General features: G+C 39.8%; 3 protein-coding genes and 1 long non-coding RNA gene across 5 annotated transcripts in view; 3 read left to right on the top strand and 1 right to left on the bottom strand.

Annotated features, from left to right (window-relative positions):
- Positions 1 to 21,569, top strand: part of MMP2 (matrix metallopeptidase 2) — a 24,052-nt gene extending 2,483 nt beyond the window's left edge. The window contains exons 2-13 of the mRNA XM_004455054.5: positions 770 to 996; positions 1,854 to 2,002; positions 2,951 to 3,079; positions 3,306 to 3,479; positions 6,153 to 6,326; positions 7,170 to 7,343; positions 9,004 to 9,159; positions 10,547 to 10,682; positions 13,920 to 14,056; positions 15,242 to 15,401; positions 19,396 to 19,505; positions 20,670 to 21,569. Coding sequence (XP_004455111.1) covers positions 770 to 996; positions 1,854 to 2,002; positions 2,951 to 3,079; positions 3,306 to 3,479; positions 6,153 to 6,326; positions 7,170 to 7,343; positions 9,004 to 9,159; positions 10,547 to 10,682; positions 13,920 to 14,056; positions 15,242 to 15,401; positions 19,396 to 19,505; positions 20,670 to 20,773 — 1,830 coding nt within the window. The 3' untranslated portion in view covers positions 20,774 to 21,569. The remainder of the gene's footprint in view (positions 1 to 769; positions 997 to 1,853; positions 2,003 to 2,950; positions 3,080 to 3,305; positions 3,480 to 6,152; positions 6,327 to 7,169; positions 7,344 to 9,003; positions 9,160 to 10,546; positions 10,683 to 13,919; positions 14,057 to 15,241; positions 15,402 to 19,395; positions 19,506 to 20,669) is intronic.
- Positions 21,570 to 24,271: 2,702 nt separating this feature from the next.
- On the top strand, positions 24,272 to 104,679 carry LPCAT2 (lysophosphatidylcholine acyltransferase 2). The gene is made up of 14 exons (XM_004455053.5): positions 24,272 to 24,640; positions 37,755 to 37,894; positions 40,564 to 40,781; positions 42,059 to 42,171; positions 44,049 to 44,109; positions 44,961 to 45,019; positions 46,253 to 46,287; positions 49,137 to 49,191; positions 70,687 to 70,769; positions 73,327 to 73,452; positions 75,447 to 75,600; positions 93,669 to 93,767; positions 98,650 to 98,785; positions 102,012 to 104,679. The coding sequence occupies exons 1-14, from the start codon at positions 24,470 to 24,472 to the stop codon at positions 102,194 to 102,196; spliced, it is 1,635 nt and encodes a 544-aa protein (XP_004455110.1). The 5' UTR covers positions 24,272 to 24,469; the 3' UTR covers positions 102,197 to 104,679.
- CAPNS2 (calpain small subunit 2) lies at positions 88,004 to 89,046 on the top strand. Its single transcript, XM_071209159.1, has one exon. It carries the CDS (start codon positions 88,122 to 88,124, stop codon positions 88,857 to 88,859), a length of 738 nt encoding a protein of 245 aa, XP_071065260.1. The 5' UTR covers positions 88,004 to 88,121; the 3' UTR covers positions 88,860 to 89,046.
- Positions 104,680 to 132,661: 27,982 nt separating the features above from the next.
- On the bottom strand, positions 132,662 to 138,067 carry LOC111763323 (uncharacterized). 2 transcript variants are annotated; one of them, XR_002796213.2, is made up of 4 exons: positions 137,500 to 138,067; positions 136,575 to 136,676; positions 135,351 to 136,037; positions 132,662 to 134,240 (listed from the first exon to the last, which is right to left on the bottom strand). It is a non-coding gene; the product is annotated as an uncharacterized lncRNA (long non-coding RNA). The 2 variants fall into 2 exon arrangements; XR_002796212.2 differs by having other exon boundaries at positions 132,662 to 136,037.
- Between the last annotated feature and the right edge of the window lie 6,112 nt (positions 138,068 to 144,179).

Below are 144,179 nucleotides of genomic sequence, written 5' to 3'. Positions count from 1 at the left end.
TTGCTTGGGGGGTATAGAATCCTGGTAAATTTTAGAAATTTTCAAATAAAATTAATTTTAAAGTCAAATATTTGCTGAATAAATGAGTTGGCTGGTCCCTGAACCTCTCTTCAGGGGCCTGTTTGGTTTGGGTCTCTGTTTGGGCACAGCCAGCTGCACAGGACCATTTTCTTTTTGCAAATGGCAGCCCTAGGACTTGAATCCAGTTCTCTGCTGCCAGAGCCCGTGCACACAGCAGTTGCCTGTCCTTGCAAGAAAAGGGAGGAAAATAATCCCCGCGTTGCTGACTGTTGGGTGGGTTGAATGAGGTGATGGAGATAAAACACAGTGGAGTACCACAGTTCTGAGCATGGGCCCTGGAACCCCCGTTGCTTGGGCCCAAATCCAGCTCTGCCATTTGTGAGCTGTGTGATCTTAGGCAAGTTTCTTAACCTCTCTGTGCATTAGTTTCTTCTTCCAGATGATGGGGATAGTAATATTTACATTATGCGGGCATTACATGACTTAAGACGTGCTGACTTCAGTGCCTGGGCATATGGTAAACCCCTAACACACAGTGGTCATGCTCCCTATAGATGGGCTGTTACGTCTCGCAGCTGGAGGGTGACAGCTGGTTTTGGAATGCTCCTGACTTCCCCCACCCGCCACCCCTGGACTTCCTCCTGTCTGGGCTGCAGGGCTGGGTTGGGGCTGTTTCCTGCAGCATGCCATGGCCCATGCTATGCCGTCCTAACGTGGCTGCCCACCTCTGGGTATTCGTATCTTCTAGAAATACCTGAACACCTACTATGGCTGCCCCAAGGACAACTGCAACCTGTTTGTGCTGAAGGATGCGCTGAAGAAGATGCAGAAGTTCTTCGGGCTGCCCCAGACGGGCAACCTTGACCTGGCGACCATCGAGACGATGCGGAAGCCGCGCTGCGGCAACCCCGATGTGGCCAACTACAACCTCTTCCCCCGCAAGCCCAAGTGGGACAAGAACCAGATCTCTTACAGGTGTCTTTTCTTCTCCCCGCGTTAGGGGGGACCCACGAGGTACTTTTGTAAGGCTGGGCATCATAAAGGCTCCCAGCCAGCGTTCTTAGGAACTCTCTTGGGACAGTCCCACATTTACTAGCTCGGTGGCATTTGGTGACTGACTTTTCAGTGCTTGGAGGGAGCTTTGGCTTTTCCAGCCACAAAATGGGCCAAACAACTTTCATCTTAGGGTTGTTGGGGAACTAAGCTAGCTCACTAGAAAGGGCTTTTCTCAGTGTCTGACATATAACAAGAGGACTGTAAATGTTAGTCGCCATCAACGTCGTCATCATCATCATCATCACTATTAGATGAAGTCAGTGGGGAGGGGGTAGATGGAACCCAGTGACTGGTTGCTAATTGGGCTTGGGAGACAATCCCCGGCTGGGAGCTCTGCTCTGTATGATGCTGGCTTCCAAGGGTGAGCTCTCGGCCCTGCGTCCCATCATACACTCTGGGTGCCCCCGCCAGCCAGGAGTGAGGGATGAGCCTCCCAGACTAGGGCTTGAGAATGCTGGTTCGTCTGGGACTCCATGGGACCTCAAGACATTCAGGGGCGGGGATGGGGCTGTTTCCGCAGTCCGCTCTGCTTGGCATGCACACCCATGCCCGCACATGCATACGCACCCCCATGCATGCACGCCTGCGTGTGCACACACACACTTGCACACAAGTATACACATTCACACACAATCATGTACACCCATGCGTACTTGCTTGCATGCATGCATCCATATTACTTGCACACTCTCAAACTTGTGCATACTCTACATAGGCACACTCACGCTTGCACATTTAGGTATGCACATATTCATGAGCATTTCTGCCACTTCCAGAATCATTGGCTACACACCTGATCTGGACCCTGAGATAGTGGATGATGCTTTCGCTCGTGCCTTCCAAGCCTGGAGCAAAGTGACACCGCTGCGGTTTTCTCGCATCCACGATGGAGAGGCTGACATCATGATCAACTTTGGCCGCTGGGGTAGGCAAAAGAGAGGCCAGCAAGACATCAAAGGGCAATATGGACCATCGGGGGGCATTATGGCTACTGAGGGCAGCTCAGATAGCAGAGTGGCAGGTGGAGGTGGTCTAGATGGGGGAGGCACCGCAGCTAGACGTGAAAACATGGGATAGACCCTGGGGAGTTGTGTGGATGTCAGGGCAGATGGCAGCCCCGGAGGCAATGCAGATCTTCAAGTAATTGGTCTACCTGTACCTTCCAATGTGGCAGCCATGAAGCAATTATGACTATTTAAGTTTAGAATTAAATTGATTGGTTCAACAAAATTTTAAATTCACATCCTCAGTCACTAGCCACATTTGAAGGGCTCAGTAGCCTCGTGAGGCTACTGGCTGTCCAGTTGGATGGCACAGACAGAGAACATTTCCCTTGTTATCGAACACTCCATTGGATAACACTGATCGACACTGAGGAATGGTGGCTATGAGAGTGGGTTAGATACAGTGGGGCAGTGAAGACATGAGGGAAAGTGGAATGGGACCTGGGTCAAGGCTGACATGTAGGGTGGTGTGGACATAGGTGGTCGTATGGGCCTGAAGGTAAGTGGTAGAGACAGTGTGAGCAGTCTAGAGAAATGGGTAAATGGCACAGGCACAGGGCACCTTGCAGACACAGGAGTGGGTGGTGTGGAGTCAGGTGGCAAAGTAGGCTTGAGGGGTGGTGGTGTGGATGTTAGTGACAGTATGATGAGGTGGCAATGTGAGTAGGTAGAATGGGTGTTGGTGGCAGTGTAGACCTTGCAGGTAGGTGGTAGGGACACTGGGGGCCATGAGGATGGTAACAGTTGTGTCAGCAACTGACTGCTTCTTCTGTCTCCAGGCCTGGGTAACCCCAAGGGGACAGATGCTAGAGGAGCTAAAAGACTTCTAACCGGGGCAGTTAGAAGCTGAGACCCGTTGTGTGTTTCAGAGCATGGGGACGGGTACCCCTTTGATGGCAAGGACGGGCTCCTGGCTCATGCCTTTGCCCCGGGTGCTGGCATTGGGGGAGACTCCCACTTTGACGACGATGAGCTGTGGACCCTCGGAGAAGGGCAAGGTAAGAAAAGGACCATCTGCCTGCCCCCAAGCCTCTTCTGCGTGCATTCCTGTCACCTAGCAGCAAGGGCTACGGTTTCCCTGGCAACCCTGGGCGCCCCTCTCTGCTCTGATGGGACCTAGGAGGTGGGAGGAGGAGAGGCTCACATGCTGGGATGAGTCAGAACCCTGGTCTCCAAAGAAAGACCTGGAGACACCCCCCCTCCACCCTCTGCATCACCCCGCAGTGGTCCGCGTGAAGTACGGGAACGCCGATGGGGAGTACTGCAAGTTCCCCTTCCTCTTCAACGGCAAGGAGTACACCAGCTGCACTGACCTGGGCCGCAGTGATGGCTTCTTCTGGTGCTCCACCACCTACAACTTTGACGCTGACGGCAAGTACGGCTTCTGTCCCCACGAAGGTGAGTGCCTACCCACCTCCTGGCTTCCCGCCCCCGTGCCTCCCCAGGCCTGGCACCCTTCCTGAGTCAAGCCCTTACCGCCCAATTCGAACCCTTGCCGCGACCCTCTTGCTTGCACAATTATTTTCACTTCTTTGAATCAGTTCACTGTTTTTTAAATTTCACCATTAGCAATAATATTTGTGAGATCACACATTTGATGGGCTAATTACTAGTTTCTTACATACCTTGGAAGGGACTTAGAACTATTAAATGCCCAGCATTTCTCCCAAGAACCACTCTCTCTGCTCCAGCCGGGATCAGGGGGCCAGGGCTTGAGGAATGGCTGCCGAGGGTCGGAAGGCTGCAGCGGGCTTGGGTGTCAGGGCTCAGACACGGGGTCGGCACCCAACCTGGCCTGGGGACTCCAACCCCGCAATTTCAGCCACGGCTTCTGCCTGGCGCTCGTGCCGACCCTGCTGGTGAGTGAGGGTGTGTGTGTGGGAAAGTGTGTCATTGTGGGGTGTGTGTGGTGAGTGTGAGCATGTGAATGTGAGTGTGAGTATAGTGTATGAGCATATGTGAGTGTGTGTGTGTGTGTGTGTGCATGCCTGGGCACAGGGGCTGCTCAGTCTGCCTCTCCTGGTTTCTGTTTTCTCTGTATCTTGGCAAAGACGGTGGGCTCGATTCAATGTTCGTGTGTTTGTGTGCTTCTCAGTGCTTGAGGCATGAAATTTGAAGTCATATGGGGGAGTGTTAAAACAGGGGTGAGAGTATTGGCATAAATACTCAATCCTTTTCTAAAAAATATCCTTGGCACGCTTCATAATCATAAATTGGAAAGAGGGAGTATGTATAAGTTCATACTCAGCAAGCCATCCTATTTGACAACCCTAGAGGTTGAGGGCTCAGAAAATTTGGAAAAACAGTAGAAGAACTTTTTTAAAAGTCCAAATATTTCTTTCATCCCATAAAGACTCGTTAGTCCTCTGCATGCCTTCTTCTTTCTGGTTATTTAAATGTGTGTGAATCTCTCTGACTGGAAGAAGGAAAGATACAAATAGCTAATTAATTGCGTTCCTGCTTACACTTTTGTTACCAACACTAAGCCTTATATAAAGTCAGAGTCCCAGCCACTGGCTATTAAACAAGTCAGAATTTTCAAAATAAAAATATTTTATGTATCTTGCATTTCCCAGGAGGGATCCAGGGGCAGTTAACCCTTACACATGTCAACCCTTCTGCCTGAAACAGACTGCCTTAATAAATAGAAGTAGAAACTGACCGTAATTCATAAGTTTGGGGAAGGTTTTTCCCTGCATTGGACACGAGCCAGCGTTTACTTGGTCTTTAGCCAGGCACAAGTACATACAACATGCACGTGTGTGGGGACTAAGGGCAGAGGTCCTCGTTACTCAGTCCCTCCTGACTCTGCGTCAGTGCTGACTGCTGCATCAGGGCGTGCTTCTCGCCTTCCTTGTTGGGGTCAAGATCTGAGGGGGAGATTGAAGCTTCCTGGGAGGTAGACATGCAGCTGACAGGAGGCCAGAGGCGGGGACTGGACTCAGTCCCAGTTAACACTTTGCCGGACCCCACTCCGAGGCCAGTGAGGCCTCGGCCTCCATTGTGCCTCTTCCCTTCATCCCATTGTTTCTGGCATTGCAGGAGGAGGTCTTTTGGCTGGAGATAGGGGAGCAGCGAGGATCGGGGGCCCTGAGTCCTGAGCCCTGAGTCCCGAGGTGGAGGGCCGGGCACTGGGCTCCGCTCTGGCCATGGTGGAGTTAACGGGGGCTGGTGAGGTCACCGCTGGCCCTGCTGTGCGCAGATGGTCCTTGTTACGCGCTTGTGGTTTTGCTAGTTGGCAGTTCCATAGACGCACCATTTTGTAGCTTTGGGGTGGATGAGGGGACCTGGGATGGGGGAGCCAGTGGCAGGCCAGGCCAGACTCCAGATCCCACTCTCTGCCCTGAACTCCTCGGTCATGGCTCCTGCCTTGGGAAGGTCAGAGTAGGAGCTTGGAGTGTGCATTAAAAAGTTCCCAAAGACGCATTCCCCTCTCTCGCTCCCCTTCTCCTCCTCTCCCCCCTGCAGGGACCACAGCAGGGCCATCCAGGAAAGGGCCTGGAGTTGAAAGGAGGGGGAGATTTCTGCGTGTGTGTGTGTGTGTGTGTGTGTGTGAGTGACACTGAGCAAACAAGAGATTGAGATTAAGGCATTTTGTAGTTTGCAGCCACAAACTTTATCCAGTTCTTCCCTCAAGATGACCATGAGCAGTTCATGAACCAGCTGTCACAGAGCCTCAGTTTCCCTAGCTAGCCAACAGAGAGACTCTCCCCGTCCTGCGAACCATGGACGATGTATTTAGTGATCGCGTGGTGTGGGCACTGACCTTGGGCTGGCGCGGGGTCCCTGAGGTGCCTGCTGTGTGTCGCCCACAGTGTCACTGGATGCCCAGAGGCGTCCTGGGGAGGGATCCGGGTGGCCAGGAGGCAGTGCTGCTCTCCAGGAGCTCAGAGAAGCAGCTCCTTACTGACCAGCATAGACCGTTTCTAGAACGTTGACCACACTCCGTCTTCGCTGGTGCGACCCAGCAGGTGGGCGGCCAGCCAGCTCCACTCCCCGCAGGCGCCCGCTGCCCGCTGTGGGGGGGGAAGGTCTCTCTCTTACACGCCCTCCCCTCTCTCCCGCCCCCAGCCCTGTTCACCATGGGTGGCAACGCCGACGGACAGCCCTGCAAGTTCCCGTTCCGCTTCCAGGGCACCTCCTACAACAGCTGCACCACCGAGGGGCGCACTGACGGCTACCGCTGGTGCAGCACCACCGAGGACTTTGACCGCGACAAGAAATACGGCTTCTGCCCTGAGACCGGTGGGTGTCGCTACTGCCCCCAGCACCCTGCCTGCCAATAGGAAAGGCACAGAGACCCTCCCCCTGCCCTGCTCCTGTCCCCAGGACAGGGAGGCTAGTGAGGACACTTACGGCTGGTGGGGCGTGGGCGATGGAATCGGAGCAGACGGCCCGGTGTCAGCCACCAGTTCAGCCGCACTGGCAGTGCCCGAGTGTCAGGTCCACCCAGGGCCCTCCCCACCTGAGCCCGGCCTCCCTGACAGCAGAATCTCTAGACCTCCCTTGGACCCTGCACTCTCTCTGCCCCTGCCTTCTCTGTTCTGGTCTGTATCTGTAAGTCTCAGGTTTTTATTAAAAAACCTTCCTTCCCTCCCTCCTTCTCTCCTTCCTCCCTCCCTCCTTTCCTCCTTCCCTCCCCCCTGCCCTCTATTTATTCAGTGCCTGCTTTAAGCAGGAGACTCAGAGTGTGGTCCCTGCAGGGTGCTGCCTGTAGGAGCTCTCCACCCAGGGGAGGACGTTGGCACTGTCAACCCTGCCCAGCTCCCTTTGCTGCTGGACCCTCCGCCCTTGTACTTGGGAAGCTAATTAATTATAGTTCTGGAATCTGGCTGGGTTTGAATCCCAGCTCTGACACTTCCTAGCAGTAGCCTCTTTTTGAGCTCCAGTTTCCTCATCCGTGAACTGGGGATAATCTCCGTCCCCACTGCACAGGGTCGTTATGGGGGAGGTTGGATGTGAATAAAGCCCTTGGCACGGAGGCCGGGACTGAGCGATGCTCAGCGGGAGGGACTTGTCCTGTTGTCGTTCCCTGGCATTGGCCCAGGGCCCCTCGCTGTCCCCTGACCCATGGCCCTCACCCCACAGCCATGTCGACTATCGGCGGGAACTCGGAAGGTGCCCCCTGTGTCTTCCCTTTCACATTCCTGGGCAAGAAGCACGAGAGCTGCACCAGCGCGGGCCGCGGCGACGGGAAAATGTGGTGCGGGACCACGGCCAGCTACGACGAGGACCGGAAGTGGGGCTTCTGCCCGGACCAAGGTACAAGCCCCGGCAGGGAGTTCTGCCCCCACCTACCCAGCCACAGACATCCCAAGCCCAGTTACCTGGGCAGAGAGACGGTCCTGACAAGCCTAGGTATTGCTGCCCAGCCCACCACCCTGGGGGAGGTCCTGGCCCTCCCTGCCAGGGACACTGCCCAAATCCCCTCGACCCGCCCGCCCAGGCAGAGACCCTGCTTTTCCCTTAGGAGACAGGTTCCTCGCTAAGAACCCGCCCCCCTGGGCAGACACACCAGCTTAGAAAGAAGACCCCTCATCCACATCCTGCTCCCCCTTCCTGGGTGGAAACCAGCCCCCTGAAGATATAGGCTCTTCCCAAACAAGGCACCCCCCAACCCTTCCACCTCCACTCTTCCAGGCACAACTGTTTGACCCAAAAATGATTACCCAGCCCCAGATAGATGATTCTCCAAGAGAAAGACCCACTCCAGTGAGGCCCTTGGTCAGGCCCTCTGCACACCAGGTGGGAAAGCAGTGGCATTTTGGACCCTTCCCTTCCCTTCAAAATGTAGCAGGGAGCATGGCCCCCAGGGGCAGAAGAGAAGGAGAAAGAAGTGGCCTTACCCTTGCTACAAGCCCACTAGTGGGGGTGAGCTCCCCTTTCCACGCAGCACAGGGGAGCCCAGAGCCCTCTCCCTGCCCCATCGGTACCATCCTCGCCAAGTCCTGAAACAGCTGGTCCTTGTCAGCCCTGGCTGTTGAGGATACAGCTGACTGCACCAGCTCTCTGACCTCCTGGACTCACAGGCTGGTGGGAGACAGTGACAATGTCCCAAAAGGAAGCCTGTGACAGTACTGCATGGTCAGTGCAATGAGCGGGGCGGCTTGGGGCCTCACACCCATTAATTCTGCAGGGAGGACCTAGGGTTATTCGGCTCAAAGCTCTCCAGTGGCCCCAGGTGGCAGGTGAGGCGGGCTATTCCAGCGTCTGCCAGAATTAGATTGGCCTCCTCCCTTCTATGCTTCTTTTATTCTTTTTACTCATAATGAGATGGAACTGACAGAATGCCACCTGATGGGGCTGGCCAAAGGAGTTTTCATGGCCTGTGAGATGCTGTGCCGAGGCATATCCTGGTTTTACCTGCGTTCACCAGGCCTTCTGCCTAAGCTGGGATTCTCCACCAGCCTGAACAGCGTGAGGCTGCAGAGCTGGTGCGCCTCACCTGGTGATGGGGTGTGACATAGTGTTTGCTCCCCACCTGGGCTTACCCCGGGTGGATGCTCTAGGTGGGGTTGCTTTTCACTGCTTTCCCCGGAGCAGAAATGGTGGTCCCAGAGGGCCAGCCTATCCCCACTCTCTTGCCTCTTTGGGGACTCTATATAGCAGGTTTTGTCCTTTGACTTTATAGAGAAACACCAAAAGCCAGGAAGCATGGATTTTAACAAATGGGGCTTACATGGAGGATTTGCAGGTGCTACTTGTCCTCCTCTAGAGCACACATGAAACCTGCCCTGGAAAGTACAAAGGGGACTTTGGCTGACCCTGCTTGGAAGCAGTCGTCACAGTCCATTAACCCCAGAATTCCCGGGAGAAGGAAAAATCAATATATGCTCCTTGCAGGCTCTCAGCCCCACTCTGGGGCCAGGTCCTGACTCTCTGCTCTCTCCCATCTTTCTCCCCACCTCCCGGCGGCCCACAGGGTATAGCCTGTTCCTTGTGGCAGCCCACGAGTTTGGCCACGCGTTGGGGCTGGAGCACTCGGAGGACCCTGGCGCTCTAATGGCACCCATTTACACCTACACCAAGAACTTCCGCCTATCCCAGGACGACATCAAGGGCATTCAAGAGCTCTATGGTAAGCTTCAGCTTGGGGGCTCTGGGCAGGGGTCTGGGGAGGCAGCCTGGGGCGGAGGCTCAGAGAGTGGGAACTGGGAAGGTCCCATCAATCCAGGAGGTGGGCGTGTTGACCTGGCCAGGGGGCCTTCGGATGACAGCTCCTTTCCTTTCCAAACAATGTGAGTCCGTGTCCTTCTTGGCCCTCCAGAGCCATGCTGGGAAGCAGGCAGAGCAGAAAGGGGAGCGCCTTTTCCTAGGGGAGGAAATTGAGGTCTGGGAAACTTTCTGGCCCAAGGTCACACAGGTTTAAAGTGACCCAGTTGGGTCTGGAATCCAGGAGAGTTAGCAAGGTTGGGGGGAAATTCTCCCAGCATGTAGGATGACCACTCCTGATCACACACCTGATTTTAATGCTACGCAGGTGAAAGTTCCTAGTTTTCATAATTATGCCTTTATTGCCATGTGTAATAACTATATAACTAATACCATGTGTCATTAAGGTTTACAGTGAGGCTAGAGTTTAAAAATAAGTCTAGGGAGCGGATGTGGCTCGAGGGGTTGAGTGCCCGCCTCCCACATGGGAACTCCTGGGTTTGGTTCCCAGCGCCTCCTGAAAAAAAGAAAAAAAAAAACCAAGCAAAACAAATGGAAAAACCAACGTAGGGACGCCAATGTGGCTCCATGTTTGAGTGCCGGCTTCCCACATATGAGGTCCTGGGTTTAAACCCCAGCCCCAGTACTTCAAAAAAAAAGTAAGTCCATTAAAAAAGTGAGATACATAATAATATTGGTGGAAGCTGGACCAGGTCAAAATAGAGAAAGTGGTGTCTGAAGCTCGGGGATCATTGGACTTGGGAAAGAAGCAGAAATTGGAGCTAGAGGCCCCAGGCTTGAGTGCTGCCTCCCCCACGACCACCACAAGGGATTGAGCAAGACTTCATCTCTCCAGATTCAGTTTCCTCAGCTCTAAAATGTGGCTGTTTATTGTGGGGGGTAAAGGAATTAATCCTCAAGAAAGTGCCACACCCCTGGTAGGCCCCCTAACTGCTCCAACTCTCCTAGGGGCTCAGGAATCTGAGCTTTGGGTTTGGATCCTTGGGCAAGTCACTCAGCCTGTGTGGGCCTCAGTTTTCTCCTCTGACACTCATCTTCCAGGGATATAGAGGGGAAAGGCTTGGGTGATGTGGGTGTTTTATACAGTGCTGGAGGCCATGGGGTCCTGGCTTCTCCTCACTCTCCTCTTCCCACGTCCAGGCACTTTTTCCCTGTCTTACCTGTGTTAATGCTTGGGCCAGAATACAAGTTTTCTGAACCTTAGCAGGTTGGGTGGGCAGCCCTGGGTGCCCAGCCTGGTGGGGAGATCTCCTGGAGCTGGAGAGAGTCTGAGGTCAGATGTCCTCTCCCAGGGGCCTCCCCCGACATTGACACTGGTACTGGCCCCACCCCCACACTGGGACCCGTCACTCCCGAGATCTGCAAACAAGACATCGTCTTTGATGGCATCTCTCAGATCCGTGGAGAGATCTTTTTCTTCAAGGACCGGTGAGTGTGGGAGCTCATTTCCTGTCCTCCTTGCCTCTGTCCTCTGCCCCTTACCCATTATCCCTGTGCCCTCAACCTTTGCTGATGACCCCACTGCAGCTTCTCAGAATGCCTTGAATTAGACGGTTTTTGCCACATATCCAACAACCTCCAAATCCTAGTGTCTTAGAACAACAAGCATTTATTTTTTTCCCTCATAATCTGTGGATCTACGAGGGCATCTCAGCTTCAAGGTGCAATTTGGGTCCAAGTCTCATCTGCATGTCACTCTCTTGGGCTAGTGGCTATATAGTGTAGATGGCAGAAGTGCAAAAGCCCAAGTCAAACCACGTAAGAACATTGAAAACCTCCACTCACATCAGGTCTAATATTCCAGTGGCTGAAGCCAATCACATGGCCAAGCCAAATGTCTACTCTGAGGGTCATTACTTCAAAGTCACATGGCAATGCACATGGATGTCTAATTCTAAAATAGGGATGGAGTGAAGAATTGGAATCAATAATCCAGTCTATCAGAGACTTTTCCTGGAATGACTTTGACATCAAATGGTCAAATTGCTACAGATATGGGGAGCTAGTAACTACAGGTGGAGAAAGATGGTGACCACTCAGTTGACCAAGAGATGAGACTCACCCTCCTGCCCCACCCACCTTGAATAACAATACAGCTAGTCCTGGAGAATGGTATGCAGTATCTGGGACTTTCACCCATCCATAAATCATCCATCCATCCCTCATCCATCCGCCCATTATCCATCCATATATCCATCTCTCTGTTTGTAGAGTGCAGTAGTTAAGAGCATAAGCTATGGAGTGAGATCATTTGACCCAATCCTGGACCTACTTGTTAGTTGCATGATGACCATAGGCAAGTTATTTATTTATTTCCTTTGTGTCACAATTTCCTCACCTCTAAATGTGATGAATACTCAAACCTATCTTATAGGGCTGTTGTGAGAATTAGGTGAGGTTAGTTCTTAGAACATTGCCTGATACAGAGTGATGTTCAATCATATTAGCTATTGCTATCAACAAGGGTCTGGAGGCAGATCATTGTTTCTCAAAAAGTGTCTATAAGCCACCTACACCAGACCCACCTGGAAGGTGAGTGGTATAATTACAATTTCTTCCCCCACTCCCAGTCCTCTGATTGGAATCTCTGGGTATGGGTCCCTGGGATCTGCATTTTAGGAAATTCTCCAGATGATTCTAATGCACTTTAAAGTTTGATCACCCCCACTCTGGTTTGGGAAGCAGACATAGTGAGCTCATGGCAGAATGAAAGAAATGTGGTGACAGAGGCCTTAGCAAAAATACTTCTGTGAGGACATATGAAGGAATTATTAATTGTTGACCATTGAGTCAAGGAAGGCATCACAGATCAAGCAGCGTTTGAGCTAAGTCTTTAAAGGAGAAGCAGGACTTTGGTGGATTGCAGTGGGGAGATACGTTGGGACAGGGTTTGAGACAGAGGAACTGCAAGAGCAGAGGCAAAGACATGTGAAAGTTCCTGGCTTTGACAGAAACAGAGATCTTGATGAGGCTGGAAGGTCTTTTCCATGAACCTGGGAAGGGTCTCCTCTGCTCTGGGGTACAGAGACCCTGCCCTTTGCTGATTTTGTAGGCGAGTAGGGGAGCCAGCAAGAATGCAGAGATGAGGCTCAGGTGCAGTGAGAAGTGAGGTACCATCAGGCCTTGAATGCTCAAGCCAGGATGTGTAGCAATAACTATCCATGCTACCCAGCAGCTGCTCTGTACAGGGATGGGGAGGGGGTAAGTCAGGGAGCCCTACTCTCTGGCAGTGTCACTGATAGTAAAGCCAGGAGTTTTTCGAATTTTCTAAACTGACAGTGACCTGGAGCACTTCTTACTAGGGAAGCCCTGACCACACATGCAGAGCTTAGAGGGTGCATCTGGGAAAGACCCAGAGCTCGGCCAGTCACACAACACTCTCTTTCAAAAGAAAGTTGATGTGTGTTTAATGGATTTGAAAAATTCATGAGTAAATACTGAAGGATGAACAGTGTGCGTATATTGATGCTAGGTCCTGGGAACAAGAAGAGCATACTACAGGATGGTTAAGCTCAGACTTTCTGGTCAAATCTTGGTTTGAATACTGGTAATGCTGTAACTTCTCTGAGCCTCAGTTGATACACAAAGATCTTGATGACTTTCTGTATCATGATGTTTTGGCTACAAGTAATAGAAAACCCAACTCAAACTAGTTTAAACAGTGGAGAGAAATTGCTCTTGCGTGGTCAGAAGTCCAGGAGAGAAGGGGGAAGGATTTCAGCCAGATGTAAAATAAAAGTCTATCTTCTATCTCATTGTGCCAACATAAATCATATGACAAACACTGAATCAATAACAGCTGCTGGGGAATGCTAAGCTCTGATTGGCTTAGACAAGTGGTTTTAAACTAAGGCGTGCATTAGAATCATCTGGAAGCCTTGTTAAAACAGATTGCCAGGCACTAGCCCCGGAGAGTCTTCTCCTGTGGATGTTGAGTAGGACCTGGGAATTTGCATTTTTAAGTTCCCAGACGGTGCTGATGCTGCTGGCCCACAGACTACACTTTGAGTGCCAGTGGCTCAGACTAATCAGGATCTCCTCCTACAATGGGCGTTGGGGTTACCAGAGGGAAGGACGGATCCTAAATTTGGGAGTTCCGTGAGAAAGGATGATGGTGGAACTGAATGCTGAGTAGACCACCAAGAGTGTATATTATCTAGTAATGCGGGAATTAAATAATACAAAGCCTTGGCATTCGTAGGCCCTCAATAAATAATAGCTCTTACTCTTGCCAAAGTGTATGAATCCATTCCATTTCAATTTAGGAAATGATTTTCTCCTACATTAGAAATATGCCCAAGCAGTTTCTAATATAGTAGAAAAGAAAAAACATATTTCAAAAAACAAAACCAAACTATTGCATACTCTTAATGTTGATGATTTTGAGAGGCTCAGAGGATGGAGAGCACAGTATGGACAGAAGTAGTCAGGGAGGGCTTCCAGGAGGAGGTGAAGTGGGAAGAAGGAGGTTGCTTCTGTGCCCTGGCACCCTGCAGAGGATGGCTCTGCCTTTTCTGCAGTCGTTCTCCAACCTTCCTTTGATTTTGCTTCCTACTCCTGGGGAATGTTCCCTAGGGTGTTTCTGGATGGGCTTGGGGAGGCACATCTGGGTAGAGCTGCAGAGTGACTGAAGTGGGGTTTCCTGTGTCCCTTCCCCGCCTCCAGGTTCATTTGGCGGACAGTGACGCCACGTGACAAGCCCTCAGGGCCTCTGCTAGTGGCCACATTCTGGTCTGAGCTTCCAGACAAGATCGATGCTGTGTACGAGGACTCGCAGGAGGAGAAGTCTGTGTTCTTTGCAGGTGAGTGGGAAGGGTCCCGCTCCTGACCTGGGCTCTGAGGGGCTCTGTGCTGGGGCTCCCGTGGGCCCAGGCCCGCTTCCCTTCCCAAACCATTTTCCTCTGCACCTATGGATGCTTCCTGTCCTTTCTGGCTTCATTTGTTCAAACACTGTTTCCCAAAGCATAGACTGATCCGCAAGACTGGTTCAGAAACTCAGCATCAAATAACACCAATGCACATGTTGAACATTTCATTTCCTTTTTCAGTTCTTTTTCACTCCTTCTGATTCCCTGCCTAGGAAAAAAAAAAATCTCAGTTTAGCGCTTGCGTGATTCTAATACTTCTCTAATGCTAAAGCCCTTCGCAAGCAACGGTTTTAGTTACAATTTTTAAAATTTTATTTGTTTACATTTAAAAATTTTAAAATCAATGTATTTTTAAAGGTTTCAAATGAATTTATTGAAAGCAAAATATTAAATAAATAATAATACAAGCAGTATCCAAATATGGTAAAAATCACCAGTGTGGTGGGCAGATGGTGAAATGTGGGAAACCCTGCTATTCAGCATTTATTTCAGCCCCGCCACATGCCAGGCTTTGCGGGCACTGAGCATATAGCCCCAGCCTGATGGCGCTGACGAACTAGTAGAGAGACAGACAGCTCGGCCGTCATGGGGGAGGGCAGGAAGCGCTCTGATGAGCGAGGACTGAGGGGGTCTCTACCTGGTCTGAGGTGGGGGCACAGGGAAGGTCTCCCGGGGGAGCTGAAGGCTCAACCAAGGCTGTAGGTACACACTGTCCCCCCCCAGCCAGCTCCCCATCTCCTCCATCCCATGGTGATCATGGGTCCTGTCCAGGGGAGCTGCTAGCCTACAGGGCACCTTGTGCAAATTAGAAAAAGTGCCTCTTCCTGGCAGTCATGGCACCCAGAGTGTGTGGGTTGGGGAGCAGAGCTTGGGCTGGATCTCATCCCTCATTCCTCCCTGGCCAGGCACCTCCTGGAACCAACTTGTAAAACTGCATGGGGGAGGCCCGGATCTGGGCACTGAACCCAGTTCCCCAAATATGTGCAGAAGTCAGCAAGAACCCATGTCCCTGTGGAGAATGGCCTCAGGGGGGCCACTGGCAGACAGATAATGGGAGGAACAAGTTGGCCTGGGGGATTTCAATGCCCATCACCAATTCACCCCTTGCTTCCACCACAGGGAATCAGTACTGGGTTTATTCAGCCAGCACCCTGGAGCGAGGGTACCCCAAGCCGCTGACCAGCCTGGGGCTGCCCCCTGATGTCCAAAAAGTAGATGCTGCCTTTAACTGGAGCAAGAACAAGAAGACATACATCTTTGCTGGAGACAAGTTCTGGAGGTAAGGGAGGGTGGTGGACGGGCTAGCAGAACAACCAGCTGTGCAGAGATAGACAGGAAAGCCATGCTGCAGCCTCACACCTCCTAGGCAAAGTTTGGAGGTTGGGGGGCATGGATGTCCCCATCTCTGACTCCAACCTGCCAGGGCTGCAACCCCTCTGAGAAGTCACCAAAGAATGAACTGTCCTTGTGCGCGTTGCTGGGATAATTTCGGTCAGAACTTCTCTCCCTTCTCAGAACTGTTTTGAGGAAGAGAGCAGAGGTATATCTGGTCTGAGTCTTATATTTTGGGGTGACTCATTCAAGAATGGGGTAATCAAAATAAAGGTAATAGCTGCTACTACTGACACTATTTGCCAGACACAATTGCAAGTGCTCTATGAAGTGGGTATTATTAATAGGAATAGTATTCCAGTTTCAGATGAAAAAACTTGGGCTCAGAGAGGTTAACTAACAAGCTTAAAGTCCACATAGCCAGGTTGGGATTCAAACCTGCACACTTTGGTTCCCAAAAAACATATTCTTCCTTTGCTATACAGTACTGCACCTGAGATGATAGGGACCCAAGCAATGGGGCGTTGAGACAGGGATTGCAGAGAGCAAAATATGAAGAAGACTGAGAGAGAGCTACAGCAGCCCAGAGGCACCAGTGTCCAGTCAGGCCAGTTGGAAGCAGTAGGCACCCTCTGGCACCTCTGCAACAAGCCCAGTGACCATGATCGCACACCAGCTGGGGTGGGGGGGGGTGGCATTTGGAAGCAGGTAGCTCTCTATTCCAAACCATCTAAGGAGAAGGTCAAGTTCTGAGAGGCCATGGTCAAGGCTAAGGGTTCAGAGAACCCCATATCCAGGAATGGTCAGTGAGCGGCAGTGCAAACCACAGGAGTTGGATAGTAATTTTTCACTTGGATAGTAATTTTTCACATTTTTCCAGATGAGAAAACTGAGACCCGAAGAAGTTAAATAACTTGTCTAAAACAGGGCAATATGCTGGTCATCACACCAGGATTACAGCTGCATCTCCTATCTTCTAACTCAGTGCCCCCTCAGGGTCATTTGTTCCCTGGGGAAGGGGTGGTGGATGCAGAAAAGCTATCAGAGGTGCCTTCAAACCTGGCTCTCCTAGTGTCCCCATTTGCCTTCTGTGGCTGCCTCAGCATCTGAAAGAGGAAGTACTTACAGGACACTCCCTCAGGCCTTTTCCTGTGACCTCACCTCAGAAATAATGCTGCCTCCTTCCCAGGCTCCCCCCCCACCCCACTTTTCAGAAGCTGTTTTTGTCCCAGGCCTGCCTCTGTCAGCGTGGAATTCCAGACATACTGCTAAGACACTTAGCCACTTAAGCTGATTGCTATCTTAAGCCTCAGGGAGAAAAGAGCCGGCTAGGAAGCCACAAAGCAGACTTTCCACCCCCAGGCTCCGGAACACTCCAGGAGCGGCACATCCTATAAATGGCCTGCCCACATCCGAGGCACTCCAAATCTCCGAGTCTGAGAGTCACAGTCACAGAATCTTGAATCAGATAATCCTAAAATCCCAGCATCTGAATCCTCATTCTGGGAGGGCTTGTATGATCACCTTCCAAGGCACTCTAAGATGCCGCATACAGTAACAGACGTGTCCATGTGTGGGCATGATGCTCAGGCTGTTGCACATGACCCTCTGCTAGTTTCCAGGCAGTTATCTACCTTCTAGTCTTTCCAGCAACAAGCCCACCTCCCAAAGCCAGAGGATATGGCAGAGGAGGCTCAGTGAGTCTTCCTTAAAAGGTGCAGGACTGAAGGGTGCTCTGAGTAGCAGAGACTCTGGACCAGATTTCCAAGATGCAGATCTCGCCCAGGATGGTTGGTTGTGAGCTTGAGACTCTGGTCCAAGTGTGTGGTCCACAGAGGCTCCTGAAGAATCCTTGTTGGAGAAGCTTGAGCACCCTAGACTGGTGGAGGATGAGCAGCTCATGCCAGGGAGTGCTCAGTCCCATCTTTGGAAGCTTCCACTAAGCCCGCAAATATGATTCAACACCTCCTATGTGCCGGGCATTTAGCTTTGTCAAGAAATAGTCACTGCCTGCCCTCATGGATCTTATAGTAGATTGAGGAAAACAAATAAAACAGATTTGAAGAAAATGATAACGACTCTCTCGGAGTGGGCCTGCCCTCCTTTCCAGGCCTGAGACTACACACTTTACCCATATTTCTCATTTGAGGTAGTACTGTTATTAGCCCCACTTCCCAGGTGTAGAAACCAAAGCTGAAGTGCTTCAGTAACTGGCTCAAGAATACACAAGTGGAAAAGCTGGAGTACAAATGTCTTTGTTCTTAACACCTGCCCTACACTGCATCCCTGCAGTGTGGGAGACACCAGCACGTGGGAAACCGTCAGGGGAGACTATGCGGACAGAGGAGACTGGAGAGAGGGGCCCCGTCAGAGCTAACGTCCTCTGATGCCATGATTCTTTGTGTTCTTCCTGAAGAAAAACTACGAAGCAAATTGCTTCTTCACTTCCCTGAGCCTCAGTTTCCTCATCTACAAAATGACTTGATTCCTGCACTCCTCACCTTCTGGGGTAGAATGAGAAAGAAATGAGGGCAAGTTCAGGCCTGAGCACATAGCTCTGCACCACTGTACCTCCAGGGAACACCGGTTGAAGGGTCAGTGGAGAAGACATGGATAAGAGCGCTAGGGTTCTGAGCAGGAGAGATTGGGTCTGGTGATCCTGGTATTTAGGAAGCAGGCTAGGTTTTGCAAGTAAACTCTTATGATGCATCTGGGCCTAATGAAGATAGTTTTGCGTTGATGAGCTGAGGGCTCGGACCCCTGTGGGAGGGAACCCACAGGGAAGTTGTCTGGAGTCCACAGAGGAGGCAGTGAGGCTGGCTATGGGGAAGAGGACAGCCAGCTAGGAGGGTGGAGGAAAGTGTGGCTGCCCCTGGGATGGGACCCAAGCACAGATCCGTCTAGAAAACTAGCTCAGGGAGGGCAGGGCTTTATCTTGTTTCCTATGATGCCCTCAGGCACACTGTAGGAGCTCATTCAATATCTGTAGAGAGGTTGAGTCTAAGTGGAGAAGCAAAGGAATAAAAATGAGAGCAGCATTTAGACAGTTCTTCAGACATTAAAAAGAGAGAAGCATCACTGCTAGCCAGGAAGAAGAACATGCCAAGCCATGGCCAGAGGATTTACCTGAATTAAAGGAGGGGCATGGGATGACTGCCTGCCCTGGGAACTGCAGCTGGGACTGAGGTGGCATTGGTCCACCCCATGACAAACAGTCCTCTCAGACTCACACACCAGCTGGTGTTGGGACCTCACCGTCCCAGCCACGACTGTCTCTTCAGAGCTTGGCAGGACATGGATTATCATCTCCGCTTGACTGACAAAGCAGCAACAATTTGCCCCAGCCACACAGGAAAAGAATGATGGGCCAGGAGCCCTCACATGGAAGCAGGGCTCAGAGTTTGTAAGGGAAGTAACAATTCTCAGATACCTAAATGCTAGACCTGGGATAGACACTGCCCGTGCCATTAACCCCACTGCGCGGCTGGTGGAACTGAGGGTCGGAGAGTAACTTGGAGCCCTGGAGCCAGATAGGGCTGAATTTGACTTACCACTTAGAAGCTGGGTGCTCTTTTTTAGCCTCAGGTCTATAAAATGGGGATTATTATAGTGGCTATGTCATAGGATTGTTGTAAAGATTGAATGAGAAAGTGTATGCAAAGTGCTCAGCAGACTATCTGGCATGTAGTAAGTGCTCAATACATGTTAGCTGTTATTACAAGATCTTTTTATGTGATTGTCCCAAGTCACTTAATTAGTAAGTAACTGAGTTGGGGTTCAGCCCAGGCCTGTCACTGTGCCCTTTCCACCAGAGTTGGCTGAAGGACCAGGCCTGGTATCCCAGCTCTACCTAGGAGTCATCAGCAGGGCCCTTGCCAGGCTGGGGGAGGGACAGCCTTTAGAGAGGCCCGACTGGCTCACTATGTCCCCTTCTCTTGCAGATACAACGAGGTGAAGAAGAAAATGGATCCTGACTTCCCCAAGCTCATTGCAGACTCCTGGAATGCCATCCCTGATAATCTGGATGCCGTGGTGGACCTGCAGGGCAGTGGTAAGCTGCCCATGTTGCTCTCCGCTTTCTAGGACTCCCCAGCTCCAGCCGGGGCCCAGCTCCTCCAAGCACACACTCCCTCATTGTGCTGGGGAGGCATGCTGCAGCCCCGGGAAAACAAACCAGCCCCTTCAGCCCGCTGCTGGGAAGGTGTCCAGACCCCTGACCTCTGCTCACTGGGCCCGTCTCCAGGCAGTTAAACCCACAAAGGCCCCTCACAGCTGCCAGGCCTGGAGCCAGGAAGGGGCAGGGGGAGAGAGGCCTGCAGAGGGCGAGGAACATGGGCCGTGAGCCCTGGACTCATTTTGGTGTTGAATCCAGGCCCTTTGGGATTCCACCGGGGGGCCTTGGAACCGCCTCCTATTAGTGGAAGGATGTCTCCATTTGGAACAGGACAAACTTTGTCATGCTCTGTTGCTGATGTTGCAAAGATCCCCCACTCACCTCGATTTGACCCTCTTCCCTTGCTGAATGAAATAAACAGTATCTGCAAGGGACCAAATTTGGAGTTTAAGGACCATATTCCTGAGGAGATTTCTGTGAGTTCTCTAAGGACCTGGATGTGAGACCAGTTTGGCTTTTTAGAGGAGGAGTCCACTAAATTTACAAACAAGTTTTGAGCCTCTACCATATGCTAAGCATACAGCCCAGACCTCCAGTGGCCAAAAGTCAAAGAAAATAGAAAAAGCAGTATACATTCAGGTGCTAGGTTGAGGGTAATCTTTAAGAATAGACTACTATTAAGCACTTAGTAAAATCCAAAGTCTTAAAGGAAGTAAATGAGATGATGTATGTCAGAAGTTACAAATTTCAAAGGCTGTAGGGGCCAGACAGGTAACACAAATGAGTGAAGCAGGCAGGGGCAACAGTAGGGAATGGTGTGGTCTGTGGTGAACCAGATAACACATGGCTCATTTACAGGAGACAGTTGCTTCTCAGCTTCTGCTGATTGCTGCCCTGCAAGACCATGGGCCCAGGATTGTTACATACTCTGGTTGTTTTAAAAAGAAGCCAGAAATCTGTATTTTCCTGTGAAATTTCCAGATGTTTCCAAAGAGGCAACTTATTTCAGAATTGCAGTGAAACAACGCAAGGAAACTTCACTGTGCCAGAACAATGCCTGAGGATGGGGTGGTCACAGCCTCTCTTCTTTCCTGGTCCTAGGTTACAGCTACTTCTTCAAGGGTCCATATTACCTGAAGCTGGATAACCAAAGTCTGAAGAGCATGAAGGTTGGAAGCATCAAAGCTGACTGGCTGGGCTGCTGAGCTGACCCTGGCTCCTGCAGGCCCTTCCTCGCCACCACCTTCCACACGTGGCCCTGAGCACCGGAAAGGACTAAATGGGTGTGGCAGACCTGCCTTCATCTCTGTAGTTAATCATCATTCTCATCCTCACCTGGTAATTTAAGATTCTGGAGAGCAGTCCGCCCCCGCCAAGGAAAGGTGCTGATTATACTCATCCCAGGGGCCCCTTCTTCCTCCAATCCCACTAGCCCTCATGAGCCACCCCCAAAGAGATGCCTTGGTATTTTCAATGCAGCCCTGCCCTGGGTTGCCCTGGTGCTGTCCCCACTTCCGGCTCTCCTCCCGCCACAGCTTTCTGTGGCTCTCTGCACCCTTGGAGCCAAAAGAGACTGTCTCAAGAGGGCACTGGTAGCTCAAGAGCCTGGCCTGGCATGGGGCAGTGGGATAGAGGCATGGCCAGGTGGCTACCCCAGACACCTGGCTGCTCGCTGCTGGCTGCCTTAGAACCTTTCCTACGTTGGCAGTTTGCTTTTTTATGCACTTTGTTCTTGTATTTCAGTCTTTTATTTTTCCACTTTGAAACTGCATATCCTGACTAAAGGACTCAGGTTGTCTGAAGTCACTGCATCTCCATGCATCTCAGCCCACATAGCGGTGGTTGCTTTGTTCACTCTAGTTAGTATGTCCCTACCCCAACACTTCCTCCACTGGATGGAGGGAAACCAAGCCATGGCTCCCCGCACAGCCCTCTCCTCCCCTCAACAGTTCCCCATGGGAAATGTCAACAAATATGAATAAAGACACCAAATGAGTGGCAGTGTTTGCTGGCTGTTTTAGCAGAGCCCAGGGAGAGGCCCCCGCCCCAGCCATGAGAGAACATTTAAAAAGTCCAAATCTCTGCTCCCTCACCAGGCACTTGGTGGCCTCCACTGAAATGCCAGAATGAACAGTGAGAGAGCCCTCTGAGTGGGTGATCTGGAGTCCCTCTGTTCTGTGAAAAGAGCCCTGAGACAGCAGCTGTTCCATTACTTTAGTCACAGCGTCTTGCTCAAGATTTCCTTCCTGAGTCTCAGTTTCTGCATGAACAAAATACCAGTTCTAACGAATGATTGTAATGATATCCTTTGCACTAACAGAGTCCTTACTATGTGCCAGACCCTTTATTTGCATTAATTTAATTTAACCTTTACAGCAACCTAAAAATGAGAAACTGGGGCCCAGTGAAAAATGATTTGCCCAGAGTCCCATAGCCCTTAGGGAGCCCAAGTCAAGGCAAAGAGTGACCTGGAGAAGAAGAATTCACTTTTAGGCTCATTATCTCCATCAGCAGCATTACCCACAATCATGCCCAAAGCTATCCCTAGGAAACACACGTAGGGAGAGATCTGTGCTTGTTTTCCAAAGCCAGCTTCTATTAATGGATAAGCTCCTTACCCTTCCTCCCGAGCAGGCTACCCACCTCTAATCCCCTCCTATAGAAGAATTCTGGAGCTGAGCTGAACAGATTTAAAGTCTGGGAGATTGTCAGAGGCCCCTTCCAGCTCCCATAGGCTATTCAGGTCTTTCATGGTGGGGAAGGAGGGTGAGAAACGGACAGGACTCTCTGGGGGTGACCTCGGTGGGCCCAAAGTTATCTTTTTGTCCTGCCGTGGACTGCCCAGTGGCTCAGTTTCTTGAGGACCCTGGAGAGAGAGTCTCTTGTGCTGGTATCTGGTGGGGGCACCACAAGGGTCTTCCAGCCCCTACTTGAAGACCCCTTGTCTCCTTGAGGAAGCTTATCCCACTATAAGACTCTGTCAAGAATCCCTGTTTTATTGAAAGAAAATACAGCTGACCAGAGAATATCCCTAAAAGCAGCCATTTCTTGAGGGCTTTATATGAACACTACACTTTCACTATTTTATTTAGCCCTCACTACAAACCTATGGGGTTGGAGTTGCTCTTCTCCCCATTCTTAGATAAAGAAACAAGCTCAAAGAGGTTAAGTGACTAGCTCATGGTCACACATCTATCTCGTGGGGTTGGAAGATTCTGAGATTATACAATGGATATGTTAGGGAGAGCAGTTGTCCAAGGGCCCATACTCCAATTCTCAGCCTGGTCCCCAGCCTGCTGTGAACAGAGTTGATCAGTAAGGATGGGTGGTTCACCCTCTCTATCTTCTGATCTTCAGCCACACTCAGGGCTTGAGAAGCTGGTTTCAGGTCCTGGGACAACTGTCTCCTTTTCCCCACCCCCTACCACTCATGACCAGACAGGCCCTTGAACTTCCCCCGGGGTAAAACAGAACCGCAGCCCAAGTCATTTCTCTTTTCTGGGTCAGCTTCTTCCTCTGTGTGGAAAGGATCTGTTGTTGTTGTTTTGTTTCGTTTTTGCCTTTTTCTGATAATAGCTTAATTTTCTTTCAGAGAACTCTCCACTCTCAGTTCATATGTTTTGAGTAGAACAGCTTCTACTTCAGGTACCAGTTTCTATCTTAGGACTCTTTTACTGTATCTGACTACAGCAACAACAAAACCCAAAATAATTCAAATTGGTTTAAGCAAAACAAAACAAAACACATACCAGCAATCAAATAGATAAAGAAACAGAACCCTGAACATATTAACTCAGTGGAACAACCCCAGGGTGTAGTGGTTGCTTCTGGTAATGCTGGAGCCAGGTTCTCTGGATGATGGTTAAGTTGCTTGAGTCCTGGGCAATTTTATACTAACCTAGTAAGAGATTCCTTCCAAGGCTAACCAGAGCTTTTTCCTTTTGGGCCTGATCTGCAAGAATGTAATGCTGGATTTTTGAGACTGTTTTATTCGGGCCCTAATTATTCCCACCTCATATAACCCCTTATTTTTTCAGCTGCAGTCAATGGGGAAGCACAAGTTCACAAACTAGAGGCTCTTCAATTACAGGGATAACCACTGTGGAACAAGGGATGGGAGTTTGGTGGTATGGCTGAAGTCCTCAGAAAAGCAAAGGATTGTGGTCTTTGTTCCAACGTCCTGGATCCTCTGGAGCCTTCACCCACCCTAAAGGCTTCGGTCTAAATCCAGGAGGAGGCCACAGCGTGGGGAGAGAAGCAACAGGGAGCTCTCCTCAACCATGAGCTCTAGGGAATTCTTTGTAACAAGGATGGTGGTTTCTGATGCATTGGCGCACCCACATTGGGGAAGCAGGTGGCAACTATCATATGTGGCATGCCTTTTGTGTGTAAGGCACATTTCATGCATTCTGTCATTTATTCCTCACAACAACCCTCTCAAATATGTTTATCCCCATTTTGCAGAAGGCATCCAGGCTCAAGGCAATGGTTACTTGGGCGAGACCACAGAGCCAGTAAAACCCAAGGTGGCCTGATCCTAAAGCAGAGAACCTTGCCTAAACGGTCTCTCTTGAGGTGACAAGAATAACTGGGGTAACCTTCAGGGTCATTGCTCTGCAGGAAAAATATATTAACCTCCAACGGGCGGCGCTGTAATTACCAAAGAGGAAGAGCCGGGGCTGGGTCCCCCGGGGGGCGGAGCCAGCGTCCGGGTGCCAGGGAGAGACCTGGCCGGGCCCTAGGTAACTGCAGCGCCTGCGCAGAAGGCCTGGGGCCGCGCCCCCAGCTGGGGCTCGTGGGACGCGCGCTCCTTCTCGGCTCCGGTTCTGGCGTAGCTTGTGGCACTCTTGTCGCGCACTCAGCGGCGTTCTCTTCGACCCCGTGCGACGCCCGGCTCGGCCATGAACCGGTGCGCCGAGGCGGCTGCTGTGGCGGCCACCGTGCCGGGCGCGGGCGTCGGGGCGGCGGGGCTGAGGCCGCCCATGGTGCCCCGCCAGGCGTCCTTCTTCCCGCCGCCCGTGCCCAACCCCTTCGTGCAGCAGACGCGGATGAGCGCGGCGAGCCGGCTCTGGGTGAGGGGCGTGGGTCTGAGGGGGCGCGGATCGGAGAAGGGAGGTTCCTGAGAGACGGGGAGGTCTGACGGGGGAGGCGGTCTGAACGCGCGCGGGTCTGAGGGAGGAGGCTGCCGAGCGCCCGCGAGTCTGGGAAGCAAAGTCGTCCGAGGGGGAGGACATCTGAGAGGGAGGACTTTGAGGGGGGGGTCGTGAGTCTGAAAGGGGTAGAGATGCGGGTCTGAGCGTTGAGGGCACTTGGGGGATGGCGTGAGGGCGTGTGCGAGAAGGGGAGGTGGAGAGAACACGTGGGTCTGAGAGAGAAAGGTAGAAAAGGGGAGAGGGCACGAGCCGGCCCGGGGGGGGGGGGGGGCATTCGGTGCCTGGGGAGGAGGAATGGGTCTGTGAGGCGATGTTAACTTGAGTTTCTAAGAGTGTCCTGGCAATCAGAGCTCCCACCAAGTGAGTTTGGGTAAGGCTTTTTTTTTTTTTTTTTTTTTTACTTTAGGGAAGGGGTTGGCTTGGGCAGAGTGAGGGAGGGGGGAGATCCCAGGTCCGGAGGGTAGAGCAACAGGTGAGGCTGGGATGATCTAGCTTAGCAGGGACACCAAGGGAAGGAAATTAGAATCAAGGACAAAGGATAACTAAGTCAGCATAAAGAGTTCAGGAGTTGTCCTGAATCAGTCTTCACTCAAATACTTCTAGAATCAAGGCGGAGGGGTAGCCCAGACCTTGTTCCACTATTAAAAACGGCTATTCATGTTTACACATAGGAAGGGTCCTTTCCTTCTCTTTCCCTTTCCCTTCCTTTTTCCCTTTCCCTTCCCCTTTCCCTTTCTCATACCCTTTTCTCGCAAATGGCTGTGCATACCATACCATTTGCAGCTACGGTCACTCTCAACTTCCTCTTTGGTGAGTTGAGTGATTAGAGAGCAAGATAATGCAGGCTGCGTTCGTCTTGTTTTGATGGTTTCCTGTCCATTTCACACACTTTGGGTTTGAAGTAGTGTAATTTTTGCACAACCTGCTTGTGCACACTGAAACTATCATCTCCTACAGTCGAAGCACTACTAAGCAGCTGCGGTGTACACCACATTGGGTGGTGTTTAGAACAATGATAGGTGGGTGCCAAGTTGTAAGAGTCTGAGAAAGAGGAAGACAATGAATGTGATAATACTATTTTGTAAAGAAACTAAACATTTAAAAATTTGATCTTCATGTTTTGAAATGGATAGATGACCCTTTTATATCTTAAAACTTTTAAGTACATTGGCCATCATTCAAGATTTAAATTTAATGTGAGTCAAATCAGCCATACTTAAAGTATGTCTATCTATTTATCTTCATACTTTGGAGGGAGTGTTAAAGTGATATAGTTCTAGATATTTGTATTGCACCTAGAGTGAATCGTTAAGTTTTTATAGCATGGCCTGTTACTCTTTAGAGAGCACTTCCAGATAACTTTATGAGAGCTCTAGTGTAATGGAAAGATCACTGATCTTAGTTAGGACACCTGCTCAGGACCTGCCATTTACTAGTTGTTTGACTTTGACCAAGTCACTTAAATTCTATTAATTTGGAATAATAATATCCTCAAAGGAATATTAAAATTAAGTGAGATGGAAGCAGACTTGGCCCAATGGATGGGCGTCCGCCTACCACGTGGGAGGTCCACAGTTCAAACCCCAGGCTTCCTTGACCCGTGTGGAGCTGGCCCATGTGCAGTGCTGATGCCCTGCCACGCAGGGGTGTACCCCACATAGGGGAGCCCCACGTGCAAGGAGTGCGCCCCGTAAGGAGAGCCGCCCAGCGTGAAGGAAAGTGCAGCCTGCCCAAGAATGGCACTGCACACACGGAGAGCTGACACAAGATGACGGCAACGAAAAGAAACAGAGATTCCCTGTGCCTCTGATAAAGATAGAAGCGGTCACAGAAGAACACACAGGCAGTGGACACAGAGAGCAGACAACTGGGGCGGGGGAGGGAGGGAAGGGGAGAGAAAAAAAAATTAAGTGAGATAATGTGTGCAAGAGTCTGGTATTGTTTAATTATATTAATACTGGTATAATTATCCTGTACTATTTGTTGTCTACAAATTGTATACTGCACTTAAAATTTACCACTTAAATTGAAGGGTATTGAACATATTGTGAATTTAAAAAATAAAATCCATGTAGACCAATAATACCAAAGAGGCTTAACAGCTTGAATGTTCTGGGTAAAAAGAAGATATGAATAGGCATCATTAAAAAAACAATGTTGTCTATATTATGCAGCTTTAAAGAAGGACATTCATTTAAGTATGACTGATATAATTAATTCAGATTAAATTTAATCTTGAGTAATGGTCAGTGTCTTGCTTAAAGGCTTTTGCCACATTTACATCTTATTATAGGGTTTAGTTCTCCCACCCTTCCTTTTTTTTTTTTTTTTTCTTTTTTTGACTATTTAAGGGTCTGCTACTTAGCAGCATGGCAAAAAGTAGCCGGCTTTCATTTCCTCACTAGATAGAATTGAAATGAGCATGGTTGTAATTGTGGAGTCATTCATTCATACAAAAAAAAATTGTTGAATGTCTTCTAGGTGTTAGGCACTCTGGGCATATTAGCAGTGAACAGAGAAATAAGAACCCTGTCCATTTAAAAGTTACATTCCACTAACAGAGTTAAACAAGTACACAAATATATAATTCCATGTTGTAGTAAGTGCTGTGAAGGAGAACCAGAGAATGGATAATAACTATGGTGGGGTGTTAGAAGACCTTGCCACTAGGATTACAAATTACCAAATGGAAATATGGTGGAGAGTGCTCTTAGTTTGTGAAAAAATTACCTCAAAGTTGGTTTACCAAACTATTATTTGTTGTAAATTTTGAAAATGGCACAGAAAAAATGTTGCCCTATTTGACAGTTTGTTCAGTTCATAGCTATACTGGTTGCTCAGTGTGCATTTGAGTGAATCTTATGTGAATACACTGTAACTGCATTCCAACTCTATCTTAGAGTCTATGCTATAGTCCTTTCTTGTTGTCAGCATTATTTCTTAATCTTCCAGTAATGAGACCCCTTGGAAGAGAATCTGTCAGTGATCTGCCAAAGATCTTGGGAACTTTAGTCATCCCGTCTTTTCCATACTACTCCATACTACTCCATGCTGCTTTTACCAACTCTGCATCACACCACCCACTCTAAATAAATATAAATCTATTTTAAAATTGTGTTTGCTATGTATATCTGATAGTTCTGGAACTCCTACTTGTCTTACCTTGTACATAATACATAATTCTCTATTATAGTAAATAGAATGATGGCAAAGTTTCTCTGCATTTCTAAGTCAGTTTTCACGTGAAGAATAACAGGACTAGTTCTGGTCCCAGGAATGATGGAATAGTTTAATTTATATCAAATTTTCCATAAATAATGATTAAAAGCCCTCAGAAAACTATTAAAAACCTATATAAAGGCACTGTAGAACAACAAAAAGAAGCCAGAAATTGGAGAGGATTTGTTCCTTGAAAGAACAAGGTTTGCAACAAATTATAGCCTCAGTCTTATTTATCTGAAATATCAGAGAACAGAGTCCAGGGCTGCGAGAGGGGCTGGAAATTGATAGAGACAGTTCCTGAAAGGAGGGAGCTACAGATGAAGGAAGCTCCAAATCAGCATATAAATTTCCTTAAATCCTTAGCTGATCCCTGAACTATGTGCAAAGGAGGCTTCAGGAAGCCTGGAGAGAAGGATGAAGAAGCTGAGCAAATATTTTAACTGCCATCCACTTCATGGGAAACAGAAAGTCCCACAAAGTTAGAAGGTCTTGGTAAACTCCTTTACACTGAAGCCTCTGAAAGGTTATACTTTAAGAGAAAAGCTATGTCCTAGGACTATGGCTTCACCTAAGACTAAGGGCAAATTTGAAATAGTTTTCCCTAATAACATGTAAGAACAAGCCTCCATAAGTTGAAGATAATCAACCAGTATTTTACTTTACTTATCTACAAAAATCAAAACTCTTCAGAGGAAGATAACAGAATCCATAATATCTGCACTGTCATCCAAAATGGGCAATATAGTTTAAAAAATTACTAGACCTGAAAACAAATAGGAAAATGTGACCTATGGTGAAGAGAAATAAAGCAGCCTGGCAAAACAGACTCTGGAATGACTTAGATGTTGTAATTTGTAAATAAGTGCTTTATAGCAGCTATTATAAACATGTTCAAGGACTTGAAGAGAGTGTCATAATGAGTGAATAGTCAAGGAGATCTTAGCAGAGAAATAGAAACTACAAAAAAAGAACAAAATTGTCATTCTAAAATTGAAAACTATTTTAATTGAAGTGAAAAATTCACTGAATCAGCATAACAGGGCATTGAAGATAGCAGAAGGTAGGGTAAGTGAACTTGAAGATAGATCATTAAACATTATTCAGTCTAAAAACAGAATGAAAAATATTTGAGATAAGACATCAGCAAAAATGATGGAGTAAGGACCTCTGAAAATCATCTCCTCCATAAAAGCAGTAAGTACAATGGCAAAAAATTGTTAAAATCACCTTCATTAGAAATCTGAAAATTAACCAAAGGCTTGTGGCAATCCAAGAAAATGTGCTGAATCTCAATAAAGACAACAGTATTTGTGGCATTTTGACTTGTCTCATTCTCAATTCCACCCCACGTTCCTCATCCCAGCTCTGCATAGGGAATAAAGAACCCCAACAACCTATAATCACCGTGAAAACTAGCAACCTAACAACCACTAGATAGGGCAGAACAGGGTTGGTGCTCCTTCAATGTCCCATTCCTAAAGAAATGTCATTATCTGATCTGTCAGTTCAGAAGCAATTGTTTAACATCAGATGTTCCTGAGGTGATAAATAACAGTTGGAGCAAAAAAATAGGATAACAAAAAAGGTTAAAAGGTAAAACTAGGTAATGAGATGTCCAATAGGGGACTTTGAAAACCTTTGAATTATTCCTGGGAATTTAGAGGGCCAGGCACATACGTATAACTGTGTTCATGCCCAAAGAGCTGTGCACATGCCCATGAGAGACCTGAGAATGCCCTGAACTCTCACTTCTGGTTAACTTTAAAACTATCCAAGTAGGAAGTAAGAGTTTAGGTAGAGTTGTGAACTGATACCTGGCTGGCTGTTGAATGTGTGCCCCTACATGCATACATAAGACCCTTAGCAAACACGGGGAGACTTGGTTCCAGGCACTTATGGAAACCTCTATCTAATCATTAGCTTACAATCCACAGACTTCAGTGGCCACACGTGACAAATAATTCAGGCTTTACAGACTTATTTTGGAAAAGTCAGTAAACAAATAACAACAACAAACAGCAACAAAAACTAGCTCTGGAGAGAGGAGAGACTCTGATTTTAAGAATTGCTGCATTATATTAAAATGCGAAATTTTACAGAAACTTTGAAGCTTGCAAAAAAAGCAAGAAAGTATGGCCCATAAATAGGGGAAAAAAGGGGCCAGTAGAAATTTCCCCTGAGGAAACCCAAATGTTGGACTTACCGTGCAATAGACTTTAAATTTATTTTTAAAATATGTTCAAAGATCAAAAGGAAACCATGTCTAAAGAACTAAAGCAAAGTATGAGAACAATATCTCACCACGTGGAGAAAATCAATAAAGATATGGCAATTATAAAAAGGAGCTATTTTTTATTTAACTTGTATTTACCAATAGTTTGTAAGTTCATTTATGATTTCTTTTTTGACCTATGGATTATTTTGACATGTGTTGTTTCACTTCCAAATATATGAAATTTTTTTCATATATCTTTCTGTTATTGCTTTCTAGTAATACTTGTGTGGTGAGAGAACATCTCTGTAAGATTTTAATGTTTGTTTTGAAATTTAGTTTCATTTGTGTCCTAGCATTTGCTCTGTTTTGGTAAGTATTCTATGTGTACTTGAAAAGAATGTGTATTCTGTAGTTTTTTGGGGGAAGAAAGGGAGGTAGTGTTCCATAAATGTCAATTCAGTCAAGGTGGTTAATAGTGTTGTTGCTTAGATCATCTGTGTACTTACTAATTTTGGGTCTTTTTTATTATTTACTGAGAATGGAATGTTAAAATCCACAATTATGGTTTGTATATTTCTTTGTTTAGTTTTCTCAGTTCTCAGTTTTAGAGTCGTGTTTTTAAAGCTCTGGTATAAGATGCACACTTGTTTAGTGATGTTATCCTGATAAATTGACTCTTTTAGTTTTATGAAATGTCCTTCTTTATGTTTGATAATATGACATGTCTTGAAGTCCACTTCATATGCTATTAATATAGCCATACCAGCTTTTTACACTTACGATATGCATGGTATATCTTTTTCCCTCTTATCTGTTTATATTTAAAGTGCATGTATTGTAGTTAATATACAGTTGGACCTTGTTCTTTTGCCCAGTCTGATAATCTTTGCCTTTAAATTAGAATGTTTTGTCTATTTACACTTAATATAACTACTGATGTATTTGAGTTTCGGTCTATTGTTTTGCCATTTGTTTTCTACAGGTCCCATTAATTTTATGTTCCTCTGTTTCTCCTTTTCCACTTTCTTTGGGATTTATAAAATACATTATTAGTTTTATGTTTAACTTACTGTAATGGCTACTTAGCTATATCTTTTTGTATTATTAGTCAGCAGTTGCTCTGAGAATTGTAGTATGTATACTTACTACAGTCTACTCAGAGTTAGTATTTTACCACTTCACACAAAATGTCAGAACAGTGCAATTCCATTGCCCTCCACTCCATTCCTTTCTGGTATTGTCATCATATGTTTTAAATCTACATATATTATGACCCCCAGATAATGTTAAAAATTTTCTATATGTATAATGCTTGTATTAAACAATCTTAATTTTAAATAAATTACAATAAAGAATATGAAAGACTATCCTTTTTTCTTCCCATATTTATCATTTCCAGTTTTTTTTTCATTATTTCCTAGCTATCCAACTTTCCATACAGTGTGCCGTTTTCCTACAACCTGAAAATCTTCCTTTAGTATTTATTTTATGCAGGTCTGATAACATAAAACCTCAGTTTTCAATTATCTGAAAATGGCTTTATTTCCACTTCTTTTTGAAGTATTTTTTTCACTGGATATATAATTCTGGGTTAACATGTTTTAAAAATTACTTTAAATATATGAAATATATTATTCTGTTGTCTTTTGTACTTCATCTATATTGTGTCCCTCCCCTCTTTTTCTTTATCTATATCTATGTATATATACTCCTTTTTTTCTTTGGATGCTTTCAAGGTTTTCTCTTTGGTTTATGTTTTCAGCATCTTAACTATGATTGAAATTTTCTTTTAATTTATTCTTTCAACCTAGTGGGTGTGAAGTACTTCTTAGGGAGGACAAAGAGAGAACTAAACGTAAGGTAAAAATTAATAAATCAGACTTTGTATTAATTTGGGTTCTCCAGAGAATTAGAACATGTGTGTGTGTGTGCGTGCGCGCACACATATGAATATGTGTATATATCCAGATTCTTTAGGGTTGACCACAAGTTGGGAACTCTGATGAAGGGGACAATGACTTCCCCAGGAGAAAATGGCTGTCTGAAGTAGAGAGAAAAATTGTTCTTTTTCTTTAAGGTCGTCAACTGATTGAATGAGGATACTCTATTGCTGATGGCAGTCTCCTTAGTTGATTGTAGAAGTAATCAGCTGTAGATGCAATCAACTGACTAATGATTTAGATCCATCTACTCAATACCCGCACAATAACAATCATGCCAGTGCTTCCTTCACCAAATAACTGAACTTTATAACTTAGACAAGTTGGCACGTGAAATTAACCATGACAGACTTCATCAAAATTGAAATTATTCTCATCAAAAGATGCCATTAAAAATGAAAAGGCAAAAGCTACAGTGGTAAAAACAGCATGGTACTGGCATAAAGACAGATACATAGACTAATGGAACCAAATTGATGGTTCAGAATCAGACCCTCACATGTATGGTCAAGTGATTTTTGACTAGCCTGTCAAACCCACACAGCTAGAGCAGAACAGTCCCTTCAGCAAAATGGTGCTGAAAGAACTGGATATCTATAGCCAAAAGAGGGAAAGAGGACCTCTGTCTCACACCTTATCCAAAAATTAACTCAAAATTAATAAAAGACCTAAAAATAAAAGCAAGAACCATAAAACTTCCAGAAGAAATTGTAGGAAAATATCATCAAAACCTGGTGGTAGGTGGTGGATTCTTAATGGAGATAAGAGAAGGACTGAGATGGACTACTAATGTTTAATGTATGTAGAAGTTTTAATTACCTTTACTGTAAAATTGTGGCAATGTATAGAATGGATGGTAAAAATAGTAATAGCTAGTTTATAAATAGGAATGTGGCTGAAAATGAAAGTCTAGGGATGTAAAAGACAATTGACAGAATGCTAGAGAATAATCTAGGAACTGAATAGCACAGTAAACCAAGAGGTAGATGAGAATTGTGGTTGATGGTACAGATGCAAGAGTGTCCTTTGTGAGCTAGAGCAAATGTATATCACTACTGCAGGGTGTTGGGGACACATGGGAAAAATACAACTGGAATGACCTATGGACTGTGGTTAGCAGTCATAATACAATATTCTTGCGTCTATGCCAAAGATGTACTGTGTCGATAATGGCGAAGTATGGAAAATATCAGCCAAATGTATGCTATGGACATGGTAACAATCAGATGATATTATCTTATCTGTAACAAATATTCCACCACAGTGTGGTGTGTTGATGGAGGGGTCTTGCTTGGGAATTCTGCATATGTGCATGATTGTTTTATAAGTTTACAACTTCCGTCATAAAAAATATATTTAAAAAATAATGTGTGTTGGGAAAACACATGAAATATAAGATAAGGACTATAATTATTAGTGAGATTTTGACAATATTCTTTCATAATTTGTAACAAACATCTCACAACAATACAGGTGTTGGTGGAGGGTTGATGTATGATGTTATGCATGTTTGCTTTGTGAGTTCACAACTTTTACTATACACTTGTTTATGTTCATATATAAATGACATAAATATAATAATAGGGAGGGTTGGGGGAAGATACTTTGCTTAGTAGTAATATTTTGACAATGCTCTTTAATCATTAGTTATAAAGGTTTAACAACAATGTATGATGTTGGTGGTAGGATGAGTTATGACAGTTCTGTATGATATTATGTATGTTTGTTTTGTAAGTGCACAACTATTATTATACACTTATTGTTTATGTATGTTTGTGTGTGGGTGATATATTTCAATAAATTAATTTTTTTAAAAAATGAAAAGGCAAGCCACAGAATGGGAAAGAATATTTTCGTTAAATATATTGACAAAGGTTTTGTATACAAAATTGTATTAGGTTTCTCTAGGGAAACAGAACCCAAAAGAGATATCTGTAAATAGTATGAGATTTTATAAAATGATTTCATGTGACCATGGGAATGCACAAGTCAAATACATAGGGCAGGCTGTAAGCCAGGGACTCAGATGCAGGTACTTATTCAATTCCCCAGGAGACGCTGGCTATCTGAAATAGAGATGGGAATTCTCTCTCTGAATACTGAAATCACTTTTCATTTATTTATTTATTTAATCCCCCCCCCCCCCCCCCCCCCGCCGCCGTTGTCTGTTCTCTGTGTCTATTTGTTGCGTCTTGTTTCTTTGTCTGCTTCTGTTGTCGTCAGCGGCACAGGAAGTGTGGGCGGCGCCATTCCTGGGCAGGTTGCACTTTTCTTTCGTGCTGGGTGGCTCTCCTTATGGGGTGCACTCCTTGCGCGTGGGGCTCTCCTACGCAGGGGACACCCCTGAGTGGCGCTGCACTCCTTGCGCGCATCAGCACTGCGCATGGGCCAGTTCCACACGGGTCAAGGAGGCCCGGGGTTTGAACCGCGGACCTCCCATGTGGTAGACGGACGCCCTAACCATTGGGCTAAGTCTGTTTCCCCACTTTTCATTTTAAGACCTTCAGCTGATTGGATGAGACCTCATTCATTGCTGATGGCAATCTCCTCACTTGATTGTAGATGTAATCAGCCATCTATGTAATCAACTCACTGATGATTAAAGTCCATGAAATGCCCTTGTATTATGGTTAACCCAGTGCTTGCTTGACCAGACAACTGGGCAGCATTACCCGGCCAAGTTGACACTTAGCCTAACCATCACAAGAATATATATAAAGAACTCCTTGAAATTGATAATAAAAAAGACACACTAATAAAAATGGGCCAAACATTTGACCAGACACTTAACATAAGGAGATAAAGGAATGACCAATAATCATATGAAAATGTGCTCAACATTGTTGTTCATCAGGGAAATTTGAGTTAAAGCAGCAATGAGCCATCACCTTACACCCACTCAAATGGCTAAAATTAGTAAAACTGACAAAATGAAATGTTGGTGAGAAAGTGCGGCAACAGGAGCTCTCATACTTTGTTGGTGGGAATGTAAAATGGTACAACCACTTGAGAAAACAGATTGGCAGTTTCTTATAAAGTTAAGCTTACCACCTATCCTATGGTCCAACAGTTTTACTTCCAGAGAAATGAAGATATATGTCCATACAAAGACTTGAACATAGAAACTAGTAAATATTCCTAATAACTATATTCATTAGAATGTAAAACTGATAATAGGATAAATGTCTATGAACAGGTGAATGGATAAATGAATCATGATATGTTCATACAATGGAATTATACTCTGCAATTAAGTAGAATAAACTGGGAAGTGGACTTGGCCAATGGATAGGACATCCGCCTACCAAATGGGAGGTCCGCGGTTCAAACCCCGGGCCTCTTTGACCTGTGTGGAGCTGGCTCATGCGCAGTGCTGATGCGCGCAGGGAGTGCCATGCCATGCAGGGGTGTCTCCCACTTAGGGGCGCCCCACGCACAAGGACTGTACCCCGTAAGGAGAGCTGCCCAGCGTGAAAGAAAGTGCAGCCTGTCCAAGAATGGCGCTGCACACACGGAGAGCTGACACAACAAGATGACACAACAAAAAGAAACACAGATTCCCAGTGCCTCTGATAAGGATAGAAGTGGTCACAGAAGAATACACAGCAAATGGACACAGAGAGCAGACAACGGGGAGGGGGGGTGGCGAGGAAGGGGAAAGAAATAAAAATAAATAAATAAATCATAAGTAGAATAAACGACTGATACATATGACAACATGGCTGAATCTCAAAAATATATGAAGTGAAAGAAGCCAGTCATAAAAGAGTACATGTGATTCCATTTATCTGAAATCTAGAACAGATTTCCCCTATAGCGGGAAAAAAAAAAGCCTATCGATGCCTGGGGCCAGGGAGAGTGTATTGAATATAAAGGGGCATAAGAAACTTTTTGGAGTGATGGAAATGTTCTATATCTTGATTGTGGTGGTAGCTTCATTGGGGTATGGATAGTTTATACACTTAAAATGGTTGCATTTAATTTTATATAAATTATACCTTAATAAAATTGATTTTTAAAAAAGACTGCTAACACCAAATGTTGGCAAGAATGTAGCACAACTGAAATTCTCTTACATTGTCAGTGGAAATTGAAAATGATACAACCTATTTGGAAAACTGTTTAGCAGTTTCATATAAAGTAAAACTACATCTATAGCCCAGCAGTTCCTAAGAGAAGTGGAAAACATATATCCACAGAAAGACTTGTATAAGCATGTTTATAGTAGTTTTATTATTCATAATATTCCACAACTGGAAAAAACCCAAATGTCCATAAAGGAAAATCGATAAACAAATTGCAATGTGGTAGAATAATATTCTGCAATCAAAAAGAGTGAATTACTGATATTAAAAAAATGCATAGTTGAATCTCAAAAACATGATGTTAAGCAGAAGAAGCCAGACACACAGGAATGCATAATGTATGATTCCATTTATTTGATGTTCAAGGACAGGCAAAATTAATCTGTAGTTTTAAAAATCTAGCATCAGTTGTCTACAGAGGCATGGATTGACTGGGAAGGGGCACAAGCAACTTTTTGGAGTGGGGGGTGTGTTCTATATCTTGATTTGAATGGTAGTTATGCAAGCTTATAAAAACTCATTACATTCTGTACATTTCGTTATACATAAGTTTTGCCTCAAACACATATGTGTATGCAAATAATTCAACAGACATCAGATAACCAGAATATTTTTGGCATCTCTTGTTAATTATTTGATGATGTTCCGTTCGTAATAAGGGCCAGTAGGGACAGAGTAAGGATGATATCATTTGAGTAGTGTCTGTATACCTCACTTATAGAGAAAAGACAATTTGTTATACATAAGAACCATTCATTACACTTAAAAGGTAGTATAGTACAGGGATTAAGAGCAAAGGCTTTGTAACAAAACTGAATTCAAATCCTATTTTTGCCACTTACTGGCTGTGTGATCTTGAGCAATATAACTCCCTCTGTGCCACTCCTTTCTTGTCTGTAAAACAATTTAAGGTTGTAACAATTAAATAATTTACAGCATGTCAGGTGCTCAGATTGTCTGGGACATAGCAAGCATTCATGTATTATTTGCTATTCTTATCATTTTTTTAGTTTTCACTCTTTTAATTTATATTTTCTCCATCTTTTTATTGCTATTAGTTATAAAGGATGGGCAGATACACAAAATATGCACTTCTTCACAATCTAATGCCTTTATTAGCACCCTTCCTTTTACTATAGCTCTAAATTTTTTTTTGCCTTTTCCCTTGCTGTCTTCTACTTGTTTTTCTAGACTTTTCAGGCTTCAACTCCTCTAGGAAGTTTTCTTTGATTGCTAAATTAGATGCTTTCCCTGACTGCTAAGTAGATGCTGCTTTTATTTGTTCCCCCAGTGTCCTCTGTTCATCCAAACACAGATCAACTTGTGTTATAGTGGTTGGTTGTCTTCATTTTCCCTTGCTACAGAGTAGATTTTATGAGGTCAGATATAATGTATTAGTTTTTTCTGTGTCTTTAGTGCTTAGGTCCTTGCTTGGCACAAAGTAGTGCTCCATTCATCCTTCAATGTATGTATAAATAAATAGCATAAAACTTTCCACTTAAGTGTTTCTGTTTGATAGCTATACAGCATCAGTATAATATTCATTCATCCATTTTAACTTTGACTTTCAGATTTTCCTTCTTGGAATTATCCTGCTTCCAATTCGTGCCTTACTGGTTGCGTTAATTTTATTACTGGCATGGCCATTTGCTGCAATTTCAACAGCATTCTGTCCTGAAAAACAGACCCACCCAATATCAGGTTGGAGGAGGTAAGAAACAATTAGGTACAAATGTTAGGTAAATCAAGATAAAGAAGGGTTCATAACAGTTTAGTAAAAAATGAATACTTTTATCTAACTGCTACTTACTCGATTTTAATAATTTTTTTCAGATGAAACTGATTTTAATGTATAATATATAGGAATTACTCTCCAAGCATATTATAATAATATTTGGTTGAGGTTATTTCCTAACATTAAAATGCCTTGCTTTTAGTTATTGCTCAAAAATAATGGATTCTGATTCTAAACAATACCCAATTAGTATACCTAAAATAATTGCAGTTGCAAAATGCCTGGCTTTCTTTTGCTTTCCCTCAGGTTTCACATTTGCTTTGTCTCTCTACAATAACTACATACTTTTGAACAAGTTTTACAGTGGATTAATTAAATGGATCAATTATATTTTTATTAATTACTCCAGTGATAGTTATTAATAATGGTTTATTGATTAAACCAATAGAGACTAGTTCTTCTGAACATTAGCTTTAATGTATAATGGAACTTCTCATTATACATTAATGATACATAATGCTTCTCAAGCATTGTTGATTAGCATGGTGAGAGGGAACAAAGTAATCATGAATTAATAAAGCTACTGGTAAAAGTTCATTCTTATTGGGCAGAATCAGCTTGTCATTTGTGTATCTTGAAAGTGTGGCTCTTAATGTAGAAATCTGTAAATGGGCTTTAGCATACTAAATGCTGAGCTCCCAGAAATTATACACAATATTTTTTTTACACACAAGGATCTGTCCTTCCCATCCAAATTTCAAATGAGGATAAATCTTCCAAAAATTTAAGAAACGCTGTTCTAGAGATTTTTTTAGAAAATAAGTAATTTGCCGTTTAGTTCATGTTATAGTAAACAATGTCAGTATCAAGCACAAGGCTGATTTGAAGTGGAACTGGATCCAATGTTGGCAGTAGCCCTGAGAGCTACACCACCTCAGTATTTGCAAGTCATATTTCTTTCTTTTATAATTCAAGGTGTAAGTATAAAGAACATGTTAAAAGATGTTTTTCACACCTTGTCAATTCCTTTCAGTTTATCTCTTTGCTTATGATAAATGGCTTATGAAACCCTAGGATAATGGAAGGAATAGTCTGAAAATTCAGAAAACAAATCTAGTAATTGTTAGAAAAAAATGTTCTACATTCCTCGATTGAACCTGTAAATCCACCTCCTCTCAAACAGATAAAGTTGCTGTTATTAGGCTGCACTAGACTTTTTACGTTTAAATACAGGATTTAATGGCTCTAAATATGGAATATTTTGGAATGTATTTGTCAGATACTACATTACAATAGATCAAGACTGGGAGGTGTAGAAATTCAGTGAGGGGGATGCTCTTTCTAGCCTTACGTGAATGGTGGCTGCATCTCAAAACTAAAGGGGAAGTGCAGCAGTGCAGTGGTTTTCCTTGTCCTCTCAAAAAATCATTTGTTTTACCAGGTATCACTTCTTGCTGTGAAATAGAAGTCACAGAAACGTCCTCAGTAGTTGGTTGCTAATAGCCCCTTAGTATGTTATTACAAGAATGTTGAGAGAATTGGATAGGAAGCCCATTTTAAAAATTATTAGAAACTTTGTGAATGAAATACATATTTTTTTCCATAAAAACCTACGTGTTTATTCACATACTGAGATGTTCATCCTGTGTTTGTATTTCTAGGTGTAGGTTTCTGTTTCCTAACTCAGTGGAGCTTTATTAAGGACAGAGAGTGGATCTTACTTGTCTTGTGTGCTCAACACATTAATTGATGAGTTAATTAATTTTTAATAGAACATTCTTGTTAAAAAGTAAACAATTAGATTTCTGGACTGGCTTAAGTGCATCTCTGTTCCAAGGAAGTGAGATGATAACTTTACTTCTTAAGATTCTTGATGATGTATAGCAGCTATGATTTAGATAAAAAAAACTTACTTTCTAAAATAACTCTGAGGACACTTTCAACATCGGAGTTCTAAAAATGTTTTGGGAGATAGTAGCATTTTTCTTATAAAAATAGAGATTCCCTGGAGGCGAGTATGGACCATGATGTGGACCATTGTCTATAAGGTGCAGAGGTGCCCAAAGATGTACTTACCAAATCCGATGGATATGTCATGATGATGGGAACGAGTGTTGTTGGGGGGGGAGAGGGAGGGGGGGTGGGGATGAATGGGACCTCACATATATATTTTTAATGTAATATTATTACAAAGTCAATAATAAAATAAAAAAATAAAAAAAAAAAAATAGAGATTCCCAGGATGACCACTCTGAAGGCTCCTACTCATTTCAATGTCTCAGTGGGGTATGTATGGTGAAAATTCATTCTTATCACCATATAATAGAATAATGGAGCCACTAACTAGTTGTGGGTCCCTAGGCAAATTACTTTATCTCTCTGTGCCTCAGTTTCCTCAACTGTAAGCAGATATAATAATAATAATACCCACTTTCTAAGTTTGGCTGAAAATTAAATAAATTAACATATGAAAAGCACTTAGAACAGAAAAGAGTTCCATGTAAGTGTTATCTGTTATTTTTAGCTCATATTTTAAAATGAAGTGTTCTGACATGTTTTGGTTTTCTTACTATATTTAGAGTTAAACCTGTGTTAGCTTTAATTAGCAAAGCTAATTATATATTTTTTTATATTTCTTTCCAAAGGAAATTTACTCAACCAGCTTTGAAATTTTTGGGTCATGCGTTGTTCTTTTCGATGGGATTTATAGTTACTGTGAAAGGAAAGATCGCAAGTCCTTTAGAAGCACCAATTTTTGTTGTTGCGCCTCATTCAACATTCTTTGATGGAATTGCCTGTGTCATAGCTGGGTTACCGTCTATGGTATCTCGAAATGAGAATGCCCAGGTTCCTTTGATTGGCAGTAAGTACTTGTAGCTCACGCTTTAAATTTAAAAATCATATATATATTATCAGTAGACTTTTTAAAAAAACATCTAAAACAACAAATATTTCAAACTTATTTCTTTTTTAAAGAGATACTATATTGAAGGAATAAATATATGGCAAGATGAGAGACTTCCCATCTGTACCCTTAGAATTCTTTTTAAAAATCTTTTCTTTACCGCTATACCATCATGTCTGTCTATTCTTTTATATGACCAGAAAAACGAGCTTTCAAACACTAAGCATACTTTATTTTATGAGAGAGAATTTAGCCAAAGAATTTATAAAAGTATAGGGAATTTGTCACAGTTTACATGCTATTTCATGAATATCTCTTCAGGGTATTAGGCTCATAAAAGAACGAAGTCTTTTCTCCTAACTCTGTTTTCTACATTATTATCCCCAAATCTCCATAAGGGATCAGTGTGTAACTCTTTGAAAATTATTATGTGAGACAATAAGTGCTTCCTGCCATAAAAAATAATGAAGCAAGAGAGGTGTTCTCCCACCAGATGCTTTGGTCTCTCCCTCAGGTACTAGTCTCCAAGTAACTGTTCCCAGTTGTCCCAAGGTTATTGCAAACATTAAGTGATGAGAGAGTAGATATGAAAGTTGCTGGGTGTTGCCTTGGTGCTCTGGAGAAATAATATTAGTTCTTGCTGCTTTGTCATTCAGCTAAGAAAGATGCTTTTTTTTTTTTCAATGTAACTACTTGCTTTGTGTAATATGGCTAACTCCTAAAAAGTTGTTGTTTAGCAATAGATTTTTGGTAAATTGAGCTTTATTTTGCATGTTCCAGGAAGCTAGCTATTTAGAAGATTACTATACTGAAAACTTTAGTAAAATGAATAATTGCCTGCTATATTATCTGTACAGTGAATTCATATAGTCAGTTTTCAAGATAGTCCTACAATAAAGCAAGATAATCTTGTAGTATATTCCAAAAGTTTAATATCAGTTGAGGAAGAAAACCTTTAGGGAAAGGTTGCATTTGCTTTTTTTCATAGTCTTACTACTTCTGTTAAATAAATGAAATATTATTAGATATAAATATCCACCTCTTCTTTTGAAACTGAAAACTTAAGTTCAAGTGAACATTTAATGGGAGTTTTTTTGTTGTTCTATTGTTCTCTTTGATTTGCTACCAATTTTTACATAAAAGTTGATTTATGATTTTTCTAGGATCATTGTTCTGATAGCTTTAACCAAAAAACAAAAAAATAGTTTGATCGTGACTTTTCCTTTGTTTTAAAGGACTGTTACGGGCTGTGCAACCAGTGTTGGTGTCCCGTGTAGATCCAGATTCTCGAAAAACCACAATAAATGAAATAATAAAGCGAGCAACATCGGGAGGAGAATGGCCACAGGTAAAACACAGTATTTGGTTATTTAAATATATTGATAGTTTATTTCTTGTAAGTTGTAAGTATCTAGGCGTCTTTAATATAATAGATGCCAAATAATTATTTGTATTATTTGGTATTGAGAAGAAATCCTCCTCTCCTTGAGATGCCCCATGGATTTGAATCTTTCATTCTTTTTTACTCTCCATATTCTCCAAATCAATTTTTACTTTGTGTCTTAAAAAGAATTCTGTACTTCTAAATCTAACTACCATTTTAAGAGTGAGATATTAAAGCTCAATTATTGTCAACAGTGTGATGAGTTTGCTGAAAAAATGATTAAGATTTTTTTTTATTGAAGTGTATTTAGATAGTGCTTTTTAATTCAGGGACAATATCAGAATCACCTGTAGAGCTTTTTCTGACTGTGCCATCTTACCATCCTCTTTCTTATGGAGTGCCCAGAATTTTGAGGGTGAGGAAAGGGCAGCATTTATTGTACAAAGAAAGCCACATGGGTAATTATGACAAACTTCTACTTTCTACCTTTTCCGGATTGAAAATCAGTGATCTATAGCAGAACAAATGATCGTGTAGTGATCTGGCTACCCATGATGACCTGTAGATGTTAAACTCCTAAGAGGAATATGACCAAGGAAGAGGTTTTAGAAACCAAGGCATGTGAGGAATGATTGAAAGAATAATTGAGAAGAGTTGGCATTGGGAATAAGGGTTTGATTTTTCACTTTGAACCCAGCAATATCTTGGATTGGTAGGTGGGAGATAAGTAGGCAGACTTCAGCTTATTTTGCTCACCTTGAGGAAGAACTTTCTCTATTTTGATTCCTTTACTGGAATTTTCAGGAATAGGCTAAGCAACCACTTGGGGAGGATGTTGCAGAAAGAATGTAAATATTAACAATGCTAGGTGACTTTTAATGCCTCTTCTAGTGCAGCTATTTCATGATTCACTCTATATTTATTCATTGTTAATAGTGTAGCAATAGAATTTCCACTAAATGAAGAATATTTTATATTAGAGCCTATTGTCATAGAATACCCATGATTTTTTAAATTGGAGAATGGAATTATACCTATTCATACTCTTATTTTACAAATAACGTTATTGTGACAATTTAGTCTAATAATATTTCCCTCTTTAATTATTATAGAATACACATTACTAACTGCTGTATGCAGGGATTTTCTTTTTAAATTTTATGTACTTAGTAATTTACTCATTGCTAAATTCTAAAAACTTCAGAAAACCAAGCTGCTATTAACATTTTATTCAGTTAATAGGAAAATTAATTGTACTTTAGATCTTTCACATAGAAAACATAAAGAAATATATTAAAAGCTAAAGCACTTCCTCAAAAAAGGCTATTAAGTTGTATTACATAGGTTAACTAGTTCAACGTAGGCACTGAAGCATACTGTAAGCATTTCTTTCTTTGTCCTCAAGATATTCCTGAACTATATATCATCAAGTGAATATTATTTACTGGGAAAACTGAAGTAAAGAATTAGGAAATAATTTGGTTAGGGATGTATAGCAGCAGAAGAAATAATGGAGTAATATACATTTAGCCAGGATTTACAATCTCCATCTTCTTTTGGAGTTTATTCAGATTGTTAGTATCTCTTTGAGAAACATTTATTATGTATATTCTCTATACAGAGTTTAAATCCGTTTTCTAATATCTTAATGATCAGACTATACTTATTTTAGAGGGTAACTAAATAATCTGATTTTAGCTTTGTTAGAATCAAGTGCTAGCCTTTTATTTCATTTTTATTTGTTTTTTAAGAATTAGCAGCAATTTGTGACATCAGAAAGTGAAATACGAGATAATCTATTAGTAAGACTGAAATATTAAATATGTTCCTTTTCTCCCAAGATACTAGTTTTCCCAGAAGGTACTTGTACTAATCGTTCCTGTTTGATTACTTTTAAGCCAGGTGAGAGAAATTAAATTATGTGTTGTTACAAAATAGTATGGGAGATTTCTTAAATGATTTGACAGTAATACTCTAAATAATTCTTCAGGGTGCTCTGGACATTTATTCTTTGTCGATAAAAAAAAGTTTTTAATGTGAATCCGCAGAACTCACACCTTTATTTTCTCTTTTGGTATCATGATCCTTGAAGTGTCTTCTCCATGTGTGTGCATTTGTATATGTGTCTTTGTGTGTGTGTGAGCACAAACCATTGACAGATTTTTTTTTTCCTCCAAAGGTATCCTTGCAAACTTTTGAGGTCCTCTGTCATAAAGTAGAAAACGTATTTCATTAGCTTTAGAATGCCTTCAAATGCCTTATAAGATTCACTCTTTTTATACCATTTAGAGTCTAAAATGCAGTTTTATAATAGTTTGTTAGGCTTTAAATTTTTTTGTATTGGCTGCTAGACTGCTCAGACATAAAGTTATGACTTACTTCTAGCAAGTGTGGTATTCTTTGCTTTAAGCCTTTAGGTTATCTAGATTTTCTCCCTGTTTTCTCTTTGCCTTGATTTGTCAATACTTTTTCTTAGTTCTGTTGAATAACAGGTATTTGAAAAATGAGAATAATAAATAAATATATATTTTAAGTGACTTAAGCACAGCATTTAATATTATGCTAAAATCTGAATTAAAAAACCCTTCTTTGGACAATCACTGGGAATTTACCAATGTTTAACAAGTGGTTTATTTTATGTCTGCTCTTAAAATATTCTTTATATTTATACTATTTATTACTAGCTTTTTTTCTTTTTTGTAAAACTTTTATTCATATAAAGAACATGTTATAAAATTTCAATGTGGTTATAGGAGCCTTCATTCCAGGAGTTCCAGTGCAACCAATACTCCTCAGGTACCCAAACAAGCTGGTAAGCATAATATTTGAATATGGAAAGAATGTAAAACATTCCAAAGAGCATGAATTCCCTAAGGCCTCTTTTAATATTTAAATAAAGGTATGAATAGATAAATAGTGGAAGCAGATGGGTAGACTCATTTTGCTTACCACGTAGCTTTTAACACTTTACAAAATAGGCATATATTTCTTGGTAACAATATTAAATACTGTTTTGCTGTCAGTAAGATTTAGGAAGACATTTTCTTAGTATCAACTCTGTTTTCACTCTGGTAGTGTGATTAAATCTTAGATTCAGAATTTCATTAGACTGGACATTAGAATATGTCCATAAATTTGTAATTTTCATGTAGCCCAGGAGGAAACTTTTCTTGGTTCAATCATCGTTACTGATGGAGGATATTGAAGTAGCTGCATGAACTAGGAGAAGCTTGGTGCTTAATTACTGGCTCAGTATTTACTAGCTAAACTAAATAAGAAAATATCTCACAAGAACTTAGCATAGTATATAAAGTTCAGAGTTGGCTCAGGGACTAACCTCTTTCCATTCCAGCTGAGTACATTTTCACCTTCTCAATATTGATTGTGCCACTAATTTCCTAAAGAAAGTTTTTTTTATTGGGTGTTTTGTTCTGAGAAGAACTTTCTTTACTAGGGAATCTATATTAAAAGGCAGGAGTTAATTATTAATTATATGATATTTAAGATTACGAATTCTTGATCAATTTAACTTTCTATTCAGTGGCCGTTTTTTAACCTTGTACCTCTTTAATAAAAAAAAGGAATTAAAATCTATCAACTTTTTACTCATTGTGCTTTTGCCTATAGATTTGCATTTATAACAAATTCAAATTCTTTCACTAGGCATTCATCTTTTCTCTCAAATAACCCTTTTTTGGGGGGAGAATTGATTAATTCTGTTTTTTATAAGCATATTAATTATCCAGGTATGGTCATATTAGGAAAGAAATAACTAAGCATGCATAATAGTTTAAAAAACTTAGAGCAACTTAGTTCTATAAAAAAAAATTGGTGGTGTCTAGAGGATCTTTGCTGTAGATATATGAAACCAAGTATTCATAGATTAATTCACTGTTATTTAATATTAATAAGATGCTTGTTTTGCTTTTCAACATACTGCTTATAATTCAGGACAAAGTATATGAATATAGGTTTTAAAATAGATCTGTGTTTTACTTGGTAGTTTTTTCTCTGGGCTAACATTTTATGTACTTTTTTATTGTAGGATACTGTGACCTGGACGTGGCAGGGATATACATTGTAAGTTGCTTATGTTTTTTATTACTTTATATAAATTTAATTTCCGTGAAGAAGGACTGTTGCTTCTTATAAAATAAAAAGACTTGGTTTTATAAAAATAAAGACTTCCTATCTTAAATCATGTGACTGGTGAGTCCCAGAAGAAAGTATCACTATCTTGCCCATTAAACCCTGGGGTCTCCATCTGCAGAATTCTAGTCATCTGGCATGTTTTAATGGATCTAAGTGTTTGTCTACCAGTTCTTAAGGAACATTCCAGTGGCCTAGTTTGCATCATACTTAGCTTTAATTTTATAATTTAATTTGCATTTCAGATTTATCATTATCCAGTGTCTCCATCATTACTTTACTATGTCGGTTTGAGCAGTCCAGAGTCGTTTAGTCATCTGGCCTGAATTAATTGTGATGTGTCTGACCTGAGAAAATAATCTAAGCAACTTTTCAGTCTATTCTTGGGATTTTAAAAGGATAGGAATTAGCAGTTTCTCTAAGAGTTAGGAGAAGAGGGAACAGTTTCACTATTAAGCAAGCCAAGGTGAAACAGGCCTTTTAAAAGAACAGAGCATGATGAATCTACTTTCTCTCAGGAAGATCTTTTGTTTAGTTCTTCCTGGGTAAGTCTGTTTTGATACCTTTATGCACAGAGCTCAAATAATATCATTGATGGATAGGTAACAACTGCTTGGAAATATTTAAAGATAAATCATTTGCTTTCTAGCACATCATGGTCTTCTTTAGACACCTTTTGGCAATCCAGCCAACTACTAAAAATTAGTATTTGTTTTAGTATTATGTACTCTACTTTTTATTGTAAATTGTTTTGAAATAATCAACTTAAACCATGATAGGTAACTGATAGAGCAGTGGAATAAATATTAGCACAGGTGAGACATTTGTGCTCCAGTTGTTGTTAGCTGAAATTAAGCTCCCACCACCCAAAATAGAGACTCTACCTTACAAAGGATATCTAGACATTATATTATGAAAATGAAATCAATTCATTTTCATTTAGATAGATTTCATATTTATGCCACTATTGAATTTTATTCCTGTTTTTTACCTTTTACACAAGGGAAGGATTGGGAGAAGTAAGCAGTATGAGAGTATTTTAGTAAAAGAAGTACCTAAAATTGGGTGGATAGCGTATTTGCATTTCCTGAGGCATATCATTCTCTGGGCTATTATAAGTCAAATTCATTATGGAGATAGTTAGGTTGGCTTCACTGTGTGTGATCTATGCAATGTTTCCTTTTGTGCAACAGTCCAGGTAAATGTGAAGGTCAGGTAGGCAAAGGCTTTTCTGGAAGGGGGATTACCATGGAAAATAGAGTGGTTTAGTTTATCTAGCCTTATAACCCAGGAAATGTGTGATAAAGGGAAAAATGAAGTAGGAGAGAAAATTCAGGAAAAGAAAGAGAGAAAAAATATTTTAAGAATCCGAGATTTCTTAGGACTTTAAGCAAACTTAAAAACATTAAAAGGCATGACTGACTCTATTTCGTTCAGACACCACATTGCACTTATCTATGACAAATCTCATTTCCATCTTTGTCTTACGATCTAATTAATGTTATTGTTAGTATTGTGCCTATTACTTCTAAATAAGTTTTTTCAATTACCCGTGCTCAAGTGCCATGCAGACAGACTCCAATTCTAAAGAAGAGATTTTAACCCAAAGCATATATCCTAAAGAAGAGGAGAGTCAGTCAATAAAATTAGAGATGGGACAGTGATGTATCAATCTGAGAAGTGTTGTTGGTTTGTCTGTAGTATTAACAAGACACTTTAGTGAGATTTGTATGGTTTTATTTTATAGCATTTGGAATTTTCAAATCAGAACATGTATCTGTTCAAATAATTGAATTCCAGTGCTCAATTTAAACAATTAAAAAACACTTTATTGTGGGTAGATGTGGATTGACTTTGTTTGGGGTTATAGTAAAAGATCTTTTCCCTTTCAGATGGAAGGTTTGAGAACTGACACGTTAACAATTTATAATTAACTATGGAAGTGGTAAACCTATGTCCGAAAGTCCTTCTTGTAAATAAATCCTCTGTTTTAATACCTAAATTCCTTGTTTTAAGTAAATTTCTTTGTGTGATGTTTATAGATAAATCATATTTTAATTTCTTAATAGCAAAAAAAACTGGTTCTTTTCATAAACATGTAGTCTAATACATGTTGCCTGATTTCTGGATCATCTCTCTAAGTGAAGCTTAACTAAAAATTCTGTAGAAAAGAGAGTATAAATATGTACTAGAAGGCTGCAAGTAGGAACAACTATTTCAAAAATTATTTTTGAGAGCGTTGGTTAACCACTTTAAAGAATGCCTTTGTCTAGCCTCATAATGAAATTTGAAACTTTTCAGAAAGTTTCCCCATAACTAAAACATTTATTGTTAACTGGACAATTAAAATAAGGTTTTTGCTTCTAAGGAAAGGCCCAATGATTTTTTTTTTAAATATCAGAAAAGAGTTTTAAAATGTAATATTCTACTCAGTTTTCCTATAAACATATTTATGTACCTTAAAATGTAACCTTGGGTAGTTTCTCTAGAGAATTAGGGCTGTGAATCTGTGCACTCAAGGAGGCTTCAAATTTGGGGTTTAGTCTGCTGAGTTGTGCCTCTGACTCACAAATACATGTTTAGTGTTAAATTCATTAGTTTAACTTTTGAATATCAAAAGTTAAAGCTCAAGAAGTGTTAGAGTCTGTGACTTTTATAAAAGCAAAATATGTATGAAGTGTGACACGGGGGAGGAGAGTGTGTAAACAAAGGATTATTTAATAATAGTAGATGATACTTATATCACCATATAAAGACAGCCCTCTTTTTATTCCCTTCAGCATTCAGCTTTGTGTGCTTACTTTCTGTCAGCCCTTCACAAAAGTGGAAATTGAGGTAAGTCATTCAAAATATAGCCTTGGAACCTGAGATTTGGCCTTTCCTTTTATTTCAGATTTATAGTCTAGAGAGACCAAATGAAGAAAGGTTTGGAGTTAAATCCAACATCTTTAAAAATAGCTCTTTTTTTTACAAAGTGTGTATCTAACCCAGGCTGTCAGATCCAGTCCTTTGAGTTGTTCGGAAACACCTGTAACTTCTGGGAACTACCAACATGTAACTACCCTTTATTAACTGGTTGGTCAGATTTGCACTACCTGTTTCTATCTTTTTCCTTCTTTCTATCCCTTTTAATATTGACCTCTGCCAAGCTAAATGTTATGCCTTTTACCTGCGTCATGTTTTCACACCCCAACAGAAGGAGCCACAGTAGCTGATGGAGCCACAGAACTCCTTGAAGAGTGTGCTTTTAATATAGCCTGTGCATAAATTCAACCTTATTTTATATTCAAATATTCCTAGAAAGCCAATTGAGAAGTATAAACTCTGTAGGCTTTGGATATTCAGGGAGGATGCAAGCCAAATGTGTCAAGCTTGCCTGGAGTGTAGGGGATCTATGTTAACTAAAGCCTGCCTGGAATGTAGGGGATATGTGTTAAATCAAGCTTACCTGGAGGAAATAACTTATCTAATACTCAGATAAAACACTTGAAGGAACTAACAGAAAGTCCTTTTGCATACTAGCACCATTTGACTCCCCACTCTCATTTCCTCTGTATAAAAGGGACCCAAAAATTCTATCTGGGGCTCAGTTTTTATCAGTACAAGAGTCCACCGAGTCCAGCTGGTCGAAATAAATCATCTTCCTTCTCAGAATTCTCGCGTACTGACTTTCAATACTGCGTACACCCGACTTCTTTCTGCTACTACATTCTGTCAAATCTTAAGAGGTGATACTTGAGGTCTGGGGGAAAGACACATAGAAGTCAGTATGGAATTTATTCCACAGATAGAATTTATTTTCCTCATTCTGAGGAAATCATATCTAGTAGACAGCTCACATCATCATTCATAGGACAGAGTCTTGAGCAAAGGAGTTGGGTAGAGTAATGTAAAAATTCTGAAAATGCTGACCAGAAACTCTGAAGATGGTTTTAGGTTGATTGCAGAGCTGTTCTCAGTTTTTAGATGTGATGTATAATGGATTCCTGACTTCAGAATCTACTTGATTTAGTGATATCCTTAGGTAGCCTTAGAAGAGAGAGGGTCAGAGTTACGGGTTCCTAGACACACTGGATTTTCTAATTGCATCCGTGGGTTGTGTAATGAAAACCTTAATTTTACATATTTAACACAGGGTCCTTATTGGAGAGACCAGTGTTCTAAATGAGAGGACAGTGGAATTTAATTAGCAACAGTACCTGTTTTGCTTTATCGGATAGTGTAGCCCTTCAGCCATTTAGAGGTTTCCAGCAGTACTAAATGATATAGTAGTAAAATTGTATTTCAAAATTAGTTTAACTCCAGTGAAATTTTTCTTGAGATTTGCATGTTCTCTGCCTGCTTTGAAAATTATTTGTGTATGAATTATATGTGACACCTTTAAAACTAGCTTAGCATCTTTCTGTGTGGTCAGATGCCCTATTTCTAAAATACCTAAATGCGTTTAGGTATTTTAGAAAGAAAAAAGCTAACTCATGGCCTAATAAGTTTAGGAGGTACTGGGTTTAAAAAAATAAAAAGACTTCTCAGGACCTTTGGAAGGTTTGACCACAGAATCCTTTTTGTTCTGGATATCTCCTATGTTCCATCAAATACATTCAAAAAGTGTTATATATTTCTAAGTACTCCTTTTCCTTTAATAGCTGCTCATATTGTCTAGCCCTGTTTTCTTTCTCTTAAAAACAAGAAGAAAAATCCACGCTTGAAATAGCCATGCTCCTATTTTCTCTGCAAATTTGGAAGATACTTGTATGTATGTATGTATGTTGTTACTTTCTTTAAATCTACCCCTCTCCAGCTAAAACAGTATATAGCAATAGATGGGAAAATGAGCATAGAATGTACTTATCTAACTGATCAAATTGCATTACAACAGAGATATGCATATTCCTCATTTTTTTTACCCTGACCACTATTACCACATTTCCTTTCCATGTCATGACTTTTTTTGGTTTTAATTACAATATTTGCATTCTCCAGCCAATTCTTAGACCAGATTGGATAATATATTCTGGAAAAGAAAAGAAGGTATCCTTTGTTCATGAACAAAATGACTTTTAACAAGTTTAAGATAGCTGACTCTCTAGGGATCTAATGTATTAGAATTGTGGTGCTGAACAAGAAGATGTAAATTTGTGGACTTTAATTTTAGTATTCTTGTTTTAAATTTTATTTACTTTAGACTTATGGTGCTACCTTTTACCAGGAGAGTCCTAACTGCTTTAAGATTTCTGAGTACATTAATTCCCCCTTGTTTGGATGTAGCTGAAAAATGTATCCTAGCAGCCCTTTTGGCGTCAGACTCTGCAGAGCTAGGTACTGTCTCTGAAGTCCAGCTTTACTCCCACGTCTGAGGAGGCAGAGCTTGAGCTTCTTTAGCAGTCTCAGTTCAATTATTGTTTCTCCAATTTCAATTGTCTTGGTTGTTCAAAAGCACCCCTTTTCTTTTCCTTTAAAATTGATGGAAACCCTTGTTATTAATTTTAACATATTTTTAGAACTTCTTGAATATTAAGTAGCCTAATTCAAGAATGTATTAGGTAGGACTTCCTGGAAGATGGAGGATTAGAGAGACAGGGTTCATTTCTCTCCCAGAAAAATACTTGGAGGACAGACAGAATGTCTGGAGGGCTGTTCTAAGGCTTAGGATACTAGGGGAAGACTAGACACTACCCAGAACAGAAAAGGACAAAGGAAAGGAGTCTTGGCTGGCTGGAAAAATCTTGTGAGTAAAGCTGTAGCAGCAAATACTGGTGCCCATCCCCTCTCAGAGCCACCAGAGGTCCTCTGGCCCCTGGAAGGTGGCTACAGAATGAGAGGGTTTCAGGGGTCCTCTCTCCCAAGAGAGGGGAGAGGGAGGGACACAGACTACACAGCAAATTCAAATTTTGGCCATTGTACTTGGTCTGCTGCATTGGAGGGGTCATACACTTCCAGACAGGGTGGAGCTGCAACATTGTTTGTCCTGAGAACCAGCAGGGAATTTGCCTTCTCATATAACCTCTCTATTGCCCTGGGCTGGTTGCTAAGGACCCTGAGGGAGGGAAGGTGAGGCTGGCCAAAGGAAGATAGCTTATTTGTGAGGTTTGGCCAGCTCTGAGAATTTTGCTTCTAAACTCCCTGCCAAGATGGATTACAATGAATACACTCCCACCTAGCATCTGGGGTCTGAGCTGAGAGGTCTGCCAATGTTTGCCATCTGCTGGCAGACCAGAAAAGTACATGAAAAGAAGTGAAACAAAATAATAAATAAAAGAGGTAATCAGGTGCCTTTAATGCCCTCCTTTCCAAGACTCTTAGAAACTGGCCTACACCCTATTACAGGATCCTTAGCCCTGTTTTGAGCAGGTAAACAGGGGCAATCCTAAATATCTAGAACAAATTGAACCAAGAATAAAAAATGAATCTTAGTACACAGCTACTTAACAGTAAATCCCTAAAAAGAGAAAAACTGAGCATCACAGTAAATTCAGCATCATAATCAGATGCCTAGACATCAGCAAAAAATTATAAGCCATACTAAGAAAAAGGAAGATACGACTCAGGCAAAGGAACAAATCAAAGTCCAGATGAGAACAGAACTTGAAACAACAAATCAATGCATACAAATATCTGAAATAAAATCATGGAGTTGAAGGACAACATGGTAAAAGAAGTAAAAGACATTAAGAAGATACTGGGTAAGCAGAAAGAAAAACTTGGACACATGGATAGAAAAATAACAGAGCTTATAGACATGAAAGACATAATAAGTGAAGCCAAAAATACAATAGAGTGGAAAGATGGCATCAGATTAGGCAGGCAAGGCTCAGCTGTCCCACAAAAACAATGGAGAAAGAGCTAAAAGCTGCCCAAGCGACCAGTTTTGGGCATCAGCAGATTAGGACAGTGCTTCACAACTCCCAAGAGGGTGAGGGACAAAGAGCAGAAGAACCTGAAACAACAAACTGAGTTACTAAACCTCCAAGCCACTGGGAAGGGCTCCCCTTCCCCACCCCTGGAATATTAAGTGGGGGTGAAACTTGTCTCATTGCAGCTGACAGAGAGGGAAGCAGATATCTTCTTCCCTGTTAAGTGTTACAAGGGAAAAGGGAGGAGGAGATAGAGGGCTTTTTTCAGTGAATTTGGCCAGCGAAACCCAATCTCAGTTCTGGCCAGACTGAAACAAAGGAAAACAGAAAGAGGTATACCTTTGTGGCAAGGTGCGCCAATGAGTACCATCTGCTGGCCGGTCTGAAAATTGCATGAACAAAAACTACACTTGGGTTTCTGTTCTCTAACTTCTGGGAGAAAATCTGCCCCATTGGTGCGTCCCTGGCCCAATTTTGATAATTTAAGCTGGGCAGTTTTTAAAGACTTAGGATATGTTGAACCAAATATCAAAGAAGAGCTATAAAAAAATAATAACAGTAGGCAAGAGAGAGAAATTGGCCATCAGAGTAAATTCCACAGCATACTCAGATGCCTATAAATCAGCAAAAAATTAAAAGCCTTACTAGGAAACAAGAAGAGATGGCCTAGCCAAAGGAAAAAACAAATATCCTGAAGGAATACAGGATTTAAGACAATTAATTAATGATAATCACACATCTCTCCTAAATCAATTGAAAGAATTGAAAGAAAACATGACTAAGGAGATAAAAGATATTAAGAAGACACTTGGTGAGCAAAAAGAACAATTTGAAAGCCTACAAAGAAAAGTAACAGACCTTATGGGAATAAAATGCATGATGAATGACATTAAAAATACATTAGAGGTACATAAGAGCAGATTTGCATTGCCCGAAAACAGAATTAGTGATTTCAAAGAACATCTGAACTGGAAAAGACAGGAGAATAGAAAGAAAGAGAATGTGAAAAAATGGAATTCTCAGGGAGTTGAATGAAATGCAAAAGCATATGCATTTTCAGTGTCCTAGAAGGAGAAGAAAATGGGAAAGGGGCAGAAAGAATATTTGAGGAACTAATAACTGAAAACTTCCCAACCCTTATGAAAGACATAAATATCAATATCCAAGAAGGACAATACACCCCAAAGAGAATAAATCTGCATAGATGTACCCCAAGACACATACTACTCAGAATGGCAAATATCAGAAATAAAGAGAAGATTCTGAAAGCAGCAAGAGAAAAACAAAGCATCACATACAAGGGAAACTTAATAAGATTAAGTGCCTACCTGTCATCAGAAACCATGGAAGAGAAAAGAAAGTGGTATGATGTATTTAAGGTACTGAAAGAGAAAAACTGCCTGCCAATAATTCTTTGTCCACAAAACTGTTGAGAAATGAAGGGGAGTTCAAAGTCTTCACAGACAAAAGCTGATAGAATATATTGCCAAAAGACCAGAATTACAAGAGATACTAAAAGAAATGCTGCAGTCTGGAAGGAAAAAGGAAGGGCGAGAGACTTGGAGAAGAGTGTAGAAATGAAGATTATTAGAAAGGGTAAATTAAAGGGTAAAAGATAGACAGCATTACAATATGAAAACAGAAAACCAAAGGTCAGAATGGATGAAGTAAGTAATACCTTTACAGTAATAACAATGAATGTTAATGGCTTGAACTCCCCAATCAAAAGACATAGACTGACAGAATAGATTTTTTAAAAAGTATGAGCCATCTATACATTGCCTACAAGAGACTCACCTCAGACGTCAGGACACAACAAGGTTAAAAGTGAAAGGATGGAAAAAGACATTCCACGCAGATAGCAACCAAACAAGAGCTGGAGTAGCAATGCTAGTATCAGACAAAATAGATTTTAAATGCAAAACTGTTATAAGGGATGAAAAAGGTCATCATAAAAGGGGCAATTCAGTAAGAAATAGCTATACCAAATATTTATGCACCGAACCTCAGTGTCCCAAGATACATGAGGCACACACTGGCAAAGTGGAAGGGAGAAATAGATGTCTCTACAATAATAGTTGGAGACTTCAATACACCACTCTCAGTATTGGATAGAACATCTGGAGAGAGGACAAATAAAGAAACAGAGAGCTTCAATAATATGATAAATGAACTAGACTAACAGACATATATAGAGCATTCCACCCCAAAACAGCAGGATATACATTCTTTTCGAGTGCTCATGGATCCTTCTCCAAGATAGACCATATGTTGGGTCACAAGACAAGTATCAATAATTTTTTTAAATTTAAATTATGTAAAAACACTTTATCTGATCATAACAGAATGAAGATGGAAATTAATAATGGGTAGAAAAAGGGAAAATTCATAAATATATGGAGATTAAACAACACACTCTTAAATAGACAGAGGGTCAAAGAAGAAATTGCAAGGGAATTCAGCAAATATCTTGAATGAAAATAAGAGCAAAACATATCAAAACCTATGGGTCACTACGAAGGCAGTGCTGAGAGGAAAATTTATAGCCCTCAATGCTTACATTAAAAAAGAAGAAAGCTAAAATTGAAGACCTAACTGCACACCTGGTAGAAAAAGAACAGCAAACTAATCCCAAACCAAGCCAAGTGAAATAAATAGCAAAGATCAGAGTAGAAATAAATGAAATTGAGAATTAAAAAAACAAGAGAATCAACAAAACCGAAAGTTGGTTCTTTGAGAAGAGCAACAAAATCAACAAACCCTTAGTTAGACTGACAAAAAAAAAAGAGAGAAGATGCAAATAAATGAAATAAAAAACAAAAGAGAGGACATTACCACTGACCCCATAGAAATAAGAAACATCATATGAGGATACTACAAACAACTGTATGCCAAAAAAAAAAAACCTAGAAAATGTAGATGAGATAGACAAATTCCTAAAAACACATGAACCACCTGCAGTGACCCTTGAAGAAATAGAAGACCTCAACAAAGCAATCACAAGTGAAGAGATTGAAGCAGTCATCAAAAATCTCTCAAAGATGAAAAGCCTGGGGCCAGAAACTTCATAGGTGAATGCTACCAGTCATTTTAAGACAACCTAATACTGATTTTGCTCAAGCTTTTCCAAAAAATTGTACAGGAAAGAATGCTACAAACCTCATTCTATGAAGCCAACATCACCCTAATACCAAAACCAGATAAAGATACTACAAAAAAAAAAAAAAAAAGGGCGGGGGGAAGGAGGGAAATTAGAGGGCAATATCCCTCACAAATATAGATACAAAAGTCCTCAACAAACTACTTGCAAACCAAATCCAAAAGCACATTAAAAGAATTATACACCACAATCAAGTGGGTTTTTATCCAGGTATGCAAGAGTAGTTCAACACAAGAAAATCAATTAGTGTAATAAACCACACTGATAAATTTAAGAAGAAAAATCATATGATATCTCGATGGAGAAAAGACATTTGACAAAATATAACACCCTTTCTTGATAAAAACACTCCAAAAGATAGGAATAGAAGGACGCTTTCTCAATATGGCAAAGTGAATCTATGGAAAACCTACAGCTAGCATTGTTCTCAAAGGTGAAAGACTGAAAGCTTTCCCACTGAAATCAGGAACAAGACAAGGATGCCCACTCTCACCATTATTATTCAGAATTGTGCTAGAAGTTCTAGCTAGAGCAATTAGGCTAGACAAAGAAATAAAAGGTGCCAAATAGGAAAGGAAGAAGCAAAACTTTCCCTATTTGCTGATAATATGAATGTATATCTAGAAAATCCTGAAAAAATCCACAACAAAGCTACTAGAATTAATAGACAAGTTCAGCAAAGTGGCAGTACAGGAAATTGATATGCAAAAACCAATAGCATTTCTATGCACTACAGATGTGCAATCAGAGGAAGAAATCAGAAAAAAAATCAATTTATAATAGTGACTAAACAATCAAATATTTAGGAATAAACTTAACCGAAGACATAAAGGACCTGTATTCAGAAAACTACCAAACATTGCTAAAAGAAACCAAAGAAAACTTAAATAAATGGAAGGACATTCTGTGTTTGTGGATTGGAAGACTAAATATCATTAAGATGTCAATTCTACCCAAACTTATTTACAGATTCAATGCAATCCCAATAAAAATCCCAACAGTCTTTTTTGCAGAAATGGAAAATCCAATAATCAAATTTATTTGGAAGGGTAAGGGGCCCAAAATAGCCAAAATTGTCTTTAAAAAGAATAAAATTGGAGGACTCTCACATACCTGACTTTAAAGCATATTACTTAACTACAGTGGTTAAAAAAACAGCATGGTACTAGCATAAGGACAGACAGATTGACCAATGGAACTGAATAAAAAACTCAGAAATTGATCCTCACATATACAGTCAAATGATTTTCAACAAGGCTGTTAAGCCCACCCAGCTGGACCAGAGCAGTCTATTCAACAAATAGTGCTGAGAACTGGATAGCCATATCCAAAAGAAATAAACAAGACCCCTATCTCACACCTTATACAAAAATTAATTCAAAATGAATCAAGGACATAAATATGAAAACAAGAACCATGAAACGCTTAGAAGAAAATGTTGGACAGCATCTTCAAGATCTTGTGGTAGGTGGTAGTTTCTTAAACCTTATACCCAAAGCATGAGCAACAAAAGAAAAAATAGATAAATGGGACCTCCTCAAAATTCAGCACTTTTACACCTCAAAGGACTTTATCAAAAGGGTGAAAAGGCAGCCAACTCAATGGGAGAAAATATTTGGCAATCACGTGTCTGATAAGTGTTTAATATGCATGTTATATAAGGAGATCATACAACTTAACAATAAAAAGACAAACTGTCCAATTAAAAAATAGGCAGGCAGCGGACTTGGCCCAGTGGTTAGGGCATCCGTCTACCACATGGGAGGTCCACAGTTCAAACCCCGGGCCTCCTTGACCTGTGTGGAGCTGGCCCATGTGCAGTGCTGGTACGCGCAAAGAATGCTGTGACTTGCAGGGGTGTCCCCCATGTAGGGGAGCCCCAGAAACAAGGAGTGTGCCCCGTAAGGAGAGCTGCCCAGCACGAAAAAAAGTTCAGCCTGCCCAGGAATGGCGCCGTACACACAGAGAACTGACGCAGCAAGATGACGCAACAAAAAGAGACACAGATTCCTGCGCCGCTGACAACAACAGAAGCAGACAAAGAAGAACACGGACCAAATGGACACAGAGAACAGACAACTAGGAAGGGGGGGAGGGGAGAGAAATAAATAAATAAATCTTTTTTTAAAAAATGGGCAAAAGACTCGAAAAAACAACTGTCCAAAGAAGAAATACAAATGACAAAGAAACACGTTTTTTCACATTCAACATCACAAGCAATTAGGGAAATGCAAATCAAAACTATAATTAGATATCATTTCATACCTATTAGACTGGCTGCTATTAAAAAGATAGAAAACTGTAAATGTTGGAGAGGATGTGGAGAGATAGGAACACTTATTCACAGTTGATGGGAATGTAGAATCATACAGCCACTGTGGAGGTCTGTTCAGCAGTTCCTAAGGAAGTTGAATATAGCAATACCATTGCTAGATATATACCCAGAAGAACTGAGAGCAGTGACACGATATAAACATCTGCACACCAATGTTCAAAGCAGTGTTATTCACAACAGCCAAAAATTGGAAACAATCCAGGTGTCCATCAACTGATGAATGGATAAACAACTTGTGAAGTATACACATGATGGAATATTATGCAGTGGTAAGAAGAAATGACGTTGTGAAGCATATGAAAGCAAGGATGAACCTGGAAGACATTACATTGAGTGAAGCAAACCAGACACAAAGGACAAATACTGTATGATTTATGTACTAAATATATTATGTGAAATATGAATATGGGTAAAATTGCAATATAAGGCCATTTTTCTTTGAAGCTAAACAAATAAGTGTAGGTTAATCTGAGAAAATGCTACTTTATCAGACAATAAAAAAACATTATACCAAGTGAAGGAGACCAGACACGGAGTACTACATATTGTATAATTCCATTTATATAAAATGTAAGTATAAATCAATTTATAAAGATGAAATTAGATTAGTGGTTATATAGGTCTGGAAAAGGAATGCTAAGGGATGTAGAGTCTTTCTTTTTGGAGTAATGAAATTATTCAAAAATTTTGAGATGATGAATGTACAACATTGTGATTATACTAAAAGCCATTGATCATACACTTTCGATAAATCATATGGTCTGCGAATATATCTCAATAAAACTGCTTAATAAACAAATAAATAATTGTTCAAGAAGAGCCAGAAATAGCAGCTATGTATAGCAGAGGAAACCAAGAGAGATAGAAAGGTTAGGAATTTTCTCATGTGTCTTTTTTTGTTTATCATTATTATTATTATTGAAATAATGAAAATGCTCTAATAGTGTTTGAAGTGATGAACACACAACTATGTAATTATACCAACCAAATACCCTTGCTCATGCACTTTGAATGAATTGTGTGCTTTATTAATATGTATCAATAAAATTGATTTGTTTAAGAAAAATACAATAGAGTCATACAACAGCAGATTTGAAATCATGGGAAAATGGTTCAGCAGCACAGAGGACAGAACAGCTGAAATCGAAGAGAGAAAAAACAGAGAGAAAAGAATGGAAAAAATTGAGCAGGGACTCAGGAAGTTGAATGATAGCACAAAGTACACCAACATACATGTTATGGGAGTCCAGAAGGAGACAAGAATGGAAAGAGGGCAGAAAGAGTATTGAGGAAATAATGGCCAAAAGTTTCCCAACTCTCATAAAAGACATGAATATACATGTCCAGGAAGCACAGCATACTCAAATTAGAATAAATCCAAATAGACCTACCCCAGGACACATACTATTCAGAATGCAAATGCCAAAGATAAAGAAAAAAATTCTGAAAGCAGCAAGAGAGAAGCAATACATCACATACAAGGGATGTCCAGTATGTCTCAGTGCAGATTTCTCTTCAGAAACCATGGAGGCTAGAAGGCAGTAATAATGATATAATTTAGGTACTGAAAGAGCAAAAGAGCCAGCCAAAAATTCTTGATCCAGCAAACCAGATATAATGGTGAGCTTAATATGTTCACAGATAAGCAGAAACAAAAAGTTCATAAACAAGAATCCAGCTCTGCAGGGATTGCTAAAGGGTGTTCTGCAGCCAGAAAAGACGAGAGAGACTTGGAAGAGAGTACAGAAGTGAAGACTATCGGAAAGGGTAACCAAAGGAGTAAAAAGATGGATAAAAATAAGATAGGACACATAAAAACCAAAGGATAAAATGGATGTAGTAAGTGAAGCCATTCAGTAATAGCAATGAATGTGAATGAATTAAACTCCCCAATCAAAAGACATAGGCTGAGAGAATGGATAAGAAAACATGAGCCATCCATATGCTGTCTGCAGGAGACTCACCTTAGACCCAAGGATGCAAACAGACTGAAAGGGAAAGGTTGGAAAAAGATATTTCACATAAATAATAACCAAAAGAGAGCAGGAATAGCTGTATTGGTGTCAGACAAAACAATCTGTAAGTGGAAAAAGTGATAAGAGATGCAGAATGCCATTATATATTAATAAAAGGGACAATCCATTAGGAAGGAGTAACAGTCATAAATATCTATGTACCTAAACAGGGTACCCCAAAATATATGAGGCAAACTCTGGCAAAACTGCAAGAAGAAATAGACTTCTCTACAATGATACTTGGAGACATCAATAGGCCACTCACATCAATAGATAGAATAACCAGACAGAAGATCAGTAAAGAATCAGAGAACTTGAACAATATGGTAAACAAGCTGAACCAGACAGACATATACAGGACATTATACCCAAAATCAGGTTATGTTTTCTTCTCAAGTGCTATGGTTCTTTCTCCAGGATAGACCACATGTCAGGCCACAAAAGAGCTCTCAATAAATTTAAGAAGATTGAAATTATACAGCGTACCTTCTCTGATCATAATGGAATGAAGCTGGAAATTTGTAATAGGTGGGAAAGGGGAAATTTTGCAAATATATGGAAGCTAAACAACACCCTCCTAAACAATCAGTTGGTCAAAGAAGAAATTGCAAGAGAAATTAGTAAATCTCTCAAGACAAATGAAAATGAGAATATAGCATATAAAAATTTATGGGATCCAGCTAAGCAGTGCTGAGAGGGAAATTTATCACCCTAACTGCCTATATTAAAAAATAAGAGGGAAACGGACTTTGGCCCAGCGGTTAGGGCGTCCGTCTACCATATGGGAGGTCCGCGGTTCATACCCCGGGCCTCCTTGACCCGTGTGGAGCTGGCCATGCGCAGTGCTGATGCGCGCAAGGAGTGCCGTGCCACGCAAGGGTGTCCCCCGCGTGGGGGAGCCCCCACGCACAAGGAGTGCACCAGTGAGGAAAGCCGCCCAGCGTGAAAAGAAAGTGCAGCCTGCCCAGGAATGGCGCCGCCCACACTTCCTGTGCCGCTGACGAGAGAAGCGGACAAAGAAACAAAAAGCAGACAAAGAAACAAGACGCAACAAATAGACACCAAGAACAGACAACCAGGGGAGGGGGGGAAATTAAATAAATAAATAAATCTTTAAAAAAAAAAAAAAAAAGAAAGAGATAAAATCAAAGAACTAACTGAACAAATGGAGAAATTAGTGAAAGAACAGCAAACCAATCCCAAAGCAAGAGAAAGAAAGAAAGAACAAAGATTAGAGCAGAAATAAATGAAATTGAGAACAACAACAACAACATAAAACAGAGAAAATCAACAAAACCAAAAGCTGGCTCTTTGAGAAGATCAATAAAATCAACAAACCTTATCAAGACTAACAAAGAAGAGAGAAGATGAAAATAAATAAAATCAGGAATTGGGGGAGGGGGCATTATGACTAACCCCACAGAAATAAAAAGAATCGTAAGAGGATATCATGAGAAACTCTATGCCAACAAATTAGACAGCCTAGATGAAATGGACAAATTCCTTGAAATGCATAACCAATATACATTGACTCCACAAGAAATACAGGAACTCAACAAACCAATCAGGAGCAAAGAGATTGAATCAGTCATCAAAAATCTTCCAAGAAAGCTAAATCCAGAGCCAGATGGCCTCACAGGTGAGTTCTACCAAACATTTCAGAAGAATTAATACTTATCCTGTTTAAACTCTTCCAACAAATTGAAAAGGAGGGAAAATTACCCAACCCATTTATGAAGCCATTATTACCCTAATACCAAAACCAGATAAAGATAACACAATAAAGAAAATTGCAGACCACTCTTTCTAATGAACATAGACGTAAAAATTCTCAACAAAATACTTGCAAATAGAATCAAGCAGCATATGAAAACTTTATGGATCATGATTATTTGGGTTTTATTCCTGGTATGCAAGGGTAGTTCAACATAAGAAGATCAATTAAAGTAATACACCACATTAACAAATTAAAGGGGAAAAGACCACATGATCATCTAGATTAGGGGTTCTTAACAAGGGGCCCATGAGCCTGAATTGAAATAAAAAAAAATTATTATTGTGGGGATGTGTTTGTGTGTGTGTGATATATTTATTAAATAACACAGCGTAGTGTAGACTTAGTAAGGGGTCTGTGGTTTTCATCTGTCAAAGAGGTCTGTGAAACGAAAAAGGCTAAGAACCCTGGATCTAGATTGATGGAAAAAAGGTATTTGACAAAATCCAGCATCCTTTCTTGATTAAAAAACACTTCAAAAGATAGATATAGAAGGAATGTTCCTTAACATAATAAAGGACGTATATGAAAATTCCACAGCCAACATCATACTCAATGGGGAGAGTTGGAAAGATTTCCCTCTAAGATCAAGAATGAGGCAAAGATGCCCACTGTCACCACTTTTATTCAACATTGTGCTAGAAGTTATAGCTAGAGCAAGAAAGAGAAATAAAAGTTATCCACATTGGAAAAGAGGAAGTAAAATCTCACTATTCACAGATGACATGATCCTATATTTAGAAAATCCCAAAATAACTACAACAAAGCTACTTGAGCTAATAAATGAATTCAGCAAACTGGCAGGATTCAAGATCAACACATGAAAATCAGTAATGTTTCTATACACTATTAATGAGCAAGCTGAGGAGGAAATCAGGGGAAAAATCTATTTACAATGAAACAAAAAGTCTCAAATATTTAGGAATTAGTTTAACAAAGGATGTAAAGAATCTATATTTAGAAAACTACAAAACTCTGCTAAAAGAAACCAAAGAAGACCTAAACTAATGGAAAGACAGTCCGTGTTCATGGATTGGAAGAATAAACACAACGAGTATGTCAGTTTTACCCAAACTGATTTATAGATTCAATGCAATACCAATACAATTCCAACAACATACTTTATAGAAATAGAAAAGTCAGTTACCAAATTTTTAGAAGGTAAAAGGATCCCGAAAAGCCAAAAATATCCTAAAAAAGAAGAGTGAAGTTGGAGGACTCACCTTCCCTGGCCTTGAAGTATATTATAATGCTACAGTGGTCAAAACAGCATAGTATTGACAAGGACAGATAAATTGATCAATGGACTCAGATTGATAGTTTAGAAATAGACCCTCACTTCTATGATTAACTGATTTTCAATAAAGCTATCAAGTCCACTTTTTTGGGGACAGAACAGTCTCTTCAACAAATGATACTGGGAGAACTGGATATCTATAACCAAAAGAATGAAAGAGGACCCCTACTTCACTTAATTTTGAAAATTTGTATGAGTATCATGGATTAGTTTTCTCAAATACTGTGTCTCATTGGGGGCTTTGATATATTCCTTTGCTTTGGCCATTTCTTCCATTCTCTTAGTATAACTTGTAATTTTTGTTGATGTATAGGCATCTGATTATGATGGTGAGTTTACACTGATGCTCAATTTCTCTCTCTTTTGTAAGGATTTAGCAGCGGGATGCTGTGTTACTGCCAAACTTTGATTCTTGGTTCAACCCCTTCTAGATTTTTAGGCCCCGTTAGTTGCTCAGATCTGTATCCTGGACCCAAAAATGGGTTGTAGACCTGCTTCTGAGGGCCTTGGAGAGGTGACTGAAGGCTGGAAAAAGCCTTTCTTGCTTTTTCACTTTTAATTTTCCCACATGCACTTCCTTGGTTGGCCAGCAGATGGCGCACTTAGGTCTCTGGGTACAAAGCCTAAAAGGCGTTCTTAGATACAACACGGTGGATATTAATGTGACAGAAGACCCTGCCTGGAGGCTCTGAGCCTCATAATTCAGACTTTCTCTGAGGCTGTTGTCCAACCTTTGCTGGCAGCCTCCTCCCTTTTTCTGGGTAGGAAATAATTCCACTCCCCTCTGTGTGCTCAACAACCAGTTCTGGTCAGTAGTGAGGGTGATTGAGAGGGTGGGATCTCTTTAGTCCTGTGCTAGATCCCAGGGTAAACAATGGCACTTGCTTTTGAAAAGGTTATATCCTTGGCTCTTGAGTCTGCAAAATACAGTAAGTTCCAAATCTCATGACCTTTGTAATTATCTTCTGGCAGCCTTGAGGAATGATGAGGATATGTGTCTACAGAATGTTTCTACCGATAGTTTACTCTTTGAATCATATTGTGGCATAGTAGGTGTGTTTAAAGCTTCTTTTGTCATCAGTTTTACCAGCCAGCACCTTCATAAGAACATCTTTATAAACATATGGCTTAGGGTCATAAGGAATAAGATGGTTAGTAGAAAATATCCCCAAATATGCCATATGTAAAAGCCCACTAGTTTTTTTCAAGAGAGAGAATACATGTTAAGTCAGATCTATAGCATTATGTGGGCAGCAGCTAGTTTATGAATGGAAACATGGCTCCCACATTGACTGTACAGTTTCCTTCTTCTCAGGTTATATCTCATTTACATTCAAAACATGTTGATTTTAAAAGCCATCTAACATATTATGTATACATAAAAATGATTTATCTGCATGTATGTAGAAATATTTTGCTTTAGGAAAATTTCTTTGCAAAACTTTCAGTGTACATATAATGGGGAGCATTAGGCCTAAAATACTTAATGGAGGGCAATAGAAGGGGAGTTTATTTTTCATTCAGAAAACAAGAATTTCTGAGTTAGGAAATGTTTGTAATTAATAATTAGTGCTATGATCATCATCTATAGACCTGTTTCATGTTTAAAATCTCCAAAGAGTTAATTACATAGGGAAAGTTCAAGTACATTTATATAGTTTATTTAAATATCCAAATATACTAAAATAATTTGTAATTTTAATCAAAAAGGGCCTTTTAGAAAATCTCTGTCACACCAATACACACATATATACTTGTTCTAACAAAAATAATTTCTTCTGAAACTTTGTAGAATTCTAGGCTTTATAGGTAGCAGTAGAGAAATGGAGTATTATAAAAAAAAATATTTGTTGGGGTTTTTACTCCAATTGTGCCACTACGTACCAGTATATACTTTAGCAAATTATTTAAACCTAAGCCTATTGTTTTCTCACCATTAAAATGGGAGCTAATAGCACCTATTTATAAGGTTGTAAGGGTTTAATAAGCTTACATATGTGCTGGCACATGGTAAGTGTTTCACTAAACATTAACTTTCATTTGCCATGTCATCTAGATGTTTCTGTTCTTTTTAGAAAGGAAGCAGGAAATGCTGTTCACAAATATCTTCCTTTTGTGTTTTCTCTCTTTGAAGATTGAAAAGAAGAGTAATGGAAAGAACTAGAACATACATTTGTTAAGGTTGACCCTTTAAAATCCTTTTTTGTTACTAGGAAAAATAAGAAGATATTAATTGTGGTATCATTACTCTTGTCTTCCTTCTTCTCAGCATCATTAATTTAGCAGAAAGTAATGTGCTTGATGTGGTCAGGAAACAACGAATAAACCAGTTTTACTGGTGCTGAGCTTTCTTGTCTAGGACCAGTCCTGGATAGCCTTAAATAACAGGCTGAAGAATTTTGACTTTATCCTATAGACAGTTGATGGTCCAAGAGGAGTTCGGAGGCTGTGGGACCAAAACCACAGATGAGGTATTAGTCTGGAAACACATCAGTTAGTCTCCTCATCTGTGACAAGATGGTGCAGAGTAGATTCAGAGAATATTTTTTGTGGGGAGGGGAATGGAACAGTGGCTTCAGGCTCAGATGCAATGGAGAAGGAAATTGAAGAAGTTCACATAGGTTGACTTCTTACAGGAGTTGAAAGTGAAGTGCCATTGGGCCAGGGAGAAAGAGATTAAAGTGTGATTGCATTTGAGAAGTATGGAAAAGTATTCAAAATCCTACAATATGATGGCAGCAGGCCACTGAGAAAAAAAACTGCCAGGCAACCATGAGGTTCAATTGGAGTTGGGTAACATGATCCTCTCCTATCACATAGACAGGAAAGAAATAGACTCAATGTTAAGATCACACATTTGGACATACCTGCATGTGTTAAAAAGAGAAAAGGAGAACTTAAGGCAGAACAAAACTAAGGAAAAAAAACTTGTTATATTTGGGAGCAGTATGATCACCTTGGGAAAATAAAATAATTTTCAAGCAGCTGTGAGCCATTCATGAAAGTTAGCATGAATTTGAGGTAGCCTCAATCAGTGGGGTTTTGTAACTTTCCTTAACATTGCTCTGTGGTCTCTTCTGGCAGCATCAGCCGGAGTGACCAAGGATTTGTAATTGGCATTGTGAAGGCAGCAAAAGTAAGAAATTCTAGGTGACTTAGACAGGCCATATGGAAACGTCTGACGCTGAAGTCCAGTGTAGGTAGCAGGCAGATGATACCAGAAGGAAGGGGATAAAGAGGGACCATAGGTCCTGAAGGTAGACACTAGGATCTCACAGTCTCTGCTAGGTTAGGGGAGAAGTATACGCTAGTGGATAACGAGACGAAACTGAATGGAAAACTTGTGGTATGTTTGTTTCTGTGTCTGAGGTGGACTTGAGACTGTCTGTAGTCAGGTGAAGTGATTAGGAAATCAGGATGGCAGGTAGTCATCAGTGTGGCTATGGAGGGAAAAGAGAGAAGATGAAGGGTGGACAGGAAAACATGAGATCCTGAAATCACTGGGAAATTTAGATACATGTTTAAGGACAGTAATAGATAATGGCAATCATGTTCCCCCCTCTTTAATTTATTTTCCTCACCAAATAAAGGGCATGTTCATACTGTGAGCCTTGAATGACTTCATACAAAATGGAAATGCAATGTAGAGGGCAAAGCCTTATTCTAGGAGAGGTGACTTTTTATTAGAATTTCCATTGAAATGATTTGCAGGAGGCATGGGGGGCTCTGAGAACTGTGAGTGTTATTTCCAGACTTTTAATTATTTTGTACTCTCAGTGGAATTTTTTGCCCAAGAACAAAATGCCATGCCAATATGAGCGTTATTAAAAATCATTTCATGGAAAATATTACCTGCACTGATAGGAACCAAAGCCGTAGTTCATTGTATTATGTTTACTTAACAGTGTAACAGCAATTTATTTTTGAGGTTTTTTTCTGTATCCACTTTTATGACCTACAAATCAAGTGTATTATAAATGGCCATTTGGCTTTTTTTTTTTTAAATGAGGAATTATATGGCAATTTAAAACTTTAATCCCTTATACTGTTTTTGCTGGAGATTTTATGACTATTTGATTTTACCTTAATATTTTCTTCTTTGGGTTTCCTACTAAGCAATATAAGAGCTTTTTACCAGACCGGGATGAAGGAAATGTTTGGAAATATTTATTTGTAAAGATCATTTATGTGCAAAGATTGTTTTTTTGTTCTGGAAATGTAAGTGATGTGGGGACCTCTGGTGGCTTAGTTTATTTTTCTATCTTAAAGAATAACTGGATGCTAAATTGAAAGCCAGACACTGAATTCTAGCTGGAAAAGTCCTTAGAGATCAACTAGTCAAACTTCCTCATTTGATGGAAGAGGGAGCTGAAGCTCATAAAATTTTAATGACTTTTCCAGGATCTCACAGCAGTGCTAAGGCAAAAACTATAGCCTTGGTGCTCTTTCCACAACATGGCACTGCTCCCTTGGAGAAGAAGTTAATAAATGTGAAAAGTAAAATGACATATATCCCCTTAGTCTGTAATTCCTATCCATTTTATCTTTGAAATGTTACTTGTATCCATGCTGTCCTCTTCATCCTCATTTGCTGTATTCATGGTCTTGCTGACTCTTATAGGGCAATTGCAGTAGCTTCCAGGGGTTCTCTCTGCTCTTATCAGCTTACTCTTCTTTGCATCCACTCCCCACCACTGAAGTTACTGCTGAAAAACTTGGACCTGATCATGTTACTCCCATACCTAAACTTCTTATCTGAGTCACCATTGTGGGTAGGCCTCTTGACGTGATTAACAAGATTTGAAACCAGGTCCATATGAATCCAAAAGTATTGTGTTTTTTAAAATTGAAGTGTATCATTCATACATGAACATACATAATAAGTATATAGTAAAAGTTGTGAACTTATAAAATAAACATGCATAACATTATACAGGGGTCCTATACATCACCCCACCACCAATACCTTGCATTGTTGTGAAACATTTGTTACAAACTATGCAAGAGCATTGTTAAAATATTGCTACTAACTATAGTCTGTATCTTACATTTGATGTATTTTCCCCCAACCCACCTATTATTTTTTAAAATATATTTTTATTATAGAGGTTGTGAACTTAAAAAACAATCATATACATGTGTAGAATTCCCGTACAACACCCTTTCACCAGCACACCACACCATGGTGGAATATTTCTTACAGATTATGAGATAATATCATCAGACTATTATGACCAACCATGGTCCATAGCATGCGTTTGGCACACTCCAAAAGTGGTTTTTAATAAAAATCTTTCATTTTCTTTCACATTGTGGCACCACCCCTTGTTTGTGGCCTTGGCTATATTGTTTAATCTCTTCAAGCTTTTCGAGCCAGATTGGCCATCTATTAAGTGGAAATGGTACTACCTTCCTCAAGGAATTGTTGAGAGAATTAATGAGATAAAGCCCTTAATATAAAGTACTCAATAGAGTGTTGCTTAGTAGATGATAGCTATTATCAGTGGACTTAACTCGCTATAACGTAAATTCTGTGTTCCTAAGTCTTTCTGCCCCACTGCATGGAAACTTCTTGAGGGCAGGTACCATTCACTGTATTGTCTTCAGGGCTCAGGACAGTGCCTGGCACATAACAGGTGCTTGAGCAATATTTGTGGAATGAAACTGAGTCATGAGACCTTGGGCAAATCATTGAATTCTTGTGAACTTCAATGCCTTATGATTAAAATTGGGAGGGATTAGTGAAATGAAATTACACATGTAAAGCACCTAGCATGGTACCTGGTTCATAGTTACAATTCAATAAATGGTAGCTATTGGTGAAATCATATTTACTCTTAAAAATCAAGATCAGGCATGTTAGCTCTTCTGAAAGCTTTTCTTGGCTACTTTTTCCCCTGACTCCTAGCAAAATTAATCATTCTTTCCCCTCACTCTCATATTCCAGGAAGGATAGTTTAGTTGGGGAGCAAAGATTTTAAAAACTGACAGACCTTTGGCTGAACCTTGGCCGTGTGAACTGTATAACTGAAGGAGTTCATTATGTTTCTGTAATTGGGGATAATGAAGGTAGTGATAATTAGCACACGGGGTTATCCATGTGTTGATCTCTTCCATTAAAATATGATCTCCTTTAGAGAAGGAATGGGGTCTTTTAAACTTTGCTATCATGGAACTTGAAAAGATGTAATGACTTGAAAATAGCATCAAAACCACGTTAATGTTAGAAAACTATAAATAAAAACAAGGACAGTACAAATGAGGCATCATGAGGCATCACTTGAATATCAAATGCAGAGAAAATAAAATTAAATATGATAAAGCAAAAACTGATGTTAAGCCAAAGCTAGAAAGCCAATACCAAGGTTAAAAAAAATGAAAGCAAAAGAAATGACAAAATTTAAAGTTTTTTCAAATGATTTTTTTAAATGTGGTTGACATTAGGAAGGATAGAGAAGATAAATTATAAAAGGTAAAAAAAATAAAAAGACAACAGTGTTTTCACGAAAGGCAGTAGGGGGTGGTAGCCAATGCAGCTCTGAGAGTAAGAATCTTAGTAGCTACAGCTTTACAACCTCAAAAATTCCTCCACAGACATAGCCTCATTTCATCTTCCCAACAACCAAGGGAAATAGCCCATGAGAGCTCTCTTTATATAGAGAGTTGAGAAGACAGTTCCCAAAATTTAAATGACATACTAGTTATCACACAGAAAGAGCCAAGATTTTGATACAGATGTCCTGAGTACAAGCTCAGAGTTTTTTCGATTACATCATGTAACCCATGCTCTAGAAAGATAGAGGATTTAATACAAAGATTAATAGTTTGAAATTAATTTATTTAACACTTAATGCTTTAGGCCTAAGGATAGTTATGGAAAGGTATATTTGTCTTTCAGTTTATGCCTGTTCAAGTACCTAATGATGAAGAAAAAAACGATCCTGTCCTTTTTGCCAGTAGAGTCCGGAGTTTTATGGCAGAGTAAGTGTCTATATGTAATTATGATCAGTAAATAATTTAATTACTGGTAAATGGCATTTAACATAGTTTTAATGCTTTCTTCTGGGAGCTACATTCTGCAACTCATTTTGGTAAGTAAAATAGAGTGCCCAGAGACAATTTATAAATATTTTCCTCATCTGCAGCCAGGAGGCTACAATACAATTTTGCCAGGAGGTACAATAACCTGAAGAAATAAGGCAGTGCCTTCCACAAGGTGAATTCTCCCAGGCTGGCCACTCACTGTTAGCCACAGCCTTGTCAGGGTCTCAATGGTTTCTGCCATGACCAACCTTCTCTCCCCTCATTTGTGATGGAGAAGTCTGAGGCTGGGTGTTTCATTGACATTAACATTGTAGCACCAAGAAGGAGAAAGCCTGCAAGGGAAAAGATGCATAGAAAAAGGAAAAAATTGCCCCCATTATGGAATGGGTGTAATTTGGGATTTAGAACCTGTACAACCAAAAGCAAATATTTGCCTGCAATTAAGGGAGCTTTAATCAGCCACTTTTCTGACTAGATAAATCATCCTCTGCCTTGTAATAAAAGAATGTGTTATACTATAACTGCCACCCAGGAATCTCAGAACCCTCCTGGGATGCAGTCTCTCCCCAGGTACTGCCTCTCTCCATCATTCTCAGTATTAGGTTTTGAGCTAATGGGCCAGCAGTATTTATTCTCTTAGTAAAAATTCAATGAGAACTCTGAATTTAAGGTCATGGAGCATGGCTTTATAGCAAAATTGATGTAGGTAGGTAGGTAGGTAGGTAGGTAGATACAGATATCACAGAAGAATAACCTTTTTTCAGAAAAGAATAAATGTTTAAGTGCTCAGCAAAAAAAGCTTAAGTGTATAGCAACTGCTTTAGGCTGCTATGTGTATATGGGTAATAGATATGCTGGTTTTATCTAGTTTCTAGACCAGCTATAAAATTTGCTTTTACATTGTTTTATCTTTCTTCCTTATATCATCATACCTGCTTATATCCAAAAGTTAGGAATTAAGGTGTTTGAAACCAAGAGATTTTACATCAGTTATGTCAGCTTCCCAAAATGTTCCTAAAAACACAGAAAAAAATTATTTAGGCAGTCTTTCTCTGAATTTGGAGGAATAAATTATAAGGGCCTTGGATAAAGTGTAAAAAAGACATTTATTAGCTATACATTCTTGGACAACTTTCCAAGGCACCCTTTCCTGTGTCAAATGGGAAAATAGGTCTTGCCTGGTCTTTTTCATAGTTTTGGTTATTATGAGACTCAAGTAGGAAAATACATGACAAAAGCATTTTGAAAATGGTGAAGTGCAAAGTAGATATAAGATAGTGGTGGTACATCTACTAATAAATATTTTTTAAGTGCTTAGTATATCCTAAGTACTGTGCTGGTCTCTTTACTGGTGTCATCTGACATACTCCTCAAAACAACTCTATGAGGTAAGGGCGGAAACTGAGACTACGAGTGGTAAGTAATTTGCCCCAAATCATACTAGGTATTAGTGTCTAGGCTGGGACTCAAATCCACATTTCCTGTTCCCAAACCCAAGCTCTTAATTCCTGAAATAATTTAAATTTTATTTCCATCTTATATATAATATTCTTACATGAAAGTGTTTATTAATCAAAATTGCCTAATTGTGGAAAAAATATTTCATCCTGATTACATTCATTTGAAATTTAATGTTCCAAGAATGATTTAACAAAATCAAATATAGTCGAAGACATAATTTTATGATTTTTACTGAATATTTGTGAACCATAATATAGTGAAGAGGGATGTTCTGCATACCCTTTCTTCTCAGTACTCAGTTCTTATTTAAAAATATATTTTCAAATCTAGTTCCCTAACACTGGTCTCTGAGCAAGAAGGAGATAGTAGAGATTATGCTCTCTTTTAAGGATGGAAGATATTTAGGTTTGGAAGAAATGTTAGCCTATAATCAGTTCTCTTCAATATTTTCAGAAGATTGTTTTGTAGCAAGAAGGTGATCTCCATTTTTAAAAGATGATAAGATGCATATGGCTAGAGCTTTGTATAGATTGATCACTCTTAATATGTACAAACACTACTTATCTGTTTACACAGTGCTTCCTTATGCATTCTTATTCTGTCCTTACAGTAACCAGTAGAGCAAGTAGAGTAGGCATTATTCCTATGTACAGATGAGAAAATGGAGGCTTAGGTTAAGTGCCACAGGGTCCACAGGTTTTTAAAAAAGTCCTTTGGGACTTGAACCTAAGTGTAATAATTACTTTCTGTGAGATGCAAATGAACTATTATTGTTCTAGGTAAAATACAAAATGAAAATGATTAACTGCACAGAAGCATGCAAACATAAGGAGGTTAACTCAGGGTATAATAAGTTAGGGAAGAAGTAGAGAAATAAGACTCTTCGGCAAGAAAAAATAGGGCTACTTGTTTAAAAAGTATTAATAGTTAATCCTTTCCATTTGCTGTGGCTTGTTGACCAATTCAGGCCTCATGAAAAGCCATTACCTTTTTTTTAAAAATTGGATTTCAGTTTGCATTTTAATACTTTTAGTGCTCTGGGAATACCAGTAACAGATCATACCTATGAAGACTGCAGATTGATGATTTCAGCAGGACAACTAACATTGCCTATGGAAGCGGGGTTAGTGGAATTTACTAAAATTAGCCGGAAATTGAAGTAAGTATATTTTAAAACATTACACTTTCATAAAGATGTTTATTCTCACTTGCTTTATTAATGCTTTACTTTAGGACCCATGTGGCATTTTCTAGGGAAGCCAGGGCTAGGAATTTATTTCCCATTTAGTTCATCTAGTTTCATTTTCTCAGGGAAGTTAACTTAAAGATAAGTGTTTGGTCACAGGAGGAGACCAGGAAAGTAAATGTGGATCAGCACAGGTTCCCCTATTTTTAGAAATGGCTCAGAGGAATGAGTCAGTCCTGCCATCTTTTGAGAAGGATACCTTAAGAAGAAGGTGCTGCCATATAGTGGTCAGAACTTCACATATGAAATATGAATTGACTTTTAGAATAACAGTTCTAACCATCAGTGAATTTTAAAAACTTCCTAGACCTACCCTTTACCCCCGTACACCTAATTTAAAAAAAAAACAACTATTCTTTTGTGTTTTTAAGATCTTAAGCCATATATAATATTCCTTTGCACTATCTAGTACAAAAGGTATAACCCTCAAGCTTTCCTCTTACTACAGTTCATTCTATTTTGACCCTATTAGGGACTTGTGCAATTTATAGGACTTAATAGGCCTTGGATTCCTCTGTAGGAAGAAGCCCAACAGAATCAGTTACTATATCAAAGTTCAATATTAATAGGTAATACATATTTTCTAGATAGCAAAAATGTTTCACTTATTGTTTTGATGTTATGCTCACAATATTTCTTTAGATTTGAATGTTTAGATAGTGTTAAATAAAAACAAATCCTGACATGGTAAGGAGAGATTTTATTTGAAAGGATTATTTTAAAAGGGAAAGGACTATTGCAACAGAGGGAAGTGACTGGTGCAATAGGAAAAACGCTCTGACTATAAGATCTGCAAACATGTCAAGAGTTAAGCAAAAAGTGTGTCAAGAGTTAACCAAAAAGGGTTTTTCTTTTACAGAGAGGGAGGAACTAGCTGTAAGGAAGTGGGAAGAATGGTTAGCATGAACAGATAGTAGATCTAAGAATATTTTACACTGAGGTCAGCCTAATTCTGGGAGGAACACTTAAAGTGAAACTATATGCTAGTTCAGGCTTAGGGTAGACCAAAGTTTAAGGGAATGGGAGGAGGAGAAAATCTTAACCAAAGTTTGATTAACAACCATTTTGTTCCAGTAGATGAGTGGGTACAAGTAATTCAGCTAATCATTTATGAGACAAAAAATGGGAATGTGGAGGGTCTGTGTCCAGCCATGTCCTAGATAAACAAGGAGGGCATCTGTGAGTTTTATCTGTTATATGGGGAAGAGGGATTCTTTATAATAAGAGGCTTTCAGAAACACAAAGGATAGAGGGATTTCTTAAACTTTGCTGTTTTCCAGAAACACAAGTCTTGAGTAAAATCCAACATTGTCAATAGACATTGAAATTGGTTACAGAAAAATTATGTGTTAGGTCACCTGTTTGATTCTTCAAGGCAAAAACAGAATGTGATATTAACTTCAGTGTCTTTTCCAGTGTTTTATCATCCTGATTTTTCCTATAACTAATATTGGGGGCAGTGCATATAGCCTAATGAATCACTCTAATACAACATTTTGTGAAATGTGAATTCTGACTTTATCATAAGCCTGAAAATTCCTTGGAAGCCAGAATTGTCATTTATTTTATAACAACTCAATAAGTACTATTGACTCACTAAGTAATGTTTGGATTAAAATTAGCTTTCTTATTTTCTTCTAAGAAGTCATTTAGTATTCTACTACATTGCTTTTCTGCTCAGTTACTTTTTTTCAGATATTTGGGATAATTATCAGTTAATCAGTTATGCTAATATCCTTTTAAAATTAAATGTCTGCATTCATGTTGGATATGTACCTTAAATTACCTATTTTATTCTCCTTTTCAAATTTGACATTTTCCCTTAGATACTTTAATAAAACAGTGTTCATATAAGTCCATGTGAAATGTAAAGGGTTGATAACATCTTTTTATAATCCTTTGTTTAGATTAGATTGGGATGGTATTCGTAAGCATTTGGATGAATATGCAGCTATTGCAAGTTCCTCAAAAGGAGGAAGAATTGGAATTGAAGAATTTGCCGAGTATTTAAAGTTGCCTGTTTCAGATGTGTTGAGACAACTTTTTGCACTCTTTGATAGGGTATGTTAAAACTTAAAATTTGACATGTAAGTATTTTTGCTTTATCAGTTCCCAAAGACCACTAATCAATTGCATTTCATAAACTTATTAGGGCAGTGTAAGAAGAAGCAAAACTGGGTTTAACTGCATAGTTTTGCTTATTATTGTTATTATAATAAATTATATATGTGTGTATTACAATATTTATGATAGTGTCTATTTCTTTTAAACACCAAGTCATAATTAAATTGTATGACCATAAAAGCACATTTGTAGTATGGAATTGGGAAAGCTTACTTATACACTGTATAAACATATACATTGATGACTAGGGGTCTAGTACCAGCCTGTTCTCAAGGATTCTGGACTTCCTCCAAAATGTATGAAGACTAAAAAGGTTTATTTTCAAAATGACCTTTAAGAAAAAAAATTTTGATTGAAATTTGGCCACTTACCATTATATTGAGGGTACAGTTTGCTGTTTATAAATGTGCAAGTACTTGCAGTTAGAAAATTTGAATTGTCAAAAAGTTTCCTTAGGAAAAATGTGGCAAAGTTTCAAATTCTCTATTTTTTTAAAAATTTGTTTCTTAATAAATGAAATTGAGAGTAAAATTCACTCTTCTGGTTACAGTTCTTTAGTTCTGAAAAATGCGTAGAGTCATGTAACTACCAACACTTTCAAGATGTGAGACAATTCCAAAAACAATTTCCTGTGCTATACCTCTGTAGTCATTCCCTTCCCTACCCTTAACCCCTGGCAGTCACTAATCTGTTCTCTGTCCCTATAGTTTAGTTTTTACCAGAATGTCACAAACTTGGATTCATACACTATGTATTCTCTTGAGTCTGGCTTCTTTCATTTAGCTTAATGTATATGAAATTCAGCCATGTTGTTGCATCTATCAGTACTTTGTTCCTTTTTATTACAGAGTAGTATTCTATTATATGGGTGTACCATAGTTCATTTATCTGTTCTCCGGTTGAGGAATATTTGGTTTGTTTCCAATTTGAGACAATTATGAATATACCTGTTTTAATAATTCATACGTAGGTTTTTTGATGTGGATGTAGGTTTTCATTTCACTTAGGCAAGTATCTTAGGAGTATAACTGCTGCGCTGTAATTTGGATAATGTCCAATTTATAGGTGTTTTTTTAATGAATTATGTTTTGGTGCTGTAAGAACTCTTTGCCTACTCCAAGGTCATAAAGATTTTCTTCTAAATGTTTTATAGTTTTAAGTTTACATTTAGGTCTATGATCCTTATTGAGCTAATTTTTGAATAGCATGTGAGGTATCAGTCAAGGTTGTTTGTTTTTGTTTTTGTTTTGTATATGGTTGTCTGATTATTCCAGTACCACATGTTGAAAAAACGATCCTTTCTTCACTTAATTGTCTTTGCACCTTAGTTACAAATCAATTGAACCTCTGAATTGTTCACTTTAAAATGATTAATTTTGCTGTGTGAATTTCACCTCAATAATTATTTTAAAAAGTTATGCATAGCTGTATTAAAAAGAAAAATATTCATTTGACCATATTTGGTCATTGATCAATTGTTCATTGATCTATTTTCTTTTCTTTCACTAGGACCACACTATTTTCATTACTGTAGCTTTATTGCAAGTCTTGTAATCAGAGAGTATGTATCCTCTTTGTTTTTCCTTTTCAAAATTGATTTGGCTATTCTAGTTCTTTTCCCTTTCCATAAAAATTTTAGAATTATCTTGATAAATTTTAGAATTATCTTGAAAAAATTCTGGTGGGATATTGATTGATATTGCATTGATTCTGTAGTTCAAATTAGAGGGAACTGACATCTTAACAATATTGATTCTTCTACTACACAAACACAATATATCTCTTCATTTCTTTAGATATATTTGGATTCTTTCATAAATGTTTTGTTGTTTTTAGCATACAGATCCTGCATGTATCTTGTTAGATTTATACCTGAATATTCCAATGTTTTGTTGGTGCTTTTGTAAATACTATTGTTTTTAAATTTCCAGTTCTAATTGTTTCTTGCTAGTATGCAGAAATAAAATAGATTTTTGTATATTAACCTTAGATTCTGTGATCTTGCTAAATTCATTTATTTGTTCTAGAAACCTTTTTTATAGATTCCATGGCCTTTTATATGTAGATAATATGTCATCTATGAAGAGAGACCATTTTATTTCTTCCTTTCCAACTTGTAAACCCTTTCTTTCTTTTTCTTGCCTTATTGCACCAACAAAGACTTCCAGTACAATGATGAATAGGAGTGTTGAGACCTGAGATTCATGCCTTGTTTCTGGTTTTAAGGAAAAGCATTCAGTCTTCTCCCATTAACTGTGATATTAGCTGTAATGTTTGTGTGTTTTTTTGTAGATACCCCTTATCAAGGTAAGGAAATTATCTTCTTTTCTTAGTTTGCTAGAGTTTTTGTCAAGCATGGATGTTGAATTTTGTCAAATGATCTTTCTACATATATTGATATGATTATGTGAATTTTCTTCTTTAGTCTGTTAAGATGGTTAATTACACTTTTAAAAAATTGTTATTCTAATAACATATATCACACAAAATTTCCCCAATTTAATGACTTTTATGTGAACAATGCAGTGATATTAATTACATTCACTATTTTGAACTACCAACACCACCATCCATTACCAAAACTTTTTTATCACCCCAAACAGAAACATTGTACCCATTAAACAATAACTCTCTTATCTATCTCTAGTACTTGCTTAATCTAGGTATTTCATATAAATAAAATCATATAATATTTGTCCTTTTGTGTCTTGCTTATTTCCCTCAATATGACGTTTTCAGAATTCATCCATGTTGTAATATCTTTCCTTTTTTTAGATGAATAATATTCCATTGTATGTATATACCACATTTTATCGTTTCATCTGTTGGTGAATCCTTTGGTTTGCTTCCACCTTTTGGCTACTGTAAATAAAACTGCTATGAATGATGATGTACAAATATCTGTTCAAGTCCCTGTTTTCCAAACTTTTGGGTATATACCTAGAAATGGAACTGCTGTTTCACATGGTAATGATATGTTTAACTTTCTGAGGAACCACCAAACTATTTTCCACAGTAGCTGCAGCATTTTACATTCACACCAGCAATACGTAAGGGTTCGTATTTCTCTGCATGTTACCAACATTTATTATTTTCCATTATTTAAATAACATTGGTTGGATTTTGTATGTTGAACTAGCCTTGCATTTCCAAGATAAACTCCAATTGGTCATAATGTATCATTCTTTTTATATGTTACTGGATTTTATTTCTAAAATTGTGTTGAGGATTCTTACATCTATATATTTATAAGAGATTTGTGCTGGCCTCATAAAATGAGTTGAGAAGTATTTCCTTCTATTTATGGAAAAGGACATTTTGCAAAGAAATTATAGTTTGTTGATAGAAACCAGGGCAGAGTTATTTTTTCCTTTTGTCCCAGTGCACACTTAGGGTCCTAATGACTTCTTCTGTAACCTCATAGATGAACTATTTTTTAACATGATGCTGTTAAGCAACCTTCTATATGTAACACCCAAGCTTCTCTTCTGGGCTTGCTTGCAACATAAAAATAATATTTCCTTGTCCATGAAGTGATAATGTATCACTTGAGTGGTACTACCATAAAGTATAATGAAGATTTAGGAGAAGGAAGAAGTAAATTGTTGGATATAAATGTGCAAGTTAGGGAATTAGACATGCCTCTTCACTTGTATTATTTGCTAGTCTTTTTGTAAGATTTATATAGCATCTTCTATGGCTCTAGAAACAATACAAGTGATCTTAAATAAAGTTTCTATAAACATGAATTTTTTGACAGGAAGGAGTATGGCAAGGACATACAAACAAGGACAGGAGATAAGGAAATGGGAAAGAACATGAAACAAGAACCAAGGAGGAAGTTGACAGCACATCTTAATCATTGTGCTCACCCAGATTTTTAATCAAAATTAAAAATAATATCCGTGGAGGTTGTCCTGTCCTTCAGGTGTCAAACTGTCATAGCTAGCAGTTACAGAATTGTTAAGATACCAGCTCTGTCTTTTGATGACTGATGATATCTGCCAACAATCCCATTGTTTCTAAGCACTGGTAAGTATAGGCAATTTGGGAGTTGGGAAGGAAGTATAAACCAAGGATTAAAATAGCTTCTCTGTGAAGAATTTTTCACAAAGTACAAACATGCATAGATTGCAGTCCCTCTGTCACATGATAAATACATTTGATTCCTGGACTAGGGCAATCTGAATCCCTATCTAGCTATGTTAACTCACTCTGCACTAGTGCAAGACAAATAGCTTCAGGCAGTAAGGAGACTGGTGAGCGTTCACAGCCAATTTGGTGTTTCACATTTCTGCATGGACTGCTTCATCTGCTCCCATATCATTTCTGAGTTTTCTCCACTTTGTATGGTGTAGCTTAGCTTGATATATAGACCATAAGCTGTTCTTTAAAGCACTTTTCTTTTCATCTCCAACATACTGACAAATAAAATAGTCTGGAAAATTAATGAGTAAAGCATTTGACCAATCTTCCTTCCCTTCCTTGCTTCCTTGCTTCCTTGCTTCCTTCCTTTCTCCCTTCTTCCCTCCCTCCCTGTCTTTGTTTTTCTGTCTTTTCACATTACATGTCTGCACCTGTGAAGAATTGCTTTTTGTGAGAAGCTGAATTGTGCAATTGTTGCCACACCCTGTATAAATGCTCGTTTCCACACTAGGCCAGTTTCACAGTCTTAAAGTGATTTAGCTGGGAAGTAGTTGATGGGAAAAGCAAAGAAATTCAGTAGCTTCAGTTTGTTTCTCTCAACATAGTTTATCTTGATCAACTTGATTGGGGTGGAGTGGGGAGGAAGGGTGGGAAACAAAGAGGGCGAGGTGTTCCTGTTGCTTTTTCAGTAGCAATAAATTCTTGCAGGGCAAACTGCTTCCATGAGTCCTACCCCTTTGCCCTTCCGACTTTATTCTCCTTTCCCCTTTTTTTCTTCTCCAGATATATCCCCCAAGTCTAATGTGGTTGGTATTTTGAAGGTGCAGGGAGGCCTGAATATTCTTCCACCATTCAGTTATTCTTTTTTCCAACCAACATTCTTGGCTAGGCTTCAAATACTTTATAATGGCTTTTCTCTCAATTTGTCATTAAAAAATACACTATCTATTCAGCTCCTCCTGACCTGTTCTTTTCTTTCTTTTTTTTTTTTAGGAGGTACCAGGGATTGATCCCAGGACCTCGTACGTGGGACACAGGCATTCAACCACTTGGGCTACATCTGCTCTCTAACATGTTCTTTTTGATTCTCAGGTATTTGACGACAGGTGATTTGAAGATCCAATAGAAATATTTCTTTCACATTCTAAAGCCTGGTATATGTCACTAGTTTGGAATAATTTTATTTGTAGAGGTCTCATGTCTTTGGAAATAAAAAGACTCTTTTCATCTTTGGATTTAATTTAGCATTTTTATTTTCATAAATGTGTACAGAACTCTAGATCACAGGTTAATTAAGGATTAGTCAAATGTCCAGATAAATTAGAGTTGAGGGATGAGGTGATGGTTTAAAACAGTGGTTTCTCAACATTTTTCATACTCATGATTCTGTTTGGTTGGGTTTTTTTTTGGGGGGGTGGGGGTAGGAGTTACCAGAGATTGAACCCAGGACTTGTACGTGGGAAGCAGGAACTCAACCACTTGAGCTACATCTGCTCCATGATTCTGTTTTAAAATACTAGATTTTTGCTGTCACACTTGAAGGAATTTAAAGATGCCAGGCAAGATTAAGAAACAACACTGGCTAAATCAGAAATAATTATAACAGTCGTTTCTACAGTATAACAATGTCTTCCAGTGTCTATAACAGAATTATCATTGTTCATGTCATCCTCCTGTAGCATTATATTATTGAGCAAATTCCTCAGATATTTTAGCAGTCTTTGTTGCTAGCTTGACAGTATGCCATGTGTATCTGCTTCTTATCTCTTCCTAACAGCAAGTCATACTCTTTTCTACACTATATCTCATGATACATTTAGTGTAATGTTCCACCTGACACAAATCACGATAACAAGACTATACTTCAGGCATGGTGGGCAGACATTTTCTATAAAGTCTCTGTTGCAACTCTTCAACTCTGCCATTATAGTAGAAAAGCTATCTGTATTAGTTTTCAGGCTGCTAAAACAAATACTATGCAATGGGTTGGCTTAAACAATGGGTAGTCATTGGCTCATGGTTTTGAGATTAGAAAAAGTCTAGAATCAAGGCATCAGCAAGATGATGCATTGTCCCCAAAGACTATGGTGTTCTGGGTCTGGCTGCTGGCAGTCCTTGGTCCTTGAGGTTTTTGTCACATGGCAGTAGACAAGGCAATGTCTTTTCCTTTCTCCTCCTGGTTCAGTTGACCTCAGTTTCTTGCCCTGTGGCTTTCTCTCTGCGCAGCCTTCTCTTTAAGGCCTCCAGTAATAGGATTAAGACCCATTCTGATTCAGTTGGGCCACATCTTAATTGAAGTAACCTCATCAAAAATTCCTATTTACAATGGGGTCACACCCACAGGACTGGATTAAGATTAAGAACATGTTTAACTCCAGGCCACCAAACAGCCATAGGTAATATGTAAGCAAATGGTCCTGGCTGTATATGAATAAAAATAGGCCCTGGTCTGGATTTGGCCCATGCGCTATAGTTTGCTTACCCCTGCTATATTTCATAAACTGATGAAAACAAAGAATGATATTAGCTACAAGGACTGGATTGAAGGATTGCAGTCAGTACTTATGGTGGCCTTTGTTAATTTGTGGATATGCCACAAATTAAAGAATTTTATAAACTTAAAAGAATTTTATGTTAACTAACCTAACTTCCTCTTATTGATATCCTCCCACAGTTCTAACTATTGGTTTATCATTCCACTTCACAGATGAAAAGAATGAGGGAGACTGATTGCTAATTCCTCAGATCTAGTCTGTAACAAGTTCACTTTTTCATTTTACTGATACCACTATATACACAATAGACCATCATCTCATAGAATTTAGGTAGTTACTATTTCCATTCTAAAAAATGTTTGAAAACCATTATGATTTTTCCTATTCTGCCTTCTCGCTAGAATTCAGTTTTTCTGACATGCCTAAGTCCTTTGTTTAAATATTAGACTGGAAAAGTTTGTGTGTACTTTAGCACTTTGGTGATACAGTGTTTTGGCTATTGTAAACTTCTGTGGAATTTTATTACTGTTTCACGTTAGGTGGAATGAATGTGTTTCTTTATCCCAAGTTCTTCCTGTCAGCTCTGTTCTTGGTATTCATTCAAGTGTTAAATCTTGAGTGCCAATAATAACAAACACCCTTGCTTGCCCTTCCTGTTAAGAGAAGATAGAGTGCTGTAGTATGCAGGTTTTCTGTTCATGCAGAGAGTTGGCACAGGGCTTTTGAGTGGCTTAAGTGATTGGAAATAAACACTGAAGTCTTCTATCCTTCAAGTTTCTAGTTCATGTCTGACAGGTAATATTTCATAGCTCATGTGAAAATAAATCATTTTGATTCCAATCCCAGTTAATCAGCATTAGTTATATGAAATCTACTCAACAACTTAGATGATATAATTGGCAGGGAAAGGCCATGACTTTTTGGGTGGTTCAGATGACCTTTTCTGTTCAGTTTTCCAAGTTCTTCTGAAACTTCCATGGTCCTATATATCTGACCATTTCCCTCTTAGTTCTCAGGTTGACTTATCTACTCCATTTAGTCCATCATGGTATTTTCTCTTACCAAGTATTGTTACACTAGAAGTATCTGTTTAAACATGAAAAGCATATGGTTTATTTTGGCTACTCAATGCAAGTGTATTCGGGAGGTATGTAGGGGAAACAGAGACTTCAACAGTTAAAACTTAACTTTTTTACTAGAACAAGTGAGGGATTACTGGCTGCCTCCAATAGCATAAGGAAGCAAAGAACAGGGCTTTGTAACCAGCAAATGGTGCCAGAACAATTCAATTTCCTCCTATGATAGAATGACAGTGCCAGTGACAGAAAAAAGAAATAGATATTATCTATATGGGCTTTAGAAAGGCTTTTGATTTTCTTCCAACCTGACATCCATAACTTAGGAAAGTCTGGTCCAGATCATGCTGCAGCTAGGCACAAGCCCAATTGACAGAACACCTCAGTGCAGAGTGGGAGTTGTGAGTCCTTCTATGTTATCCTAGAACAGTGTCAGTCCTCTCACCTTGAAATGCTGCCTATGGGCTGGGGGAGCAACATACATAATAGAGTGCAATCAGGAATACCTTTGAAAACAAGACAGTATGTCAGAGTGGGGATAAGGGTAAGCAAGCATGTCTTTAAAGGTCATAGAACCAAAACGAGATAAAAAAGGATTAAATTAAATTAATACATAGTTTAAAAAGGCTTGGGCACCAGAAGGAAACTAAGAATGCTGCTACTCTCACTGTTACATGGCGCATTAAAATCTGGATTCAAAATTTTAGAACTGCCTTAGTGTGCCAGGGCTGCTATGACATATACAACACAATGAGTTGGCTTAAAAAATGGGAATTTATTTTCTCATGGTTTTGGAGGCCATGCTTTCTCTGGAAGTGCGTAGTGTTCTGGTGCTGCCTTGCCACACCCTTCTAGTTCCTTGGCTTGCACCTCTGCCTGTGTCACGTGGCTTCTCCTGGCTTCGACTTTTGTTCAGTTGTCTGTACCTCTGCCTAGATTTCTGTCCTCATAAGGACTTCAGCCATATGGATCAAGGCCCACTCTCACTCAGTTTGGCTTCATCAGCATATGATGTTTGAATAGCTTATCACAAATGAGTCCTTACCTTAACTAATAACATCTTTAAAGGTCCTATTTACAAATGGGTTCACACCCACAGGAACATGTATTAGGACTTGAACATGTCTTTTTTGGGGAAGGGGCATGACTCAATCTCTGTCAGAACTAAAAAGGAACTTTGGTGTCAAATTATCCTTCCTCCTCATTTTGCAGGAGGAAATTACTTGCCCAAGGCCACACAGCTAGTTAATTGCATGACTGATGCTAGAGCTCCTAGTTCAGTGTTCTTTCTTCTACAAACTTTCACTATTGACTCTTTTTAAAGTAACCTTATTGATGCATAATTTATATATCATATTATCCACCTATTTCAAGTTTACAAGTTAGTGATTTGTTAGTAAATTTACTGTTGTACAGCCATCACCATAAGTGAGCTTTAGACTAAAGAACTCTTTGTTTCAAGATAGCCAAGCGATATTAAACCTCCTTTGAAACTTAGTAGTCAATGATAGAATCTGTTTCAATGCTGCTCACTATGAAAGGAGTGTGTGTGAGTTAATTACCTTGGAAACAACCATGTTGATGGATAGACCTTCCATCTACTGCGAGAGCATTCTTTTGAAACCATTGCTTTAATTGTTAATAGAGTATAGTTGAAGGTCCTATTCTGGGACTGTTTGAATAACTAAAATGTATTATAGCACTTAGAATATTGAATTAATTCTTCCACAAATGTTTGGGATGTAATTTTGTAAACGTACCACATGTTCTAAGGTTGCTAGAAGACATTTTAACAGAATATTGTGAATGCTTGATATGTTTTTAAAAGAAAAATTTACATATGAAAAAAATGAGTTTTAGAACATTTCTATCACCCTAATATGATCCCTTGTGTCATTAACTGTTAATCCCCATCCTCCATCTCTGCCCAATCCTAGATGACCACTAATTTATTTTCCATCTCTATAGATTTACCTTTTTAAAAATTTCATCATAAAGCTCAAATCAAATAATATATAGTCTCTTGTGTCTAGCTTCTCTCACTTAGCATAATATTTTTGAGGCTTATACACGCCATAACATGTATCAGTAGTTCATTCCTTTTTATTTTCTGAATAGCATTCCCTTTATGGATATACCATTTTGTCTATTTACCAGTTGGTGGGAATTTAGGTCATTTCCAGTTTTGGGTTATTATGAATAATGCTGCTAATAACTTTCATGTATCACTGTTGCATTTTTTGAGTTCAACAACTCTTCCTCTCGAATTGGGGTTAAATTTTCCATAAGATATTGCCTCTTCCCTGCCCTTTTCTCCCATATCTGGACAGTAGAGTTCCCCCAAACAGTAGCTAAAGTTGCTGTTAATGTTCTAATAAATAGCCTTCGGGGATTAAGTGATCCAAAGAAGAAAAGTCTCATTAATCTAATAACAGTCTTATTTTGTGTGGCTCATGAGAAACTCTTAGCTGAAAGAATGAGAGGAATTGGATTTAAACCTCAGCAAAAAACACTTCTGTAGGCATAGGAGGCACATTTTATATGACAAGGGATGCTATCAAATTAATTTGCAATATTATAAAAACAAAGCCCATGTAATTTTCTCTGAGAAAAGCTTATGTGAGTGGATTTAAATCTGAGGCCAGATGGCCCTTGTGATCCTCTAAAAGGAAGATAGTCCTTTGTGGTGCTTTGTTTTGTGTGATTAAGGAAGACATTTGGCCTTTTGTGTCCAAAGGGTCCAGTTCAGTGTGCTCATGAGTATTAAAACTAGTCATTGGAGAATTTTACACAAACCACTTAGGTATGACAGATGGAGAAAAAACTTGGCTCTAATGTCCTAAACAGAGCAGTGACCTCTAGCTACTATTCTAATTGCTAGCATAAGCCTTCTTCTATTCTAGAATTCTATACTTTACAAAGTAATTTCACATCTAATCTTTTCACTTCACATTTGAGGCTTTAGTGGTTCCGAACATTACCTATGGGATAGCCTGTTGCATGGCAGTTCAAAGCTCTTTTCAATCCAGTGCCATCCTATTTTGCCTTTATCTCCCATCACTCCCAGCAATGGACTTGCATATCGCTCCTCTCTGAATTTAATATACTGTCTCTCTGTATCCCTTGTCTATTTGGAGAACTCTGACTCAGCCTGTAGTCAGACCTACACATTATTTCTTCTTTAGGGAAGCTTCTCTTTCCCAGAATCTTTCTATAAGTAAATCTTCCTTTGCCTTAGCAGAATCCATTGCTCCCACTTTTGAATACCCAGAGTAGTTTGATAATACAGTACAATGTATTAGTTGTTTGACCTTGCGTAAGTAGCTTAGCTTATCTGATTGTTTTTTTCCTTCTCTGGAATATTTTTGCATCTTTCATAGGAATTCTATGAAACACAAACTCCAAAACATATTATATACACAAGTACTGGATTAGTGTTATTAGTAAAAATGTGAACATAGTACTTCAAATTATAATTGCAACCAATTTTCTGTGGGTCTGCATGATTCTTGAGCATAGCAATCTTATTTTATTCACCTTTGTGTTCTATCACTGAGCCCATGATCTGATACATAATAAACCTGATTAAATCATTGTGAAATAGGCAGGGGAGATATTTTATAATCATTTTTTGATTAGCAATTGAGACCAAACATGCTAAGTTAAGTAATAATTTAATTATTAAGTCCTGTTCTCCTTTCTCTTAGTTCATCAATTGAACTTCCAAAGACCTCTGAAAGATATAACTTTGACTCTACCTAATATGAAGGGTAGTTTTTCTTAAAGTATTGTCTGAAACCACATGTCACAGAGCCATTTCTGAAGATGCCTGTTAAAAATAAATAAGCAAGTCTCACAAATGTAATGCTGGGGGGGAAAAAACAGACAGAAAAAGAGTATATACTATATGGTTCCATTTTTTTAAGGTGCAAAAACTAATTTATGATGTTAGATGATAAGGGCAATAGAGAAGAGTAATTGGAAAGAGGTTCTAGAAGGCTTCTAGGGTGCTAGTGGTGTTCTGTTTCTTGATCTGGGTTCTATAACATGGGTGTGTAGAGTTTGTGAAATTCTTTGAGATGTACATTGAGATTTGTATATTAATTTATATGAATGTTACACTTCATAAAGTTTCCATGGACCCCACAGCAGAGCTACTAAATCAGAGTCTCTGGAGATGGGACCTGTGGACCCTGTGTTTTAATAAGAATCCCCTTTCAAGTTTTTCTTAGGCATGTTAAATTTTGAAAATTTCTGCTGAAGGAAGAAGATGAAGTAAATATCCTTTCAATTCCCAAGAATTCTTCAATTCTACCCTAACAATAAATATTCCTAGAAAAGTAATCCATGAGTCAGTTTCCTTCTGTTAGGAAAATGCCTGTCATCTTTATGGTACTTCAGAGAGAAACTAAGAAAGCAAAGAAATATAGAAATGCACAGTTTTATATTTTTTCTTTTAATATTATTTATTCTAATGTGTCATACATAGTATAATTTATGATTATTATCTAGAAGAGTGAAAACAATTTCATTGAAGCCCTCTAAAAAATTGGCAGGTGCTAGGACCTAATGGAATTCAGGCAACTCAAGTCTGAGTTGAGACATCACATTTCAGGTGTGGTGCAGTGTAAGCAGAAAAGCCAGTTCTTCCACATGTAAGCTATTTAGACTCCATTTCAGTTCTTTTCATACCATCTCCAAGATTTCAGCAGCTTTTACACTTGCTTGTTAAACTGAAGGCATGTTTCTTGCAAAGGCTTTATTGGAAGGGGCAGATCGAGGTCTTGGAGAGGCTCTTGGAGGCCTTCTGGGAGGTGGCCGACAGAGAGGAGGAGGAAAGATCGGAGGGATAGTTGGAGAAATTGTGAATCTTATCAGTGAAGCTACAGCAGCTCAGTATACTCCAGAACCGCCTCCTACTCAGCAGCATTTCACAAATGTGGAAGCCAATGAAAGTGAGGAAGTTAGACGGTTTCGGCAACAATTTACACAGCTGGCTGGACCGGACATGGAGGTGGGTGCCACTGACCTGATGAATATTCTGAACAAAGTCCTTTCTAAGCACAAGGACCTGAAGACTGATGGCTTTAGTCTTGACACCTGCCGGAGCATTGTGTCTGTCATGGACAGTGATACAACTGGGAAGCTGGGCTTTGAAGAATTTAAGTATCTGTGGAACAACATCAAGAAATGGCAGTGTGTTTATAAGCAATATGACAGGGACCATTCCGGGTCTCTGGGAAGTTCTCAGCTGCGGGGGGCTCTGCAGGCAGCAGGCTTCCAGCTAAGTGAACAACTTTACCAAATGATTGTCCGCCGATACACCAATGAGGATGGAAGTATGGATTTTAATGACTTCATCAACTGCCTGGTTCGCCTGGATGCCATGTTTCGTGCCTTCAAGTCTCTGGATAAAGATTCAGATGGCCTGATTCAAGTATCTATTCAAGAATGGCTGCAGCTGACCATGTATTCCTGAAAGTGAATACTGAGAAGTCAAGATCCTACCCTGAGGACAGGACTCTGAGATTCTAGCCATGCTCTCCACAGGTTCTCTGATACTGTCCAACAGCTGTCCTTTTCAGGCCAACTCCTGCACAACTCTGCAGATTGCTCATCTTGTGCTCTTCTTTACTGCTTAATTAAAACAGATTTTTCATGCAAAATATTTGAGTAATTTGTATACTAGCTTTCTGAGATACTCAATTCATATATGATGGAGGGGAATGCTAATGGAGATTTTAAAAGGTTGTTGATTGTTTGGTGAATGAATTCCAATGACTAGGAACTCTGCTGTTGGTCTAAAATGAATTTTTGAAAAAATCCTGGAATAAATCAAGAAAGCACTCAGGAGTTATATTTTTCCCTTTTAAAGGTGAGAAGAGAAATTCGAAATCTGTTTTTCTCTTAATTTTACATGTGGTCTTTCCATTAGTAAAAAATGAAAAGTGCTTTTCAGGAAATCTCCCTATTTAAGTATATAGAAACAGCTTCAGAAATGTGAAATTAAGTGATCTCATATAAGCTTAGCATTTTATTATGACAGAGCAACTATCTAAAATTCCAGATTCTTTAGTCCTGTTATTCTTCATATCCATTGGTGTCCAGTAAAAAAGCACATGGCAATTTTGTTTTGTTTTGATATATTTGTATAGAGGGTCAAGGGCATTGTGGGCTAAAAGTGTGTACCTGTAGTTCAAAATGTCTCCGCTGCCTTAGTGAATCAAAATGATCTTTCTTACATGTACTTCATATAAAATCAGGCATGCTCAACTGATGTAAGCCAGCTCTTGTCATGGCTTGCTCTGCCTTGGAACAGGAGAATTCTTTTGTTTCTCTTTGACAACTGCAGGGAGGAAAAAAGTAAATAAAGATAAAACAAAACCTTAAATAAATAGTAGTCAGTTAAATAGAATAAAAAGCAATATAGGAAACAAATATTATTGACTATTGCCAGTAGTTCTTAGCCCTGGCTGTAATTTAGACTCACTTGGAGAGCTCTTTAACCATTCCAAGGTCCACAAGATGGAGGAATAGAATATGGATTAGAGTGGACTTACTGATATTCTATTCATGAACTATTGTGATTAGTAATCGAAGAAAATGTGGCATTGGTGTGGAGAAAGTGGCCATGGTGGGTGCTGGGGGTAGGGAGTGGGAGAAAGAGATGAGATGTGGGGGCATTTTCAGTACTTGGAGTTGTCCTGGGTGGTGCTGCAGGGACGTTATATGTCCTCCCATGGCTCACTGGGTGGAATGTGAGAATGTGGACCATTGACCATGAGGTGCAGTGGTGCTCAGAGATGTATTCACCAAGTGCAGTGAATGTCTCATGATGATGAGGAGATTGTTGTTATGAGGGAAGGAGTGGGGTGAGGGGGGTGGGAGGGTATATGGGGACCTCACATTTTTTAATGTAATATTAAAAAAATAAAAGACAAAAAGGGGGGGGGGGAAAAAGAATACTGATGCCTGAGTCCCACCATGAATGAGTTAAACAAGGATCTTTAGAGTGGAGCCGGCTGATGAATATTTTAAGCCCTACTAGACGATTTTAATGAGCAGCCAAGGTTGAGATTCAGTGTTTTAAAGTAAGGCTGGCATGCAGTATTTCTTTCAAATGTTTCAGCTGAAACTGAAACCAGGCTAGGAGAGTCAGTGTTGACAGTGTCCTGGAGAAGGAATTTAGAAATACTGAGAAACTGCCATCCAAAAGTTGTAGTCATACTTCTCTTGTGTAGGTCTTGATTTGGCTTTATGATTTTGATTCAGGCTTTTACAATGGAGCACACAAAATCCAGAATCCCAGTGCAAGTGGGCTCAGGGGTAGAGAGGTTGCATTCACAAGTGCTGAGAACACCTACCTACTATTTAATTAGTTTTAAGTCCTCTTGCTTCTCTGGATCTTAATGTATCCCCTTTCTCCCAGGCTACCTTTGAGTTCGAAGGTAAATTTTTCCTCTTTGACTCACTTAGAAGTAAGTTGTAAATGATGTAACTGACCTGTTAACAGCCCTCAGCTGCCTGTTAGAAATCCCCAGTGAAATTTGGAGAAGTTGGCATTTGGCCTCTGTGTTCACCACTATCACCGTCGTTCTAATATTTATGAAACACCACATGCATATGATTCTGAACTAAGCCAACTGTAGAGATCATATCCACTTTCCTGAAGCAACTTGTAATTTAAGCTTGGTCTGGTGTGCTGCTTAGACTAAGTGTGGTTATGCAAGTAATGAGGCTGCTACTAGCAACCAAACGTTAATATCAGCCTCCCTATTTTATCCTAAAGCCACTTATGTATTAGGCATGGATGTTGGAGAGTAGCCAGGAAAAGGGAAGGTTGCCAGGTGTCTTTTAAGGTCCTAGATATATAATTTAACCTCTCCACATGATGGTTGTGGAAAGGACAATGTAGCCATTGCCTTTCCACTGATTTTCTAGGAATTAACTTATTTTAATTAATATATTAAAAAGCACTTCTGAAGGTGCTTCAAGATCCCTAGACATATTAAATATAGTGCCCTACAGGTACTTCCACAAATATTTTTTAAGGCCCTACTATGTTTTACAATACTAATGATAGGGATTTCTGAGTTTGCTGTACAAATCATTTTTTATAAACTGATACACTACTACTCAAAAATATTTCAAACATGACCTTTAAGATGACATACAAATTTTGAATATTTTTGAAAGTTTGCTGTTGTTAGATGCTATTACAGGCTAGTTTTACTAGGAAATCGGTGATAAAAATTCTAACCATTCAGACAACCTATGACTATACTTCAGTGTCCATAAGTAATTACACTATTCTCTAGAACATCTCTTTAAGACTCTTACACTGTTTGGTGGAGGCAGAAGAAATTTACTTATTTTGAACATTATTTCCCCAAGCTACTCAACCGATAAGGCTAATTAAAACCAGCCATCACTAGTACATGAGAAAATTAAATGGTGGCAGCACAAGAAGGAAATTATGTTCTTTAAAATTCTGCCTTTTCTGAAACTTTCATGAGTGATGAAAGTGTAGATATTGAGTGTGGTGGTAGTTACACAGGTGTATATGTTTGTCAAAACACGTCATATACACTTAAAATTGATATATTTTACTGAGTATAAATTATATTTCAATAAAGTTAATTAAAGAAAAGGGGGAAAAAAAGCCCTCTTATAGGCTGATATCTAGACAAAAATGGAAGCCAAATGACATGAGTTTTGTCTCAGGAATAAACCCTGTTACTTTAGAGAAATCTTGAAATCTCTCTGTTTCTATCTTCTTTGGGAAAATGAAATTAACTTATTATTCCTTTTACTTTGCACCTTACAGTAAGATAAAGTACTATGGTGAAAGTGAGTCTTGACCTTTTATATCTTGTTTGCATTGAGAAACTGATAAAAGGTCACTAATTTTTCCCTAAAAAAAATTTACATGCATAATTGCATACCATTGCAGGGACTTCACGCCATACCCTCCCCCTCCCCCCCACCAGCTGATCAATGATCTCTAATGAAGAATGCTTGCTTTAGTGTTTTAGAATGAACCCAGCGTTATAGGTAAGGGGAGATGAGAAAGGACCCTATTAGTTTTTAGTGCCTGCCTAAATCCTAGAGAACGGAAATACACTGCTACTGCCAGGGAAGGAAAACAATCCTTGCCCTTAAAGGAGCTCTTGACTGAAATGTAGATACTTAGGCACAGTTGAAGATTATAATCTTAATGATGCTGAACATTATTCGTTAATCCATCAACTACTGCACTGGGGCTTTATTGCTATTAGTTCCTGGTTTTTCTAGGAATTTATCATTTGAAGATTTTCCTGCCAAAATGATCTAACACCTAGCATTTATAATCATAGTGTTTGTTTACAGTTCTTTCTCCCTCCTTCTCTCCCTCCCCCTCTCCATCTTTCTCTTCCATTCTCCGTCTCATTTTTCTCTCTCTCCTCTCCTCTTCCTTTCCTTCTTTTTAGTTCTCTCTTTGTTCTCTTCCCTTTATTCCTCCTTCCCTCTGTGCTTTACCTCTCTCTCCCTCCATCCCTCCTTTACTTAAGTCCTTTGTTTCATCTTCATTTTCATCTTCTGAGTGTTTCTTGTCCAGTTAAGAAGTTACTGTGTAGGAAAAACTCTGTTCAGTGAGCCTGGATTAGTCCCCTCTTTCATATTACCATCACAAAATGCCTCTTGTGGCATATAGGTAACTTCATACTAGTTTTGTTTCATCTCCAGTGGCTTAGAAGCAGCAATTTACGTAAAGTGCAGGATCTTCTGAGGCCTGATATCCTCAAGTGGCCATTGATGCTACCCAAGTTTGCTCCAGCTGCTTCTGGTTTACTGAAGATTAAGTCTGGAAGAAAGAAAGAATATGGCTGCAAATATAGCCTCAATTTGCCCCTTTCCTTTCCCTTCTATATTCTACACCTTTTGGTGTGTAAAGGTATTGTGGTGTTGGCCCTCATGGCAGGTGGAATGAATGGTTCACTCCCATCTAGGATGAATGTCCTAGATCCTGCCTTCAAACAGGATTCCCATCAGGGCTGAACAAAAGAACCCACACTGGGACCTCAGTGATAAAATATTGATAATGATTCCTAAGTAGAAAATATGTTCCTCTGAATCAGGAATGGGTAGACTACTTGCTGCTCCACTTCACTGTGTACTTTTTTGCAAAAGCCTGAGTGCAGAATGATGTTGGGCTTCATGGCATATCTAAATTTTACCCTGCAGGCTTTGGTTAATGGTAATTCAACTAGTGGCCCACCTAATCAATTTCTCTCTTTTCCTTTCACAGAACCATGATGGCAGTATCGACTTCCGAGAGTATGTAATTGGCCTAGCTGTCTTGTGCAACCCTGCCAACACAGAGGAGATCATCCAGGTGGCGTTTAAGGTACTGTCAGCCCCACTGAAAGCATCCCAGGCTGCCTCACAAACAGGTGTTGACTCTAAGTGTATTAATTTGAGAATCACTGAATCTATTACATGAGCTTGTAGATCTGTTGTGACATGGACAAGAGAGTAATGAGATTAAGCCAATTGCTATTGAAAAATAAAGAAAACACAAGCATCAGTTTAAGCAGAAAAGTCTTTAGAAGCAGCCTACTTAACATTAACAACATCAAGATTGAAGAGCAGGTGATTTAACATATTAACTTTAAAAATTATTTATTTTCAGCCTCCCCACTTTGAAGCCCCAAAGTGAGTTTTATAAATAAACATGACCTGTCACTAGTCATCCTAATTCGTCATCCGTAAAGTCCTGTTCCATCCTTATTTTCTCACCCTGTATGTCAAAGATACTTTAAGTGGTATTTTCCTAATAGAATTTATTTTGTTATGGTGTCAGGTGAACACCATTATAAACTTCCCAAATCTCCACCTGGCACATTTTCCTGTAGTATATTTTCACAGCATTACAGGGAGCTAAGTTAGAGGCAGATGAATAAAATCTGTGGTCCCAGTCCCCAGCAGCGCTGAATGGAAGTTTGAATTTTGAGATCCAGACTCCCTTCATCACTTACATGTATGAAGAGAAATGGAAGAATACATTCCCAAAGTGTGTTTTCAGTTCTTCTGAGGCTGGAGGTACTTCATCTAGTATTAAGTTAAATGATGCCTTTGAGTTCTAAGCTTGTATGGTCACCTCTCAAGTAGAACAAAAACTTGATCTCCTGATCTGTCTTAAAGAAACCTTTTTATATTGCTCTCTTCTTGTCCAGGCGCTTTGTCTATTTGCTTCCATCCAGCAGGCCTGCCCTGACCTTTGTTATTCTTGTTCCCTGAATGTACCTCTTCCTGATTTTCTCTGAGAAGAATATCCCACTGGGGCTCTGACCAGCCTTCTTTCCTCTGTTATCTAAAGAGACTCTCTCTCTGAGTACTTTCTTATGCCTTCAAGGCCACCAGGGATAGCCCCAGGAATTTTTCATGTGTTCTATCACTGATAGAGGAGTCCCTGAGTTTACTTTTTATTTCAGATTGGTTTAAACTGAGTTATTGCTAAGCCTGTAAAGAACCTAAAAAGTTGATGCTTAGCAGATGGTCATAAGGCAAATTCCAGAACTTTTTCCAACTTTAAAACCTTTGGCTTTTACAGGCTTATTCATCATAAAACCTAAAATTACACATATAGCTAACTTATTCTGATCCAAATATTTCTGCTTCTGTTTTAGGATTGTATATGTAATAATAAGTTAGGTTGAGTAAATGGCCACTTTGGGTTTACCAATGAAAGGCCCGATGGAAAAGTTGGCCCTTAATCCCAGTAATTACTGTTTTTAAAGAAGATGTGAGATTTTTATCTGGCCTAGACCTTGGTTTGGGGGGAAGGGGTGGGAGGAAAGAAGGACCTAAAACTATAATTGGCTTTTTTTTTCCAATAAGGCAAAGGTCATGCTTTACATTGGTTATTTTCCAGTGTTTTCAGGTATGCTTTATGATTATGAAAATATTTTGGCATACTTTTATTTTTCATGTAATAATATTCTTTTGCGTATAAGATCCTTTCACATCCTTTTACTTGGGTAGCATTTCACAGTTATAATCACAGAAATGTTTTTATCTCCTTTCATCTTCACGGTGACATTTAGAGGTAGAATAATAGAGTTCTTCAGATGCAAGCAATAAAACTGGCTGACTGTGCCAAAAGAGGAATGCATGTAAGGCTGGGGAGTAGGCTCAAGGAAAGCCTCAGAACCGCTCTAGAGGACCCAGCTATAGGGACTGCTCTACTCTTTCTCTTAAGCACTGTAGTTGAAATGAGCAAACCCCAACTCTGTTCAAAATTAAATTTCCAGGAAAGGTCTAAGTGATCTTGAACCATGTGCCAGCTGGGAAAGACAGGATACTTTGATTAGGCATCCCACAGTAGTTTATGCAATGGGAAGATATTATTTCCTCATGGGAAACTAGTCTGTTAAACTTTCTACCAGAGCCTAGATCATAAGGCCTTAGATCTGGGAACTTTATAGCAGGGAGACTGAAGGATGAAAAGTGAGGGAAATTGAGGATGGTTGGTTAGTGAGGGAATTATCTGGGGGTAGTTGTGGCAAAGGACTGATCTAGGGAAATAAAAGTCTCCAGTATAAACCTGTGAAGGAAACTTACACAGAGTGAGAGTCCTCACAGCCCAAAAGTGGCAAGAATTTAGACTGTTAAGATGAATTAGTGAAAACTCTTTAGAGATGGAATTTGAAGTTGTAATGTACCTTTGAAGAAAGCTTAGAGCCAGTGAGGAGGTGGGAGGGCACTGAATCCTGGCAATTACAACTGGAAGTCCATGGTCCCCAAAGAACCTTGGGGCTACAGGTTGTGAAAAGGATTGCTAACATATTTTTCACTTTCAACTATCTTATCTCCCAATTAGTGGTTGAATGGTGGAAAATGGACAAGAAGCTTGTACTTTCTCAGCTAGGGACAGCAAAACACTCTTAAAGTTCTATTTTTCCTTCTACCTTCATGGAAAATTAAAGCACTGTTTGGTATTTGCTTGTTCTTTTCATGATTAACACATTTCATCTAATGCCTGTTTTCTCTATTTTTATTATTTTTCTGATCATAAATTGATACCTTAACAGCAGGAACTCTGGATATTATTGCCTGGATTTTGTTATCCACTCTACTACTTACTAATTGTATAATATTAGGAAAGTTACTAACTTTCTTGTGCCTCAGCTTTCTCCTCTGTAAGATAGACCTAATAATGGCATCTCCCTTAGTCTTATGATTATCATGAGAACTAAACGAGTTATTGCATATAATGTGATTTGAACACTTTTGGCCAGTGCCTGCGAAGTATAAGTGCTTATATCATTTACTCTTTTTTTTTAAAGATTTATTTATTTATCATCACCTTCCTTCCCCAGGTTGTCTGCTGTCTGTGTTCATTCGTTGTGTGTTGTTCTGTTTTCGGTTGTATTTTCATTAGGCGGCTCCAGGAACTGATTCTGGGACCTTCCAGGTTGGGAGAGAAGTAGTTACTGTCTTGTGCCACCTCAGCTCCCTGTTCTATCTTCTTATTTTCTGTCCTCTGTGTCTCTTGTTGCATCATCTTGCTGTGCCAGCTCTCCAAGTCAGCCAGCTCTTCTGTGTGGGGTAGCATTCCTGTGCCAGATGGCACTCCCATGTGGGTTGGCATTCCTGTGCAGACCAGCACTCCACCTGGGCCAGCTTGCCCTTACCAGGAGGCCCTGGGCATTGAACTCTGGACCTCCTATATGGTAGACAGGAGCCCAACTGCTTGAGCCACATCTGTTTCTCATCATTTACTCTTAATACTTAGGAAAAAAATTTAAATATGGGGTAATTATCCATTAGCTATCCCTGTTTTGCTGCTTGACTTTCACCCTATCCCACCCTACTACCTTTTTCTTCTCCACTTATAAATATATTCATTCTCTTCCTTCCTAAAGACAGCCTTCTCTTGTACATCCAGCTACCACCCAATTTATCTCCTTCCCTCTATTCCATCCCTTTTTTACTTTATTTTTATGCCATTGAAAGAAGAGTCCATACTTGTTTCTTCTACCTTTCACTTCTATTCATTCCTTAATTCCCATTTCTGTCTTGATTCAATTTCCAATTCCAGTTCCCTGAAATTGGGTTCACTAAAGTCATCAAGACTTCCTAATTACCAAATCCAGCATTTTTTTTTGCTTCTTGCTTGGCCTTTCCATGGTATTTACTCAGTTGGCCACTACCACTGTCAGAGTCTCTTCATCTTTCCTGAAAGCCCTCCCTTAGCTTCCAAGATGTTGGTTCTCCTTTCTGTCTGACTGCCTACTCTTAGAGTTCATTGTCAGTTCCTCTTCCCTATCTGTGTGTTTTTTGCTGTTTCCAGGGCTTTGTCTTACTTTGTACATTCTCTGCAGATAAACTCAAATACATCCACAGTTTCATTTCTTACCTGAATTATTATCTCAAGTTTCATCAATCTTCTGAGCGGATATGCCAGATATCTTGCTTCCTCCTGGCAGCTCAAACTCAAATTCCACCTGTTCAGGTCCAACTCTTGATCTAATCTTGGAACCTGTTCCTCCGACTATTGTCCTACTCTTGTTTAATGTAACCCACTTCCACCTAGTTGCCCAAACTAGAAACTTCAGTCATCTTCAGCTCCTTTTTTTCCATCATTATAAGCATCTAAGTGATATGCAAGCCCTGTCTTTGTTTCCTTGTAAATTCTGTCCCTTCCTATCCTTCCTGCTTCTTTGTCATAGACACTTAAGTGGTTTTCTTGCCTCTAATTTTACCAACAACCCATTCTTCTGCCCATAATCCATCCTCCACATTATGCTTAAGAGAACTCCCTCTACTGGCATATGATCATACCACATCCCTTCCCATCAACTAGTAGATTAGGTGTGGCAACATATAACCATCATGGTCATATTTCTACTTCTCCTTCAGTCTCCTGTTTGGAGTCCCAGGCAATCAATTGCTATACCACATTCTGAGAACCAACTCAAATGTCATCTCATCTTTAAAACCTTTGCTGACCCATTTGGGAGAATTCATCATGCTCTCCACAGGACTTCCATGTCCCTTGTACTCACTATTGTTATAGCCCCTATTTTGATTCTGTCCCACTCCACCATTAGACTGTAAGTGCTGGGTGGATAGCAGAGACAATACTTTCTTCATATATGTATCCCTGGCCCCTGTCACAATAAATGTTTGAATTATTAAAGATATTTGAATTATTCCAAGATTATGCCATACCACTGTTGCTCTGAGGGACCTAATTCCTATATTTCATTTTCTTTTTCCTTCAGCTCTTTGATGTTGATGAGGATGGCTATATAACAGAAGAAGAGTTTTCTACTATTCTGCAGGCTTCCCTTGGAGTACCTGACCTTGATGTCTCTGGTCTCTTCAAGGAGATAGCCCAAGGGGATTCTGTTTCCTATGGTGAGTAGGCTGTTTGGTCTCCTGATTCAGTTTACAAGGAAGGCAGCCATACTGTAGATTGATCTACATAAAATGATAATTTCCCAAAACTAATTTTATTAATAATAGAAGTAATAGTAATAATGATGATGACCATAAAATGGGAGTAGTAATATAATAATAATAATTAATTTTTGAGAAGTTACCATATGCCAAGCACACTTCTACACATTTTATATATATCAACTCATTTAATCCTTATAGCAAGCTTAGTTAATTAGTACACTTAATTGTGCTCATTTCATTGAGATATAAAGAATTAAGTCAATTACTTAAGGCCACCCATTTAGAGAATGGTAGAGCAGGATTCAAATTCCAAGGCTGACTGGCTTTAAAGCATGCACCACTGACCTTTACGCTTTCCTGCCTCTCATTTCCCTCATAGCTGCAGCCCTCTTTAAGGGGCTTTTCCTCTCTGTTATCAGTGTGGCCAGGCCAAACTGAGCAAGTTAACCAAGTTGGCTGGTAATCCCAGTAGACAGATAGGGCAGAGTTAACAATAGTTATAGTAGCTAAAGCATTAATTATTTTCTGTTACCGGCTCGTAGAAGCTTTCACGTTCATTATTTCATGTCATCCTGGTAGCAACTCCAGTGAGGTAGGCACTATTATGGAAGAAAGCTTTGTGGCAGAGTGGCAGGTCCATCCATCAGTGACTGACCTTTCTCCTGGTGGCTTTAGTCAAAACATGTCCCATTTTGCTAAAGGACTGTAGATCAAATTCACGTGCAGTCATTTATCGAGAAACACCCTTCAATGGACAGATCTTAGTGATTGTTTCCCTGCTTTAGCTTTGATGTGTTCATAGATGGCAGGGTGACTTATCATTTCCAAGTCTCTTTCCTCTGGCTGGAGGGAGACTAATCTTGAATGACGTTTTTCTTATGGTGTTCAAAGAGTTTCAGCTTGTTAACTTTCATGGGAGGGAAATTGGATCACATACTTCCTTTGCTCTCTGTTTTTAATTACTGTCATTTTGGTTGCCCTTTATAATTCCATTTTAGGTAATTAGGTGCCTAGGGCACTTACTCTATTGAGTTCATTTTGTAAAAATGAGAAAATATAAAGTGAGGAAATATATACGGAGACAAAACATGAGTCATAAGCCCCATGAGTACTAATTGTTTCTCTGACCATTTTCCTTTCATAAGTCAGACACTTTATTGCTTCAGACTACCAAATTTTAAAAATACGTATTTTGAAGAACTTTTTCAAAGGAAGCTAAGACTACAAATGATTTGTAGATAACCATAATTTTACCTATTATAATAATTTTTTAGATAAACAGTCTTGTTTTTTGGAATTCAGTTTTTTCCAGATTATGCAGAATATCTCCCTTTCATGACTATTATACAAATCCACATTTGCTGAAGTTGGGAGAAATATTTGAAATATTTAAGTATGGATTAAAAAAAAAAAATAGGTCTCGTGAATGTAGCCATTTAAATAGTGTGTGATTATTAAAATTGCTTTTGGTCTTATCTTTACATTAGCTAAATTAATGCCCAAATTCCACTTATAGCCAGTTCACAGGAAAGTTTTAGAAATTTGTTACTCTTTAATGCCACTGACATCCAGCAGAGGACAGATATTATATTTTGATATTTTGAACAAAGCACAAGCCTAGAAATTAAAACTTGGTTTCAGTGGATCAACTTACATGCTGACTTACTGTAGAAATTCTTCTCTGTCTCTAGCAGGGAAATAGATGCATGCAGGGGAGCCTTATTTTGGATATTAAGGAGATTATTAATAACTCACCTGATTTGGAAATATAAAGTAGTCTGTTAATTCAAAATGATGTTGGAAATTGGAAAGAATGATTTGGGCTCAATCTGGTAACTTACTCATCACTAAAACCTGTTTTTATCTTTAGGAATTATTAAATAGCCTAAAGTACTGCAGGAATGAAGTAAACTAGATATCAGAGGATTTTTTTAAAAATGATTAGAAAAAGGACATTGGGTTTAAATCCTTTTATTGTAGAATCAAATAGCAAGCTGATTCAAAGACAAAGCTTTCTTTGCTCTAAGAATTCAATAAAGTTTTCTTCACCCAATCAGGAAAAAATAGAGAAATTTCAAAATTAAGGGCAATACTATATTTCAGAAACTCCAGGTTATTGGAGGCTTGAGGTTCAGTCCCTGATGGTTACCTTAATAAGTCTTCTATAGTTCTAGCTCTGTTCCTAACTCTAAAACACTTGAAATAAAAAGGCCCTTTACTCAGAGGTCTTGTGATATTAGTACGTATTATACACTCTGCTAGCCATTATTGATCTAAGCCAAGGCTCAGCTTTTTAAAACTGCATTTTTGAATACCAAGTTAAAGGTTAAATAGTTTTAAAAGCCAGTAATGGAACTTTTGGGGTAATAGAATTTTTTTTAACAGTTTTTATTGTGAAAAGTGACAAAAATTCAGAAAACTGAATAAAACGGAAATGTAGAACATAATGAAGTTTTATATAATGAACACCTGTGACACTACCACTCAGGGCTAGAGCCCCCAAAACCACTGCATGCAGCTTTCCAACCGCAACCCCTTTCTCTCCCTTACAGAGGGAGAGTACTGTCCTGACTTGAAAAGGAAAGTCTGCCTTACTTTTTATAGTTTTAACACAAAATTGTGCACCCTTAAGTACTCCATTTTAGTTTTGCCCAAGCTTTTGAACTATATATAAATGGAATACTACAGCATGTGCTCTTCTATATCTGGTTTCCTTCATTCAACATTATGGCTTTAAGATTCATCCATATTGTTACAAAGAGGCTGTTCGTTCATTTTCATTGTTTTATAGCATTTTGTTCCATGAATGTGTTACAATATAGACATCCATTCTACTGTTGATAAATATCTGAATTGTCTCCTTTTTTTACCTGTTATAAATAATGTTGCTATGAACAGTCTTATATATGACTCCTAGAGCTAAATACACACTTGTCTCTAGATTATATTCTGCCTAGAAGTAGAATCAAAGGTCATAGAGTATGCCTATCTTCAACATGTCTAGGTAATGGAAAAAACTATTTTCCAAAGTTCTTGGGCAATTTATATTCTCACCAGTAGTGTTTGAGAGTTGAGTAATAGAATTTTGCTATAATTGTATTATTAAAGTCATGTGTTAATCTGCATCATGCCAAAAGAAGATTTGCCCCAATTTATTGGATTTTTTTTTCTCCTCTTCTAGAGGAATTTAAAAGTTTTGCCCTGAAGCATCCTGAATATGCCAAGATATTTACAACATATTTAGACCTCCAGACGTGCCATGTGTTTTCCTTACCAAAAGAAGTCCAGGCAGCTCCCTCAGTCGCAAGTAATAAAGTCAGTCCTGAGAATCATGAAGAAAGCACCTCAGACAAAAAAGATGACTGAAAGCAAATATTCCTAATGAGGAAAACACAGTGGCTTCACTTGAAACTGTAAAGGCATTTATTGATAACATTTTAACTATGTTTGTTGAGTAATGATGAAGTTAAGATGGAAAACTTTTTATAATAGATTTTCATATTAAAATTGCTTTTATTCACATGTGTGTATCAAATCATATTCCTTTTTTGTTATTTTGTGCTTTATTGATTGATTTAGTGCTGAAAAATATCATGTTTTATGATTTTTCAGTTTAATTTGCATATCCTAATGATTATAATAGTATTATTGACTGGTAAGCATTAATCAAACTGGAAAGAGCTTTAAACGTATAAACAATTTTTAATCTACTTTTCTCTAGAGAAAAAAAGGTAATATTCTGTCATTTCTAATCCCTTCCCATCTGGAAATAAGAATGAATAGTCAGGGAAGTAGACAAGGCTCAACTGATAGAGCATCCACCTACCATATGAGAGGGTCCAGGGTTCAATACTCAGGGCCTCCTGACCCGAGTGGTGAGCTGGCCCATGCGCACAGCTGCCGCGTGCAAGGAGTGCTGTGCCATGCAGGGGCGCCCCTGCATGGGGGTGCCAGACGCACAAGGAGTTTGCCCTGCGAGGAGAGCCGCCCTGTGTGAAAAAAAGCGCAGCCCGCCCAGGAGTGGTGCTCCACAAACAGAGAGCTGATGCAGCAAAATGACACAACAAGCAAGAGATGCAGTTTCCCGGTGCCACCAAGGGTGCAAGCAGATACAGAAGAACACACAGTGAATGAACATAGAGAAAAGACAGCGGCGGGGAGGGGAAGAGGAGAGAAATAAAATCAATCTTTAAAAAAAAAAAAAGAATGAATAGTCAGAGGAGCATCAAAGAGTTAGTGCTTTTAACTTCAGATTGTTTCTTCCATTTGCATTTCAGTTTCTTAGAGTACTGAATATGAGTGCGTTGGATGGGAGAGCTCCATTAATGAGAGACTCCTTCAGAACTCATGTTCTCTTTAGCATGCATGTGTATCACAGATTTCCTTAACTATCTGCCAAGGAAATCATATCCTTCTGCCTGATCTAAAACTTTGTTTAAAATACAGCAGCTATGGCCAAAGGCTAAGTGGGAATTGCCTTATTGAAGGTAACATTGATTGCCTAATGAGAATAATTAATTGTTTGCCACAGAATTGAATTATATTTGAATTGGATGATTCAGAATGTAGTTCTTGCCCAATAAATAAAACAGATTTGCCCAATTTACATATTAAAAGTAATATATTTTACCACCTAAATATGAGTTCATTTTGTCTAAAGCTCAGACTTTAGAGCTTGTCATTAATGTCAACATGGAAAGCATAAAAGATGCCAAAGAATCACCAAAAGCAGGGAATCCAAAACCTACTTTATTGATATAAGACCACAATTTAAGCCCCAAGGAGGGATCTAACAGTGACATTTTTTCCTTTAGGGTAAGCAGTAGTATCACTAAAGTGCCATATATTTTGTTTCTTATGGATGCATACTGCTAATATTATTTATCACTTATGTTTAAGATTTTGAACAAAGAAGCTATTTATTAATATTATGTAGAAAAGTAGTTGCTTCATATTCTGAACTCAGTCCTTGAAATCAATCTCTTTGTTTTGGCTTATATTGATGATTCACCCCAGGCTAGTTTTTTTTAATCCTTTTCCTTTTTTGAGGAGGTACTGGGGATTGAACCCAAAACCTTGTAGTTGGGAAGCAGGGGCTCAACTGAGCTACAGCCACTCCCCTTAAATCCATTTTTGAAATGGAGACAGTCTTTACTGAAGTCTCACAAGAGGTATCAGAGTTTATATTTGGTCAAGAGTCATTATTTCATGCAGTTTTACATAATAAGCAATTAGTGTTGTAATTTAACAGATAGATATGCATTTAGTCCAGGGATTCTAAACCTGTTTTGTTCCACGGACTCCTTTGCCAGTCAGATGGGAAATCATGGCCCCTTTCTAAGTCCACACTATACTGTGCATTATTTAATAAATAAATCATACCCTCACCAACACATCCCACAAGAAAATGTTTTTTTGAATTTCAGTTCAAGCTCATGGACCCCTGATTAAGAACCCCTGATTTAGATAACTGAACATCAAAAACTTGTGTACTTAAGTATATATGATTGTCTGCTTTTTATCTGTCTTATGCTATTTATTAAATAGCATTGAAAGAGCTGAAAATAATTGCTTAAATAGTTAGGACAGTGTATGTCTGTTTTATGCACTTGAGTGAATGTAATATTCAGATACCATTATTGTTTATCACAGAAAACATATATTAATCCTATTCATGAAAATATGGCATTGTAAATGAAAGGCTTTCTATAAAGCTATTGCAAGTGATCCTGTTGTTTTCCTGTTTTAAAATAATATCTTTTGCCCTTTAATTCCACTAGTCATCTGTCAGTGTAATATTCCTATTTTTTATTATGTTACTGAATAAATAAACTTGCCATGTAAAATGATTCTTGGTCTTTGAAAAATTCCAATTTTACCATTTTGTCTCAAACATAATATACCTTTTTAATATTGTGCTTTGAATATGTTTACATATGTGTGACTATGATTAATCATTATTGTTTGCATTTAAGCTTTATGAAATGTCAGAAATGATTTTACTCAAATTTTACTCAAAGTAGCTATAGTTATTCTGAAAAAAGTTGGCTTTTGACAGGGTTGGGTTTAGATAATAACAAAAATCATAGTCACCAGTATTACTACCAAGCAGGCCTCTGTTTTCATACCATCCCATTGAAGAGTTCTTTCAAAGAGGCTTTTCTACTCTTAAGATTTGAAATAAAAAATTAAATTTCATTGAACAGTTAAATGCACTATGGCTTTATAAAATAATATGAAAAAATAACTTACTCTTTGAAATGAGAAATACTAGATCCCAAGATCTATAAACAGTCAAAATTTCAATCAAAGTGTAATGGTAGTGAATGATAATGACATCCTGAGTGCTCCTAGACTAAGTCATTGGTGTTAGGTATATTTAATCCTCTGCTGCCATTGCTTTTAGAGGTTTGGAAGGCTGACTGGTAGCCGCTAGTGATATCTACAATGGATTTTTAAAGAAGACTGCCTTCCTTTTAGAAGACATGTGGTCTACTCTCTGTGTGAGGTGTGGCAGAAAAACTATGTGATTTCCAGACCCTGGAACTCTCCCCTTCAGAGTCTTACAAATGCAGGGCTGTTAACACTCAGAGAGCATGGCGTTGAATATATTGGAATAGATGGACTCTCTACCACAAGAGTCCTTGTGGATTTTTTTTAATATAGCAGGCATTATAGGGGATAAAAGATACTAGGAAGAAACCATTCTCTAGGAAAGTGACATATTTACAATCTTGTTTTTTTTTCTTTTCTAAGCACTTAGATAACTTTATTTATTTTTAAATTGTTACACCAGAGTATTAAATAAATGCTACTTTTGTGGCTTCATAGAACTGAAGCCCTTGCTAAGTTCTTGATACATATCCAGTAGGTATATCATGACCTTTGGTAAATAAGGTAATAACCTGAAGAGCTTTTGCCCTTTCTACCCCATTTAATTTAACTCTTTATTTTATTTTTTAAAAAATTGTATTGAAGTATATCATATATACATAAACATACATAAACAATAAATGTATAATAAAAGTTCTGAACTTATGAAACTAACATGCTTAACATCATACAGTGCTCCCATTCATCACTCCACCACCAATACCTTGCATTGTTGTAAAACATTTGTTACAAACTGTGAAAGAGCATCGTCAAAATATTACTACTAACTATAGCCCATATCTTACATTTGATGGATTTTTCCTAACCCACCCTGTATTAATATTATATATTTGTTATAGTTCTCATATTGTTATGTTAACAACAGTCCTGCTTCCACCTCTGGATTCCCTGTGTTAAACAGTCCCATGCTCTATATAATCCATTCAAAGTGTACACTCATTGGCTCTTATTTGCATCACAAAATTATGCTCTCATCACTTCAGTCAATCTTAGAATGTTTTCATTACTCCAAAAGGGAAAAGGCCATACCCTCTTAGACCCTCCTTAAAATTGATATCTTTTGTGCCATTGCTGCAAAAATATAAAATTACTGTTAACTAACTTGTTTTTAGATAGTCATTCACTCAAACAGTTATCTCAAATGTCTGTGTAATAAAGTGGTCTAACAAATTGTCTCCATTGCATTTTGACTCCCAGTTTACTTCCCAGCTTACTTTTTTCTAAAGTGTTTATCTTATCATTTTCTTATCATTCTTATAAAAGATTATATGCACATTAGAAAACTTCTACCACTCCAGCTCATCTATTAATATTATTAATTTTTACATATTTTATTTCACCCTTTTTTCTGTGTATTCTTACATACTTGACCTAACAATGTATATATTATTTCATATCCTACTTTTTTACTTACAGTATAACATTTTCCTATGTCATTAAAATTATTTGTAAATGTATATTACACATTTTGAAAGTGTACCTAAAATTCCTTTAGATAGCTATAACATAATATGTATAAGCATTCTTCTAATATTGACCATGTGAGTTTGATTTTCATTTTGGAGATATTATAAATATGCAACTCAATACTTCATATTAGTTCATTATTAGGAAGTTTGCTAAGGGTCTTATAATATGGTTTGGAGTGGTGGACTTGCTGTTATTCTACTATAGCCCTGTTGTACCTTTAGGAATGGAAGAAATTGTGTCATTGATATGGAGATGGTGGTCACGAGATTTGCTGGAGGGCTGGGAGAGGGAGGAAGAGGTGTGATATGGGGCATTTTCGGGACTTGGAGTTGTCCTGAATGATACTGCAGGGACAGATGCAGGACATTGTTTATCCTGCCATAACCCACAGGATGAACTGGGGGAGAGTGAACTATGGCCCATGTGGTGTGGCGGTGCTCCAGGGTGTGTTAACCAGGTGCAATGAATGTGCCTCACTGATGAGGGGATGTTATGTAAGAGAAGCAGGGGAGGGTGGGGAGTGGGGTATGTGGGAACCTCATGTTTTTTAATGTAATGTTTTGTGTGATCTCTTTATCTTTTTTAAAAAAGACAATAGAAAAAAAGAAAGTAAATTTTTAAAAATTAAAAAATTTATAAGTACTAAATTTGTTTATTAAGCAGTTTTGAGATATATTCACATATCATACAATCCATTCAAAGTGTACAGTCAATGGTTCTCAGTATAATCACAGAGTTGCACATTCATCACCACAATCCATTTTAGAACATTTTTATTAAACTCCAAAAAGAAATTCCCCACATCCCTTATGCCCTCCTATTGTTGACATTTAGCATTAGTGTGATACCTTTGTTACAATTGATGAAAGAATATTAAAACATTACTGTTAACTGTAGCCCATGGTTTGCATTAGGAGTATTTCCCCCATATTACTAATACCTTGTAATAGTGGCCTACTTTTGTTATAGTTCATGAAAGAACATTCTTATATTTGTACTATTAACCATTGTCATTGTCCACCACAGGGTTCACTGTGTTATACAGTCCCATGCTTTCCTTTGAATGACATGCATGAACCTAAACTTGCCCTTTCAACCACATTCACACACAATTCAGCGCTGTTATTTATACTCACAATAATGTGCTACTGTAACCTCTATCCATTTCCAAACATTTACAATCAACCTAATTAGAAAATCTGTACAAATTAAGCTTCAGCTCCCCATTCTCTACCCTCAGTCTATCTCCTAGTAATCTACATTCTAAATTCTAACTCTATGATAGTCTGCTTATTATAATTGGTTCTTGTATGTGAGATCATACAATATTTGTCCTTTTATGTCTGGCTTATTTCACTCAAGATTCGTTCATGTTGTCATATGCATCAGGACTTCATTCTCCATACAGCTGAATACTATCCCATTGTGTGTGTGTGTGTGTATATATATATATATCACATTTTGTTTATCTGTTCATCAGTTGATGGACACCTGGGTTGCTTCCATCTTTTCGGAATTGTGAATAATGCCATTATGAACATTGGTGTGCAAATGTCTGTTTGCATCCCTGCTTTCAGTTCTTCTGTTATATACTTAGTAGCAAGCAGGATTGCCAGATCATATGGCAACTCTATACTTAGCTTCCTGAGGAACTATCTTTCTCAGCAGAAACATCATTATACATTCCCACTAGCAGTGAATGGGGGTATCTATTTCTCCACATCCTATCCAACATTTGTAGTTTACTGGGATTTTTGTTTGTTTCTTTTAAAATAGTGGCCATTCTAGTATATATGAAGTGATACCTTATTGTGGTGTTGATTTGCATTTCCCTAATAGCTAGTGATGGTGAGAATCTTTTCATGTGGTCTCTTTGCCATTATTTTTCCTCTTTGGAAAAACGTGTATTCAAGCCTTTTGACCATTTTTTAATTGGGTTGTTTGTCTTTTTGTTGAGTTGTAGAATTTATATTTTCTGAATATTAAACCCTTATCAGATATGTGGTTTCCAAATAGTTTCTCCCATTTCTTATTCTGCCTTTTCACTTTATTGACAAAATCCTTTGAAGTACAAAATTTTCAATTTTGAGGAGGTCTCATTTATCTATTTTTTTCTTTCATTGCTTGTGCTTTGGGTGTAAAGACTAAGAAACTATTGCCTACCACAAGGTCTTGAAGATGCTCCCCTGCATTTTCTTCTAGGAGTTTTATGGTCCTGATTCTTATATTTAGGTTTTTAATCCATTTTGAGTTAAGGTGTGAAATAGGAATCCTCTTTCATTCCTTTAGAAATGGATATCCAGTTTCCCAGCACCATTTGGTTAAAAAGACTATTCTGTTACAGTTGAATGTACTTGACAGCCTTGTCAAAAATCAAATGACCTTAAATTTGAGGGTCTATTTCTGACCTCTCAATTCAATTCCATTAGTCAGTATATCTATCTTTATGCCAGTACAATGCTGTTTTGACCACTGTAGCTTTGTAATATGCTTTAAAGTCAGGAAGTATGATTCCACCAACTTTGTTTTTCTTTTTCAGGATGTTTTAGCTATTTGGAGCTCCTTACCCTTCCAAATAAATTTGATAATTGAAATTTTCTATTTATGCAAAGAAGGCTGTGAGGATTTTGATTAGGATTGCATTGAATCTTCAAATCAGTGTGGGTAGAATAGATATTTTAATGATATTTAGTCTTCTAATTCATGAACATAGGATGTACTTCCATTTATTTGGATCTTCTTTGATTTCTTTTAGTAAAATTTTATAGTTTCTTTGTATAAGTCCTTTACACATCTAGGAATAAATTTATTCCTAGGTATTCAGTTCTTTTAGTTGCTATTGTAAATGAAGTTTTTTTCTTGATTTCTTCCTCAGATTGCATATTACTAGTGTATAGACTGATTTTTTACATGTTGATCTTGTATCCCACCCCTTTGTTGAATTTGTTTATTAGCTCTAGTGGCTTTGTTGTAGATTTTTCCAGACTTTCTATATATAGGGTCATGCCATCTGCAAATAGTGAAATCTTTACTTCTTCCTTTCCAATTTGGATGCTTTTTGTTTCTGTTTCTTGCCTAACTGCTCTAGCTAGAACATCTGGCACAATGCTGAATAACAGTGGTGACAGTGGGCATCTTTGTCTTGTTCCAGATCTTAGAGGGAATGCTTTCATTCTTTCCTCATTGAGTACGATGTTAGCTGTGGGTTTTTCAAATATGTCCTTTATCATGTTGAGAAATTTCCTTTTACTCCCATTTTTCAAAGAGTTTTTATCAAGAAAAGATGCTGGATTTTGTCAAATGCCTTTTCTGTGGCTAATCATGTGGTCTTTCTCATTCAGTCTGTTAATGTGGCATATTACATTAATTGATTTTCTTGTGTTGAACCACCCTTGCATACCTGGGATAAACCCCACTTGATCATGGTGTATAATTCTTTTAATGTGCTATTGGATTCCATTTGCAAGTATTTTATTGAGGATTTTTGCATCTATATTCTTTAGAGAGATTGGTCTTTTTTTTTTTTTTTTTTTTTGCTGTTAAGGTGATGTTGGCTTGATAAAATGAGGTCGGTAGTGTTTCCTCTTCAGTTTTTTTGAAGAGTTTGAACAGGATTGTATTACTTCTTCTTGGAATGATTTGTAGAATTCATCTGTGAAACCATCTGGTCCTGGACTTTGCTTTGTTGGGAGGCTTTTGATGACAGATTCAACCTCTTTTAATTATTCTGTTGAAGTTTTTTATTTCATCTAGTGTCAGTATAGTCTATTCCTGTGTTTCTAGGAATTTGTTTATTCATCTGAGTTGTCTGATTTTTTGGCATACAGTTGTTCATAGTATCCTCTTATGATCGTTTTTATTTCTGGGGGTCAGTATAATATCCCCCTCTTATTTCTGATTTTATTTATCACATCTTCTCTCTTTTTTTCTTTGTCATTTTAGCTAAGGATTTGCCAGTTTTATTGATCTTCTCATAGAACCAACTTTTGATTTTGTTAATTCTATCATGTTTTTTCCCCTCAATTTCATTTCTTTCTGCTGTAATCTTTGTTATTTCTTTCCTTCTGTTTGCTTTTGGATTAGTTTGCTAATTCCTCCAAGTGTGTTGTTAGGTCTTTGATTTTAGCTCTCCTCCTCCTCCTCCTCCTTCCTCTTCTTCTTTTTTTGGTACCAATGACTATTTATTCATTGTGTCATCTCAGGGAAAAGAGGAGAAGGGGAAAGGGTCATCATGTGTTACAAAATGATAGCAGAAGGGGGACAGCCAGCAAGATGGTAGCAGAGTAAGGAGCTCCTACAGTCCACTCATGCTACAGGGCAAGTAATAATCACCCACAGCTACCTAAAGCACCTGTTTGGGGGCTTCAGGAGACCAGAAGAGCATCCTACAACATCCTTGAAAGAATGGAAGGAGGAGACTGCATCTGCAGAGAAGATTCATAAGTACAGCACTCCATGCCACGGAGGCCAGTGCCCATCCTCCACTGGAGGTACAATCCATCTCAGGAGCTATTTTGTGGCTGGAATTGGAAGCTCCACTTCCCAAAAACAGGGGAGGAAGAGACGGTTGTGCACCAGCTTCAACTACTGATTAGTACATTTGGCAGGCTCAATTATAATCCTAAGAACAGCTAAAGTTTGAACCTGTCCATGCCAGAAAGACGCCAGTAGCTGCCATCTTAATTCTGTGCCTGGCACGAGGGGAATGGGGTCAACTGAAAATCATAGTGCTTATAGGGACCAGCTTCTTTCCATCCAGATCAGACTACAGCTCTAGCATTAGCCCCAGCCCCACCTCCAAGGAGGAAACTGGGGGACCTGTGCTAGCCACTCCAGGAAACTACAGGCCATGCCATGGAGGCCAATGATCATCCTACTTTGGCAACACAAGCTGCCCCAGGAGCAATTCTGTGGCTGGAATTGGAAGCTCCAAAATGGAAGGAAGAAATGGCCACCAATTTCAGCTACTGATTAGTAAATTCGGCTGGCTAAAGTATAACCCTAAGAACAGCTAAAGTTTGAACTTGTCCAACTTGGAACAAGCCTGTAGCTGCCATTTTGACTCTGCCCCCAGCATAAGGGGAAGCTAGGCTGACTGAAAATCACAGCGTTGGTGGGAGAGACCATTTTCTTTCACCCAAATTGGCCTGCAGCCCTAGCCTAGGCTTCAGCTGCACCTCTGGCAAGGAGGAAGCTGGTGAGCCCTGCACCAGCGTATCCAGGTAAGTGCAGTTACATTTGGCTGGCACAGACTGAATAATTAGAAGTCTACCAGGGCAGCTGCCATCATCTTGGACCCACACTGCATAGACTGTTACCCACACCTTCAGCTCCAACCCTGTCCCAGGCAGGGGAAAAAGGGGCATGAAGCTTCATCAGTCTCTCTGGACAACTACAGCCTGGACCTGCACGACTTGGATTATTCCACACAATTGTGGCTCTGTCTCTACCCCTGGGGCAAAGGAGAAAGTTGGGAGAAGCTTCACTGGTCCCTGGGGCAATGAGGGCAGCTTGAGCTTCCACATCTTATAGCACCAAATACATTTTTGGCTCCTACAACACAACCAGTGAGGAAGACAGGGCAGGAAGCCCTAAACTAAAGAGAAATACTGCACCCAGAATAAATATTCCAGTAAGCTAGATTCTAAGACACCAACAAAAAATTACAATGCACACCAAGAAACAGGAAGCTATGACCCATTTAAAAGAACAAGATAAGCCTCCAGATGACATAAGGAGTTGAGACAACTAATCACAGATGTTCAAACAAATCTTAATAAATTCAATGAGATAACTAAAGAGATTAAGGATATTAAGACATTGGATGAACACAAGAATTTGAAAGCACACATAGAAAAATAGCCAATCTTATGGGAATGAAAGGCACAATAAATGAAATAAAAAACACATTGGAATCATATATAGCAGATTTGAGGAAGCAGAAGAAAGGAATGGTGAGCTTGAAGAAATTGCCTTAGAAAATGAACATACAAAAGAAAAGAATGGAAAAAATTGAACAAGTTCTCAGGGAACTAAATAACAGCAAGAGACATGCAAACATATGTGTTGTGGGTGTACCAGAAGGAGAAGAGAAGGGAAAAGGGGCAGAAGGAATATTCGAAGAAATAATGGTAGAAAATTTCCCTATTGAAAGACATAGATATCTATGTCCAAAAAGCACAATGTATTCCCATCCAAAAAAATCCAAATAGACTAATTCCAAGACACATACTAATCAGAATGTCAAATGCCAAGGACAATGAGAATTCTGAGAGGAGCAAATGAAAAGCAATGCATAACATATAAGGGATATCCAATAAGATTAAGTGCTGATTTCCCACCAGAAACCATGGAAGCAAGAAGACAGTGGTATGATATAGTTACAATATTGCAAGAAAATAACTTCCAGCCAAGAATCTTATATCCAGCAAGATTGTCTTTCAAAAATGAGGGTGAATTTAGACTATTCACAGATAAACAGAAACTGAGAGTTTTCAACCAAAAGACCGGATTTGCAGGAAATACTAAAAGGTGTGCTACAACCTGAACAGAAAAGACAGGAGAGAGAGGCCTGGCAGAGAGTCTAGAAATGAAGATTATATCAATAAAAGTAACTAAAAGTGTCAAAAGAGTGATGAAAAAAAAATGGCAGATAAAACCCAAATATTCAGGAATAAACTTAACCAATGATATAAAGCACTTGTATCCAGAAAACTACTACTCAATGTTAAAATAAATTTTAAAAAGGCCTAAATAATTGGAAGAATATTCCTTGCTGATAGATTGGAAGACTAAATACAATTAAGATATCAGTTCTACTCAAATTGATAAGCAAATACAATACAATACAATAAAAATTCTACCAGCATTTTAAAAATAATTGGAAAACACGATTATCCAATTTATTTGGAAGGGTGAGGGGTCCTGAATGTTCAGAAATATCTTAAAAAGGAAAAGCAAAGTTGAGGAACTCTCACTTCCGGACTTTAAATTATATTACCTAGCTACAGTGGCGAAAACAGCATGGTAATGGCATGAAGATAGACACATAGACCAATGGAACCAAAATGACGGCCCGGAAACAGACCCTCACATGTATGGTCACGTGATTTTTGACTAGCCTGTCAAACCCACCCAGCTCAAGCAGAATAGCCCATTTAACAAATGATGCTGAGAGAACTGGACATCCACAACCAAAAGAAGGAAAGAGGACCCCTATCTCACACCTTACCCAAAAATTAACTCAAAATGAATAAAAAACCTAAATATAAAAGCAAGCACCATAAAACTTCCAGAAGAAAATGTAGGAAAATATCTTCAAGACCTGGTGGTAGGTGGTGGATTCTTAAAGGAGATAAGAGGAGGACTGAGATGAACTACTGATGTTTAATGTGTGTGGAAGTTTTATTTAGTTTTACTGTTAAAGTGTGGAAATATGTAGAGTTGATGGTAACACATTATAGTGAGTAACAGCTGGTTTATAAATGGGGATGTGGCTGAAAATGGTAGTCTAGGGATGTAAATGCCAATTGACAGAATACTAGAGAATAATCTAAGGACTGAATAGCACAGTAAACTTAGAGGTGGATGAGAATTGTGGTTAATGGTTCAGATGCAAGAGTGTTCTTTGTGAGCTAGAGCAAATGTACATCACTATTGCAGGGTGGTGGAAATGTGGAGAAGCATGGGGAAAATACAACTAGAGTTACCTATGGACTATGGTTAGCAGTAATGATGTAGTATTCTTGCATCTATGCCAAAGATGTACTGTGTTGATAATGGGGGAGTATGGGAAATATGTGCCAATTGTACACTATGGACCTGGTAATAATTGGATGATATTATCTCATCATCTGTAACAAATATTCTACCACGGTGTGGTGTGTTGATAGAGGGGTGTTGTTTGGGAATTTTTCGCATGTGCATGATTGTTTTGTAAATTTACAACCCTGTCATAAAAATATTTTTAAAAAATAATAATAGGTTAGGTTGGGGGAAAATATTTTGGTTAGTAGTAATATTTTGAGAATGTTCCTTAATCATTAGTTAAAAATGTTTAACAACAATACAAGGTGTTGGTGGTAGGGTGAAGTATGAGAGCCATGTAAGATGTTCTATATGTTTGTCTTTTAAGTTCACAACTGTTACTGTACACTTATTGTTTATGTATGTTCATGTATGAGTGATATGCTTCAATAAATTTTTTTAAAATGGTAACAGAAGGGAAAGGAAATACCCAGTACAAAATCAACCATCAAATAAACATACCCCGGTGATAGGATCACCAAAACCCAAGAGGACTCAGTCTCCAGCAATTCAGGAATGAAGGGAAAGAATTAGGGAAAGAACAGACAGGTACATGCTTTCCTATCCTCCTTTACTCCCCATAAACTCAAGATTCCACACAAAGCTTTGGTTTCTAGCAGTAAACATGAAGTTATATTCTTCTGTCTTCTATTAAACCATCTTGTGGCCACTTTGATGTAAGACTCTTGCACCTGCATAAAAATTCCTGAGTGATTTGGATATACATTCATCTTCCATTTCTTGATCTCTCACCCTTACTTTCTACATGGAAACCAATCCTTTCCCCCATCCTATTGTTTCTCTCTCCAAGGACTGATAATTAAGTAGATTTGGTCAATCCAAATACAGCAGTATTAATCTTTTGCCTTGAATCACATCAAGGAATGGTTTTTACTCAGAAGTCTGGGAATGAGGGATAGAGTGTCCTTAGATTCTTTAGGTTTTTTGTACAAATCATTGAAGAGTTGTAGAGATACCCCCCAAATTAATGTATGGGGAGTTGGGGCAGGGGAACTGGAGAGGGGCAATGGGGTAAGTTTTCAGGACAGAAGATATAGTCCAAAATAGAAAATAGGGGAAAAGGGAACACAAACGGAAGGAAAATTCGAGATTCCTGCTTTAAGAGATGACACCAGGTATATGTTTCAGATCCTTTTGCTTTCAGTGGACATGAGGCCACTATATGGCTGATGCTGTGGCAGAAGTGGCACTTCTTAGACTGGGGTGGCAGCTTGTATTCCTTGGTGTTACGGTCTAGACCTCCACAGTTGTAGCACCTGTGTTCTTTTGACCTGTGCTTCTGCATCTTCTTCCCCTGTGGCGGCCTCTCATTCCCAATACAGAACACCCCAGCAGGTCCCAGGTCCCTTAACACGTTCCTTGGCAGACTTCTTAAAGGTGAACTCCACCACCTCATCCTCCTTCTGGCTTTGGAAGTCCACCATGTGCATCTTACTCTGATGCACAAAGACATCCCCTGGAGGCTGGAGTGCAGGAACCCGAACCCTATGGGCATATTGAGCCACTTACAGGTGCCAGCACCGTGCATCCCCTCTACGTGTTCTCCCGCAACTCCACCACCGCCTTGGCGCAGCCATCTGTAAACTGCTGGTTGGACACGGAGTCCATGCTAGTCACCTGAGCTCAGCCCCCGGCCCCTGGTCGGGTGGCTGCTGGCCCCAGAGAAGACAGGAAGCAAAGGGGTGGTTCGGAGTAGAGGCATCTACACCTTCCCCAGCACAGTTTCTTTCTTCTTTTTTAATGAGGGTGTTAAGGCTATAAATTTCTCTTTCAGCACCGCCTTCACTGCATCCCGTAAGTTTTGATATGTTGTTTTCTCATTTTCATTCATCTCAAGATATTTACTGATTTCTCTTACAATTTCTTGAGTCACTGAATGTTTAAGAGTGTGTCATTTAACCTCCATATATTTGTAAATTTTCCAGTTCTCTGCCTGTCATTGATTTCCAGCTTCATTCCATTATGCTCAAAGTGCTGTGTATAATTTCAATCTTTTTGAAATTTATTAAGACTTGTTTGTGACCCAACATGTGGTCTATCCTGGAAAATGATTCATGAGCACTTGAGAAGAATTACTAAGAATAACTTCTCGGGTTTCTTTTCCTTTATCTGAGTATATCTTTATCTTTCATTCATTTATGAAGAATATTTTTTCTAGGTTAACTTCACTTTCATCTTTTAAAAGATTTCACTGTATTCTGCCTTTTTTGTCTCTGATGAAGTCAGCAATATTTCATTTCATAGTTCTCTTGTATAGATGTGTCTTTAATCATTAAGCTGCTTTTAATAATTTTTTACTTCAGGTTTTGAAAATTTTTATTATGATTTACCTTAGTGTGATTTTCTTTTGGTTCATTGAACTTCTTGAATCTGTATGTATAGAGTTTGCATCACATTTTGAAAATATTCAGCCATTATTTCTTCAAATGATTTTTTCTGCCCCTAACCTTTCTCTTTTCTCTCCTCCATTACACATATGTTAGATCTCTTCAATTGTGCCCTAGGTCACTTAGTCTCTTAATTTTATTCACACTTTTTTTCTCTATGTGCTTCAGTTTTTACGGTTTCTATTGATCTTTCTTCAAATTTACTGATCATTTATTCTGAAGTGTCTAACCTTCAGTTATTTCTCACTTCAGATACTACATCTTTTGCTTCTAGAATTTTCACTTGGTTCTTTGTCAGAGTTTCCATTTTGCATATGAAAGTCCTGTTTGTTTCCTCATATGTTCATGGATTCCTCTTAAGTCTGAAATATTTTTACAATACTGGTTTTTAAATCCTTGTTTGCTATTTCATCATTTCTGGCATTTCTGGGTCTACTTCTATTCATTAATTTTTCTCCTGTGATGGTCACATTTTCCTTCTTCCTCACCTATCTAATAATTTTGCACTGTAGTTGTACATTATAGTTGCTGCATTTTGGATTTTCTAAGTTTTGTTGTCATCCTTAATAGAATGTTGAGTTTTATTCTCACAGGCAGCTAATTTACTTGCAGATCAGCCTGGTTCTTTCAAGTCTTGTCTATAATTTTTGCTAGAAAGGGTCTTTACTCTAGGGCTAGGTTAGCCTGATGCCTAAAGTGTGACCTTTATGGGGTCTCTTTGAATGTCTCTGGAATTCAACAAGGTCTCTCCACACTGGCTGTTCAGAAATCAAACATCCCAGCCTTGTATGAGCTCTTGTTGTTTTTCAACTCACAGCTTTCTTTGTAGTTGTTCTTTCTTCAGTAGTTTTTCTTTTCCCAACAGATGTTCTTTGCCTGGCCTCATAGAGCTTTGCCCTGAGCATATAAAGCTTAATAGTAAACAAAACATTTAAGTGGTTTCCTAAACAGATTTCTTTAGCTCTTTCTCTGTACATCTTCCTTCTCTCCAGTACCAATTTCCAAAACACTCAGCCTCCCCAAGCTCTAACGTCTGGAGCTTTAATTCTGTTATTCTGCTTTGGTCCATTTGGGTTCTCCCACCCTGCTTTTGAGTCCATAAAATTCTCCAGACAGAAAGCCAGAGTGATCATGGAATAACCTCATTTGTTTTCCTTCTGTAGGAGGGTCCCAGTCCTGTGGTGTCTATTGCCCAAAGACTGAAAAAAGTTTTATACATTTTGTCATTTTCATGGTATTTTATGGCTGGAGTGCTAGTGCAGTGTTAGTTTCTCCATCATGGGTGGAAACAGAGTTACTGACATGGTCTGGATACCCCCAAGCTGAGAATTAAGAAGAATTATCTGAAATACGTGACAGAAGACAATCCAGCTTTTCTCTAGAGGGACACAGCCTCAATCTAATGAGTTCTGGGTTATGAGGTAAAGACCAGTCAAATCCAAGATGTAAGATTTTTAAAAGTACAGGAGAACAAAACAAAAATCAAAATAATTAAATAGCAAGATGATATTCCAGAATCTACGTGTAATAGAATTGTTGAATATTACATATAAAATAAGACTTTTAAAAATGCTTAAATAAATAAAAGATGGGGATATGAGAAGTGAACATGTACCATTGGGGGGAAATGCCTATTTTGAAAGCCACAGAGATTCTAAAAAATACAATAAAAATATATTATGATAATATATTAGTTAAACTGTAACTAGGATGCAGCTGAAGAAAAAATTAGAGGCCTGGAAGTTTGACTTGAAGAAACTTTTCAGAAAGAAGCACGAAGGTAAATAAAGAAAAATATGAAAAAGAATAAAACAATAGACTAAAATGAGAATAATTAGCAGCCATTTACTTGGAATTGGAGGAGAGAGTTGAGAGAATGAGAGAAAGGCAATGAAGAATTAATAATTGATATCACAGTATTGATAGAAATGAATTCTTGGATACATAAACTGTGAATCCCAAATAAAATTTATTAAATGAAATGTACATCTAGATAAAACATAATGATCTGCAGAATCCAAAGAAAAATAAAGATCTTTAAAATAGCCAGAAATAAAAGATATTACCTGCCAAGGAATGTATATTAGACTCACAGATTTGTCAACAACCACCACAAAAGCTGAAAGATAGTGAAATAAGATCTTCAAAGTTCTGAGAGGAAATAATTGTCTCCATATAGTTTTATACCCAACTAAACTTATTTTTTAAACATTTTTTAAGCATTGAGAGTTAAAGCTGTTTTCAAACAAAAACAAGCAGACTTTCTCACAATCACACCTACTCAAGAAATTTATAAAATATTTGCTTCAAGAAATAGGAAAATAACCCCAGGAGAAAGAACCAAAATTCAAGAAAATATGGTAAATAACTTAATTGATAAATAGATAAATCATTTTAAAAATTTGACTGAAAATTACATGATGAGGAGGAGATTACAGTAATGACTGGATGTTGCTAACAATGTGGAGCTAAATTATTAGACAAACATAAGATATAAAGAGGAGAGGGATAGAATCACATTTAAAGCATTTGTCAGGAGTGGGAATAGGAATGGAGAGTAAAATGTGCAAACTGGGAAGCAGTTGTGGCTCAACTGATAGAGCGCCTGCCTACCATATAGGCGGTCCAGGGTTCGATTCCCAGGGCTTCCTGACTCATGTGGTGAGCTGGCCCATGCGCAGTACTGCTGCATGCAAGAAGTGCTGTGCCACACAGGGGTGTCCCCCATGTAGGGATGCCCCACACTCAAGGAGTGCACCCTGCAAGGAGAGCCACCCCATGCAAAAAAAGCGCAGCCCATCCAGGAGTGGCGCCACACACAAGAGGAGCTGACGCAGCAAGATGACGCAACAAAAATAGCAACACAGTTTCCTGGTGCCATATGACAAGAGTGCAAGTGGACACAGAACACACAGCAAATGGACACAGAGCAGACAGTGGAGGGGTGGGGGTGGAAGGAGAGAAGTAAATAAATCTTTTTTAAAAATTGTGTGAACTATTGCAGGTGAGAAGGATGGAATTTTATTAAAAATTATGCAAACAAAAAAGCATGAAAGAAACAGATGGAAAAGCAGGATCAACATCACAAAAATAATATGGCAGAAATAAATCCGGAACAATAAACAGTCAAAATAAATTACAAATAAACTAAATATGCAAATTAAAATAAATTACCAAAATTGTTAAAATTAAATAACCCATCTTGATGCAGTTCACAACAGACATAAGAACGGCTAAATATCAAAGGATAGAAGAATATAATCTGAAAATACTAAACAAAGGGAAACCTGCTTGTATTAAGGCTCTCTAGGGAAAACAGAATCAACAGGAGATATCTGTCAATAGTAAGAGATTTTATAAGAGTCTCTCACGTTACTGGGAATACACAAGTCCAAGTTCTGCAGGCAGGCTGCAAACCAGGAGCTCTGATGAAAGTCCAAGGAAGGTCCTAGATGAGTTTCTAGGAGATGCTGGCTATTCATAGATGACCTGGGCAATTCTCTCTGAATGCTGAAATCACTTTCCCTTTTAAGGCATTCAACTGACTGGATAAAAACATCACTCATTGCTGATGGCAACCTCCCTGATGTAAATGTAATCAGTTATCTATGCTGTAAAGTCACTGGTGACTAAAGTCCATAAATGTTCTTATATTACAATTAACTCAGTGCTTCCTTGATCAAACCACTGGGCACAATTACCTGGTCAAGTTGACACATTAGCCTAACCATCACACTGTTGTATTCATATTAAAATAAAATAAACTAATATTTTGAAAAACATTAAATGAAACAGTCATTTTATAATGATAAAAGGTACAATTTACTAGGAAGATTTAATAATTCTAAGCTTTTAGGCACCAAATAATATAACTTCAAAGATAAAAAGAAAAGTTAACAATTATAAGGAAAAATGAAAAATCCATAATGACAGTGGAGGATTTTTAACACACTCCTCTCAGTATCTATATATAAGGCAGACACAGGAAATGAGTAATATTGTGAACTATTTGAATAGATCAGTGAACAAGCTTGGGTTAATGGGTATATAGAGAATTTTGTACCCAACAACTAGAGAATACATATTCTTCTTAAGCATATATGGTATATTTATGAAAATCAATCATATACATAATCATAGAGCAAGACTTTGATCAAAATGTAGTGAAGTTAGACTACAATAATAACTATATAACAAAAAAATCTGTACATTCAAATTTTAAAAACTCACATCATAATAATGCATGTGGTGGAGTGGGCATAACTCACGGTAGTTGAGCACCTGGTTCACATGTATGAGGTCCCAGGTTGAATCTCCAGTGCCTAATTAATAATAATAATAATAATAATAATAATGTATGTGGCAAATAAAAATCATAATGGGAAATATACTACATTAAATTTGTGGGATGAAGCTACAACAATACTTAGAAGGAGGTTTACAAATTTTATTGTTTGAATTAAAAACAAGAAAGATTGAATATTAATAAGCTAAACATTCAAATTGAGATATAACAGAAACCCATATAAACCCAATTGAAGTAGAAGAAGAGAGCTATAAAGATAAGGGCAGATAGCAATGAAATAAAAACCAAAGACACATTAGGGCCGATCAACAAAGCCTAAAATTGGTTTTCTGAAAAGATTTTTTGGAAGAAACCTCAGGGAAGGGGGAATGAACAATTTTAGGAATTTAAAACCTCTAGAAAGCATCTTCTCTGAGAAGATGGAGTAAACATACTTTTCTCTGTTCCTCCTTAAAACCCAGGACATTGTATATAAAATAAACGTAAGAAGATTCTGAAAGCTGAAGCGAGGAAGGCAAACTGGTTAGGAATGTTAGGATCTGAAGAATGGCATGGCTCTGTGCTCCCTGGGATTCCTTTTGCTTCTTGTATCCCAGACTTGGAGCTGTATGAGCCAGTAATCCATTCAGTGCATATGAACCTGTCAGACTAAACCAAGCCTCAGTGAAAGGCTGCTCTCTCTCTAGTCAAAAACACAGGAAAATGGCAACCTAGAAAGACATCAAACTTTTGGAAAACAACCACTCTACTCCAGCCAAACATCATAGTACTAATTGTGCCCCCACACAATTAGGCCAAGTGAGGATCCTAGAATGGCAATAACAAAGTGGCACCCCTCCTTCCCTACCTGAACAATGTTAGAGGCACCATATACAAAAATTTTTTAAGTAAGATCCAGAGTCTTATAACAATGTGAAAAATGTCAGAGTTTTAATAAAGAATTGCTTGTAATACCAAAAACTTGGAGGATCTTAACCTAAATGAACATAATAGATGTCAACACCAAGATGGCAGAGATATAGAATTATATGACAAATATTTTAAAACAGTCATTATAAAATTTTTTCAGTGAGAAATTATGAACACGCTTGAAAACAATTTAAAAAACAGTCTCCCAGCAAAGAATTAGGAAGTGTCAGTAAATAAATAGAATATTTAAAGAAGAACAAATAGAAATTTTAGAGTTGAAAAATACCATAAATGAAATAACCCAGTGAATGGACTCAACAGAAGAATAGAGGGAACAGAGGTAAGAATCAGTCAACTGGAAGATGCTGCAATAGAAATTGCCCAATCAGAACAACAGGGGCTTGTGGGAATATAGCAAAAAATATAACATTTGTGTCATCAGAGGTCTAGAAGGAGAGTTTAAAGAAGGCAAGTCTGAAAAGGTATTTTAAATAATGGCTGAAAACTTCCCAACTTTGGAAAAAACATAAACCTATAGATTAAAAAACTTAGCAAATCCCAAATAGGATAGACCCAAATAAAACCACCAAGGCACATCAAAGTCAAACTTGTGAAAACTAAAGACAAAGAAAAAAATCTACAAAGCAGTAAGAGAGAAATGACACTTTACTTAAAGAAAAAAAGAAATTCAAATGTTAGTGACTTTTTTAGCAGAAATCATGGAGACCTAAAAGAAATGGCAGAATACTTTTCAAGTGCCAGAAGAAAAGAATTGTCAATCCAGAATTCTATACCCAGTGAAAATATCCTCCAGGAATGAAGAGAACATCAAGACATTCTTGAATGAAGGAAAACGAGAATTTGTTGCCAAAACCACTATCCATGTGGTGCAGCAGTGCTCTAAAATGTATTCACCAAATGCAATGAATGTGCCATGATGATGAAAGAGGTTGTTGATGTGGAAGGAGTGGGGTGAGGGGGGTGGGGGTATATGGGGACCTCATATTTTTTTAATGTAACATTAAAAAAAAAATTATAAAGAAGGAAAAAAAAAAAAGACATATCCTAAATAGATACCTAAAAGTAATTCTCTAAACAGAAAAGAAATGATGAGAGGAACCTTGGGAATTCATGCAGGAGGAAAGAATATGGTCTGATATATTGAATTATGTACCCAATAAAGACATGCCCTTAATCTTAATTAACTTTCTTGTAAGTATGAACTCATTTGTAAATAGGACCTTTTGAACATGTTATTTTTAGTTAAGGTGTGGTCCAATTGAATCAGAGTAGGCCTTAATCTGTATTACTTTATAAGCAAAAGAAATTCAGATGCAGTCAGAGAAAGCCACAGGATGAGATCAAAATACTGCCTTGTGATAGGAAGAGTTAGAGATGCAAGCCAAGGAACACCAAGGATTGTGGCAAACCAGTAACAGAAAGCTACAGACTTTGGGAAGAAAGCATGGCCTTGTCAAATGTCTTGATTTTGTACTTTCTAGTCTTTAAAACTATGAGACAGGGAAGCAGTTGTGGCTCAACTGATAGAGTGTCCACCTACCATATGGAGGGTCCAGGATTCTACACCCAGGGTCTCCTGACCATGTGGTGAGCTGGCCCACATGTAGTGCTGCTGCATGGAAGGAGTGCCGTGCCACGCAGGGATGCCCCCTGCATAGGGGAGGCCTACGCACAAGGAGTGCACCCCACAAGGAGAGCCACCCTGCGCAAAAAAAAAAAGCACAGCCTGCCCAGGAATGGCACTACACACACACAGAGCTGATGCAGCAAGATGATGCAACAACAAAAAAAGTGACACAGTTTCCCAGTCCCACATGACAAGAATGCAAATGGACACAGAGGAACACACAGCGAATGGACACAAAGAACAGACAATGGGGGGGAAGGGGAGAGAAATAAATAAAATAAATCTTTAAAAAAAACAAAAACTATGAGACAATAAATGCTTGTCATTTAAGCACTGTGTGGTATTTGCCATAGCAGCCTGGCAAATTAAGACACGTGGTAATCAAAAATATGGATAATTGCAGTGGACTTTCTTTCTTACCTTGAATGTTCTAAATTATTTGTGATAGATTAACAAAAATTATGACATTGTCTAAAGTGGTCTAAATGTATGTAAAGGGGATATTTCATAAAATTTTATTAGAAACAGACATAAAGGGAGGTAAAGTTTCTATATTTCATTCAAGCTGGTAAAATGATGGCACCAATACACTGAGATAAATTAAATGTATATGGTATAATACATCAAGCAACCACTAATAAAGCTATACAAAGAGATACGCTAAAAAGCAACATAGATAAATTAAAATGGAATTTTAAAAAGATGTTCAAGTGACTAAAAAGAAGCCACGAAAAGAAAATAGAAATGAAAAACAGAAAGAACAAGCAAAACAACAAAAAAGACAGATTTAATTCCTAACATATAAAAAATTACATTAAATATAAATTGTCTAATACACTAAAAGAGACATTAGCAGAATTGATTTTAAAAACATTACAGGCAGGGAGCGGACTTGGCCCAGTGGTTAGAGCATCTGTCTACCACATAGGAGGTCTGCGGTTCAAACCCTGGGCCTCCTTGACCTGTGTGGAGCCGGCCCATGTGCAGTGCTGATGGGTGCAAGAAGAACTGCCATGCAGGGGTGTCCCCATGTAGGGGAGCCCCATGCACAAGGAGCGCACCGCCCCATAAGGAGAGCCACCGAGCATGAAAGAAAGTGCAGCCTGCTCAGGAATGGCGCCGCACACACAGAGAGCTGAGACAACAAGATGACGCAACAACAACAACAAAAAGAAACAGATTCCCGTGCTGCTGACAACAACAGAAGCGGACAAAGAAGAACACACAGCAAATACACACAGAGAACAGACAATTGGGGCAGGGTGGGGAAGGGGAGAGAAATAAACAAACAAACAAAACAAATAAATAAATGAAATCTAAAAAGAACATTATAGGCTGTCTACAAGAGATTCACTTTAAATATAATGAAATAAACCAGCTTGAAAGTAAGGATGAAAAAAAGTATAGCATGAAAACATTAATCAAAAGAAATTAGTGTTTTTTTGTTTTGTTTTTTTTTAAAGATTTATTTATTTATTATTCATTTATTCATTTATTTCTCTCCCCTTCCCCCTGCCCCTGTTGTCTGTTCTCTGTGTCTATTTGCTGCGTGTCTTCTTTTTCCGCTTCTGTTGTTGTCAGCGGCACGGGAATCTGCATTTCTTTTTGTTGTGTCATCTTGTTGTGTCAGCTCTCCATGTGTGTGGTGCCATTCCTGGGCAGGCTACACTTTCTTTCGTGCTGGGCGGCTTTCCTTACGGGGTGCATTCCTTGTGTGTGGGGCTTCCCTACGCGGGGACACCCCTGCGTGGCGCGGCACTCCTTGTGCGCATCAGCACTGCGCATGGGCCAGCTCCACATGGGTCAAGGAGGCCAGGAGTTTGAACCGTGGACCTCCCATGTGGTAGATGGACACCCTAACCACTGGGCCAAGTTTGCCTTCCAGAAATTAGTTTTTAATGTAACATTTTTTGCAATCTATGTATCTTTTAAAAAGACAACTTAATAAAAAAATTAAATTTAAAAACACACACATATATAAGAGTTCTTTGTATATTTGGATACAAATCATTTATCAGACATGTTTTTTGCAAGTATTTTCCCCAAATCTGTAGATTTTCTTTTCATCCCCTTACATTGCCTTTTGCAGAGCAGAAGTTTTATATTTTAATAAAGTCAAACTTATAAAGTTAAAAAAAAAAGAAATTAGGCATGGCTATGTTAATATCAGAAAAAGTGAACTTTAGGGTAAAGAAATTTATGAGCGATAGACATTATATAATGATAAAAGTGTCTATCAACAATACATAGTAATCCCAAAAGATGTATATACCAAACAAAATAGCCGCAAAATATGTGAAGCAAAAACTGATAGACCTGTTTGGAAAAATAGATAAATCCATAATTAAAATTAGAGACATCATCGTTCTTTCTCTATAACTGATAAAACAACTAGACACAAAATCAACAAGTTTATAATGAATTCAACACCATCAACCAACAGGATCTAATTGTCCTTTATGGAACACACCACCCAATAAACGAATACATATTATTTTCAAATACTCATGAACATATATCAAGATAGACAATAACTGGGCCATAAAATAAATGTCAACTAATTTAAAAGAATTGAAATAATAAAGGGTGTGTTTTTTCACTACAATGGAATAAAACTGGAAATAAATAAGAGAATTCAGCAATATATAAAAGGAATTTTATACCATGAACCAGTGGAGTTTATATTAGGGATGTAACGCTACTTTAATATTAAAAAACCAATCTATCTAATCTACCTTATTAATAGGCTAAACAGAAACATCACATGATCACGTCAGTCATTATAGGAAAGGCATTTGGCAAATGCAAAATTCATTAATGGTTTAAAAAATTGTCAGTAAGCTAGGAATAAAGGGGAACTTTCTCAGTTTCATAAAGACCATCTACAATTATAGTCAAAATTATACTTAATTGTAAAACACTGAATGCTTTCCTCCTAAGATCAGGAACAAGGCAAGGATTACTTCTACCACTCTTTTTTTTTTTTTTTTGTCTTTATTTTTTTAATATTACATTAAAAAAATATGAGGTCCCCATATACTCCCCAACCCCCTCACCCCACTCCCCCCCCCATAACAACAATCTCCTTTATCATCATGAGACATTCATTGCATTTGGTGAATGCATCTCTGAGCACCACTGCACCTCACTGGAAGTTCTAGCTGGTTCAATAGGGCAAGAAAATATCATCTCCATTTAGTCCTTTTTCATAGTTTTAATTTCTATGCTGAGATTTCCTATCTGTTCACTCATTTTGAGAATATTTTTCTTTAAGTACTTGAACATATATGTTAAAGTCCTTTTCTGCTAATTCCAGCATGTGGGTCATATCAGGGTCAATTTGCATTGACTGCTTTTTTTAAGTATGGATCATATTTTCCTATTTCTTTGCATTTTTAATGATATTTTATGTTCTATTTGACATTTTAAGTGATATGTTATAGACTCAGATTCTATTATGTTCTTCTGGACAGTATTGATTTTTTTTTCCTAGCAGGAAGTGAATTTGGCTGGATTTCTACTCCAAATTCTGTTTATTCTGCAGTGGACAGCAACATACAATCTCTGTTCAGTTCTTTCAGCTGCTGGCTGCTGCTTTTTGGTGTCTCGGCACATATGCATAATTTAGTTATCAGTCAAGAATTTGGAACAAGTTTATTTACACAAGCCAGCCCCACACTCAATACTGCACTTGGAATAGCACTGAAACTTGAATGTAGACAACTACAATTCAGCAGATATTTCTTGACTAGTAGACACTGTACAAGGTGCTAAGCATCTAAAGGTGAGTAAGGCATAGCCCTATCCTTCAAGAGTTTACAGTCATCTGGGGAGGATGTACATGTCAACTGGCTGGGCCAGCCAGATGTTTAACTTCCCAGTTCCACTCTTCACCCTGCACCCTGAAATTTGGCCTGGGAGGTGAACGGTTTAGACCATATTTCTCTTCCCTTCCTTTATCCTGGTGGTTGGGGGATTAGAGGGAGGGTAGAACATAAATTCAGTGTATTTATACCTTGGCTTCCTCTCTGCAGTGTTCTCCTCGGGCTGGCTATTGCCTTTTGCTGAAGATACAGCTCTGTTCAAGGCAGCCCTCTCCATGTGACTGTCCTTCCAGGATTCTGATCACCTCCCTCCCCTTACCCCTTTGGGCCTAAGGGTGATAATGGCCTTCAGTGCTACTGGTCCCAGAGTAATGCACTAACCCATGTGATTACCCTATATCTCACACAAATCTTTGTAAGTAGAACCTTTATAAAGCCTTCCTCAGATTATCTCAGCTTGTGCCATCTGTTTCCTGCAGGTATCCTGACTGATACACAGCCCATTTATAATTCAAAGTACGCTCTGAACACTCCTGGAACAGTTAGTTTACCAAATCTGTTCTCAGGACGGATGCCTAGAATGTTTTCCTAAGGAAAACAAAACCCAAGCTGAGTCTGGGAGCTTTCCTTAGGTAAAAGCAAGGAAGAGGTGCAAGGGGCATTGCTCTTCTAAGGACTGCATACTTTTGGGTAGGACTTGGGGTGTAGAAAACTAAGAGTGAGTGAGAGCTAAGAATGCAGAGGAAGTCTGATCATGAAGGGCCTTGTGAGCTACCTTAAGCAATGTTAACCTGAAGCCTTAGAGTAATGTTTGAAGCATGGAATCTGAAATAAATAGCAATTCATAACAGTTTCAGGAAACATGGGAACTTACGTAATTTAAAAGCAGAGAAATAATATAATCCTATCTTTTCAAAAGATCCTGAGGATTAATAAATGATTCTCAGTAGAAGTAACTAATGGCTCCCAAGTACTGCACTGCCCCTCGCAACCTTTAACCCTGTTGTCAGAAGAGCCTTTTCCTTTGATGATTTGTGTTGTTTCTACAAGCCTGATTCCTTAGTGTTTGACCTGCCAACTTCTCTCAACACCACCACGAGAAGGTAAGAACTTAAACCAACACTTAAATTAACTGGATATTTTCCTTTCATTTACAACAAAACCGACCCCCACAGTCAATTGTTTCAGCAGTTGTAAGAGTCGCAGAAAGCTTTGCAACCAATCCCAAAAGGCTCAGAGTGAGAGACAGATAGAATGGTAACTACCGCCGGTGACCATCCCTGGACCATCCCTGCAAGAAGAGAGGCCTAGCACACCAGGAAAATACAGTGCAAAGAAAGCTTTAATCCATCATAGAATCAGATTATCAAGTGAGTAAGGAGAGGGGCAGATGCTGGGTCCTCAGAACTTCTGTCCAAGGAGAGAAGAGGGAAATCCCTTTCTCTATGGGTGAAAGTGGGAAGGTTAAGTGAGAATATATCCCTGGTTAACAAGAAGATTGGAGCAGAACACATCTAAGGTCCTTCTAGCTCTGACGCTCCTTATTTCTCTGAAAACTCAACTTCTTTCCCCAGTACGTAGCTTCATAAATCATTGCACATATTTTTGCCATATGTAAATAAAAGTCCATGTGGATGAATCAACCGATAAATTGGAAGCCGGGGGTGGGGGAAATGATAGAACAATGAACTATTTTTTATTTTTATTTGTTTATTTTTAGGAGGAATCATAAAAGTTTATTTGAAATAAATTAGCTAGGATAGAACAATAAATTGCTTGTGTTAGAACTGCTGAATTTTAAACCACATTTCTAGAAAAGCAGAAATGCCTGAAGTTTCCCCTAAATTTATTTTTACACGCACACAATGTTTTCCTCAGTGAAAAACATTCATAAAATAAACTGGTAGGTTTTTTCAGATTTCTTGGATTCAATCATCTCACTCCCAGTGTTTTAATCCAGAAGGCACTCTATATTAAATCGAGATAATAAAAGCAAAATATCTGTGCTTGCCATAATTGTTAGGAAAAAAAACACTTTCTTCTGAAAGGTAATCACATGCCTGAGGATAGCACTGATGGGCACACTGAAAATCACTCTTCACTCTCTTTGGGTTTACTTTGCAAATACATAGGTTGGGGGAGAACAAATGATTTATTGGTCAGGGAACCATTTAGGAGGCTAAAGGGAGTTTCTGACATGGTTAATTACTTTTAAAATAGGCATGCTCTTAGAAACTAGATTCAGCCTACACTAAAATGCAACATTTGTTTCATAAGCCCCCAACCCCTAATTGTCTTTATACAGTACATTGCCTTTTCATCCCTGTTCTGCCACATTTTCAGGCCTCAGCTTACTTCCCCACCTCCGTCATGTTTCTGGACAAATCAGTAATTCACCTCTCAACCTGAGAATTTCTTTGTGAAAAAACAAAACATAGAAATCCTCAAAAAAGAAGTGCTGTCACTGTCCCCAGTGACAATATGACTCTTTGTTTAGACTTTAAGGAAGAACACCCCTTATGTGTGGCTGAGCTACCTTGAAAACTGCCTTAGCTGTCTCTGTCTCCATCATCCCTGTCTCCGGAACTCCTGTGCCATGGACATTAGTAACAAGTTTGGCTAATGGAAAACAGTTGTGGGAACATTTTAAAAACCCATAAATGGCTCAGAGGAAAAGAGAAGAGAGTCGGTCCTTTGGCACATGCAATGGATTTCTGATCCCCAGAGGACATTTTTGGAGCATGGTTTTGTTTTCTAGCTTGTGCACACTCATAATAGTCACAATTATATACAAACATATGGTAGTTTTATCTTCATTCATTCACTGAATGAGTAAGTCATTCAAATAATGGAGCCCCAAAAAAGAAGTACTTTTTTAAAAAAGATTTATTTATTTTTTATTTATTTCTCTCCCCCCCAACTTGTCTGCTCTCTGTGCCATTTGCTGTGTGTTCTTCTGTGACTGCATCTATCCTTATCAGTGGCACCAGGAATCTGTGTTTCTTTATGTTGCGCCATCTTGCTGTGTCAGCTCTCCATGTGTGCGACCCCATTCTTGGGCAGGCTGCACTTTCTTTCGCGCTGGGCGGCTCTCCTAATGGGGCACACTCCTTGTGCATGGGGCTCCCCTACGCAGGGGACACCCCTGCGTGGCACAGCACTCCTTGCCCACATCAGCACTGCATATGGGCCAGCTCTACACGGGTCAAGGAGGCCCAGGGTTTGAACTGTGGACCTCCCATGTGGTAGGTGGATGCCCTATCCATTGGGCCAAATCTGCTTCCCAAGAAGTACTTTTTAAAAATCGTTCTCAAGTACTGTAAAAAAAAAAAAAAGAGGCTGCCTCTAGACAACTTCAGCAAAATGGTGGGATACAAGATTAATATGCAAAAATCAATAACATTTCTATACACTACTAATAAGCAAACTGAGGAGGAAGTAAAACAAAGTTCCATTTATAATACGACTAAAAGAATCAAATATTTAGGAATAAACTTAACCCAGTACATAAAGGACCTAAATTCAGAAAACTTCAAAACATTACTAAAAGAAACCAAAGAAGACCTAAATAAATGGAAATATATTCCGTGTTCATGGATTGAAAGACTAAATATCATTAAGATGTCAATTTTACCTAAATTGACTTACAGATTCAAGGCAACCCCAATAAAAATTCCAATTTTTGCAGAATTGGAAAAGCCAGTTATCAAATTTATCTGAAAGGGTAAGGGCCCCCAAATAGCCTAAATATCTTTAAAAAGAAGAACTAAGTTGGAAGACTCTCACTTCCCCTCTATAAAGCATATTACTTAACTACAATGATATTTTTAAAAAAAAAGCATGGTCCTGGAATAAAGATAGACAGATTGAATGGAATCAAATTGAGTATTCAGAAATAGACCCTTACGTCTATGGTCAAATGATTTTTACTTTTGTTTTTTTTGTGAGGTTCCAGAATCAGAAAGTGAACCCTAAACCTTATATTTGGGAACCTTGCGTTCAACCACTGAGCCACATGGGCTCCCCTGACTTAGTTATTTTGTTTGTTTGTTTGTTTTATATTTTTATTTTTAGGAGGCATAAGGAACTGAACTCAGGACCTCCCATGTGGGAAGCAGGTGCTCAACCTCTTGAGCCACATCCATTCCCCAGTCAAACGATTTTTGACAAGGCTGACAAACTGACCCAGCTGAGTCAGAACAGTCTATTCAACAAATGGTGCCAGGAGAACTGGATATCCATATCCAAAAGAAAGAAAGAGGACCCCTATCTCACACCTTATCCAAAAATTAATTCAAAATGGATCACAGATCTAAATATAAAAGGTAGAACCGTAAAACTCCTAAAAGAAAAGGTAGGGAAACATCTTCAAGATCTTCTGTTAGCTGGTGGTTTCTTATTCCTTACACCCAAAACACAAGTGCTGAAAGAAAAAGTAAATAAATTGGACCTCTTCAAAATTGAACACTGTTGTGCTTCAAATGATTTTGTTAAAAAGGTGAAAAAGCAGCTTACTCAATGGGAGAAAATTTTCTCAAACCACATATCCAATAAGGGTTTGATTTCCATATTAAGAGATCATACAACTCAACGATAAAAAGACAACCCAATTTTAAAATGGGCAAAAGACTTAAATAGACATTTTTCCAAAAAGGAAATGCAAATGGTCAAAAAGCACATGAAAACCTGCTCAACATCTTTAGCTATTAGGGAAATGCAGATCAAAATAGCAATGAGACATCACTTCATGCAAACAGAATGGCCATTATGGGGGAAAAAACCAAACAACTACAAGTGCTGGAGAGGATGCAGAGAAAAGGGAAAACTCCTTCACTGTTGGTGGGAGTGTAAAATGGTGCACAGCCTCTTTGGAAGACAGTTTGGCGGTTCCTCAGGAAGCTAAATATAGAACTGCTATGTGAGCCGATAACCCCTCTACTGTGACTATATTCAGGAGAACTGAAAGCAAGGATATGAACAGATATTTGCACACTGATGTTCATAGTGGTGTTATTCACAATTGCTAAAAGATGGAAACAACCTACGTGTCCACCAACTGATGAACGGATAAATAAAATCGGTATATACATATGATGGAATACTATTGAGCTGTAAGAAGAAATGAACTGGGGGGTGCATATGACAACATGCATGAACTTTGAGGATATTGAGTGAAATAAACCAGACACAAAAGGACAAATTTTGTATGAACTAAATAAAATGAATACATTTATGGAGTTAAACAATAGATTATAGGTTAATAGGAGACAGAATGTGAGCTGAAAAAGGGGATCTGATGCTGAATGTACATAGAATGTTTAATAAGGGGGATGTAAATATGGGGAAATGGTTAGAGCTGATGGTAAAACATTAAGGTGAGTATAATCAACACTAATGATTTTAAATGTGATTATGGCTGAAAAGGGTAATCTAGGAGGTTAATGTTAATTGAAAGACAGAAGATAATCTAGGAACTGTATAACAGTGATTTCAGTCATAGATGAGGATTGTGGTTAATACTGCAAATACAAGAATGTCCCTCTATTACCAAGTATTAAGAATATAATGATACATGAGAAAAATACAACTAATGTAACTGATAGATTATAGTTAGCAGAAGGTACTATATCGATGCTAAAGGTCAAAAAAAGAATACAGGATTTAGTTTTATGAATGTGAACATGATCAAGCATTTTTTTTTTCATTTTCTTCATTAATAAGGAGACCTTGGTAATGTAATTTAACCAATCTGTACTCATTTATTCATCTTTTGGAACACTAGAGAAACAATTGAGTTTGTTTTCAGGATTAAATAAGACAAATGTGCCTGGACAGGATTTTTAAAAGTAATGCTTCCAAAATTGGTTAAACTGCCTGTTATCTGTTATTTTATTTTTTGAAGTTGAAAGAAATAAAGTTAAAAAAAAAAAAACAGAAAGGAAAAAGAGAGGCTGCCCCTTTGGACTTGAGCAGTTTCTCAAAAGGAGCAATAGCCCTCTTATGAGTGGGGAAGCCGAGACCCTGTGAGGTGAAGAGACCTCCTCAAGGTCCCCGAGCACAGGGACAGAGCTGGCCTAGGACTCCAAGTTCCACAGGGGCTAGCGGTGCCAGGTCCCACACGCCCCCATGAAGTCACTTCCATCTCCCTGAGCTTAGTCTATGGCACAGGGCCTTGGGGAGATCAGATGCGAGAAGAGATGGGAGAGTGCTCTGGGCACTCAGGAAGCCACCCAAGGCAGTCAAAATGGCGATGTGACCCGGAGTGGAGCCCCCCTTTATCCTGCTCCCCTTGAGCCATATCAGAGGCCTGCACGTCCTCATCCATTGTTTGTGGGTTTATGGATGAGTTCCTGTGGACATTGCCCAGCCCCAGCACAATCACGGGCAGCTGTGACGCACGGTTCCCGGGTAGGAACAGTGTGGAGAGGGGAGATGGAGGAAGAGCTTTGTTTATTCCCAGAAACCTTGCTCGCAGCCTTGGGGCCAGGCCTTCCACGCACCTTGGGTCATGGTGGGGAGGTGCACCCAGAAGAGGCCACAGAAGGCAAAAGCAAGCAAAGGAATCCAGGCAGTGCCCGTCCTCAAGCTCCCTTCTCTGTCATCGCAAGCTTCCATTTTGCTTCTGCTCACCTTCCTCTAAATGAGCCTGTAATGCAGAGAAAAGAGCACTGAGGTCAGAATTCTCAGACTCTAGGTAGGGCCTGGTTCATCCACTGATGTGTTGTTACATCGTTTATCCCTCCCCTCAGGACTCAGTGTCGTCATCTGCAAAACGTGGTATTACTTCATCTATATAGCCCTGGTGAGAGATTTTGCAAGAGTCGATTCAGACCAAATTCCTGAGTGTGTGTGTGCAAGAGCAAGAAAAAACCCTGCAAAGTGTGAAATCCCATGCAAATATAAAATGCTTTCTCTAAAGCTGACATTATTGCCTGGGCTTTGGGAATCTGGAGCCTCTGATGGATATACTCGGATATCTTTCTACCAAGGCACTCAGAGCTCAGAAAAGTCTTGCCTGGCTTGTCATCCTAATGCCCTGGGACTCTATTTTACAGATGTGTGGAGAGAGGCAGAGGTAGTCCCGGTGGGAATGGGAAAGATGGGCGCTCATTCTCCCAACCACCCTCAAAGGGCAGCCAAGGGGAAATGGAATAAGGGAACGCTCTGACTGACCCCAGGCCTAGTCAAATGGCAAAGCTCTCAATGCACTTTAGTGAGGGTGGGGGTTATTGTTGAAGTCCTGTTGACAACTTCCAATGAGGCTGCTAAAGTGCCTTCCTCAAAGCAAGCATGCTTTCCATTCTTGTCAAAAGGGATACGTAAATACTGCGAGTGAGAGCTCCAACCCGGAAAAAAATCAAGCTCATTTTCTAAAGCTTGAATCAACCATTTTTGTTTCTTGAGTTACAAAGATATGCTAAATTGTAGCTTCTTCCTTACACCCCCAACATTCACTAACAAATCCATCGTAATAGGAATCAACTTTTATTTTTTTTTTATACTAGTATACTAGGGAAAAAATCTAAATGTGATTATGTTATCTGACCTGAATGGATTTGGTCTGAGGTTGAGGTTGTATCACATTAGGAAAGAAAACCACTAGAACTTGAGGATCCTTCTATCTGAGCCCAGTCAAGAGAAGCCACCAGAAAGCTTCAAGCCTACATCTGGAACAACTCATGACATTTACTTTTCTTTAGGGGAAAAACCTGAAATGACAGGTCCCAGGGGCCTGAGCTAATACCCAACCACTTACTGCCCAGAGAGGGCCCACGTGCTGTCATCAGAAGTACTTGGGGCGCATGCAGGCCAGAGCAGCATTCTGCAGATTGAACAGGGTTGGGAAATGCAGCCGATGGCCTCTCAGGGTGCCTCTGATGGACATATTGATGGGTCAGGATGGGCTGAAGGGCCATGTTGGCCTTGGACCATTCATGGCAACATCTCAATTGATTTTACTGTTGTCATCCTTTGGCTGTCAGCTTGGAGGCAGCCATAGCCGGAAGTGAAAGAGACCTTGATACTTTTTGTAAATGTGTTATTTCCAAATATGTAGCTGGACAAGCTTCAGCAATAGCCCCTCAGATCCTCAGGGCTCTACTGGAGAAGAATGGGACTACTCTCTCTCAGGGCTCTATTTCTGCAACTGGCCAATCCTCAGGGTAGACAATGTCTTCCATAGGGTACTTTCTAGCTCCCTCCTGCCTATAGCAGCACATCTGGCCAGGCCCTGGCCAAGTCAACAAAATCAATGTTGAATGAATGTCTTCTAGGTGCCAGCACTGAGGAAGAGGAGTTTGAAGTGAGACCTGACAAAGTAGCATTCTTCAATCAGAGGAGAAAAAACATCTCAGGCAGAGAGTCCAGTCTATGCACAGTGGTGGAATGAAGAGGACCAGTGTTGGTGGTATCAACTTGAGGAGGGGGAACAGGAGAGAAGAGCCTAGAAAGACAGGAACAAGACCATGAAGAGCCTTGTGGACCAGGTTAGGGATTCTAGACTTTATCTTAAGAATTGAGAGGCTGACAGGTCTGCCACAGTCACAGAGAACCCAGAAGAACTGACTGCTCATGACCTCTGACCTCTACCCACGGTTCTGACTAAAAGAACAAGGTGCCAATCTCAGCACTGCCGAGAGCTTCTCCAGGGTGATCGAGCCACCTCCAGGAAGGTGTTCCGCCATCTTGCTCTTCCAGTACCACATCAAGCCAGGCAGCAAGGCTGGCGGTCACCCCAGCCCTGCCCTGTGACTCGACCCAGCCCTGAGGAAAGAGGCAGCTGTTTCTGCCACCGCTGCCAGGGCCTGCTTGCTGGATTTGATGGGGGTCGGGCTGGGGTAGGAAGCATCGCTGGCTCTTCACAGGCTGCCTTCCCTTTGTGCCCAACTGGGCCCTTTGGTGCTGGGCATCATGGCCACTCAACCCACCCTGGATTTCAGGCTGAGCTGCAATGGGGAGTCCTCAGTGGGCTCAGACTCACCTTTTGCTGGCAGTGCACAATTATAAGAGGACATAGTATACCTTCCTGCTTTCTGCCTCAGGGCCTCCTCCATGCTGTCAGCCCTCCTGGCTTGGGCACAGTCTGGAAGAAGAGAGGTAGTTGATGCCGTTAGAGGCAACCTCCAACCAGGGGGGTGGGAGCTGCTAAACAAACGTCCTGCCTCCCATCCTCCAGGGACAATGCTGGGAGGCACTCTGCACACTTCTCAAAGGAGCTGGCACAAGTACACCTTCTCCCAAGACAACCCTCCTAACACACCCTGTGTGGGCTTTTCCTCATTCTCTGGGTCACTCTCCCTGTTCCTTCTCTCCTGCTCCCTGGGACTGTCTCCCACACAAACCACCCACGCCCCAAACGTTGACTAGGAGTGCAAACTAGGATATCACTTTAAGGCTTTGTTCTCTGGAACTATTAAAAACCAGTGACTTCCATGAGGTTGGGACCCACAGTCTTTCTGATAACCTCCACCCAACAAGCCCATCCTGCTGGTCATCTGCACCTTCTTTTGAGGGCCGCTGCTCAGGTCCCTCATTCCTCTGGGCTGCCAGCCCCTTTCTGTATCCCCTTCCCCAGAGTGAAGACTGCCCCTTCCCTGGTTCCACAAAGCATGGCTTCCACCAAAATGCTCCTGAAGTCTGGAGGCCCACGGAGGGAATTATGTTGAAAACAAGAACACTCACAACTGGCCACCAGACCTCACTCTGGAAGTCCTGCTGCCTCTAATGACCACATTTTTCTGTGGAAGTGCCAGTCAGCTGCCACAGTGCTGCAGGGTGGGGCCCATCTCTCAGAGGGAAGTCCCTGCAACTCCCCCTCTTAGGCACCCAGGGCCCCTCCACCATCAGACCCAAAGGGGAAAGAGGAGCTCCTCCCCCATCAGGCTGAAGCTACCACCCCTTCTCACCTAGGACGGTTGATAGGAGCTGTCATGCCCTTCCGGGAGGCATCCTCCATTACTCCTCATGGAGGGGTTTGGCTCCATGACCTAAGTAGGACAATCCATGAAGTACCACAGAGCCACCCAAATCTAACTATTCCTCTTTAACTAAAGCCAAGAACCGCTGCACCAAGTTCAGTTCATTACGTTCAGTTCCATTTTGCAGGCACAAGGGAGAAAGAAGGCTAAGCCTGCATCTCTGAGTACATGTGTGTTGGAACAGGGAGAGCAGGGTGTGAAGGGTTTTTGATCTTGGAATCTACTGAGAGTAAAAACTTAAAAAAAAAAAGACACTTGTGTGCCAAGAGCAAACAACCAGTCGGTCTTCCAGAGCAAGGCCATGCCAAGATACATCCATTTATGTTGACGTCTCAACCTCTAGCACCTGCTTTTGTGTTTCTTCACTGGGGTGTGACTACCCAAGAACAATGGGTGGGGACTTGATTTACATCTGGAAGGTTATGAACACTGCCAAAGTGTTCCCTCTTAGAGCAGCAAAGCTGCTCTAGAAGCAGCCTCTTAGAAGCAAAGCTAGCTGCAGCCTGGGCTCCCCAAATGGTGGAGGCAACAATTTCATGGTGCCCCCTCCCCTTCCATCAACAAGAAGTTGCTGGCAGGTTTGAGTTTGTCCCCAGTCCCTGGCCCGTGTCGTGTGTGTAAACATGTGGAAACTGCCCGTTGCTAAATGCTCGTAGGATTTGGTCTGGTTACTCTGGAGCTGCATATCTCAGGTGACTCTGGACCCCAGGAAAAGCGTGGAGGCCCCATTTCCCAGGCTGGGACCCTGAGAGCCGTGGCCATGCAGGCCAGGATGCTCGTGGCCAGGCCTTGTTGGAATCAAGGCCTGCTGAGCTGCAACAGCTTCATCTCCTTCAGAATCTCCAAACCAGCAGGCCGAGCACTGAGATGGACAACGTCACACCAAAGTCTGCTTCTGGTCTGTGCAGCCTGACTCACTTTTTGTCATTTGCCTCCCTAGTTTATGTCTGGATAATATTAAAGGACCGCACAGATGTGAACACATTTTCAAACTCTAAAATCCTTTAAGGGGTAATAAGTATTTGATCAGATTATAGTTTCTTCTGTTTCACAGGTGTGGATCTGGATCACCAAGCGGAGATTAAGCTCTGCTGAGGGCAGGGGCTGTGCGTGCTCTTGTTTCCCACGTAGGAAAGACACAAGAACAAACACGCCTCTTGGGAACCCAGAGGAGAGTGTGTCGGAACTATGTGCTTGGAGAAAGGGATACCAAAGCTGCATAATGAAGGATGGACATTGGGGTTAGCAGAGAATGGGGGGTGGGGGTGTCTTAGGCAAAGGGAATGGCATGTGAAAGACGAGGGGGGCCAAAGGTGCTGGGTGTGGTCAGAAAACAGCTGGCAGCTGTCATGCAGGCAGGGGTCAGACGAAGTCCAGTGACACCTAGATGGCGAGCCTTGGGTGACTGTGGCTGACAAAGGGATTACTCCCAGCCAGCGCTGCTGACGAGTTAGCAGTGCACACTCTCCAGTAACGCAAAGGCCAGACCAACATGTAAATGTGTGAGCAGATGGGAAGTTGCACTCATGTCCTCTCCCAAACTCAGAGTGGCCAGAGAGGACCCCCAATGTTTTAGGAGGAGCCAGAATTTCAGATTTTTATGTGAAGTTTCCTGATCTGCAAAGCACTGGGTGGACCTGATAGAACCTGACCGGGGGCTCAAGGTGATCCCAAGGCGCTGGTTTTGTGGCTCCCTGTAGAGGTAACACCTTCCATGAGCCGCCCTGAATACGCGCGGCGTGATCCCACAGCTGCGAGAAGTGACTCTCGAGCACCTTCCTGAGTGATGGCGAGTGGTTATGCCCTGTCCTGGGGAGAGACAGCAGGCAGGTCTGTCAGGGGTGGGGAAGCTGTGCAAATGTTTTCATTTCACCAGGATGCAATCGATACAAACCGGATAAATGAAATGGGAGAAAGTCGGTGGCTGAGGCAGGGATGAAATGTGACCCTGTGGCTCTTAGGCAATTAGCTTTGAGGCTCCTGGCGGCTGCCGAATTCCAAAGGCAATTCCAGGGGCTTCGATTTGGAACCAGTCCTTTAAGACTTACTTAAAGGTACTGGGGGTAGAGAAAATCCAGGGTGGGGTTGGGGGGTGGATGTGGGGGTAGGCGGGAGTTGTTATTCTTATCTTCAAATTGGAAGGGTTGTCGTATCAAAGGGGAGTATCAACTTCTTTTGTGTGGATCCACGGGCTAAATCCAGGGTCAAGAAGTAGAAGAGAGAGGGAGCAGATCTTGACTTAAAGAACTCCCTAACAACCAGATACATCTGCAGGGGGAATGGGTTGCCCTTGGAGGAAGCAAGCACCCCATCCTGGGAGGCGATTGAGCACAGGCTAGATGGCCACTCTGTGGGGATGATATGGTGGAGAGAAAGGCTGCATTGGATAATTCTGAAGTCCCTTCTGTCCCAGAAACTTTGTGACTTATTAGCAAAATCTTGTATGTTCAACTTACCTGCTTTCGTAGGGGTCAGGATGCTTTTTAATTTTTTAGGAAGCATGCAGAAACCAGAATGCTCTTTCCAGTCTGGAAGTGGGACTCAGAGCTCTCAGCATAGGAAATATGATGAGTGGAGGGTGACTGGGAACCATGGTAGTTTAGAAGTAGAGGCGGCAGGGAATAACCGACAGTGGTTTAATATTTGTGGTTGCTCAGACTTCTGAGAAGCAGGAAAGAGAATGGGCAGATAGGACATGAAAGCCTGGAATTAATAAGAAGTCAAATGGCTGAGTCACTGAGCTCATTTGAAAGACTGAAGGTAACAGGAAAAAATTTAAAAAAACAGAAAAAGTCAGACAGTTGAAAAGTAATGAAGGCTTTGCAAAGACCCCAGGTGACCAAAACAATGAGATAAGTTGGGAAAATGTAATTACACGCAGCAATGTGTGTGCTTCACAGCAGCCAGACCGCCCTGCCCCTGGCCTTTCCCTCTCATTTGATTCCTGCCTGGTCACTGCAGCCCCCGGACCCATGACACAGTTAGGGGCAGGGTCCTCCCTGTTTGCTCACAGTGGTCTCTTTCACCCCCCGTTAGTGTTGATGAATCTGCCATGGCATTGCTTCCTCTCAGAAAGGATGTAGAGCGTCAACACAGACGTGAACGTTAGCCATCATTTTGCCCTTCATACAGAAGAAAAAGATGAGGCCCAAAGAACTTACCATGCACAAAGAGGAGACTGAAGTGTCAATTTATGATCCTTTCCCAAATTAACAGAAAAAGTTCATATGGCTAAAAATAGAGCTTGTTCTTCTGCTTGAAAAATCATCATCTCTGGGGATTAATACGTGTGGGTGAGGTGGAGGAGGGTGTCTCAAACCCCGTAACTGGATTTTGAGGACTAGGGATTGCTCTTGTTGCGTACACTACAGTCATCTTTTGGATGACAGGGTGATGTTTGGGGGCATACTGAAGAACAATTGTAATCTGTGTTGTTTTCAAGTCAAGTGTTGAGTCCAGCTCACAGACTGATCAGGAGAGCAGGTTTGACCGACTTTGAAAGAGAGAGAGAAGTCCTAAGCTGGATTCCCAGCAGGACTGGGCAGTTTAGGCAATTTGCTGAGCAAGAGCAATGATATCTGTAAAGAACGAGAAAACATTTCATGTACTCTTCAATTTTTTTTCACTTTTTTTTTCAGAATCTGAAAATGCCCCCAGACTCTTCTGGTGTGGTTTCTCTTTAGACCTGTCTTTACCACCACCCTTGGTTTTCCCACCAGCCCTTCATCTCCCACCTCAGAGAGAAGCTTGCTCTCTTCTTCCTCACTTTCCACTTCAGCTCTTCTAAGCAGCTCCATGGACTTCTGACCAGGTCCTGCTCCATCCCTGGCCACCATTCTCCACTCAGCAGCTAGAGAGACCCTCCTTCGAAATTCAAATAAGGGTATAAAACCTTCCATGGCTCCCAACTGTGTTGAGAATAAAATCCATACTCTTTATAGAGTAGACCTCTGTCTACATCCTCACCCCCTCCTCTTCCACCAGCCCCCTCTCCCTGTCCGCTGTGCTCACAACCCTGCCCTTCCTGCTGTCACACCTCCCTCCTACCTGCCCACCCAACTGCTGCTCCCTCTACATAAGGACCTAAGACACTCCTCCCAGACTCTTGCAGGGCCTAGTCTTTTGCAGCTTTTTGGTCTCTCAACATAAAGAGGTCTCCGAGAGGACTTCCCTGAGTGCCTGGCCAATGGGGCTTCCCCAGCATTCTAGGTCTCAGCCACCATCGTGTATTTTCTTCAGCTCTGTTTGTTTCTAGACTTTCTCCCTGTCACACGTTAAGGAGGGACCTCATCTGTTTTGTTCACTCTGTTATTCCTGGTTCATAGAACTGTTCCTGACACATAGTAGAAACTCAGGACAGATTTTTGCAAAGAAAGGGATGGAGGAGGAAAAAGAAAGATGAAAGGAGGAAAGAAAGAAAGAAGAAAGAGAAAAAAGGGAGAAAAAAAAGAAAGAAAAACAAAGAATGAAAGAAAAAGGCTAGTAGGAAGGAAGAAGTTTCTTGCATCTACATATTTGAGTTGTTTTTTTAGCTAGAAGAGAGTGACACAAAACAAAAGGATTAACTATGGGCTTTAAGAACCAGCAGTATTTGGGGGGGCAGGGTAAGGGGGTTGGGGAGCCCCCAAGTCTGGCTTTGTTGGTAGCCATCTATGTTGCCTAGGGGCAGGGCAGACAGGAGCTGTGGGAAGCACTGGGGACAGACTGGAATATTTGGAGGAGGTGAGAAGCCTCAGCCCTCACAGGTTTGCAGAACCTTTCCTGCCCAGAACACCTCAGATGGCAGCATCTGCCGTTTTATAAACAGCATCACCAGGAACTAGCGTTGCCTCCAAATAATCTAGAATCAATGAAAGAGCTGGCGAAATGTAAATATTTAGCCCAGAGGGGGCTCTCAGGTCTTACAAAGCCAGCATCCACTCAAGAACTAGCGTGATGTTGGCACTCCATATGCAACTGTGCAATGACAAATGATGGCATGGGCGGTAGAAGCTCGTTCCAGGGAAGTGGGGTGAAACCCACCTTTGGTGTCCCGGGGGGCAGGTTTCATACGGGTGGGCAAAGCTACACAAAAGTGGCCGGTGAGTCGCAAGCAGAAGATTCTCTTCTCCCCAAGAGAACTGTGCAGACGCTGGGCAGGCCGCCTTTGGGGGCCCGAGTGCCCCACCCTGGGGGGCAGAAGAGGGCACTGGATAGGGGGTGGTGAAGATGGTAGCCAGGGGTCAACCCTCAGTTTCTAGGATGCTTGGTCGAGGCCCATTTCCTGTTAATGCCCACCTGGACTCTCAGAAGCCATCAGGAGGGGTTCAGCATCTCAGAGAAAAGTTAATTCCCTGGGGCTTTTACTTATAACTTTGTTTGCAGATAGCGAGCTTTTTCCGTCCGGCTCCGCATCCCAAGCCTTGCTGCCTGTAACAATCACATTATTTAATTTAGACGAGTAAAGTTACCTTAGATCAATTATACTTATTTTTCCTGTGTAATTTCCAAAGCTTAATATCTCCATTCGGGTCCAGCCTGAGGGACAGGTTGTCTAGCAGAGTCCTAAACGATTTCAGCCCTTAATTCAATTGTACTTTTACCACAGCCCGGGCAGCGAGCATAATTATTTTATCCCTAAGATGTCTCATTAGCAATAATCTAATAGCACATATTAAAATATAGGTCACCGAGGGGAACTGCCAAGTGTAAGACTTGTCATAACTCTGAAGGCTGGACAGCCGCCTTGGTGGGGCTGCCGTCCCCCCAGCACCACCCCACCTCAATCCCAGGCTTAATTCTAAAACAATCAACTCAACACAAACAATTTACTTTCTGCAGTCCTCAGTTAAGAATTAGCCTTGGCTGGGAAACAGAGTTGATATCTGTTGCTCTGGGGCAGAATGGAGGGACATGCTTCTTGCCAAGATGATCTCCAGCCTCAGGCATCTGGGCTTGAACTCTTGTCCTACTTTTGCCGGGAACTTGGTGGGTCCGTCTCTTACTCTCTCTGGGCTTGGTTTTTACCCGGCAAAAGGGGGAAGAGACAGGGATTGGACCCAGTGTTTCCTGAATTCTGGTGCTTCGTGTTTAATTTCCCAGTGTGCTCTTCATGTTTTCCTTTAGATCAACTCACTCTTCTTAATTAAATACATTTGTTTTAAAAAGGAAGTTCAAGTATCAACACAGAAAAACCTCAAGAACATTTGCAGGATCCAAGTAAAATGACACTTTGTATAAACTTTAAACATAAACAAAATAATACCGTCTATTGTTTAGACAGACAAAACTAATCTATGCCATTAGAGGGCAAGATAGTGGTTACGCTTTGGGGAGGAGAGAGGACATGCTGACTGGCAGAGGGCACGAGGAGCACTTTGGGGTGGGGGTGGGGGGCTGATCAAGTTTTTTTGAATGGCCTGAGTAGTGACTACACAGGGCTGTCCACTATGTGATAAGTGTATTTAGGATTAGTAGCCTTTCCTTTATGTATTATACTTCATATATTTATATATACATGTACATATTTACTACTGGGGAGAGTACATATATTTCCAATGCTTTTGTTTCTTAACCAGGTAAAGACATGGTTGGTTGTTGCATTATTTGCTATATTTGCAGCTAAGTCT

The sequence above is a fragment of the Dasypus novemcinctus genome, chromosome 18 (genome assembly GCF_030445035.2).
Source record: "Dasypus novemcinctus isolate mDasNov1 chromosome 18, mDasNov1.1.hap2, whole genome shotgun sequence".
NCBI classification, from domain to species: Eukaryota; Metazoa; Chordata; class Mammalia; order Cingulata; family Dasypodidae; genus Dasypus; species Dasypus novemcinctus.
The sequence above is the reverse complement of the archived record's forward strand: the minus strand, read 5'-3'. Positions and strand labels throughout refer to the sequence as shown.

What these genes read in the sequence shown, in the direction of transcription:
- LPCAT2 (XM_004455053.5), top strand. Translation starts at nt 24,470, where the DNA reads ATGAACCGGTGCGCCGAGGCGGCTGCTGTGGCGGCCACCGTGCCGGGC. An exon ending in CCAATATCAGGTTGGAGGAG is followed by an intron (nt 37,895 to 40,563) that starts GTAAGAAACAAT and finishes TTCTTTCCAAAG; the next exon opens with GAAATTTACTCAACCAGCTT. An exon ending in ACGTGGCAGGGATATACATT is followed by an intron (nt 46,288 to 49,136) that starts GTAAGTTGCTTA and finishes TATTCCCTTCAG; the next exon opens with CATTCAGCTTTGTGTGCTTA.
- CAPNS2 (XM_071209159.1), top strand. Translation starts at nt 88,122, where the DNA reads ATGTTTCTTGCAAAGGCTTTATTGGAAGGGGCAGATCGAGGTCTTGGA.